General features: G+C 39.0%; 14 protein-coding genes and 5 pseudogenes across 14 annotated transcripts; 2 read left to right on the plus strand and 17 right to left on the minus strand.

The window, feature by feature from the left end:
* Nucleotides 1-7,036: 7,036 nt before the first annotated feature.
* LOC136151201 (olfactory receptor 10C1) lies at nt 7,037-7,975 on the minus strand. Its single transcript, XM_065912151.1, has one exon. It carries the CDS (start codon nt 7,973-7,975, stop codon nt 7,037-7,039), a length of 939 nt encoding a protein of 312 aa, XP_065768223.1.
* A 3,863-nt stretch (nt 7,976-11,838) lies between these two features.
* Nucleotides 11,839-12,798, minus strand: LOC136151202 (olfactory receptor 6Q1-like). The gene has a single exon (XM_065912152.1). The coding sequence runs from the start codon at nt 12,796-12,798 to the stop codon at nt 11,839-11,841; it is 960 nt and encodes a 319-aa protein (XP_065768224.1).
* Nucleotides 12,799-24,456: 11,658 nt separating this feature from the next.
* On the plus strand, nt 24,457-25,404 carry LOC136151064 (olfactory receptor 11A1-like). The gene has a single exon (XM_065911950.1). The coding sequence runs from the start codon at nt 24,457-24,459 to the stop codon at nt 25,402-25,404; it is 948 nt and encodes a 315-aa protein (XP_065768022.1).
* A 7,320-nt stretch (nt 25,405-32,724) lies between these two features.
* LOC136151063 (olfactory receptor 11A1-like) lies at nt 32,725-33,672 on the plus strand. Its single transcript, XM_065911949.1, has one exon. The coding sequence runs from the start codon at nt 32,725-32,727 to the stop codon at nt 33,670-33,672; it is 948 nt and encodes a 315-aa protein (XP_065768021.1).
* A 3,558-nt stretch (nt 33,673-37,230) lies between these two features.
* LOC136151790 (olfactory receptor 1f45-like) lies at nt 37,231-38,160 on the minus strand. Its single transcript, XM_065913204.1, has one exon. The coding sequence runs from the start codon at nt 38,158-38,160 to the stop codon at nt 37,231-37,233; it is 930 nt and encodes a 309-aa protein (XP_065769276.1).
* A 7,007-nt stretch (nt 38,161-45,167) lies between these two features.
* LOC136151828 (olfactory receptor 12D1-like) lies at nt 45,168-46,094 on the minus strand. Its single transcript, XM_065913252.1, has one exon. It carries the CDS (start codon nt 46,092-46,094, stop codon nt 45,168-45,170), a length of 927 nt encoding a protein of 308 aa, XP_065769324.1.
* Nucleotides 46,095-48,734: 2,640 nt separating this feature from the next.
* Nucleotides 48,735-52,342, minus strand: LOC136151203 (olfactory receptor 1G1-like; annotated as a pseudogene).
* Nucleotides 52,343-52,474: 132 nt separating this feature from the next.
* LOC136151204 (olfactory receptor 12D1-like) lies at nt 52,475-53,401 on the minus strand. Its single transcript, XM_065912153.1, has one exon. It carries the CDS (start codon nt 53,399-53,401, stop codon nt 52,475-52,477), a length of 927 nt encoding a protein of 308 aa, XP_065768225.1.
* Nucleotides 53,402-59,299: 5,898 nt separating this feature from the next.
* On the minus strand, nt 59,300-60,214 carry LOC136151824 (olfactory receptor 12D1-like). The gene has a single exon (XM_065913248.1). The coding sequence runs from the start codon at nt 60,212-60,214 to the stop codon at nt 59,300-59,302; it is 915 nt and encodes a 304-aa protein (XP_065769320.1).
* Nucleotides 60,215-63,205: 2,991 nt separating this feature from the next.
* Nucleotides 63,206-66,949, minus strand: LOC136151205 (olfactory receptor 1F1-like; annotated as a pseudogene).
* Nucleotides 66,950-67,081: 132 nt separating this feature from the next.
* On the minus strand, nt 67,082-68,005 carry LOC136151206 (olfactory receptor 12D1-like). The gene has a single exon (XM_065912154.1). It carries the CDS (start codon nt 68,003-68,005, stop codon nt 67,082-67,084), a length of 924 nt encoding a protein of 307 aa, XP_065768226.1.
* A 5,499-nt stretch (nt 68,006-73,504) lies between these two features.
* On the minus strand, nt 73,505-74,419 carry LOC136151802 (olfactory receptor 12D1-like). Its single transcript, XM_065913229.1, has one exon. The coding sequence runs from the start codon at nt 74,417-74,419 to the stop codon at nt 73,505-73,507; it is 915 nt and encodes a 304-aa protein (XP_065769301.1).
* Nucleotides 74,420-76,668: 2,249 nt separating this feature from the next.
* Nucleotides 76,669-78,749, minus strand: LOC136151207 (tyrosyl-DNA phosphodiesterase 1 pseudogene; annotated as a pseudogene).
* A 1,809-nt stretch (nt 78,750-80,558) lies between these two features.
* On the minus strand, nt 80,559-81,487 carry LOC136151787 (olfactory receptor 1M1-like; annotated as a pseudogene).
* Nucleotides 81,488-88,222: 6,735 nt separating this feature from the next.
* LOC136151825 (olfactory receptor 12D1-like) lies at nt 88,223-89,149 on the minus strand. Its single transcript, XM_065913249.1, has one exon. It carries the CDS (start codon nt 89,147-89,149, stop codon nt 88,223-88,225), a length of 927 nt encoding a protein of 308 aa, XP_065769321.1.
* A 4,774-nt stretch (nt 89,150-93,923) lies between these two features.
* Nucleotides 93,924-94,853, minus strand: LOC136151789 (olfactory receptor 1M1-like). Its single transcript, XM_065913203.1, has one exon. The coding sequence runs from the start codon at nt 94,851-94,853 to the stop codon at nt 93,924-93,926; it is 930 nt and encodes a 309-aa protein (XP_065769275.1).
* A 10,656-nt stretch (nt 94,854-105,509) lies between these two features.
* On the minus strand, nt 105,510-106,436 carry LOC136151827 (olfactory receptor 12D1-like). The gene has a single exon (XM_065913251.1). The coding sequence runs from the start codon at nt 106,434-106,436 to the stop codon at nt 105,510-105,512; it is 927 nt and encodes a 308-aa protein (XP_065769323.1).
* Nucleotides 106,437-119,011: 12,575 nt separating this feature from the next.
* On the minus strand, nt 119,012-119,941 carry LOC136151208 (olfactory receptor 1f45-like). The gene has a single exon (XM_065912155.1). The coding sequence runs from the start codon at nt 119,939-119,941 to the stop codon at nt 119,012-119,014; it is 930 nt and encodes a 309-aa protein (XP_065768227.1).
* Nucleotides 119,942-132,281: 12,340 nt separating this feature from the next.
* On the minus strand, nt 132,282-133,208 carry LOC136151797 (olfactory receptor 12D1-like; annotated as a pseudogene).
* Nucleotides 133,209-144,179: the final 10,971 nt, after the last annotated feature.

Here is a 144,179-nt window from a genome sequence, read left to right on the forward strand (position 1 = left end):
CAGACTTTCTGGAGGTGAAAGTTATCACCAAACTCCACTGGATGCACCTCCTGGAGGTTGGTACTTCCTATATGTTTCTTTGTGCACTGACTTTTCCCTTCAATTAGCTGTCTTTTCGCTGGAAGAAAATTATTTTAAAGCTTGTGGTTGGTGGAAGCCAGCACTTCTCTTTCTAGATGAATTATTTGACCACTGGTTTAAAAATACTTTCATTTTGACTTTCTAATTCTGAACTTTCCAGGAACCTACCAAGTTCTGGGCAGAGGCCTTTCCCTATGTCGTTACATACTATACACTTTAGGTCAAAATATCAGGAGTTCCAAAGGATAGCGAGGAGAGATAAGAAAGCCTTTTTAAGTGAACAATACAAAAAAATAGAGGAAAACAATAGAAGGGGAAAGACTAGAGCTCTCTTAAAAAAACCTAGAGATACCATGCAAAGATGGGCACAATAAAGGACAGAAATGTTATGGATCTAACAGAAGCAGAAGATTTTAAGAAGAGGTGGCAACAATACACAGAACTATACAAAAAAGATCTTCACGACCCAAATAACCACAATGGTGTGATCACTCACCCAGAGTAACATCCTGGAATGTGAAATCAAGTGGGCCTTAAGAAGCATCAGTATGAATAAAACTAGTGGAGGTGATGGAATTCCAGCTGAGCTATTTCAAATCCTAAAAGATGATGCTATGAAAGTGCTGCACTCAATATGCCAACAAATTTAGAAAACTCAGTAGTGGCCACAGGACTGGAAAAAGTGTTTTCATTCCAATCCCAAAGAAAGGCAATGCCAAAGAATATTCTAACTACCACACAATTACACTCATTTCACGTCGTAGCAAGGTCATGCTCAAAATCCTTCAAACTAGACTTCAACAGTATGTGAAACAAGAACTTCCAGAGGTACAAGCTGGATTTAGAAAAGGCAGAGGAGCCAGAGATCAAATTGTCAACATCCACTGGATCATAGAAAAAGCAAAAGAATTCCAGAAAAATCTGCTTCTGCTTCATTGACTATGACAAAGCCTTTGGCTGTATGGATCACAACAAATTGTGGAAAATTCTTAAAGATATGGGGTTACCAGACCATCTTAACCTGCCTTGTGTGAAACCTGTATGCAGGTCAAGAAGCAACTTTTAGAAATGCATGTAGAACAACAGACTGGTTCAAAATTGGGAAAGAAGTACATTAAGGCTGCATATTGTCACCCTGCTTATTTAACTTATATGCAGAGTACATCATGGGAAATGCCAGACTGGATGAAGCACAAGCTGGAATCAATATTGCTGGGAGAAATATCAATAACCTCAGATATGCAAATGACACTACCCTAATGGCAAAAAGGGAAGAGGAGTTAAGGAGCCTTTTGATGAAAGTGAAAGAGGAGAGTGAAAAAGCTGGCTTAAAACTCAACATTCAAAAAGCGAAGATCAAGGCATTCGGTCCCATCACTTCATGGTAAATAGATGGGGAAACAATGGAAACAGTGACAGACTATTTTCTTGGGCTTCAAATCACTACAGACAGTGGCTGCAGGCAAGAAATAAAAAACACTTGCTCCTTGGAAGAAAAGCTGTGACAAACCTAGATAGCATATTAAAAATCAGAGATAGTACTTTGCCAACAAAGGTCCAGATAGTCAAAGCTATGGTTTTTTAGTAGTCATGTATAGATGGAGAAGGCAATGGTACCCCACTCCAGTACTTTTGCCTGGAAAATCCCATGGAGAGAGGAGCCTGGTAGGCTGCAGTCCATGGGATCTCACAGAGTTGGACACGACTGAAGTGACTTAGCAGCAGCATTGATGTGAGAACTGGACAATAAAAAATACTGAGCGCTGAAGAATTGATGCCTTTGAACTGTGGCCCTGGAGAAGACTCTTGAGAGTCCCTTGGATTGCAAGCAGATCCAATCAGTCCATCCTAAAGGAAATCAATCCTGAATATTCATTGGAAGGGCTGATGCTGAAGCTGAAACTCCCAATACTTTGGCCACCTGATGCGAAGAGCTGACTCATTGGAAAAGACCCTGATGCTGGGAAAGATTGAAGGTAGGAGAAGGGGACGACAGAGGATGAGATGTTGGATGACATCATCGACTCAATGGACATGAGTTGAGCAAACTCTGGCAAATAGTGGAAGACACAGAAGCTCGGTGTGCTGCCGTCCAAGGGGACTCAGGCAGAGGCGGACTGAGACGGCATCAGGATGTCAGGATTGGTCTGCCACCCTGTGGTCGTAATGAGAACTGCATCATCTCCAGAAATCTGGCGAGCAAGACCCGATCCTGAAATTCTGTAGCAAGTATCCCTTGAGCTAAGGTTTAGACTACTAATTTTAGTCTCTAAGCTGGATTTTACCCATAGAATTCCTGATTCAGTAGGTCTGGGAGGCACCTGAGAATTTTACATTTTTACGTTCCTGAGAGATGTCGTTCCTACTGGTTAGGAGACTGCATTTTAAGAACCACTGTCCTAGTTTAGTGAAAAGCCAGTAGTATAAAGCCCTCAGCTCCATCGCTGCACTTTCCCACCCAAATCCAAACCAAAGGTGATCAGGGTGTTCCAGTCTGTTCAGTCTGTATTGAAGAGATGGAGATTGTAATCTGTACCAGTCCCTGACCACAAGGGGGCGCGTTATAAGATTGTCTGTTGTTTCATTAGTTCATCAGGAAAAGCTCAGAAAGTGCAAGGAAATCAGAGAAACCAGATGAAGTCTGGCTTACCCAGGAGAAGCCCTACGGTTGACCAGGGCACACTGGGATATGAACAAGGTCGAACTTGGCCACCTTTCCAGACCCTTCCTTTTATTTACTTAACATTTTGGCTGGATGACAGGTGGGATCTTAGTTCCCTGACCAGGAATGGAATCTGTACCCCCTTGCAGTGGAAGTGCAGAGTCTTAACCACTGGCCCACCAGGGAAGTTCTCGGACCCTTCATTTTGTTTGGCCTCTCCATCTGTCTAGGTTTCATATTCTGAAGTGTCTTGCTCTTAGAACTCTACCTTAACCTGTGAATTAGAAATGATTACGTTTTCAGAAATTCCTGAAGTAAAAATTGCCTGTGGTTCAAAGGGAAGGGCTTTTATGAGTCTTTAAAAGTGCGCTTCAGGCACCTGGTCAGGCAGTTGTGTTACTGTTTTTAGTGCATGTGTCTGGTGTGCAAATCCACCACGATGTTGGGACTGCCTCCTAATAACCCCGTAGATGCTGATGAGACTTCCCCTCTTTGGGAGATCTCATCCAGACACAGGGCTGATGGCCTGTGTGAGACACAGTAACCTCAGATGACATTTTCTAGGTGGGTGAGATACTGGCTGCCTAGATACAGCTCCCAGATATGACAAGCATCCATCAGAAAGATGGGACAGAAGCCACATTGGATTTGGGAAGCAGATTCAGATAGGTCAGTAGGTTCCTTAACCTTGGGTGAAGGTGGACATCGGCCACCCAGAGATCTCTCTGACAACTGGCTCCTCCTTGTATCTTTTCCTTCTTTCCTGATGAACATATGCTTGTCTGCTCTCTGCTAGAAATCTCCACGTGAATAAACAGAAACGTGAATTATCTTATATCTGGGGTCATAGTTCAGAATTTAGAAACTTGCTGTCTATTTTGAGTGGTATTTGCCATGGCGGCAAGGGGACAGTTTGTGTTGGCCAAGATTCAAGCTTCCCTGGTGGCTCAGATGGTTAAAGAGTCTGCCTGCAATGCAGGGGACTCAGGTTCGATCACTGAGTCAGGAAGATCTCTCAGAGAAAGTAATGACTACCCACTCCAGTATTCTTGCCTGGAGAATTCCATGGATAGAGGAACCTGGTGAGGAGCCATGGAGTCGCAAAGAGTTGGACACAACTGAGCGACTAACACACATACACAATGTAGTTCAAGATCCCTTGGTAGCAATGGAGGGGAGGGAGCATTTACCAGATCTTCTTTTTGGTTCTCTATCCAAGAATCAGCCACAAGAAGCAGGAAGTCCTCAGGGAAATTGGCATGGAATAGTGGAGCTTGAACCTGACATAGAGCTCATTTGATTCAGCCCTTTTCCTTTCAGCCCTCCTCTCTGCTGTCTTTTCTATGCTCATGACCCTAGATCTTGTTCTAGAAAAACTTTAACAAGCCTTACCTATTATCCACAAAGTAAGGATGAGGTAGACTGAATAAAGAAAACAGCAGAATAGAAAAAATAAGGTGATGTCAGATATCAGGTGAATATTTCAAAAGTGTACTGTGAGGGAATGTACATTTCCTGAGATGACTTACAAATTTGGCTTTAAGTTTACTAGTTGTCATGCAAGCAGGGCAAAGTGATTAATTAGTTTCTTAAAAACTTAAACACTTTCCATATGATCCAGCTATTCCACACCTAAATATTTTTTTTTAATTAAAAAAAATTTTAAAATATAAATTTACTTATTTTAATTGGAGGCTAATTACTTTACAATATTGTAGTGGTTTTGCCATACATTGACATGAGTCTGCCACGGGTGTACATGTGTTTCCTATCCTGAACCCCCCTCCCACCTCCCTTCCCATCCCATCCCTCTGGGTCATCCCAGGGCACCAGCCCTGAGCTCCCTGTATCATGCATTGAACCTGGACTGGCGATCCGTTTCACATATGATAATATACATGTTTCAATGCCATTCTCCCAAATCATCCCACCCTCGCCCTCTCCCACAGAGTCCAAAAGACTGTTCAAAACATCTGTGTCTCTTTTGCTGTCTTGCATACAGGGTTATCATTACCATCTTTCTAAATTCCACATAACTCTATTGGTGTTTTTCTTTCTGGCTTACTTCACTCTGTATAATGGGCTCCAGTTTCATCCACCTCATTAGAACTGATTCAAATGTTTCTTTTTAATGGCTGAGTAATATTCCATTGTGTAGATGTACCACAGCTTTCTTAGCTATTTGTCTGCTGATGGACATCTAGTTGCTTCCATTTCCTGGCTATTATAAACAGTGCTGCGATGAACATTGGGGTACACATGTCTTTTTCAATTCTGGTTTCCTCGGCCACACCTAAATATTAACTGAAGAGAAATAAAAGCAGACAAAGACTTGTACATAATGTTCAGAGCAGCTTTATTTGTAATAACCAGAAACTGAAAACAACCCAAATTTCCCCCAGTAGGTTAATGGATAAATATTTTGTCATATGTTTGTATAATGGAATAACAGCAATAAAAAGAAATGAGCTGTTGATTCACACAACAAAGATGACTTTCAAATTAATTGTGCTGAATGAAAGAAGTCACAAAAGAGTACATACTTTGTGATTCCATTTATATAAAACTCTAGAAAGGGCAAAATAATCTATAACCACAGAGAGCTGATCAGAGTTTGCTTGGGAATGAGCAATGTGTGGAGGTGTAGAAGAGAGAAATTGAAACAGGACACGAGAAAACTTTTGAAGGGCTTGAATACTTTCATGTCATGCATGTGGGGATGGTTTCACAGGGATGTGTGTGTGTGTGTGTGTGTGTGTGTGTGTGTGTGCGTGTGCACACATGTGCTCAGTCATATCCAACTCTTTGTGACCCCACGGACTATACCATGAAATTCTTCAGGCCAGAATACTGAAGTGGGTAGCCTTTCCCTTCTCCAAGGGATCTTCCCAACCCAGGGCTTGAATCCAGGTCTCCCGCATTGCAGGCAGATTCTTTATCAACTGAGCCGCCAGGGAAGCCCAGATTCACTGGAGTGAGTATTATTTCCTCAACCAGCTAGTAAGCACCATCTGGGCAAAATCACCACCCTGTATTTCTCTGGTATTCACCACAGTGCCGAGCAGAGCAGTGGGCATATGGAAGGCCTTCAGTAAATGCTTGTAAAACTGAATAAAGTATTGCATATAAGAAAATGAGTATGGATTGTATTTTTAATAAGGATTGAAAATTTGCCCCCGAGACATGTTTTCTGATGGTCTCAGCTCATCTCATTTCTTTGTTCTGTGTGTCTCTGACTCTCCTGAACTTTGCCATTATATCTGCTCTACAGTGGCCTGGTTGTCTTTATGTCTGTGATGGGTGTGGAGTCTCTTCCTCCACTCGCCTTTGAACCTTGGTGCAGGAGGTCACTGACACTCGAAGAAGATCCTTCTCTCTCCCAGCAAAGGTGCCCAATGTGCAATGGATATCCTCTGTACGGATCTGTCTAACTCTCTAATAAAAACTTGTATGAAGACACTATTTTGTGTGAGACATTGAACTTGCCTACTTAACAAGTCTATAAATCCTCAACAATCCCAAAGAAATACTCTATTATTATGCAAATTTTATGGATAAATAGATTAAGGCTCAGAGTGATGATATAGTTCTCCTACTAAAACATAGGTAATCAATTGGAAAAATTATGATCTTGAATTACAGACATTACAATCTATTCTCTTAACCACTCCTGGATTTGGTAGCTATTCCCTTATCCAGGTGATCATCCCAACCCAGGAATGGAACCCAGGTCTTCTGCATTGCAGACGGATTCTTTATCAGCTGAGCCACCAGGGAAGTCTGATTCTCATAAGAACTTATCTTTATTGAAACTTTTTTCATTGCTCTCACTTCTTAAGGGCTTTTCTTTCTACCTGGTGATGGATTTACTTAGGTATAATTATGTGTGCTAAATACTAACTAGCAGGACCACCCAGAGAATAAATGCCTTACCTTAGAATTTACAAATGACAAATAACTTCAAGGATCATTACTCTGGTTGGAAATTTTATTACCTTCATTGATGAGGATGACAATTTGCAACGTTTTCCCAACTGTCAACTTGCTCGACTTGTAAAGTTAATCCTCCATCATAAGTTTTTCCTGTTCTTAGGAGAAGGCAGAATAGTGTGTGAATGCGTGTGCGTGCGTGGGTTGCTGAAGTCGGAGGATGGGGTTTGAATCCAGTAGTTCTTTAAGGTAACATTTTCCTCTTGACAAGCTGCCCTCTCCCAAGAACCACGCCTCCTTGCCCTTTGATCTTTGGTGATTTGGGGCTGACTGCGAATGGGGGTCATCATCAACGATGCTTTGTCAATTTTTTGCCGGCCCCATTTTCTGGATGGTTCTCTTTAGGGCAGCCTTGACATCAGCGTTCCGGAGGCTGTAGATGATGGGATTGAGGATGGGGGTGACTACAGCATAGAAGAGGGAGACAAGAGGGTCACTGGCGGGATCATAGCTGGCCTTCGGTCGAATGTAGATAAAGATGGCGGTGCCATAGAAAAGGCACACCACCACCAGGTGGGAGGAGCAGGTGGAGAAGGCTTTGAGGCGGCCAGCAGCAGAGGGGATCCGGAAGATAGTAGCCAGGATACGCCCGTAGGAACCCAGGATGAGGCCAAAGGGACAGAGGATGAGGAGAGCAGCGGCCAGGATAATCTGTAGTTCGTTGAGAGAGGTGTTCCCGCATACCAGCTGCAGGACAGCCTGGATCTCACAGAGGAAGTGTGGGATGGCATTGGGGCCGCAGAAGGGCAAGGAGAAGATAAAGGAGGTGTGGCCCAGGCCCACCAGTGCCCCGCAGGCCCACGCTGACCCAGCTAGACACAGGCACGTCCGCTGGCTCAGCAGCAGTGGGTAGCGAAGGGGTTGGCATATGGCGGCGTAGCGGTCATAGGCCATGGCTGCCAGGAGGCAACACTCTGTGGCACCGAAAAGGAGAAAGAAGAACATTTGGAGAGCACAACCAGAGCGAGGGATGCGGCGCTGACCGGTGAGGAGGTGGTGAAGCAGAAGGGGGACCGTGACAGACGTGTAGCCGATCTCCAGGGTTGAGAGGTTTCGAAGGAAGAAGTACATGGGGGTCCGGAGGGCAGCGTCAGCGGAGACCAGCACCACGATGAGGAGGTTGCCGGCCACGGTGAGCAGGTAGACGGTGAGAAAGAAGGAGAAGAGGAAGCCCTGGAGGTCGGCCAGGCGGGAGAAGCCGACAAGAATGAATTCAGTCACCACGGAGGTGTTTGTAGGCATCCTGCTCAAATCCCTTCTGATGAAGGACGGAAGAAATGGCGAGGGAAAGTTGCAATTATGGAGTCGTGAGGTGGGCAAAGATGGCGTCTTGTTGGGACTTCTCTGTCCGTCAGGTGGTTAAGACTCCTCCTTCCAGTGCAGGGGATGCGGGTTCCATGCCTGGTAGGGGAATTTTTTTCTGTGTTTTTTCCTTTTTGAGTCCTTCTGTCTGTCTTTTACTTTCCTTCTTTCACGTGTTTCCTTTTTCCATTCCCTCAATTTGTCTCCCCTCTCACACAATTTTCACATAGTTTCCCCCGCTTTCAGCTCTTTCTTCAGTTACCAGATCCACTCAACCTCTCTCTCTCTTTTTTTCCGCATCAGTTTGCCATTAGATAAATTTCATGGTTTTCAAAGGGGAGAGAAGAAATTAGAAAGATTCTATCTCCTATAGGCAGTTAAACTGTTAATTATCCAAAGGAGTGAGAATTGCTCTAGTTTTTAAAGATACTCAGGACGGAGATGACAAGATCCTTCCTGGTTGCTTATTTCTGCATTTTACAGCCTTCAAACTTCATCTCTATTTATCTTAATATGTATGTAAAAATCCAAACCACATATGTTAACTTCACAGATCCACACACTAACATATTACGTTTCTAAACACAAGCACAGAAAAATAGCCCAATAGCCTTAGATGCTAGAGTCAGCTAAGGTCACAAATAAATCATGTACTGTATATACACACAAATATCATTAGAAATAACAATGAATGTCAAAATGCATTTAACCTAGAAATATAAATACACCCAGATATACAATAGAAGCATAAATCTAAATTCTTTGCAAAAATAAAGCCATATTCAAGAACATCAATTAAAAATACAAGCTCACACACTGGTTTCCTTTTGCAGTTTGAAAGTCCTTGGTTCATTCCACCTTAGTGGCTCTTTCAGTGTTTTTCAGGAGATGTTATCAGAATTCTGTCTTTTTATTTGAAGAAAACAGCCAGTGATAAAGGCAGATGGTCTTTGATGACTTGCTTATTTTCTCCTTTTCCTACACAGTGGATCCCTCCCGAGGAAGGTACTGTTCAATTTGGTGTCTCTTTCATGTCTCTGAGGACCTAAGTCTCCAAGCATATTTGACTTTCCAAAGGGAAGAACTCTTCACAAAACCAATTAATGTGTTATTTTAAAGTCTGTTTCTTAGGTTGCAGAAATTGTAGGGTGACTTGTCAAGAGCATATCAGAGAAAATGTCCAGGGCTATTGTTTTTCTTAGCTCTCCCATAACATCAAAAAACTAACCCAGTTAAAAAATGGGCAGATGAAGAGACATTTTTTCCAAAGAAGAAATACAGATGGCCATCAGGCATATGAAAAAATGCTTAATATTGTTAATTATCAGGGAAATGCAAACCTGAAACACAATGACATATCACCTCACATCTATTGGAATGGCTGTAATCAAAAAGAATACAAACAGCAAATGTTGGTGAGGATATGGAGAAAGAGAACTCTTGTACACTGTTGGTGAGAATGTAACTGGTTCAGCCACTATGGAAAACAGTACAGAGGCTTCTGAAAAAACTACAAATAGAACTATGACCAAGCAGTTCCACTCCTGGGTACATATCCAAACCAAACCAAACCAAACTGAATCAAAACACTAAAAAGATACATGCACCCGTGATTGTAGCAGCGTTATTTACAATTGTCAAAAAATGGAGGAAACCTAAGTGTCCATCAACAGGTGAATGGTTATGGGAGATGTATTACACACACATACACAGAAAGGAATATTACTCAGCCAAAAAAGGGATGAAATAATGCCATTTGCAGCAACATGGATGGACCTAGAGATTATCATACTAAGTAAAGTAAGCCAGACAAAGACAAATATTATATAATATTGCTTATATGTGGAATTTAAAAAATGATACAAATGAACCTCTATACAAAACAGAAATACATCCACAGACATAGAAAACAGATTTATGGTTACCAAAGGGGAAAGGAGGGGAGGGAAAATTAGGAGTTTGCTATTAACATATACACACTATTGTATGTATAACAGATAACCTACAAAGAATCTATTGTATAGCACAAGGAACTGTACTCAGTATTTTGTAATAACCTTTAAGGGAAAAGAATCTGAAAAAGAATATATATATATATATATATGAATCATTTTACTTTGCACCTGAAACTAACATAACATTGTAAATCAACTAAACTTCAATAAAAAATAACAGAACAGGCAAAGTTTATTTGGGCTGCTATAACAAAGTATCACAGATGGGATGGATTAAATAAAGAGATTCATTATCTCACAGTTCTGGAGTCTGGAGATCCAAGTGTTGGCAAGGTTAGTTTCTTCTGAGTCTACTCTCATTGCTTATAGAAGTCTGTTTTCTCCTATGTATTAATACACTGGTTTTCCCTCTGTGTATCTGTGTCCTAGTTGCCTCTTCTTAAAAGGATACTAGTAGTCATTGGATTAGGCCCCATCCCAGGTACCTCATTTATCCTTAATCATCTCTTTAAAGATGCTGTCTCCAGATACAGCCTCATTCTGAGGCATGGATCATTAGGGCTTCAACATACGAATTTTTCTGGGTCAGAGGATGTGGTCACACACAGTCCAGCTCATAATAGCACTGCAAGGAAAGAAAACTACATACCAACGTAATCTAATAAACCAGCACTTGTTCACTGCTTTCAATTCAGTTGCTCAGCCGTGTCCATTTCTTTGAGACCCCATGGACTGCTACACGCCAGGTTTCCCTGTTCATCACCAACTCCTGAAGCCTACTCAAACTCATGTCCATCACGTTGGGGATGCCATCCAACCATGTCATCCTCTCTCAGCCCCTTCTCCTCCTGCCTTCAGTCTTTCCCAGCATCAGGGGCTTTTCCAATGAGTTGGTTCTTCCCATCAGGTGGCCAAAGTATTGGAGTTTCAGCTTCAGAATCAGGCCTTCCAGTGAATATTCAGGACTGCTTTCCTTTAGGATTGACTGGTTGGATCTCCTTGCTGTCCAAAGGACTCTCAAGAGTCTTCTCCAACACCACAGTTCAAAAGCATCAATTCTTTGGCTTTGCATGTTCACTGCTTTGCATGTTATTAAGTCAACTGAACATCAGAACTACTCTCTGAGAGAACTAAAAAGGATTTGATGTCCTTTGGTTACCTGCCTGATAGCAAGTGAGGGAGCTGGATGTCCAACTCAGATGCACAGACTATAAATCCTGTGTGATTTCCCAGCACTTATATGAACATGAGAATATTCATTCTTCTGGAGAAGCTGAGCAATGGAAGGAACAGGCAGCAAATGGACATGCTGGGTGGCAGGAGGTGCAACTGTTTCACTTAAAATGTGCCATGGATAACTCCCCAGAGCAAATATATAGACTTAATGATTAGACTTCTCTGGTCATACGGTGGATGGGAATCTGCCTATCAATGCAGGGATACTTGTTCAGTCCCTGGTCTGGGAAGATTCCTCATACTTGGGGCAACTAAAGTGGGTGTGTCACAACTATTGAGCTTGCGCTCTAGAGCCTGTGAACCACAGCTACTGAGCTCACACACTGCAACCACTGAAGCTCCTGTGCCTAAAGCCTGTGCTCCAGAGCAGGAGAAGCCACTGCCATGAGAAGCTAGTGCAGTAGCAAGAGTAACCCCTACTTGTTGCAACTACAGAAAGGCTGCGTGAAGCAATGAAAACAGTGCAACCAAAAATTTAAAAAAATAAAAAAATAAAAAGCTATGCTTAATGGTTAAAAAAGTTACCTTGTACTGGTAAAATGCAATGACTAGGAGTTATTTTCTGCTGGATATACCACCAGCTTTGCTTTCTCTGCTTCTCCTGTGGCTCCATCACTTTGTCTCCCCGCTTGAGTGGTAGACCTTTTTCATCTGGGACACCAAGACTTTCAGAGCTTCCTTGACATCCTTGTTACGGAGTGTATAGATGAGAGGATTGAGAAGGGGAGTGATGACTGAGTAGAAAATAGCTACAATCTTGTTCATACTTGACTCATACTTAACTGCAGGGCGGACATACATGAATATGAGAGTGCCAAAGTAGATGGTGACCACGGAAAGATGAGCTGTACATGTGGAAAAGGCCTTACGCTGAGCAGCAGCTGAGGCCATGGCTAGAATTGTGGCCAGGATGTGGGCATAGGAAGCCATGGTAAAGACCAGGGACCCTAGGATAATGACAGTGCTAAAAGCATAGCCCACAACTTGGATGGCATATGTGTCTGTGCAAGAAAGGCGGAAAATCTGATCAGCATCACAGAAGAAGTGGTTGATCTGGTTGGGGGTGCAGAAGGAGATCTGTGTAAGGAGGAATGAAGGGAACATGGGGCAGAGGAATCCCACACACCAGCAGACGCCAGCCAGGGTACCACACGTTTGAGGGCTGAGCAGCAGCGAGTAGTGGAGTGGTCGGCAGATGGCTGCATAGCGGTCATAGGCCATGGTGGTGAGAAAGAAGAGTTCTGTGGCAGCCAAAGAGAAGAAGAAGTAATATTGGGTGATGCAGCTGGGAACTGAGATGACCCCTTGGGAACTGAGAAAATTGGCCAGCATTTTGGGCACGGTGACTGTGGTGTACCAGAGCTCTACCAAGGAAAGGTTGCAGATAAAGAAGTACATGGGGGTGTGGAGGCGCCCGTCCAGGGCCACGATGAGCACAATGAGCCCATTGCCCACCAGGGATAAGAGGTAGACCAGGAGGAAGAGGGAGAAGAAGAGCAGCTGCAGACGTGGAGAGTTGGAAAATCTCATGAAGACAAACTGAGTGACCAAGGTGCGGTTGGCTCTCTCCATTCAGCCTGGTGGGTCAACTGGGCATGGAGAAGACATATGAAGATCTTGAGATGTCTTCAGTTACATGGTTTCCTCTCCAGCTTTATCCCACCATCTGAACTCCACACACTCCCAGTATTCCTTTTAATTCACTCTTTGACTGCCTCAGAGCTTCTCCAAAGCAGAGAGTACTCTACTTCTTCAAAAGTAGGGTTACTAAATATTCAAGACGCTCTCTCTTTCTCCTCATTGAAATAGGTCCTAAAATGCCACATTTCCCAGGAATTCTCTTTAGAATGATTAGAGGAGAGGATTCAGCTTTGGTGGCTCTAACTAGAGTGAGCATGGAGCCATACTGTCCCCAAGCATAGGCTGAATTGCATATTATTGTAGATATCAAATTTTTGGATCTCAGACCAGGAATTTCATATTATTTAACTTAATATTTCTGAGGGTTGGTTAGTGTGTATCCTTGAGCTCTTTGATACCAAGAATCTTTAACCTTCAAGCTTGCAGAAGATATGGGATTTTACTGATCGTCTATCTGCCTGTTCTGGACAGTAGCTCTGTCTTTTGCCATCAGATCTCAGAAGGTGGGGAGTAGTGAGTGTGTTTTCTTTTGTACAGATTCTAGCACAAGACTGGATAGAGCCCTTTCATGGAGACTGTTTGATTCTGAGAATCAAAGGCAGAGTAGGAGAGATCTTCTTGCTCAGTGGAGGGTAAGGAGTGGAATATAGTTTAATGTGAAGAGAAAATGTAGGCTTGGATTCCCAGATGGGAATTTGGGAATGGGTTAAGATCGTTAAAGGAAGCAACTGTTATAGATATGTGCTTAAATCCAAACTGATCACAAAAGCAAGGTTCAGAGGATAGTCAGGTTTGCATAGCTGAAGTTCATTGGGATGGATGAAGGTGATAGCCCTGACGTTATTGAGACGTGAGTTTTATGTATTTTCCAAATCTTGCAGGTTTCTTCATTGGAAGTGCTCTAAAAATGGAAATATCAAATATATTCATCATTAGGAGTAAGATTAATTATACTATACATTAAAATACATGAAATAAATAAAATACATGAGAAATTGTTTTGACACGATGTAAAGGTATCATGCAAAATCTAATATTCAATATGATCTGGTATACATGCCCAAGATATCAGATTACCAGTGACTTCTTAAAAGTAAATTTTTGTGTCATCAAACACTTTATAATAAATACACTTTTAATATCATGAGGGATATTTTTTATTTTGCTATTAAAATATTTATTTTATTTTGATGTCAGAAATATATTAAGTTAGTTGATAAAGATTCTTTGGGCCGCAACCAAGTCTTGGCATAGCCAACTAAGTAAATTAATATTAAGAAAGAAATGCATTAAGTTAGTTGAGAAAAACTAGAAAAAGTTGACAAGTATTAAAAAGAAATTAAGAATCATCTAAATATTTTCCATTCAGTGTGAGAAACATTATTTATATTAGAATGTTAACTTTTGAAATATTTTATTTTGGATTTATGTATTTATACACACATATATACACACACACATGCAAAGACAAATACACACTTGAAACCATAAAAAGAAATTTCTGAACTGTTCATCCTTTACTTTCCATTCTTCTACTGCCATCCTGATTCAGGCATAGTACCATCTCCTTTGTTCATGACGCTACCACCCATCAGGTTTCCTGTACTGCAAATATGGATTCATGTTCAATGACTCCCTTCTTTCCCTCTCTTTTTCTGCCCCCATGTCAATACTTACTAAAGTGCTTTGTGATATATCTGTTTATGTCTATTTTTCTACTATTAAACTTCAGCTCCTTGAAGTTGGGAGCTCTACGTTATTCACAGTTTTATTCTCAAAACCTAGGATACAGCATGGAAGACCGAGCAGTAAAAACTAAGTGTCAAGTGGAGGAATGAATAAATACAGCATCAAAGCTGCTTGCTAATTGTGACCCAACTTCTTTCTCTTCCAAAGTGTCCAGAATTCCCTGCCAAATGGATTTTCCTGGACACAGTTTTCATTCCATCATTCTTTTGCCTATGGCACAGTGATTCCTTTGATACATTATATCAGGTTCCAATTCCTTTGCTTGGCATTCTTTTGCAGATCCTGCAAAATGTGTTCATATACCGCCTGTCTAAGAAAGTGTGGTTTTAAGTTTGCTGGTGGGATTTTTCCTTTTTCCCCAGAACTCATTCTAAATACAAACTTTCTGTGTTTTCTGCCAGAAGAAAGAACTCTTCCTCTCCACTCTCTCCAGTCCCAAGTTTTTACTTATCTATGAATAATATTGAGCTTATGACTTCAAGGAGCTCATGCCTAATAGTAGAAATCTAGATATAAACAGATGTATCATGAAGCATTTTGGTAAGTGTTATAAACATTGGCTAGTCAAAGGACCTTAAGGAAACCACCGCAGTTGAAGGATCTGACTTTTTAGAAGCAGAGAAAGGTTTCACAGAGGAGGTCAAATTCAACATCAGTCTTTATGAATACAAAGGAGTTTTTAGGTATCAAAGAGTAGGGTGTTTGCAAATGCATGGAGGCAAGAACTGAACACTGAGGAGTTCCCTAGGGCTTTGCTTAAGGTGAGGGCTGGGAGGAAGGAGTGAGTCATTTTTGTGAGGAAGGCAGGGCTTGCCTTCAGGGACAGGCTATCTCCTTCTCTGACCTTCCAACAATCTTCTTCCCTAAGTCAACTTTTTTCTTTCCTCGAAGGAAAAGGGAGACCTGCAGAGAAAGCACACTGACTTCTGATTTCCTCACTGGATGCTCACCCACCAACAGATACTGATGGGGCTAGGGGAGGAACTTTGGGAGAGGTGATGTGGTGAGACCTCCAGGTAGAGAAGAAACAGATCTTGCTTCCTTGAATTACTGCTTTCTTAGTGGAATGAAGACGAATCCATGTGTAGGTACAGGCTCCAGAGTCAGGGCTATAGAGAGCTGATGCATTTGGGGCCATACTGGATCATCGGGCAAAGAGTTTGAGGCATTGGGAATTTCGTATGAGGCTCTCAGTTGGGAGTCTGCTGGCAAGATGAAACTGAGTGGATGGCCAAGGCTTAAGGGAGCTGCTCGACTTCTTTTTAAATTAACTTTGGTTTGAGGCAAAGTTCCAACCAAGAAGAGGATGCAACCTTACCAGCATATTGTTCCTCTTCCTTATCTGCCCAACCAGAAAAAGTAGATATGAGGGGAGAGTGGGGGTCACGCGAGCAGACCAGGCTCTCTCCCTTTTACTCCTAGTAGAGCTAATAGAGCAAATCTAGGACTGGCTGTTGGCTGGGGTTATTAAAATGAAACATTGATACGAAAATGTGATTGGAACAAAAACTAACAGGGATTTGTGTGAAAAATTTTACCCTAGTAGAAGCAAAGGAAAAGTAAATGTCTTAATAGCCAGAGAACACTTTGAAAAATAAAGATGACCGACAAATTAGGGAATCTGACTCAGGGTCATTAGGCAGTTGGTGACCCAGCGGAAAGGGAGGGGGTAAACAGAGCACAGTGTATGGCAGTAACCATAAAAATACAACGGCTGTACATTTGCAATCCATACATTGAGTCTTCTTAGTATACTATATACATATATCAGCAATCACTGATGCACATTTAACATTTGGAGAATCTAGAGGTTGGGGGCCATTTTGGGCAGCTTTCCTTATTTTGCCCCAAACCCTAGATTCCTTCTTGCCACAGTGCCTTTGCTCATGCTTGGCATCCTCCCCTGTGCTTTGTAAAACAGCAACCATTCTTTTTGATTCATTTATGAAGTTTCAGTCAAATGTTCTAGTCCAGGGACTAGTGAAATAGTCCTGAATTCTTACAGTTTAGAAGAATGGCAACTGGACCTGGAAATTCTGATGCAATAAACTTCACCTACAATAAACGCTCTGCAGCCCAGAGAGGAAGGGGCTTGGAACAATCTCATTTCTTTTCATCCATGCTGGATTCTGAACAACAGAACTGATGGCAGCATATTTAAATTTTATCTTTGTACCCTGGAACCGGTGTTCACAATACTATTGTTTTTCCCTGTATAAATCTGATATTCCTTACCGTATTTTATTTTCGATGGGAATGAGTGAGAAGGTATAGGGGGAGTAAAATAGACTCTATGCTTCCATAAATTTTGTGGTCAAATAAGTAGTGGTCCCCTTTCTCCCACCACCAAGAGGCTGTACTTGTAGTTGCTGGTATCACAATATTTATGCCTAGAATTTGGGCCAGGAATTAAGAAATGGCATTTATCATCTCTCATTGGGCCATCTTAAAGAATTCATTTAATTTTCTGAGTCAAGTGTTCCTCTGAAACTTTGGACAAATCATCTCTAATCCTAACTATAAAGACTCTTGGAAAATGTCTTGAAAACCATTTTCAAAATGTCATTGAAAACTCTTGAAAACCATTATAAATATGTTCCTTTTCTTACCTTCATTTATTTATTTAATTTCAAAAACAGGGAAACATAATTTTATTGAAAACAAATTTTCAGATTGTAAGACCCAAACGTCAGGTCTCTGTTCTGGAGAGGAGCACCCGCGACTCAATAAACAGTCCAGCAGATGCAATATGCAAGAGGCTTTATTGTCGGTTTGCACAAGCCGGGCGACTCTAGTCTCCTCGGAGGCAGAGTTGCACCGTATAGCAGTGTAAGCTGACTTTTATAGGCAGAAGTCACATTGTCAGCACATCCAGTACAGTGAATGAGTAACATAAAAGTAACATAATGTGTATCATATGGGGTTATCTTATCTGTGAGTACAGGTGCTGGACGTCAGTTGGTTCCGGAAAACAGCAGGCTTGTTTGTGCAGTTATTGGGAAACCTATAGACGTTCCATTTACATTTCTCTATCCTTATTCTGCAAACGGAAAATTCTGCGCAAGTGGAAAATTTACACAGGCCAGGGAATTTCATGGTGTTTTTCAGATTCTTTCAAGATATCATTGAGCGAGAGCCATTGACTGCATCACTGCTCTTTGTGATGTTATGGACAAAGTTGAGTAAGAGGGATATACATGAAAATGGCCAGTCTTTAAAAATATCAGGTAGAGGTCAAACAGCAAGTTGGTGTTCAGCTGTCTCTGAGAAGCCGAGTATGATTCAGAAATGAACAACTCTAGGTGCTGCACCTTCTCCATCGCTCTCCCTACTTCAGCAGCTGATAATACTTTTCACTCATCCATCACTCTGGACATTTATTCTCTAATTCTAAAGAGGGGGAGAAATACTCTACACCATTCTGCTGTTCAGTGAGGCTCCAGGTTACTTTTGGAGTGTCTTATCATGGTTTTTTTGAATTTAGATTTTCCTTCCTTCCTTCCCCTACCCCTTTTCTTTCTTTTTAAAATAGGGATGCATGCTAAATCACTTCAGTCGTGTCTGACTCTTTACGACCCTCTCGACTGTAGCCCTCCAGGCTCCTCTGTCCATGGGATTCTCCAGGCAAGAATACTGGAGTGGGTCACCATGCCCTCCTCCAGGGGATCTTCCCCACCCAGGGATCGAACTCCAGTCTCCTGCAGTTTCTGCATTGCAGGCAGATTCTGTCAGCCACTGCGGAAGACTTTAAAATAGGGATAATGCAACAGAATTCTGACTAAGAGAGCGGATCTGGCTCACTATCATTAATTCCACTCTAACTTTCCATTCCTAATTCTTTTTACATGAATAAAGACACTGACCCTCGCTACCTTAGGCATCAGGGCAGGAGGAGATAGCACTCACCAATGATGGGAAAGAAGACCGGAAAGATGCATCAGTTGGTTTGTGGGACAAAGAGGTAGGGTGCAGCTTTTGTCTTAGGAAAAACAGTAACAAAATCCAACTGAGGGAGGTGGTGTTGGAGAGGAGCTCCCCGTGTCCTCTTCTCCCATCTCCCTTTTCAGAAGCATGTCTTCCTTAGAGGGTCAGCTTCTCTGGAAAACTGTGGAATCTTCAGAAGCACCTTCAGTTTATTTTCCAGCTTTTGAGCCTCCATGTTCTGAGGTGATTGCCCTGTGAAGGGAAGTGTTGTTGGTGTGTGTATCTTTTTCTCAGGGGAACTGTACGCACTGAGACCCACGCACCCCAAGATGACTCACAGAGATGATTGGTGTCAGGAGCCCAGTGGCCACACTGTTCCCTTAGAGTCAGAAAGCCCTGCCAGTGCAGACAATTCCCTGTAGAAGGACCACATCTGCCTCTCTGTGTATGGAGCAGGCTGATGGGGACCAGGTTTCCTCTTCCGCTCTCTGGAATGTCAGCTCAGGTTGTTGGTTCCAGAATTTCTTGATGTCATATTGTTCGATCTAGAGCCACTGAAGATCACTCCCCACACAGAGTCCTGTACAGTCAGTAATGACTGTTAGTAATTGGGAGTGTGCCCAATGCCCACCCCCCTTTTTTTTAAGGTTATAATTTTTTTTATGTTCGTTTATTTATTTGGGCTTCCCTGGTGGCTCAACAGTAAAGAAACTTCCTGCAATGCAGGAGATGCAGTTTTGAGCACTGGGTCAGGAAGATTCCCTGGAGAAGGAATGGCAACCCACTCCAGTATTCTTGACTGGGAAATCTCATGGACACAGGAGCCTGGTGAGCCACAGTCTATGGGACCTCAAAGAGACACGACTGAGCGACCAAACAACAGCAACAATATATTTATTTATTTGGCTTCACTGGGTCTTAGTTGCAGCATGTGGGGTCTTGTTCCCTGACCAGGAATAGAACCCAGACCCTCTGCATTGGGAGCGTGGAGTCTTAGTCATTGGATCACAAGGGAAATCCCCAATGCCCACTTCTTATGGTTTTGTTGAACACAAACGTTTCTTTTCAGGCTTTAGGGAAGACCTTCCTCTGTGGGAGTAAAGAGAGTTAAGGAGGGGAAAGGTAACAGCAACTTGCCTGAATTCATTAATGAGGGCTTGAGGAAATTTCTCCCAAGTACAGTTTGTGACAGGACAGGAAAAGTCCCATCAAGTTTGAATAATCATTACAATGAATATGCTGTTTTTTCATTCTATAACATTTTCAATTCACTGCTGCATTAGGGTCAACAAAGTTTGGTATTGGAAAATCCCCTAAAGCTTGTCTGATGCCTTGTCCTCCTCCTTGTTTTCCCTTGTGTGTTTTTTCTTTTCCTATTGTGTTCTAGGAAGTAAGCATACAGCAGAGAGAGCAGTGAACAGGCCAGGGTTTTGATCTTGGTTGTTGAATGTGATAAATAGAAAATAAATATAAAGAGCAATTTGTATGGTAATTGGCAAGCACATAAAAAATTTTAACATGGTAAAGTTTTTATATGGGAAAAAACAAAAAAATGTACGAAATGAAAATCATGTCAATCACCCCAAATCCCAAATAGCAAGAATTAGTAGCTTTGATGCCAACCAGGTTCTTGGCCTTCCACAGTCAATAGAAACTGACTACAGACCAGACAAAAAAATGCAGGCAAGGCTTTACTGGGGCTTCTGCGCCAGTTGCAGGAGGGAGAGAAAGCAAGTAACACATTCCCTTGCTTCTTCCAGGGGAGGGGCGAGCTCATTCCTTACATGGGTGAGGGTAGGAGTGTTTTTCCAATAGTCATGTACGGATATAAGAGTTGGTCCATAAGGAAGGCTGAGCACCGAAGAATTGATGCTTTCAAATAGTGTTGCTGGAGAAACTCTTGAGAGTCCCTTGTACTGCCAGGAGATCAAACCAGTCAATCCTAAAGGAAATTAGCCTTGATTATTCATTGGAAGGACTGTTGCTGAAGCTGAAGCTCCAGTACTTTGGCCACCTGATTCGAAGAGACTGCTCATTGGAAAAGATCCTGATGCTGGGAAAGATTGAAGGCAAAAGGAGAGGGAGCAGCAGAGGATGAGATGGTTAGATCTCATCTAATCATCTTAGTTAGTTGATGCTAATTAACTAATGGATGAACTCAATGGACATGAATTTGAGAAAACTTTAGAAGATAGAGTGTAGGACAGAGGAGTCTGGTGTGCTACAGTGCATGGGGCCACAAAGAGTTGGACACTATGTAGTGACTGAACAACAAGGAGTGTGTCCTGGGCTTGGGTTGGAGGTGTGGCTTAGGTGGTTTGCCCACCCTTTTGTGGTGTTGAGTGCAGGAGGGCATGTGCAGTACCCTGTTTTTGCTCCCGATACCTAGTTTTTGCTTCCACTCTCCAGAAATGGCAGTTGGGACTTTTGAAACTTTTGGTCTAGAATTTTGCCCCAAGTCCGCATGCACACAGTTATTTTTAGTCCCATATAATTTCTTTGTATTTTGTAGCTGGAAGAGAGCTGTGTCCAGGTGTAAGCTTTGCAGTATTGCAGCAAAGGATCCCAGGTCTCAGCGTTGTCTCAGTTTCTTGATTATGTCCACAGAAACAGATGTGAGTGGTTCATTTTACTTTTTTATACAAGCAGGAATGGAACACACTAAGCATACTATTTTGTACTTAATTTTTTTCTGTTTAACAAATATCGTAGGGCTCTTTGGCACCATTGGAAATAATCATAGGACATTAGGGCTTCCCAGGTGATACAATGGTAAAGAATCTGCCTGCTGAGGCATTATGTTTGCAAATGTTTTTATAAGTAAAGGGAAAAGTATGTAAAGACAGATGCCAATATTTAAACAATGGTTTCTTCAAGGTAGGTGGAATGTTCTGGGGGAAGAAAGAGAGAATATTCATTTTCTTTAGAGATTGCTATTTTATTTGAATTGTTATAGTTAGGGTGCATTATATCTATGATTTAAGCTATTGAATTAAAAAAAAGTAGTGGCATTTACTGTTGGCTGTAGATAGTGGACCTTACAGTAGTTTAGAGAAAGGGGCTTTCTCTGTTGGTCTGTTAGGAAAAAAAATAGGAATGAAGTAAGGGTTTGACTCAGATAGATGACAATGAAGTGACTGAACATACTGCTGGGGATGAGAAGTCAATAGATCAGCCTGGTATCTGTGGAGAATTCACAGAAGGGAACAACGGGAGAGGAGCTGTCAGGTAGGCATTTGGGCATGGAGGACACTGAAAGGCCACTTAATCATGTAGATGTTACTTTGTAATAATATGCCAGCTTCCTTCCCCTTAAATCAGGCCCAATATTGGCAAGGCTTTGATAATACACATAAACTACTCCTCAAGGGCTTGTCTCAATTGAAATACTTTTCTGGGATGGTGAAAGTTCTGAAAGCTGGGTGTGGGGTGGAAGGGTTGAGAGCAGTCTTCTGGGAGGACCACTCTTGGACATGGTGGTTTAGGGATGCTGTAGAGAACTTAGGAGAGTTTTGTGATGTGTTCTAGGGAAAGAGCCTGGGAATGGGGGATGGGATGCTTAGTGGAGTGCATTAGCCCCCATGGAGATGGAAAGGTGGGTTCCCATATAACCCCTGGTTTCTGCTCTACTTTTGGTCAAGCCAACAGTTCAGGAACCTCATCTGGAGAAAGACAAGTATCTCAGGGGGCTGATATTTTCTTTTCATTTAAGGTTGTTCTCCAGTCAGTTTGTAATTGGTTCTCAGGGGCCCCTCCCCTCTTGGCAATTGTCAGCCCTCTTTTGTGATAGAGGGAAGGACCTACAATGAAAAGCCAAAGGAATTGGGGAACTAGAAAAGGAGATGGAGAGTAGAAGAGAGAATGAATCTGGGGAGTGGAGGGTGAAAAGTATGACATTTCTAATCAACGTCCTACATTATTTCAGGTTGAGTTCAAGGGAGGAGTTGAAATTGGGAAACTTCAATAATCTGAACTCTTCAGAAGATCTTAGCACATATTCTGCTTTTCACAATTTTTACCTTTAGAAGGGCTATTGCAGGTGAGTTTCCTATTTTTGTATAATTGTTCACAGCTTAGTTCACAGACTTTTTTATAAAAAGGTGAAGAATTGGTATTTATGGAGTTTTTCCCTCTGATCAGTAACACAGTTCATTTAACCCAGAGAGTCAAAAAGTCTGTTTTTCCAAGTCATTTGAAGAAATCCCACAGTCTTCCTCTGGAATCCTAGTGTTGCAACGTCTTCCACTAAAACTTTTCCATTTGTCTATATTACTCACATCCTTCTATCTTCTCGTTTCCTCTTTCTTTCTCTCCACTTCCCCAACCCCTTGAAAAATAGAGTGGGAATGTGGTGATCTGAAAAGCCAGGATTATGCTATGACTTGAAAATAGTTTTCATGTGAGTGAATTTTTTTAAACTTAATTTTATTATTATTATTTTCCCCACACAGCATGTGGGATCTCAATTTTCCAACCAGGGATTCAACCTGTGTCCCCAGTGTCCACTGTCCTCCAAACAGTGGAAACTTGGAGTCTTAATCACTGGACCACCAGGGAAGATCCTGACTGAACTTTTAAAACACTCCCAAGAACAGTCTTTTTGTGGAGTTGACAACCATATTTTTCATACCTTCTGCTAGCAGATTCTGTGACACACACAAGCACACACAAACACACACACATGCATGAACAAATATCTGCATTTTTGCTGTACCATTCCCCTCTGCTTCCAATCATCTAATGTATTTTCATTTTTTAATAAAAACACACACATCCCTTTGGATAGCATATATGATCTTCCTTGCAGGTACTCAGGTGCATTTCTAGCTCTTCACTCAATTATACATCTTTGCTGTCCATTATGTCTCTCCTGCCTAGAATGCTATGCTCACTGTCCTATCCTTTGCCTGGCTGACTCTTGTTCTTCAAGATTTTTTGCCTACAATTTCTTCCTCAGGGAGCCTCTCTGACCTTGATTCTCATGCTCTCTCAGCTCCTAATCTGAGTTGGCTTTCTCTCTACTCCCACAGCACCTATACTTTCCTCAATAATATTATTTATCACATTTGTATTATAAAATCTTATATGAAATTAGAATTTAAAGAACATTATTTTTAAGGGAGAGGGCAATCTAGAGACTATAAGGTTATAACTGTGCTAAGATAAAGAGGTTGTGAGACTCTTTATGAAGAGAGAATACATAGGAATTTTCCAAGTAACAATTTATAAGGTGCTTGAGGAATGAATAGACAGTGTTAAGAATAGCAAGCTTGAGTATCAGGCAGAATTTCCAAACCACTCCCAGTGAAGTTAGTTGTGATCAGGGAAGATAAATCAGTTTTTTTTTTTTCCTCTAAAATAAGCTGATTGTAAGCTCTGATAGGACACAAAGCAGGCATTTGAAAGGCATTACACTGTTGCTCATGAGGAAGGCTCTATGACTGGTTACAGAGATTGGGAAGGTAGAATTTATTAAATCATAAAAATATTGGTGGTGGTTTAGTTGCTAAGTTGTTTTTGACTCTCGTGACCCCATGGACTATAGCTGCCAAGTTTCTCTGTCCATGGGATTCTGCAGACAAGAATACTGGAGTGGGTTGCCATTTCCTTCTCTAATAAAAATATTAGATTGAACTAATAGGCTAAAGTCTCTGAAGACTGGAAATTGTGAATTTGAATCATTGATCAAATTTCTTGAATCTTGAATATGTGCACAATTAAAGAATACAGCAAAGGACAGGAGTTGGAAAAGCAACTAAAAAGGGGACAGATGAGGATGTGTGTAAATGATTTTTGTTTTGGAGACTCACCTTTATCTTTTTCATTTTAGCTCTACTTATCTCGGGCTTGGTGTAGAAGATATGAAGATGTACTAGAATTTCTCCCTTAATCACTGCAGAAACTTGGATGATCTTCATGGAAATTGTCTCCATAGGAAACCAAACTATTACTGAATTTGTTCTTCTTGGTTTCTGTGTCAGAGCTGAGCTGCATCTCCTTCTCTTTACTGTGTTCACTGTCATCTACGCTTCCATCATCCTAGGGAACATGCTAATCATTGTGGCGGTGGTTAGCTCTCAGAGGCTCCACACACCCATGTATTTCTTCCTGGCTAATCTGTCCTTCCTGGAGATCCTCTATACTTCCTCAGTGGTGCCCAAAATGTTGGAGGGCTTCTTGCAGGAGGCAGCCATCTCTGTGGCTGGTTGCTTGCTCCAGTTCTTTATCTTTGGTTCTTTAGCCACTGCTGAATGCTTCCTACTGGCTGTCATGGCATATGATCGCTACCTGGCCATCTGCTACCCCCTCCATTACCCTCTCCTGATGGGACCCAGATGGTGTTTGGGGCTGGTGGTCATAGCGTGGCTCTCTGGCTTCATGGTAGGTATAGTGATTATAGCCCTTATGGCTCATCTGAGATTCTGTGGCCCCAACCACATTGATCACTTTTACTGTGACTTCATGCCTTTGATGAACCTGGCCTGCTCAGATCCCAGTGTAGCCCAGATGACAACATTCATTCTCTCTGTGGTCTGCCTCACTGTTCCCTTTGGACTGATTCTGACATCTTATGGCCGGATCGCGGTGGCCGTGCTGAGAGTTCCTGCTGGAGCCAGCAGAGGAAAGGCTTTCTCCACGTGCTCCTCCCACCTAGCTGTTGTGTCCACATACTATGGTACTCTCATGGTCTTGTACATTGCACCATCTGCTGTCCACTCCCAGCTCCTCACCAAGGTCTTTGCCCTGCTCTACACTGTGGTCACCCCTTTCTTCAATCCTGTGATTTATACCCTGAGGAATAAGGAAGTTCAGCAGGCACTGTGGAGGCTTCTGTATGTTAAGCAACCTGAAACAAATGATTGAAGGAGGATGGTGGTAAAGATGTTAATGGGACTTTGGGATTGGTTGGGTAGAAATAACTTTGTCCTGTTTTGACATTTCTGTGAAAAGTTTTATAGTTACTGTACTCATACTGAAAATGAATATTGTAGAGCAATAATTCTAAAGTGCTCTAAACTTTTTCCTTTAATATTTGATAATTTCTTTACCAAATGGGCTATGAATGTTTCCTATAGGAAATAAATATATGAAAACAGCAATACAAAACAAACCTAGAGATAAGTTGAATCATGGAAGTTTGTAATGTGGTTTTTCATTGATGACTGAGTCTTGAACCTCTTTTTATTTTAACCAATACGTATGTATTTTTTCCTCACAGATTTTCAGCGTAGCTAAACATGACTTAGGTGATCTCTGTTTGTGAAAGCTCGTAGTTGTTTTTTATTTTTTCACCATACAAATATAGTTCACATTTAGTTCACATATTTTCCTACAATAAATTCTTAGGAGTTGAATTGTCAGGGTAAAGGGAAAACGTATTAAAAAATTAAAGCTGAATGCATTTGTTTATTTTAACTATTGTATTGTGGAAAATTTCAAATATACACAAAAATAGATAGAACATTATAATGAATCCCATACAGCCATCATCTAGCATCAATATCAACATTTGCCAATCCTATTTCTACTGCCTATAGCTCCTTTTTTTTCTGGAACATTTTAGGGCAAATTTCAGATGTGTAAGTATTGTGTTATGTGAGTAGTGTAGCTATGTATTCCATGTGCAAATATATTTGATCCTTAAACAACATGGATTTGAACTGCACAGTTTCACTTAAAGGCAGACAATTTTTTTAGTAGTAAATACAGAAGTACGGGATTTATGGCTGGTTGAATCTGCAGATAGGGAATCTCATATGTACAGGGGAAACGTGTCCAGAGAGCCAACTCAAAGTTATAGGTGGATTTTCAATTTCTCAGTGGGTTGTCACCCTGACCTTGGTGTTGTTCAAGGATCAAGTGTATTCAGTATGCTTGCTGAGTGATGAAGGCATTTATAGAAAGAAACATGCCAACTCTGATGTTATGATGTTTAAAAGTACTTCCCCAATGGCATCTAATACCCAGGCTATGTTCAAATTTCTCCAATTATCTTTAAATAAATTCTTAAAATTAGGATGTGAACAAGGTTCACACAATGTGTCTTATTATGTTTCTTAGTCCCTTATTTCACAGCAGTCCTTCTCTCTTTTCTTTTTTTCATACTTTTGACTTATTGGGGAAATTAAGCTCTCTGTAGAATGGTTTATATTTTACATTAGACTTTCTGCTGACTTATGGTTTAGTTTGGTGTCTACCCCCTATATCTTGTATTTTATATAAACTTGTTTTGTGTTGGTCTCAGCCTATTGATGGTGTCGTGATGCCATCCGCTAAGAATGCCTGAGGCACTCACCTGGGCTCTCCCTGCAGACGTTTCTCTGACCAAGGCTAATGCTGTGGCTGGGCTGACCCTTGTGGTTCTTATTATGATTGCAAGATGCATCTCAGCAACAATCATTATGGAAATTTGAAAAAAGAGGTTTATTATTTATAGGTCCTGGAGGTTATATGAACACCTGGGACCACACAAAGAGAATTTAGGGGGAGAGAGAGCATGGATCTGGAACTCTGCCATTATCAGGATTGAGGGTGGGGTGTCTAGGGTGTCATAGGTTCACTCTTTATCAATGAAAATAAAACACAAGAGGAGAAATTAAAGCATGGGAGGGAAAAGCAGGGTCACTCAAGTGGTCAGTTAATGGAGGTCATCCAAGATTTTCTAAAAGCAGAATTCATGGGTGGGGTGGCCCAGCTCTTTATCTAGATGTGTAGTTGACTATATGTTTATTTGACATAAATGTGTTTGAAATAAATGCCTGTCAATCAAAAGCTTAATGTTAGGGACTTGCATTACAACAGAAAGGGTAATTATCAGACACTTAGCACTACAAAACTAATATTTAAAAAATTTTTTTTTTATATTACTCAGCCATTAAAAAGAATACATTTGAATCTGTTCTAATGAGGTGGATAAAACTGGAGCCTATTATACAGAGTGAAGTAAGCCAGAAAGAAAAACACCAATACAGTATATATTGTATATATAAAGCATATATATGGAATTTAGAAAGATGTAATGATAACCCTATATGTGAGACAGCAAAAGAGGCATAGATGTATAGAACAGTCTTTTGGACTCTGTGGGAGAAGGCGAGGGTGGGATGATTTGAGAGAATAGCATTAAAACATGTATATCATCATATGCGAAACAGATCACCATTCCAGGTTCGATGCATGAGACAGGGTGCTCAGGGCTGGTGCACTGGGATGACCCTGAGGGACTGGATGGGGAGGGAGGTGGGAGGGGGGCTCAGGATGGGGAACATATGTACACCCATGGCTGATTCGTGTCAATGTATGGCAAAAACCACCACAATACTGTAAAGTAATTAGCCTCCAACTAATAAATATAAATGGAAAAAAAAAGAAAGATCATGCTTGTAAAAAAAATAAATTTAAAGAGCAGTTTACATGATAACTGGTAAACATAAAAATTTAAACATGATAAAGTTTTTACACAATAAATTTTTAAAAATGTACACAATGAAATTTACATCTATCACCTGAAACCACTGATACCCTTACCTAGAATCCAGGTACAGATAGAGAGAGTAGTTTTGGCACCCACCAGGGTTCTTGAATTTCCTGAATCAATAGAAATTGACTAGAAGCCAGACAAGAATTCAGGCCAAGACTTTATTGGGGCTCCTTCACTGGCTGCATGAAGGAGAAAACAAGTAACAGATTTGATTGCTTGCTCCAGAGGAAGGGCTAGCTCCTTTCTTACATGAGGTGAGGCTGGGGGTGGGAAGAGGGATGGGGCCAAAGGGGTGGCTTAGACGGTTTGCCTACTGTTTTGTATTGTTGAATGCAGGGGGGCATCCTCAGTACCCTGCTTTTGCTCCCAACACCCAGTTTTTGCTCTTAGTTCTTCAGAAATGACAGTTGGGTCTTTTGTCTTTTGTATCTTTTGGTCCAGAATTTGCCCATGCCCACAGTTATTTTTAGTCTTATATAGTTTCTTTGTATTTTGTAGCTGGAGGAGAGGTGTGTCCAGGTGCAAGCTTTGCAACACTATAGCAAAAGGTCCCCGGTACTAGGCCTGTCTCAGTTTCTTGACTATGTCCATACAAACAGATGTGAGTGGTTTATTTTATGCTTTTTACATAGATGGGAACATACTAAGCATACTATTTTGTACTTTATTTTTTCTGTTTAACAAATATGGAATTCTTTAACACCATTGGAAATAATCATTGGCTATTACGGCTAACCACATGGTGCTATGGTGAAGAATCTACCTGTCAGTGCAGGAGACACGACAGACGCCGGTTCAAGCCCTGGGTTGGGAAGATCCCCTGGAGTAGGAAATGGCAACCTGATCTAGTATTCTTGCTTGGAAAATTACATGGGCAGAGGAAGCAGGTGGGCTATAGGCCATGGGGTCACAAAGGGTCAGACATGACCGAGCAACTGAGCACCCCCATTATGCTTGCATATGTTTTCACAAGTAAAGGGAAAGGTATGTAACACCAACATTTACACAATGGTTTCATCAGTTTGATACGTTTGCATCAGTTTGCATATGTTTTCACAAGTAAAGGGAAAGGTATGTAACACCAACATTGACACAATGGTTTCATCAGTTTGATATGTTTGCATCAGTTTGCATATGTTTTCACAAGTAAAGGGAAAGGTATGTAACACCAACATTTACACAATGGTCTCATCAGTTGTGTGCAGTGTTTGGGGGGAAGAAAGAGAGAATCTTCATTTTTTTAGAGGTTACTATTTTATTTGAATTGTTCCAGTAAGGGTGTATTATAGTTATTATTTAAGCTATAGAATTAAAAAAAAAATGTAGGTGGCATTTATTGCTGGCTGTAGACAGTGGACTTTACAGGAGTTCAGAGAAGGGGACTTTTCCCTGTTGGGGCATTCCCCTGTTGGGAATGAAGTAAAAGTTTGACTCAGATAGATGACAGTGAAGTGGCTGAACACATGCTGAGGATGAGAAGTCAGTAGATCAGCCTGGTATCTGTGGAGAATTCACAGAAGGGGATAGTGGAAGATGAGCTGTCAGGCAGGCATTTGGGCACAGAGGACACCAAAAGGCCATATAATCATGTAGATGGTACTGTGTAATAACATGCCAGCTTCCCTCCCCTTGAATCAGGCCCAGCATTGGCAAGGCCTTGATAATCCACATAAAATACTCCTCAAGGGCTGTCTCAATTGAAATACTTTTCTGGGATGGTGAAAGGTCTGAAAGCTGGGTGTGGGGTGGAAGGGGGTTGAGAGCTTAGTGGAGAGCATTAGCCCCCATGGAGATGGAAAGGTGGGTTTCCATAGAACCCTTGGTTTCTGCTCTACTTTTGGTCAAGCAACAGTTCAGGAAACTCCTCTGGAGGAAGACAAGTATCTCATGAGGCTGATATTTCTTTTTCATTTAAGGTTGCTCTCCAGTCAATCTGTAATTGGTTCTCAGGGGCCCTTCCCCTCTAGGCAATTGTCAGCCCTCTTTTGTGATAAAGGGAAGGACCTACAATGAAAAATCAAAGGAATCAGGGAGCTAGAAAAGGAGATGGAGAGTGGAAGAGAGAATGGCTCTGGGGAGTAGAGGGTGACAGGTGTGACATTTCTAATCAATGTCCGACATTATTTCAGGTTGAGCTCAAGAAGGGAGGAGTTGAAGTTGGGAAACTTCAATAATCTGAACTTTTGGGAAGATCTTAGCACATATTCAACTTTTCACAATTTTTTCCTTTGGAAGTGCTTGCAGGTGAGTTTCCTATTTTTGTATAATTGTTCACAGCTTAGTTCACAGATTTTTTTTTTAAAAAGGTAAGAAATTGGTATTTGTGGAGTTTTTTCCTCTGATCAGTAATACATTTCATTTAACCTAGAGAGTCAAAAAGTCTGTTTTTCAAAGTCATTTGAAGAAATCCCACAGTCTTCCTCTAGAATCCTAGTGTTGCAACGTCTTCCACTGAAACTTTTCCATTTGTCTATAATCCTCACATCCTTTTATCTTCTCTTTTCCTTCTTTCTCCCCACTTCCCCAACCCCTTGAAAAATAGAGTGAAAAGGTAGTTATTTGAAAAGCCAGGATTATGCTATGACTTGAAAATAGTTTTCATGTGAGTGAATAAAAAAAAAAATTATTTCATTAATAGTTTTTGGCTGCATAGCAGGCAGGATCTTAGTTCCCCGACCAGGAATCAAACCCATGCCCCTGTGGTGGAAGTGCACAGTCTTAACCACTGGACCTCTACGGAAGTAACTGAGTAAATTTTTAAAACATTCCCAAGAACAGTCTCGTTGTAGAGATGACAACTATATTTTCACAAACTCTGCTAGCTGATTCTCTGATAACACACACACACACACACACACACACACACACACACAGAGGAACAGCTGCATTTCCCCTATACTTTCCCCCTCTGCTTTCAATCATTTGATGTATTCTCATTTTTAATGAACACACACATACAGCTCTTTAGATAGCATATGAGGTCTTCCTTGCAGGTACTCAGCTGCATTTTCAGCTCTTCATTCAGTTACATACCTTTGCTTTCCATTATGTCTCTCCTGCCTAGAATACTGTACTCACTCTCCTACCCTTTGCCTGGCCAACTCTTGTTCTTCAAGACTTTGCCTACAATTACTTCCTCAGGGAACCTCTCTGACCTTGATTCTCATACTCTCTCATCTCCTAGTCTTGGTTGAGTTTCTCTCTATTGGCACCTTTCTCTCTACATGGCACCTATACATTCCTCAACCTTATTATTTGTCATGTTTGTAGTATAAAACCTTATATGAAATTAGAATGTAAAGAAGATTATTTTGGTAAGGGAGAGGGGGATCTAGAGACTGTGAGGCCAAAATTGTGCTAAGAAAGTCTTAAAGAGATTGTGACACTAATGGTGGGATAGGGAAGAGGGAATATATAAGAATTTCCCAAGCAACAATTGATAAGGTGCCAGAGGAATGAAGAGACAGTGTTAAGATAAAGATGACTCAGTTCAGTTCAGTTCAGTCGCTCAGTCGTGTCTGACTCTTTGCAACCCCATGAACCGCAGCACGCCAGGCCTCCCTGTACATCACCAACTCCCGGAGTTCACCCAAACTCATACCCATTGAGTCGGTGATGCCATCCAGCCATCTCATCCTCTGTTGTCCCCTCCTCCTCCTGCCCCCAATCCCTCCCAGCATCAGGCTCTTTTCCAATGAGTCAACTCTTCATATGAGGTGGCCAAAGTACTGGAGTTTCAGCTTCAGCATCAGTCCTTCCAATGAACACCCAGGACTGATCTCCTTTAGGATGGACTGATTGGACCTCCTTGCAGTCCAAGGGACTCTCAAGAGTCTTCTCCAACACCACAGTTCAAAAGCATCAATTTTTCAGCACTCAGCTTTCTGCACAGTCCAACTCTCACATCCATACATGACCACTGGAAAAACCATGGCCTTGACTAGATGGACCTTTGTTGGCAAAGTAATGTCTCTGCTTTTTAATATGCTGTCTAGGTTGGTCATAACTTTCCTTCCAAGGAGTAAGCGTCTTTTAATTTCATGGCTGCAATCACCATCTGCAGTGATTTTGGAGCCCCCCAAAATAAAATCTGACACTGTTTCCACTGTCTCCCCTATTTCTATTTCCCATGAAGTGATGGGACCAGATGCCATGATCTTAGTTTTCTGAATGTTAAGCTTTAAGATGACTGCAATATAGCAAACTTGGTTATCAGGCAGAATTTTCAAACGACTCACAATGAAGCTGGTTGTGATCAAGGAAAATAAAAGAGTTTTTTGATCATGCTAATTGTAAGCTGTGATAGGACACAAAGCAGGCATTTGAATGGCATTATACTGTTGCTCATGAAGAACACTCTATGACTGGTTATAATGATTGGGAAGGTAGAATGTATTATATCATAAAAATATTAGATTGAACTAATAGATTAAGGTCTCTGAAGACTGGAAATTGTGTGTTTGGATCAATTTTCTTGAGTCTTGCATATGTGCACAGTTAAAGAATGCAGGGGAGGACAGGAGTTGGAAAGGCAGTAAGCAACTAAAAAGGGGACAGAAGAGGATGTGTGTTAAAGATTCTTGTTTTGGAGACTCACCTTTATCTTTTTCATTTTAGCTCTACTTATCTTGGGCTTGGTATAGAAGATATGAAGATGTACTAGAATCTGTCACTTAATCACTGCAGAAACTTGGATGATCTTCATGGAAATCATCTCCGTAGGAAACCAAACTATTACTGAATTTGTCCTTCTCGGTTTCTGTGTCAGAGCTGAGCTGCATCTCCTCCTCTTTACTGTGTTCACTGTCATCTATGCTTTCATCATCCTAGGGAACATGCTAATCATTGTGGCGGTGGTTAGCTCTCAGAGGCTCCACACACCCATGTATTTCTTCCTGGCTAATCTGTCCTTCCTGGAGATCCTCTATACTTCCTCAGTGATGCCCAAAATGTTGGAGGGCTTCTTGCAGGAGGCAGCCATCTCTGTGGCTGGTTGCTTGCTCCAGTTCTTTATCTTTGGTTCTTTAGCCACTGCTGAATGCTTCCTACTGGCTGTCATGGCATATGATCGCTACCTGGCCATCTGCTACCCCCTCCATTACCCTCTCCTGATGGGACCCAGATGGTGTTTGGGGCTGGTGGTCATAGCGTGGCTCTCTGGCTTCATGGTAGATGGATTGGTTGTAGCCCTCATGGCCCAACTGAGATTCTGTGGCCCCAACCACATTGATCACTTTTACTGTGACTTCATGCCTTTGATGAGCCTGGCCTGCTCAGATCCCAGTGTAGCCCAGATGACAGCATTCATTCTCTCTGTGGTCTGCCTCACTGTTCCCTTTGGACTGATTCTGACATCTTATGGCCGGATTGCGGTGGCCGTGCTGAGAGTTCCTGCTGGAGCCAGCAGAGGAAAGGCTTTCTCCACGTGCTCCTCCCACCTAGCTGTAGTGTCCACATTCTGTGGCTCTCTCATGGTCTTGTACATTGCACCGTCTGCTGTCCACTCCCAGCTCCTCACCAAGGTCTTTGCCCTGCTCTACACTGTGGTCACTCCTCTGTTCAATCCTGTGATTTATACCCTGAGGAATAAGGAAGTTCAGCAGGCACTATGGAGGCTTCTGTATGTTAAGCAACCTGAAACAAATGATTGAAGGAGGATGGTGGTAAAGATGTTATTTGGACTTTGGGATGTCTTCCAGGATTGGTTGGGTAGGAATAACTGTCGTGTTTTGACATTTCCCTCTGTGATAAGTTTAATAGTTATCATACTTACACTCAAAATGGGTATTGTAGAACAGTAACTTTAAAGTGATAACTTAAAAACATTTTACTTTAATATTTTATTATTTCTTTATTAAATAGGCTGTCAATATTTCCTATAGTAAATAGCTATACAAAAGTAGGAACACAAAACAAATCTAGAGATCTTGGCTACCTGTATTATGTATATATAAAACAAGTTGAATCATGGAAGTTTGTAATCTAGTTTTCATTGATGACTATGTCTTGAAACTCTTTTTATTTTGACCGATATGTACTTATTTATTCTTGTGAGATTTTTAACATAGCTAAACATGATTTAAGTAATCTTCTATTGTGAAAGCTCTTAGTTCACCATACAAATATAGTTCACATTTAGATTTTCCTACAATAAATTCTTAGGAGTTGAATTGCTAAGTTTAAGGAAAAGCATATTAAAATAAATTTAAAGCTGAATGCATTTTAATTGTTTAGCTATTTTATTGTAGACAATTTCAAATATACACGAAAGTAGATAGAACATTATAATGAACCCCATATAGCCATCATCTAGCATCAATATCAACATTTGGCAGTTCTATTTCTACTGCCTAAAGCTTTTTCTTTTTTTTTTTTTCTGGAAAATTTTAGAGCAAATTTCAGATGTATAAGTATTGTGTGTGTTTATACACAGGTACTGTGTGCAAGTACATTTGATCCTTGAACAATATGGGTATGAACCGCACAGATTCACTTAAAGGCAGACATTTGCAGTAATAAAAACTACAGCAGTACAGGATTTGTAGCTGGTTGAATCTGTGGATAGGAAACTTCATATGTACAGAGGAACCATGTGTATGGAGGATCACTCAAAGTTATGGGTGGATTTTCACCTTCTCAGTGGTTCATTGCCCCTAACCTTGGTGTTGTTCAAGCGTCTACTGTATTTGGTATGCTCGCTGACTGATAAAGGCATTTAAGGAAAAAAGTGCCAAAGCTGATGCTACAATATTTAAAAACTATTCCAGTGGCATCTAATACACAGACCGTGTTAAAATTTCTCTAATTATCATTAAGTGAATTCTTAAAATTAAGATGTAAACAAAGTTCACATAATGTATCTTGTATTTCTTAGTCCCTTATTTCATAGCAGTCCTTCTTCCCTCTTTTTTTTTTCCATGCCTTTGACTTATTGGAGAAATCTCTTTATCTGTAGAACAGTTTATATTCTTCATTAGACTTTCTGCTGATTTATGGTTTTGTCTGGTATCTAACCCTATATCTTGTATTTTATATAAAATTGTTTTGTGTCGGTCTCAGTCTTTTTATGGTTTCGTGATGCCATCCACTAAGAACGCCTCGGGCACTCACCTGGGCTGACCTCAGAGACATTTCTCTGACCAAGGCAATGATGTGGCTGGGCTGACCCTTGTGGTTCTTATTATGATTGCAAGATGCACCTCAGCAACAATCATGATAGAACTTTGAAAACACAAGGTTTGTTTTTCCAAAGTTCTGTAGACTACCAAGCTCACTGTAGACTGCCAGGCTCCTCTGTCCATGGAATTTTCCAGGCCAGAATACTGGAGTAGGTAACTGTTCCCTTCTCCAGGGGATCTTCCCAACCCAGGGATGAAAACCAGGTCTCCTGCATTGTAGGCAGATTCTTTACTATCTGAGACACCAGGAAAGCCCTGAAAAAATAAGGTTTGTTACTCATAGATCTTGGTGGCTACATGGCACACCTGGGGCCACACAAAGAGAATTTAGGGAGAGAGAGAGAAAGAGAGACGGAGGCTTTGCTGTTATTAGGGTCAAAGGTGTTGGGTGCCTAGGGTTTCATAGGTTTATTCTTTATAGGTGAATATAAAACACAAGAGCAGGAATTAAAGCATGGGCAGGAAAAGCAGAGTCACTCAAGTGGTCAGTTAATGGAGGCAATCCAGGGTTTTCTAAAAGAGGAACTTCATGGGTGGGGTGGCCCAGCTCTTTATCTAGATGTGTAGTTGACTATATGTTTATTTGAGGTAAACGTGTTTGAAATAAATGCCTGGCAGTCAGAAGCTTAATGTCAAATACTTACATTACAATATAAAAGCAATTATCAGGCACTTAAACTACCAAACTAATATTAAGATAGAAGCTTGATTGGATCTGAGTTAGCTTTTTAGCAGAATATCACAGAGCTCTTGTGATTTCTACTGCACCATATCATGAGGTGCACAATGATTTGTTGTCCCATTTTTAGTGATGCTATTTATATTATTGATCAGAGGGTTCAGGTGGCATCTGTCTGATCCATGTATTATTCGGTTTTCAATCAGATTTTCACCTAATATCTTTAGCTCCCATTGACAAAAGTTGCTGATTAATGCCCAAGTGATTTAATTATTTGAACATATTTTATTTTCTCTTAATGTTTTGAATGCATTTGTAACAGTTGTAAAACCTTTGTCTGTGGATTCTTATATCTGGGCCACATCATGTTTAGTTTTTATTCACTTCCTTTTCTCTTGAATATTTATCAGATTTTACCAATTATTTGTATGACCAATAACTTTTTGGCTGAATATAGGTCATTGAGGAAACTCTGGATTCTCTTTTCTTTAGAAGAAGATTGGTTTTTGTTTTAGCAGACATTTCAAGTCATGAAAGGTCATCTTGACCTTGATGATCATCTTGAATCAAGTAGGCTTGGTTTTATGCTCTGGGAGTACGGATTTGTGGAAAACCCAGGGTGTCACTCTCTTGTGTGATATAACTCAGCCTCCAAATTCTCTCCTCCTGGGGGGCATGGTCAGGGTTTGGGATTTAGCCTGTGTTTGGTCAGGTCTAGTGTAGGCCTTACCCAAGGATGTGGTTTTTACTCTTAAGACTTGGACTTTAAGAGTGTTAGTTTGAAAAAAAAAAAAAAAGAATGTTAGTTTGATAATAAGAGTATTAATAAGTTGTGCAGAACAGCCCACTTTCCTGATACTGCTGTTTTCCAAACCCTGCTCCACTTCTAGTGTGTTTTATTTCAATCCTATAGCAGCTTCTTTCTGATAAGTTTCAAGTGGTCTTTCCATTCATATCTTGAAGTCAGCCACAGCCACAACATCTGTTTCCCCCAAACCATTTTTGGATATCTTCTGCAAAGATCCCTCTTCTCTTGTGCTTTATCCTACAACTTTCAGTTGCTTGAGGTACCCCGTGTTTCAAACCCTGATTTTTGCTTTCTCAGTGAGTGGGATTGCCCATGTATTGATTCACCCTTTGGGAATTCCCTGGGTGAAATTTATAACTGATCCCTAAATATGGAAGGCAAGGAGAGACCTAGAATCTGGTTGTCCTGGTTTCTATATCAGTTTTATTTCCAGTTGTCTATGTAATGCTCTGGGAGAATCTTGATGTTAACTGATGTACTTGGTAAATGTGGTGGTGAAATGGGAAGAGATTTTTTTCCAAATGCTTTTTTATGGAGATTATCCTTAACTCCAAGAACTCTTCATACTCAGAATCCTTTTCAGGGATCTCTTCACTTCCTTATTTCTTAGACTATAAATGAAAGGATTGAGAGTGGGGGTTACCAGGGTGTACATGACAGCAGCACCCAGCTCCCCAGAGGCATGAGAAACTGATGGGGACTTCAGGTAGGTGGCAAAGACCGAGCTGTAGAAGAGGATGACCATGGAGAGGTGGGAGCTGCATGTGGCCAGGGCTTTCTTTTTGCCCTGTGCTGATGGGACCCAAGCTACAGCAAGGAAAATATGGACATAAGAGCTTATGATGCAGAGGAGAGGGCTGATTCCTAAAAGTCCTGTCAGAACCATCATCAGGTTCTCATTGAGGTGCATATCAGAGCAGGAAAACTTTAAGAGAGGTTTGAAATCACAAAAAAAGTGAGGAATCTCTAGATTAGTATAGAATGACAGTCGGGTTAGCATCAAGGTTTGGATCAAAGAGTCAGAGTGGGCCACTCCCCATGACCCACCCACCAGCAATCCACATCTGCAAGGAGTCATCAGGAGTGGGTAGTGCAGAGGATGGCAGATGGCAGCATAGCGGTCAATAGCCATGGCAGTCAAAAGCAGGTTGTCCATATTAGCAAAAACTGCGAAGAAATATAACTGGGCCAGACACTCAGAGAAGGAGATAGATCCATTACTTGTCCACAGAGTCTCCAGCATTTTGGGGGCTGTGGTGGTAGTGAAGCAGAGGTCAACCAGGGAGAGCTGGCTGAGGAAGAAGTACATGGGGGTGTGGAGGTGGAGGTCAGCTCCGATAGCCAGCAGCAGTAGTGTGTTTCCTGAGACACTCAGCAAGTAGAGGGCCAGGAGGAGCCCAAAGAGGAGCTGTGGTTTGTCTGGGTCACTGGAGAGCCCCGAGAGGACAAAGTCAGGGCTCTTGCTGCAGTTCATTTCAGGTCTTGATGGGCTACAAGAAAAGAATCAGCATGAATGGATTCACTCAGTTAGCTACTGAGATGGATAAAACCTTGGCTCCTTTCTCTTGGCAATGGGTTTTACTTATACCACCAATGGGAAGAATGGATAAATAAAATAACAATGGGAAAGACAAGGGCTGTACCTCACGAAAGATAGTCAAATTAAGGAAACATCAAGGTAAGAGAATGAGAGAAACAACAGAGATTTTCTGGAGGTATCAAAGTGTAAAGAGTTTTCTTAATGATAATTTGTATAATTGGTGGTTTAACTACTTGCTTGTGAATCTGTTTTCTTCACAAGACCATGAGTCTTTCAAAGCAGAGGCTGCATTTCAGTACTTAGCTTAATGCCTGGCATATAGAAGGAGCTCAATAAATACCTACCCACCTACACAGTCAGTATCCTCCTAACTGTTTTCACAAGGATCATGCCCCCATCCAATACATTCTCCATACTATGGTCAGTGTGTCTTTAAAAAAGAAAATCTCATCATGTCACTTCATTGTTTAAAAAATGGGTCTCTACATACAAAAGGCCAGTAGGTGCATGAAAAGATGCTCATCATTGCTAATTATTAGGGAAATGCAAATCAAAACTACAATGAGGTACCACCTTACATGAGTAAGAATGCCCATCATTAAAAAGTCTACAAAATAATAAATGCTGGGGAGAGCATGGAGCAAAAACAACCCTCTTCACTGTTGGTGGGAATGTAAATTGTTGCATCCATTGTGGAAAACAGTATAGAGGTTCCTCCAAAAACTAAAAGTAGAGTTGCCATATAACCTAGTAGTTTCACTTCGGGGCATATACCCAGACAAAACTATGATTAAAAAAGTCACATGTACCCCTATGATCATAGAAACACTATTTACAATAACAAAGACATGGAAAAACCTAAATATCTATTGACAGATGAATGGATAAAGAAGATGTTGTATACATGGAACACAATGGAATATTACTCAGTCATTAAAAAAATGAAATAATACTATTTGCAGCAATATAGATTGACCTAGAGATGATCATACTAAATGAAGTAAATCAGAAAGGGAAAGACAAATACCATATGATATCAGTTATATGTGAGTGGAATCTAAAAAATGGCACAAATGAACATATCTATGAAACAGAAACAGACTCACAGAACTAGAGAACATGCTTGTGGGAGTTCCCTTGCAGGCCGGTAATTAGGACTCGCTGCTCTCACTGCCTGCCATGGCCATGGATCAATCCCTGGTCAGGGAACTAAAGTCCCCCTGCAGCAGGGACAAAAAAGAGCAGACTTGTGGTTGCCAAGGGGGAGGCGGAAGAGGAGGAAAGAGTGGAGGAGGTAATTGGGCATTTAGGATTAGCAAAGCAAAGTATTATGTATAGGATGGATAAACACCAAGATCCTACTATCTGGCACATGGAACATATTCAATATTCTCTGATAAACCATAATGGAAAAGAACATGAAAAACAAAATATGTATAACTGAGTCACTATGCTGTACATCAGAAATTAAAACAACATTGTAAATCAACCATACTTCAATTAAATTTTTAAAAATGAATCTCCAGAGAACCATTGCTCTTATGAAAAATACCCTGCCACGTCTTAAAAAGCTCATTTGGTTTTGACCTCGAGGTGTCTCACTATCCACTCATCGTCTGTTCCCCAGCAACACTGGCTGCACTGCATCATCTTACAAACACCACGTTCATTCTCTGCTTTAAGTCAGTTCTTGCTCATCCTTCTAACCTCTAACTTTCTTAGGAAAGTCCTCCTTCACCTCTTTGTCTAAGACAATGCTTCCTTTTCTGTGTTCTCATGGCACCTTGGTAGTTTACTGCAATTGTAATATGGACGGTGTAGTCATATTTATTTAACTATTTAAGTTATTTAGTTAACGTTGGTCTCCCTAACAAAGCAATAGGATCATTATGGCTGAGATTGAATCAGATTATCCTCTCCAGTGCTTGGAATACAAAGTACAGTATATGTTAGAAAATGAAATAAATGTAAGTGAAGGTAGGAGAGGACGATGGGTTGTCTTCCCCCAAAAGTATTTTTCCATTTCAAGAATAAAATTTCTTTCCTACAAAAACTGTCCTAGTAACATGGGTTGGAAACATTGATTCATCTAATTGCTTCATCAAATTGAGACCAAGTATGATAAGTTTTATTTCCTATGAAATATCCTTCATTTCAGACTGTTTCTCACCATTGAAATTGTTATCCTTTTTGAGTTTTCTCTAGTCAACTCATTCCCAGTTAGTTTCATCAGCAGCTAACAGGCTTCACTGTCTCTACCTCTAGTTGCTAAGATTCAAGCTGTCAGCATCTGCCATGAATTTTAGGGCTTTCTTCTTTGGGCCTGATTCTCCCTGGTTTACATTTTTCTAATATCTTGTTTCCTGTTGCATCACATATCCACTGGTGCCTCTTTATCAAGAACTTCTGCATCTGCATCCTCCTATCAATAAGATAGGATTTTCCATTACTCAGCAGCATTCATTCTCCTTTTCTCAATTGTAGTATAAATTTCTGGGAGTAGAGACCATGCATGCGTGCATGCATGCTAGGTCGCTCAGTCATGTCTGACTCTTTGCAATCCTATTGATTGTAGCCTGCCAAGCTCCTCTGCCCATGGGATTCTCTAGGCAAGAATACCGGAGTGGGCTGCCATGCCCTCCTCCAGGAGGTCTTCCTGACCTAGGGATTGAAGATACATTATATCTTCTGCATTTGCAGGCGGGTTCTTTACTACTAGTGCCCCCTGGGAAGCCCAGTAGGGATGATGGTTCTTTAAAATATTTTAAGCACTACCTGGGACATGAGTATGTGGTTGTTTCCAAGGATTATTGTTCAGTAGTTGCTTTCAAAGCATGAAGACATCTATGTACTTCTCATGTGTGAGTAGAGGAGAAAATGCCCTTTGTGTCAACTACCGTGAAGAGATGAGCTATACTCTGCTTCTTGGAAATAATCAATTACACCTGAATAAACGTTTTATTTGTGTCTGCTAATAATGAGTTGTGTAAGGTAGATGATCTTCAACATTTTTGCATAGTCTGTGGCATCTATAATCAAAGTCTTATAAGGAATCTTGTGATAGGCACAGTTACATTTTCTTTTCCACTGATAGTCTCATTTCTCCCTTGTCTCTAACAAACTTTAAATGTTACAATATTAACTGACTCAGGATAAAGAGACATAACGCTTTCCTTCTTCAAGCCAAGCATTTTTAAATACTTGAGAACAGAGATTCTGAAACCTGAGCATGCTTAAGGATCATTTGCTGAGTCAGTGAAGTCCCAGATTCCTGGGATTCACCCAGACGTTCTGATTTAAGAAGTCTGAGGTGGAACATGAGAATTTGCTTTTCTCTCATTCTCCAACATCAGATGATGTCACTAATGTGCTGTATAATTCAAATATAGCAAAATACATTCTTTTATCATCTGAATTGCTCTTTTTTGCTTTCATTTTCTCTATCCTTTTTAACTGAGAACTGAAAGATTTCCCACTTTTTACAAGATTAAGTCTTCCTGTACTCCTTTATCTCCTTCAGTTCAGTCACTCAGTCGTGTCCCACTCTGAGTGGGGACCCCGTGGACTCTAGCCCGCCAGGCTTCTCTGTCCATGGGATTTTCCAGGCAAGAACACTGGTGTGGGTTGCCATTTCCTTCTCCACTTATCGCGTTAGAATATTACTTCTTCAGCTCAGACAGGCCCGTAATTCTCACATTTCAGATCTCTCAGGTTGTGCCTTCTTGACTGTTACTGAATAGTCTCATTGTTATTATATCCACTTCTAGGTTTATATTATATACATCTCTCAATTATAGTATAAATGAGAGAATTATACTATCATATATATGTATATATATTTAAAACTCTAGAGAATATATGGTTTACCTTAGGTCTCAAGACAAGTGTGGCTCAATACTGAAATTACCTAAATCCTGTTTTAACATCTCAAAGTAATGAGGGTTTTTTAAATCCATTTTTAAAATTTTGGCCTCAGATAGAGCATACCCTAAACTGGTGAGTTCCTGTAGCCTTCTCCTGATGATGGCCCACTTCTCTGATTTTAGAGCAAAGTCTTCAAAAAGCTCAATGTCTCCCCTATTCATTGCCAATTACTTTTCAAACTGTTTGCCTTTGATCTTCTCTTGAACTGACTTCAAACTTTTGCTCTTACCATTCCACTGAATTCACTCTTGTCAATGTCAAAGCTCAATTCTCAGTCTTTAAATTACTTGAACTGTCAGTAACACTTAACAGACTTGATCCTTCTTTTCTTACCTCAAACACTTAAAAACAAAAATGAAAACAAAAAATCTTGCTTTCAGAATACCTACCAAGCTCTCACTTTCCAGTGCAGACTTGTTTTCAGTCTCCTTGGCTGCTTGCTGCTCTTCCTTCTTATTATTCACTTTTATACCTCTTCTCTTTTCTGTCTTCTATGCTTCATATATTTATAAACACACAGCTCTCAAATCATACCTTTAATTTCAACTTATTTTTCTAACTCTAGACATATATATTTAATTTCCAACTAGCCACTTCTACAATAGCAGTTTTACCATTTAAGGTATTTTCTTTCAGCTGGTTTGATTTATATACTGCCTTGGAAACAGATACACAAATCAAAAGAGACTTTCTATGTTATGGAGCCCAGCAAGTGCAGAACTTGAACTCTTTATGGTCCACTTTGAAAGCTGATCCTGTTACTTCATTTGCCACATGACATCTTCAACCCTTGCCTCTAGTTTCTCTAAACTTTACTCCGTAAATGGTGACCTTAGAAATATTCATTCTATCCAATGTAATTGGTGGGTGCACAAATAATTTTAGGGCCTTGGAATACTCTGATGTACCAGCTAAAGATAATGCAATTAGGAGCTGAGCATTATCAATCTTCATTTCTCTCGGGATCAGAAAGAAACCTTTCTGGCCTTAAGAGACTCAGTTCCCAAAGTTACTCATTAGTGAAAAACCTAGAGGAATTTTCTGTTAAGAAAGTTTCCTATAGATAGGATTGAGGATGAAAATTAACAATTAAACAGAAGCCTAACATTGATTTGGAAATAACTTAGAAAAACTACTTAAATCGCAAAACTTCTACTATTCACTGCTGTCTTCTTATGTAAGAATAACTTGAAAAGACTTATATACACCTACAATATATCATATGTGTCCTTTTATTTTTAGTGCTCTGAACTTTTTCCATAAAATATATTGAAGTTTATAAAATTATTTTCATACATCTATTGATAAAGTCATCTCAGTTGAGACCTGAAATATATTAAATGGAGTTAGTGCCTCCCTGCTGTACTCTTCCCAATTTCTGAACCACAGAATAATCCTGTTTAATTAAATGTGTTTAAACTTCTGTGTTTTGGGTAACTGTGTCACGCAGCAGTAGGTAATCGTGTGCTCCTCTATAGTTTACAGTCTCTATGAAGGCTGGATTAAGTAAAAAATTCTGATCCATAGAAATTCTGGTCTGACATAGTTCAGATAGGGAGAAGGTTAAGATGCCTTCTCCCCATACACTTTCTTTTATAAACAAAGCTGAAATTGTCACTGTTTTGTCACTGGAACAAAACTGGACCAAAGAAGGTAGAGTTGGAGAACCATGTGAGTAAGATTAGAACCAAATTCCTTGGATCTACAAAAGTGAATGTAAACAATGTGAATGACCCATCCATAACGTCAAAATATCCTCCTATATTCTTACCTGTATATACCTCTATTTTAGTTATTATTATTATTTCTTATTTGTGGTTGTGCTGCCCAATTTGTGGAATCTTCGTTCCCTAACCAGGGATTGAACCCGAGTCCTTGGCAGTGGAAGTCCATAGTCCTAACCACTCCAGGGACACCAGGGAATCCTGTGTCTCTAATAGTTGTAAGTGCTGATACTCCCCATGGTTTTAGGTCCAGTGACACTTCTAAGAACTTAAAAAGTGAGGAACATAGTAATTCTTGTCTATTAACTCCAAAAATACTTTAGCCATTACTACTTAATAGTTTTCACTTAGTCTAAGCTTGATGACAGGTAAGGAAAACAAGAGAAATTTTTGATGAGTTCTTCATATTTCACTGATATTACATCATATTATATCACACTGTAATCTGTGAAAGTAAATATAGAAATAAAAAAGAAAATATATTAAAAGGAAAAGTCTTGAAACTCAATTTTCAAGACCAAAAATTTAGGGGAAAATATAACAATGGGCAAGAAAGGTATTTCGGAGATTTTTTTTAAGCTGCCTCCACTTATAACATATTTTACAGTTATCTTTGACAGGTGGTCCAACTGACTTATAAAACATATTTGGAGTCAGAGTTCACAAAATTTTCTAGATAAACCATTGGTTATTTTATCTCTGTTAATTAATACTCAAAATATTTTTTGCTTTAATTACTCACTTGCTTCCAGATTGGAGAAGAAAAAATCATGACATACATAATTTATCACTTAAAAATATCCTTTGGCTTATATGTGAGTTACCATTTATTTTTCCGGTTGAGTAATCAGGACCATTAATTCAATACCTTAAAATATTACAGCATAAGGATTTTATTGTTCACATTATAATATATAAACTTACAGGGAACACACAGGTAAACAGACCTAAATACTATTCAACTACAGACTGCATGGATAACTAAGACAAATTTCTGTGTCTAATTTTATTCAAGAACACAAAAGAATACATAGCAAATCAGTTTCATCAACTGATATCCCCCAACAGATTCAGCATTAAGATTCCATGTCCATTTGTTTAAATTTCCATTATATTATCTAGGAATGCATTATTTAACAAACTATACTGGACTTACCCATTTACATTTCCTTTGTATACTTCCTTCTGTTTTTACAAATTGTAAACAATTAGAAAAGCAGTATAACTTCACACATCAATTTTCTCTTTGCCCCTTTACTTTATGCCTCAGAAGAATTCTCTAGACTTATCAGGTCAGAGTTTTCTACTGATCGCTCTCCTCAAGGCCCCCTTCACTTCCTTGTTCCTCAAAGTATAGATCAGTGGATTTAGTACAGGAGTGACCACGCTGTACATAATGGCAATGATCCGTTCCTGCTCCACAGAGCTACTTGCGGCAGGACGAATGTAAGTGAAAACTACAGGGGCATAGAAAAGAACAACTATCATGAAGTGGGAGGCACATGTGGACAGTGCTTTATTGAGCATGCTGCAAGAACGGGTCTTGAAGAAAAGATAGGTAATAATGTAGGAATAGGATAGAAGTGTTAGAAAAAATGGGCCAATGGCAAAGGTCCCTGTGACAGTATTGAGCAGCCACTCATTGAGCTCAGTGTTCCCACAGGCCAACTCCAGCAATGGCTTAACATCACAGAAGAAGTGATGGATATGGTTGGAACCACAGAAGTTTAAGCGAGAGGTCATCACTGAGTGCAGCAGGGCATGGAAAAACCCAATGATCCAGACAGTGACAGCCATCTGGACACAGACCTGATGACTCATGATAAGAGGGTACCGAAGTGGTTTGCAGATAGCCACAAAGCGGTCAAAGCCCATCACGGTCAGCAACATGGACTCTGTGCTGCCCATGAAGTGGAAGAAATGAAGCTGGCTAATGCATCCCAAGAAAGAAATTGTTTTGTGTGTAAAGAGGAAGTTCTCCAGCATCTTTGGCAGAGTCACCGTGGAGTAGCAGATATCTAGACATGACAGGTTTCCCAGGAAATAATACATAGGAGAATGGAGTCTTCGATCAGAGATGACAACCATTAGGATGGCTCCATTTCCAGCCAAGCTGACAATGTAAATGGCAAGGAAAACCACAAAGAGAACAGGCTGCAGTACTTGGATGTCTGTCACTCCCAGGAGGAGAAATTCAGTGACTGAGGTTTGATTCAGCATCACTTGAAAGAAAAGACAAAATAACATATGGAATGGGATCTCTGAGGGAAACAGAGTCCCACAGCTGAGGATTTTCCCATCTAGACAATAATATTTTGAGGAACATTGCTATTTAAATAAGGTCACATGTTGGTTATGGACAGTTACTCAAATACTTTTAAAATTAGATTTATCATTAATATTTTTCTTTCTTCCAGATTTAGCCAGACTATCATCTTCTCTGATAAAACTTGCCTTTTATCATCCTAAATTAACTCTAAAAGCAGGTAAATTTTTAAGCACTCCACCACAGTGCTGTCTCTTGACCTAGGAAGAAACCATCTGAAGTTTTTACTTAAGAAAAGTAGACAATGAGAGAATAATAAGGGCTATAAGGAAATCTGAATAGAGATGCAGACATTGGAGCACTTCCTATAAAAAGGAATCATTTGAAGTTTGGGAAATCTATGAAAGGAGAAAGATTTGATTTGACTAGAATAAAAAGGTGAATCAACTAGGGAACAGTTCCAGAGATCCCATGGGATTATCACTTTTGTAGCTAGAGAAAATTTTGAGAAATTATCTAACCTTTATTACATTTTTGTTCCAGCCTGGCAGAGCAGAGACGAGAACCCGCCCCATGACAGCAGGGTGCGGCAAACCGCTTCCCGGAGATTGTCCTAGTAAGCATGCCCAGTGGACATATGTGGAGCTGGACGCGCTCTCTGCTCTGCTCCACTGACTGTCCCTGTGTCCCTCCTCATGGAAACAAAACAAGATGTTCCTGATTAACAGCAGAGCCTTAATTTTACTCCCTCTTTATGGTGCACTGATCAAACTCCCCAGTATAGCTATTTCCTAATGATCTCATGTGACTTCTGCCAATAAAAGAGCAGGCTGAAAGGATCCATTTTGTCTTCCTGCCGTGGAGAGCAGGAGAGCCCCCTGACTCCCTGCTTGCCAAATTATATGTGTCTGTCTTTTCATTCCGCTGCCCCCACCCCGCAAACACACACGCGTTTCAGGTCTTTCTTACCAGCTCTGCTGGACGCTACACATCTTTTCTGTAATGATGGCTTCAGGAATTTAGAGTAGCCTTCCATGATAGCCATGTATACTTTGTACACTGTTAAATTTTATCACTCCTGATCAAGATACACATATGTCAAACATTTTTGGTTCTCTACTTGCAAAACAAAATTATATAAAAAAATTCACTTGGGGGAAAAATCTTTCCCTAACATTTAAAGAAAATAAGAATGAAATTTTCTGTACCAAATATTTATTTCACTGCATCTTGAATATTTATCAATTACACATTTACTTTGGAGACTATCTAGAGATATGGCAATAAAAATATAGGCAAAAAGAGTCTTCATAATTCACAAAGACAAGGTTCATGGTAAGATAGGAGACGGATCTAAATCCTTGACTTGTAAATTTAATACAGGCAAGAAGACGGAGGATATGGGCAACTCCCCAGCCTGTCTCCTGGTTCATTCTCCTACCTGATTGAGTGTTCAAATTCACAGCTAAGAAGGCTTCTCAGATTGACACTTGTGAAAAGTAAATAGAAAAATTTTTGAAAAATTAAGAATAGAAAAATATTTGATGTGATAGTTTATATTGGAATTATAGCATAAGCTCTTCACCTTCTGAAACCTCTTCTTTCTGAAATTCTGCCTGTCTTTTATGATCTACAGATCTTTAGATATACAGAGCATGAGAGAGAGTGTCCCTGGGGTTTGGGAGGATTATTGAAAGAATAAACAAGATATCTTTCTATGCCTGCAATATAAGAGAATTCTCCTTGGGGAATTTCTACCTTGAGTTCCATTTTTTCTTTGTTTTATTTTCCTTCCTTACTCTGTTTCTTTCTTAGTTTCATAACCACAGATAGTACAGTTCTCAAGGGCCTCAGGATTTCTTTAATTACCTTTCATTTCCTAGGACAGAGATTTGGATACACTTCCTCATGTTGAGGACTTCCATGGAAAAATGGAAGGAAATTGGGCAATGACAGTTAAGGAATGAGGGCCAGTCATATCCCATTGATCCATACAGAAAATTGATTATCATTAAAATATTATACTCATTCATTACTGTGATTCTATGGAAAACACAAAAGAGGAATAGCAAGAAATAGTATTGCTTTTGTGCCTTCTAAATCTGACTATTCACCGTTGGTAGTAACATTTAAATATTTTCTTTAATTTTGGGATCTCAAAAGCTCACATTTATCTCTAGGAGAATGAGGCTGGTCTCTCCAATGTGTATCTTCACTTATTGCTGTACCCTTTAGGTAACAATGTTCTTTCTGCTTCATCCAAGGAATACCTACATGCAATCTGACATGGATCCAAGCATTCTAATTATTGTTGTAAATGCCATGTACTTTCTCCATCTATCACAGTTCATTTTTGTTGCAATGCAATTCATTATATATTCATCACAATAATTGCTTGTTATAGTATGCCATGAATATAAATAAATAATTATTGTGTGCTCCTTGCTTTAATTATTGTTCTGATTCCACATTTGTATTTCTATCCTTCCTTGACAATCTCTACGTCTTTAAAGGGAGCCAAAATTGCTGGAAGACTCCCTCTCTACTCACAAAGCAATTTCTTTCTTCAGATGCATAAGCCAGCTTCATTTCTTCTACTCCCCAGTGGCATGAAAAGTTGACGGGGACTTCAGGTAGGTGTCAAAGACTGAGCTATATAAGAGGATGACCATGGAGAGGTGGGAGCTGCATGTGGCCAGGGCTTTTTTTTCCCCTGTGCTGATGGAACTCAAGCTACAGCAAGGAATATATGGGCATAAGAGCTTATGATGCAGAAGAGAGGGCTGATTCCTGAGTCCTGTCAGAACCATCATCAGGTCCTCATTGAGGTGGGCATCAGAGTAGGAAAGTCTTAAGAGAGGTTTAAAATCACACAAAAAAGTGAGGCATCTCTGGATTAGTACTGAATGATAGGTTAGCATCAAGGTTTGGATCAAAGAGTCAGAGTGGGCCACTCCCCATGACCCACCCACCAGCAGCCCACATCTGCAAGGAGTCATTAGGAATGGATAGTGCAGAGGACAGCAGATGGCAGCGTAGCAGTTGATAGCCATGATAGTCAATAGTGGGTTGTCCATATTAGCAAAAACTGCAAAGAAATATAATTGGGCCAGAAAGAGAGAGAGATTGATGTCTACCACATGGATCTCTGCTCAGTATTATGTGGTAGCCTGAATGGGAGGAGAGTTTGGGGGAGAATGAATACAGATATATGTGTGGCTGAGTCCCTTTGCTGTCTACCTGAAACCTACATAACTTTATTAATCGGCTATACTCCAATAAAAATAAAACTTAAAAAAAAAAAAGTGAAAGTTGCTCAGTTGTGTCCAACTCTTTGCGACCCCATGTACTATACAGTCCATGGAATTCTCCAGGCCAGCATACTGGAGTGGGTAGCCTTTCCCTTCTCCAGGACATCTTCCCAACCCAGAGATTGAACCCTGGTCTCCTGCATTGTAGGCAGATTGTTTACCAGGTGAACCACAAGTGAAGCCTGAGAATACTGGAGTGGGTAGCCTATCCCTTCTCCAGCAGATCTTCCCAACCCATGGATAGAACCCAGGTCTCCTGCATTGCAGGTTCATTCTTTACCAACTGAGTTATGAGCGAAGCCTAAAGAAAATAAGTAAATAAATAGAAATAAATAGAAAGAGGCATGGTAATATAAAATATAATTCTCTGTGCTACACAATGTATCCTTGTTGCTTATCCATTAAAAAAGAAAAGAGATAAGCAACAAGGATACATTGTGTAGCACATAGAATTATAGCCATTATCCTGTAATAACTTTTATGGAGCATGATTTGTAAAAACAATGAATGACTATGCTGTACACTTGATAGTAGGAAAATATCATAAATAAACTATAATTCATTTTAAAAATGATAAAAGTTATCAAACTTGCTAAGAAACTAGATCTCAATTGTTCCCACAGTTATTCATTAGAGAAAAACCTGGAGAAATTTTTTCTTGAGAAAATTTCTTATAGATAGGGTTGAGGAATAAAATCAACAATTAAGCAGAAGCTGAATATTGATTTGGAAATAAAATTAGAAAGATTACTTAAAATGTCACAATTTCTGCCTCATTACTGCCCTGTCTCCTTAAGTAAGAATAGTTGGAAGAGACTGACATACAGGCATAAACTGTTATATATGTCCTTTTATTTTTATTGTTTTGAGAATTTCTGTCTTGAAAATATATCACAGTTGATCAAATTATTTTCATACATCTCTAAATAAAGCCATCTCAGTTGAGACCTGTAACATCATTAAACAGAGTCAGTGCTTCCCTGCTGTACTCTTCCCAATTTCTGGATCACAAAATAATGCAGCTTAATTAAATATGTGTTTAACCTTCTGTGTTCGGGGTGACAGTGTATCATGCAGCTATAGGTAATCATGTGTTCCTCTACAGTTTACAGCCTCCATGTAGGTTGGATTATGTCAACAATTTTGTTCAACAGAAATTCTGAGACAGTTCAGAGTACAAGATATCTTCTCCCCAAATACATTCTTTTATAAACAAAACTGAAATTAAGAGGCCAAAGAAGGTAGAGTTGAAAGACAGAAGAAACATGTGAGTAAGGTCAGAACCAAATTCTTTGGATTTACAAAAGTGAATGTAAACAATTTGAATAGTCTGTCTATGAGCTCAAAATATTCTTTTACAGTCTTATTTGCCTGTATCTCTATTTAATGTATTAATTTATTGGCTGTGCTGCCTGGCTTGTGGTATCTTAGTTTCCCAACCAGGGATTGAACCCGGACCCTCGAGAGTGAAAGGGCAGACTCTTCACCACTGAACTGCCACAGCATTCTGTATCTCTAAATAGTTTTAAGTGCTGGCCCCCACCATGGTTTCAGGCCCAGTGGCATTTCTAGGAACTTAGAAAGTGAGGAACATAGTAATTATTGTCAATTAGCTCCAAAAATACTTCTGGAATTACTATTTAATAGTTTTCACTTGGTATAAGTTTGGTGACAGATAAGAAAAACAAGACAAAAACTTTTTATGAATTCTTCATATTTCATCGGAGGAGGCAAATGCCACCCACTCCAGAACTCTTGCCTGGAAAATCACATGGATGGAGGAGTCTGGTAGGTTGCAGTCCTTGGGCTTGCTAAGAGTTGGACACGACTGAGTGGCTTCACTTTCCCTTTTCACTTTCATGAATTGGAGAAGGAAATGGCAACCCACTCAAGTGTTCTTGCCTGGAGAATCCCAGGGACGGCGGAGCCTGGTGGGCTGCTGTCTGCGGTCGCACAGAGTCGGACGCGACTGAAGCGACTTAGCAGCAGCAGCATATTTCATTGGTATTACATCATAGTATATCATGTTACAGTCTGTGAAAATAAGTACAGAAATCAAAAGGTAAATAAAAAAGAAGAATTTTGAAACTCAATTTTCCATGACCAGAAACTGAGGGGAAAATAACATAATGAACTAGAAAGATATTCCTGAGATTTTTTTCAAGCTGACTCCACTTCGAACAATATTTTACAGTAATCTATGACAGGTTATTCAATTGAATTATTAAATATCTTTGGAGTCAGAGTTCACAAAACTCTTTAGATAAACCATTAGTTACACTATCTGTATTAATTAGAACTCAGACTACTGGTTATTTTAATTACTTGCCTCTCTGCTAGAGAAAAAGAAATCATGACATACTGTTTAAAAATGTCCTTTAACTCATGGAGCTTCTTGTGGAGTCCATGACCCTAAATTAAAATCCTTAAAGTGTAGCAGTTTAAGAAAACAGTTTAAAGTGTAATAATTTTTAAAAATTATTTTATTTTGTGGCAGTGCCATGCAACATGTGGGATCTTAGTTTCCTGACTAGGGACCGAACCTGTATCTTCTGCACTGGAAGCTTGGAGTCTTAACCACTGGGCCACCAGAGAAGTCCCTGAAACAGTACAATTTTATTATTCACATTATGATATGTTAACTTGCAGGGAACACATAGGTAAACATACTTAAGTACTATCCAACTATGCAATGTATGGGTAGTTGAGGCAAATTTCTGTATCTGATTTTATTCAAGAACACAAAAAATAGATAACAAATCATTTTTATCAACTAATATCTCCAAAACAAATTCAACAATAAAATTCAATGGACAGTGTCCCATTTATTCAAGTTTTCCTTATATTATGTAGGAATGCATTGTTTAACGTGACTTACTGGACTTTTCCATTTATTATTCTTTTATACAGTGCCTTGTGTTTCACAGATAGTAAACACTCTGACAAGCAGTATAATTCCATATCTCCAGTTTCTCATTGCCTGTTGATTTATGCCTGAGAAGAGTTCTCTAGACTTCTTCAAGTCATTGACTCCTTGAAATCATCCTCTTCAAGGCCCCCTTTACTTCCTTGTTCCTCAAAGTATAGATCAGTGGATTTAGCACAGGAGTGACCACATTGTACATAATAGCATTGATCTGATCCTGGTCCATGGAGCTACTTGAGGCTGGATGAATGTAAACAAAAACACCAGGGATGTAGAAAAGAACAACTACCAAGAAGTGTGAGGCACAAGTAGACAGTGCTTTACGAAGCATGCTGCAAGAACGGGCCTTGAAGAACAGATAGATAATAATATAGAAATAGGACAGGAATGTTAGAAAGCATGAACTCATGGCAATGGTCCCTGTGACAGTATTGAGCAGCCACTCATTGAGCTCAATGTTCCCACAGGCCAACTCCAGCAATGGCTTAACATCACAGAAGAAGTGATTAATATGGTTGGAACCACAGAAGTTTAAGCGAGAGGTCATCACTGAGTGCAGCAGGGCATGGAAAAAACCAAAGATCCAGACAGTGACAGCCATCTGGATACAGACCCGATGATTCATTATAAGAGTATAATGAAGTGGTTTGCAGATAGCCACAAAGCGGTCAAAGCCCATCACGGTCAGCAACATGGACTCTGTGCTGCCCATGAAGTGGAAGAAATGAAGCTGGCTTATGCATCCCAAGAAAGAAATTGCTTTGTGTGTAGAGAGGAAGTTCTCCAGCATCTTTGGCAGAGTCACTGTGGAGAAGCAGATATCTAGACATGACAGGTTTCCCAGGAAAAAATACATAGGAGAATGGAGTCTTGGATCAGAGAAGACAACCATGAGGATGGCTGCATTCCCAGCCACATTGACAATGTAAATTGCAAGGAAAACCACAAAGAGAACAGGCTGCAGTACTTGGATGTCTGTCACTGGCAGGAGGAGAAATTCAGTGACTGATGTTCGATTCAGCATCACTTGAAAGAAAAGACCAAGTAAGGTACGGAATGCTATCTCTGATGGGAACCGGATTCCTCCTGCTGAGAATTTTCTCACCCAGACAATAATATTTTGAGAGAGAGCATTGCTATTCAAATAGTCCCAGCATCGCAGGTTTACAATATTTGGGCCACTAGATTATTAAATATTAAAGTTACACGGTGTTTGTTACTCAAACACTTTTAAAAATTAGATTTATCAATATTTTTCTTTCTTCCAGGGATTCAGAGCATGTTGCCAGCCTAGCATCTTCTCTAATAACTTTTGTGTTTTATCATCTTAAGATCTAACAGAGAGTAGATTTTTAAATATTCCACTATGCTGCTTTTTCTTAACAAAGTAGGAACTCATTTGATTTACTTAAGAAAAATCAACAATGAGAGAACAGTAAGAACTCTAAGGAAATCAAAATAGAGATGCAAACCATGGAATGCTTTCTATAAAAAGGAAACATTTTAAGTTTGGGAAATCCTTGAAAGGAGAAGAAAAAGATTTGATGTGACTAGAATTAAAAAGTGAATTCAGTAGGGAACATTTCTAGCAATCCCATGGGATTCTCACCCTTATAGCTAGAAAAAATTTGGAGTAATTATCTAACCTTTATTTCACCTTTATTCAAGGCTGGATTCCAGGTATTCAGAGTAGCTTTCCTTGATAACCATGTATGTTTTGTGTATTAAACTTTATCACTCTTGCTTAAGAGACACATGATATGCCAAACATCATATTTGGTTCTCTACCCTCAAGACAAAATTGTTTCAAAAATCCTTGGGGAAGAGAACTGTTTCCTAGCATCTAAAGATAATAGTAATCAGACTTTATGTACCAAATGGCTTAGTTCACTGCATCCTGAATATTTAAAGATCACATATTTAGTCTAGACAACACTTAGAAAAAGGCAATAACAATGTAGGCAGTAATGAGCCTTCATAATCCACAAACACAATGGGGAGTCCATCATAAGATAGGAAACTAGCCCTAAATCCTGGGCATTCAACTTTAATACTAGCAAGAAGATAGACAATAAGTGCAACTCCCCAGCTTGTCTCCTGGTTCATTCTCATACCTGTTTGAGTGTTTAAATTCACCGTTAAGAAAGTTTACCAGGTTGACACTCCTGTAAAGTAAATAATAGAAAAACATTAAGAAAAATAAAGAGTAAAAATATAATTGAAGTGACAACTTATATTGGGACTAAGTATATAAGCTCTTCATCTTGCAAAACCTCTTCTTTCTGAAATTCTGCCTGTCTTTTATGTTCCGCAGGTTTTCAGACAAACCCTGAGAGAGAATGTCCCTGGGGTTTGGGAGGATCTTTCTATACCTGCAGTATGAGAGAATTCTCCTTGGGGAGCTCCTATCTTGAGTTGCATTTTTGTTTTTTTCCATCATTCCTATTTTCTTTCCTTACTGTACTTCTTTCTTAGTTTAAGAATCACAGACGGTATAGGTCTCAATGGCTTACATTTTCCTTTTTTCCCTACAAATTTTAAACTTTCTGTTTTTAATTGGAGTATAGCCAATTAACAATGGTGTGGTAGTTTCACATGAAGAGTGAAGGGACTCAGGTCATACATGTAAATGTATCCATTCTGCAATTCCAAATTCCCCTCGTATCCTGGCCAGCACTTAACACTGAGAGAGTTCCATGTGCTATACAGTAGGTTCTTGTTGGTTATACATTTTCAATAAAGCAGTGTGTACACGACCATGCCAAAGTCCCTAACTATCACTTCCCCTGGCACCTGTAAGTTCATTTTCTAAGTTTGTGAGTCTTTTTCTGTCCCACAAGTAAGTTCATTTGTATCATTTCCTTTGAGAGTCCACATATAAAGGATGTCACATGATATTTCTCCTTCTCTGACTTACTTCACATAGTATTGCACTCTCTAAAATTATCTTTCACTTCCTGGGACACAAGTATGGATACACTTTCTCATCTTGGGGACTGCTCTGGGAGAATTCGATATAAAATGGAAGGAAATTGGGCAATGACAGTTAAGGAATGAGCGCCAGTCACATCCTATTGATCTGTACAGAAAGATGATTACCGTTTAGGTATTCTACTCATTTATTACTGTGGTTCTATGGAATACAAAAAAGAGGAATGAGGAGAAGCATATTCCTTTTGTTCCTTTTGAGTCTGACACTTCACTGTTGGTGTTTTTTAAAAACTATATTTGTTTATTTTTGGCAGGACTGAGTCTTCACTGCTGTGCATGGCCTTTCTCCAGCTGTGGTGAGCTCAGGCTGCTCCCTAGTTGTGGTGCATGGGCTTCTCATTGTGGTGGCTTCTCGGGTTGCAGAGCATGGACTCTAGAGGGTGGGGGCTTCAGTAGCTTTGGTTTGCAGGCTCTAGAGTTTGGGATCAAGAGCTGTGGTGCATGGAATTAGCTACTCAGCAGCATGTAAGATCTTCCCGGACCAGTATGAAACCTGTGTCCCCTGCATTGGCAGGCAGATTCTTAACCACTGGACCACCAGGATTCTCCTCCTGTTGGTATTAACTCAAATATTTTCTTTTATTTTGGGATCCCAGACCTCACACTTCTCCCTAGGAGAATGAGGCTGATATCTCCAAAGTGTGTCTTCACTTCTTGCTTTCTTTAGTAGTAGCTTTCTATCTGCTTCATCCAAGGAATATCTATATGCAATCCAACATCTATCCAAGCTTTCTAATTACCATTACAAATGCAATGTACTTGGTCCACCTTTCAGTTGTGTTTCATTTTTGTTGCTCTGCTGAAGTTCATACTATATTCATCACATTCATAAGTTCTTAATTATTAATTTCATCAGCAGCTTCCCAGGCTCACTGTCCCTACCCTCTGTTACTAATGCCCATGCCGTCAGCATCCATGCCATTGGCATCTGAAACAAATTTTGCAAACAGAAGTGTACACAGAGAGCTGATTCATGTTGCTCTACAGCAGAATCTAACACAGCATGGTAAAGCAATTATACTCCAATTAAAAAAACTGCATCAGGAGAGCCACCATGTTCACTGCTTCACAGTCTCCTTGGTGGTTACTGCTCTTTCTCCTTATTATCCACTTTTCTGCATCTCCTCTTCTCTGTCTTCTAGTTCTGTGCTTTATAAACAGATAACTCTCAAGTTACACTTTTAATTTCAACTTATTTTCCTAACTCTGGCTTATATATTTGACTTCCATTTAGACAGTTCTACAGTAGCTGTCTTATTCAGTAAGATATTTTCTTTCAGCTGGCTTGATTTACATACTGCATTGGAAATAGACCCACAAATCAAATAGACTTGCAACCTTATGCAGTCCACCAAGTGCAGAACTTGAACTCTCTGTAGTTCACTTTGAAAGCTGATCCCATTACTCCATTTACCAAATGACATCTTCAGCACTTGCCTCTAGCTACCCCAATGTCTACAAACAATGACCTTAGAATTATCCATTCTATCCAATGATATTGGTGAGTAGATGGGAAAGAACTAAGAAACCAGGGCCTTGGAATACACTGACGAGACCAGGTAAATATAATGTAGTTTAGAAGCTGAGCATTATCAGTCTTTATCTCTCTTGTGACCAGAAGGATTTTGAGGAAGAATCATTTTGGCCTTAGAGATCAGTTTCCAGAGTTACTCATTAGAGAAAAACCTGGAGGAATTTTTTCTTGAGAAAATTTCTTATAGATAGGGCTGAGGAATAAAATCAATAAACAGCAGTCTAACACTGATTTGGACATAAAATCAGAACGATTACTTAAAACTCACGATGTCTGTCTAGTCACCGCCCTGTCTTCTTTTATAAGAATAGCTTGAAGAGATTGCCATACAGTCATAGCACTTTATATGTGTCTTTTATTTTTATTGTTCTGAGGACATGTGTCATACAAATACATTGAAGTTTAACAAATTATTTCATTCATCTGTTGATAAAGTCATCTCAGGTGAGACCTGAAACATTAAATAGAGTCAGTGCTTTTCTGTTGTACTTTCCCCAATTTCTGAATCCCTGAATAATACAGTTTAATTAAATAGGTGTTTAACCATTTGTGTTTAGGGTGACAACGTGTCATAAAGCAATAGGTAACCATGTGCTCCTCTACAGTTTGCAGCCTCTATGAAGCTTGGATTATGTCAAAAATTCTGTTGAATAGAAATTTTGTCTGAGATAGTGCAGAATGTAAGATGTCTTCTGCCACACACATTCTTTTATAAACAAAATTGGAATCAAGAGACCAAACAAGGTAGAGTTGGAAGATGGAAGAACCATGTGAGTAAGGTTAGAACCAAATTTCTTGGATTTACAAAAGTGAATGTAAAAAATTTGAGCAGTCCGTCCATGACCTCAAAATATCATTTTATAGTCTTATCTGTCTATATCTCTATTTTATTTATTTATTATTCTTATTTTTTAACTTACTGACTGTGTTACCTGTTTTGTGGGATCTTAGATCCCCAACCAGGAATTGAACCCGTGTCTTTGGCAGGAAAAATCTGGAGTCCTAAACACTGGACACCATGGAATTCTATATCTCTAAATAGTTGTAAGTACTGGCACTCACCATGGTTTCAGATTCAGTGGCATATCTAGGAACTTAGAAAGTGAGGAATATAGTAATTCTTGTCTATTAGCCTTCAAACATACTTCAGCAATTACTGTTTAATACCTTTCACTCAGCATACTTGGTGACAGGTAAGGAAAGCAAGACAAATTTTTGATGAATTCTTTATATTTCACTGGAATTACATCATATTATATCACATTACAATCTGTGAAAATAAGTATAGAAATCAAAAAACAAAACAAATGATAAGGAAAGTTTTGAAACTTAATATTCTTGACCAAAAATCGAGGGGAAAAGAGCATGCTAAGAGCTAGGAATGTATTCCTGAGATTTTTTTCAAACTGACTATACTTTTAACAACATTTTACAGTAATCTTTGACAGGTTGTCAGTTGACCTATAAAATATCTTTGCAGTCAGAGGTCACAAAACTCTTTAGATAAACCATTGGTTACTTTACCTCTGTTAACTAGAACTAACAGCAATATTTGTTTTAATTACTTGCTTCCCTGCTTAGAGAAAAAGAAATCATTACATCCTGATTAAAAATATCCTTTCACTCATGTGTGAGTTAACATTTACTTTTCCATTTGAGCCCATGATCCTAAATTCAAATCCTTAAAGTATAACAGCATAATAACTTTATTGCTCACATTATGTTATATATATATATATATATATATATATATATAAAATAATGTTATATATATAATATATAACATTATAATATGTTGCCAGAAGCACACAGATAAACTGACTTAAGTACTTTCTAGTTAAACAATGTATGAGTAACTGAGGCAAATTTCTGTACCTGATTTTATTTAAGAGCACAAACATGATGGATCAGTTGTATCAACAAATATCTCCCAAACAAATTCAACTTAAGATTCCATGAATAGTGTACGTTTGTTCAAATTTCCATTATATTACCTAGGAATGTACTGTTTAACACAAATTACTGGGCTTTCTTACTTATTTTTTCTTTATACTATTCTCTCCATTTTATAGGGTTCTCAGGTGGGACTAGTGGTAAAGAACCTGCCTGCCAATGCAGGAGACATAAAAGACATGGATTCGGTCCCTGGAGGAGGAAGTGGCAACCGACTCCAGTATTCTTGCCTGGAGAATCCCATGGACAAAGGAGCCTGATAAGCTACAGTCCAAGGGTCCCAGAGAGTCAGACACAAACGAGGCAACTTAGCACAGAAGTACTCTGTTTTACAAAGAGTAAACAATTTCAGAGGCAGTATAAACTCACTATCTCCAGTCTCTCATTACCTGTTCATTTATGCCTCAGAAGAGTTCTTCAGATATCTTCAAGTCAGAGCCTTCTTCACATCATCCCCCTCAAGGCCCCCTTTACTTCCTTGTTCCTCAAAGTATAGATCAGTGGATTTAGTATGGGAGTGACCACACTGTACATAATGGCAATGATCTGATCCTGGTCCATGGAGCTACTTGTGGCAGGATGAATGTAAACAAAAACTCCAGGGATGTAGAAAAGAACAACTACTAAGAGGTGGGAGACACAAGTAGACAGTGCTTTATGAAGCATGCTGTAAGAATGGGTCTTGAAGAACAGATAGATAATAATATAGAAATAGGACAGGAATGTTAGAAAGCATGAACCCATGGCAATGGCGCCTGTGACAGTATTGAGCAGCCACTCATTGAGCTCAATGTTCCCACAGGCCAACTCCAGCAATGGTTTAACATCACAGAAGAAGTGACGGATATGGTTGGAACCACAGAAGTTTAAGCGAGAGGTCATCACTGAGTGCAGCAGGGCATGGAAAAACCCAATGATCCAGACAGTGACAGCCAACTGGATACAGACCTGATGATTCATTATAAGAGTATAATGAAGTGGTTTGCAGATAGCCATAAAGCGGTCAAAGCCCATCACGGTCAGCAACATGGCCTCTGTGCTGCCCAGGAAGTGGAAGAAATGAAGCTGGCTAATGCATCCCAAGAAAGAAATTGCTTTGTGTGTAGAGAGGAAGTTCTCCAGCATCTTTGGCAGAGTCACCGTGGAGTAGCAGATATCTAGACATGACAGGTTTCCCAGGAAAAAATACATAGGAGAATGGAGTCTTGGCTCAGAGGTGACAACCATCAGGATGGCTCCATTTCCAGCCAAGCTGACAATGTAAATGGCAAGGAAAACCACAAAGAGAACAGGCTGCAGTACCTGGATGTCTGTCACTCCCAGGAGGAGAAATTCAGTGACTGAGGTTTGATTCAACATCACTTGAAAGAAAAGACAAAATAACATATGAAATGCAATCTCTGATGGGAACAGAGTCCTGCAGCTGAGGATTTTCCTATCTAGATAATAATGTTTTGAGGGAGAGCAGTGGTGTTTTAAATAGTCTCAGCATCACTGTTTATAATAGCCAGGACATGGAAGCAACCTAGATGCCCATCAGCAGATGAATGGATAAGGAAGCTGTGGTACATATACACCATGGAATATTACTCAGCCGTTAAAAAGAATTCATTTGAATCAGTTCTAATGAGATGGATGAAACTGGAGCCCATTATACAGAGTGAAGTAAGTCAGAAAGATAAAGAACATTACAGTATACTAACACATATATACGGAATTTAGATAGATGGTGGCGATAACCATATATGCAAAACAGAAAAAGAGACACAGAAATACAGAACAGACTTTTGAACTCTGGGGGAGAACGTGAGGGTGGGATGTTTTGAAAGAACAGCATGTATATTATCTATGGTGAAACGGACCACCAGCCCAGGTGGGATACATGAGTCAGGTGCTCGGGCCTGGTGCACTGGGAGGACCCTGAGGAGTCGGGTGGGGAGGGAGGTGGGAGGGGGGATCGGGATGGGGAATACATGTAACTATATGGCTGATTCATGTCAATGTATGACAAAACCCACTGAAATGTTGTAAAGTGATTGGCCTCCAACTAATAAAATAATATTAAAAAAATAAATAAATAAATAAATAGTCTCAGCACCACAGATTTGATGTGATACAATATTTGGACTACTAGATTATTAAATATTAACGTTACATGCCATTTATGGACTGTTATTAAAACACTTTTGCTTTTTATTTGATATATCTTTTAAAATATATGTATATATATACATATCTATATATCTATATATATAGATATACATCTTTTCAAAAGAACGTCTTATTTTTTCCCCCAGGATTCAGAGCAAATTGTCAGCCCACCATCTTTTCTGATAAAGACTTGTTTTTTATCATCCTACAATCTAACAGAGGGTAAATTTTTAAGCCCTCCATCATACTACTGTCTCTTGATTTAGTACAAAGTCACTTGAAAGGTTTTTAGCCTAAGAAAAATTGACAGTGAGGGAATAATAAGAGATGTAAAGAACTCTGAATGAAGATGCAAACATTAGAGTTCTTGCTGTTAAAAGGAATCATTCAATATTTGGGAAACCCATGAAAGGAGAAGGCAAAGATATGCTGTGATTAAAATAAAAAAGTGAATTTAATAGGGAACATTTCTAGAAATCCCATGTGATAATCACCTTAAATGTAGTGAGAATTTTGAAAAATCATTTAATGTTAATACACGTTTGTTGAAGGCTGGCTTTATGGAATTAAGAGTAACTTTCCTCAATAGCCATATATATATTGTATATGGTTAAACCTTTTCATTCTTGCTTATGATACACACATGCCAAGCATTGTTTTTGGTTCTCTATTCACAAAACAAAATTGTATCAAAAATTCACTTAGGGTAAAAAACTTTTTCCTAACATTTAAAGAAAATAGTAATCAGACTTTCTGTACTAAATATTTATTTCACTGCATCCTGAATATTTATCAACTATATATTTATTATATATATAGTTATATATATATAACTAGGAATTTTGAAAAATACATAGAAATATGGCAATAAAAATATAGCTAGTAAAAAGTTCTCAAAATCCACAAATACAATATCCATCATAAGATAGGAATTCAACTCTAAATCCTTGGCATGTAAATTTAATACAGGTAAGAAGACGGAGAATATGGGTAACTCTCCAGCCTGTCTCCTGGTTTATTCTCCTACCTGATTGACTGTTCAAATTCACAGCTTAGAAGGCTTCTCAGGTTGACATTCCTGAAAAGTAAATAGCAGAAAAATTTTGAAAAAATAGAGCAGAAGAGTATTTGACGTGATAGCTTATACTGGAATTAAAATATAAGATGTTCATCTTCTGAAACGTCTTTTTTTCTAAAATTTTGCCTGTCTTTTATGATCCACAGATCTTTAGATATACAAACCCTGTGAGAGAGTGTCCCTGGGGTTTGGGAGGATTATTGAAAGAATAAACAAGTTACCTTTATATACCTGTAATATAAGAAAATTCTCCTTGGAGAATTCCTATCTTGAGTTCCATTTTTTTCATTAGTCCTATTTTCTTTCCTTATTATGTTCCCTTCTCAGTTTCAGAACCACAGACAGTACAGTTTCAAGTGCCTCAGGAATTCTTAAATTACCTTTCATTTCCTGGGACAGAGGGATATACTTTCTCATCTTGGGGACTTCCCTGGAAAACCTTTGTATAAAATGCTAGGAAATTGGGCAATGGCAGTTAAGGAATGAGGGCCAGTCATATCCCATTGATCCATACAGAAAATTGATTATCATTAAATTATTATACTCATTGATTACTGTGATTCTATGGAAAACACAAAAGAGGAAGAGGGAGAAGTAGTATTGCTTCTGTGCCTTCTAAATCTGACTCTTCACCGTTGGTAGTAACATTTAAATATTTTCTTTAATTTTGGGATCCCAAAAGCTCACATTTATCTCTAGGAGAATGAGGCTGGTCTCTCCAATGTGTATCTTCACTTATTGTTGTACCCTTTAGGTAACAATATTCTTTCTGCTTCATCCAAAGAATACCTATATGCAATCTGACATGGATCCACGCATTCTAATTATTGTTGTAAATGCCATGTACTTTGTCCATCTATCACAGATCATTTTTGTTGCAATGCAATTCATTATATATTCATCACAATAATTGCTTGTTATAGTATGCCATGGATATAATATAAATAAATAATTATTGTGGGCTCATTGTTTACATTATTGTTCTGATTCCACATGTTTGTATTTCTGTCCTTCCTTGACACTCTCTACATCTTTAAAGGGATGCCAAAATTGCTGGAAGACTCCCTCTCTACTCACAAAGCAATTTCTTTCTTCAGATGCATAAGCCAGCTTCATTTCTTCTACTCCCCAGTGGCATGAAAAGTTGACGGGGAATTCAGGTAGGTGTCAAAGACACCTATATAAGAGGATGACCATGGAGAGGTGGGAGCGGCATGTGGCCAGGGCTTTCTTTCTCCCCTGTGCTGATGGAACTCAAGCTACAGCAAGGAATATATGGGCATAAGAGCTTATGATGCAGAAGAGAGGGCTGATTCCTGAGTCCTGTCAGAACCATCATCAGGTCCTCATTGAGATGGGCATCAGAGTAGGAAAGTCTTAAGAGAGGTTTAAAACAAAAAAAAGTGAGGCATCTCTAGATAGGTATTGAATGATAGGTTAGCATCAAGGTTTGGATCAGAGAGTCACAGTGGACCACTCCCCAAGACCCACCCACCAGCAGCCCACATCTGCAAGGAGTCATCAGGAGTGGATAGTGCAGAGGACGGCAGATGGTAGCATAGCAGTTGATAGCCATGATAGTCAATAGTGGGTTGTCCATATTAGCAAAAACTGCAAAGAAATATAATTGGGCCAGAAAGAGAGAGAGATTGATGTCTACCACATGGATCTCTGCTCAGTATTATGTGGTAGCCTGAATGGGAGGAGAGTTTGGGGGAGAATGAATACCAATATATGTGTGGCTGAGTCCTTTTGCTATCTACCTGAAACCTATGTAACATTGTTAATCGGCTATACTCCAATAAAAATAAAACTTAAAAAAAAATAAAAGTGAAATTTGCTCAGTTGTGTCCAACTCTTTGTGACCCCATGTACTATACAGTCCATGGAATTCTCCAGGCCAGCATATGGGAGTGGGTAGCCTTTCCCTTCTCCAGGACATCTTCCCAACCCAGAGATTGAACCCGGGTCTCCTGCACTGCAGGGTCATTCTTTACCAACTGAGCTGTGAGCGAAGCCTAAAGAAAATAAATAAATAAATAGAAATAAATAGAAAGAGGCATGGTAATATAAAATATAATTCTCTGTGCTACACAATGTATCCTTGTTGCTTATCCATTAATAACGAAAAGAGATAAGCAACAAGGATACATTGTGTGGCACAAAGAATTATAGCCATTATCCTCTAATAACTTTTAATGGTGCATGATCTGTAAAAATAATGAATGACTATGCTGTACACTTGATAGTAGGATAATATTATTAATAAACTATAATTCAATTTAAAAAAGATAAAAGTTATCAAACTTGCTAAGAAACTAGATCTCAATTGTTCCCACAGGTATTCATTAGAGAAAAACCTGGAGAAATTTTTTCTTGAGAAAATTTCCTATAGATAGGGTTGAGGAATAAAATCAACAATTAAGCAGAAACCGAATATTGATTTGGAAATAAAATTAGAAAGATTACTTAAAATGTCACAATTTCTGCCTCATTACTGCCCTGTCTCCTTAAGTAAGAATAGTTGACAGAGACTGACAAACAGGCATAAACTGTTATATATGTCCTTTTTTTTTTCATTTATTTTTATTAGTTGGAAGCTAATTACTTTACAATATTGTAGTGGGTTTTGTCATACATTGACATGAATCAGCCATGGATTTACATGTATTCCCTATCCCGATCCCCCCTCCCACCTCCCTCTCCTCCCGATCCCTCTGGGTCTTCCCAGTGCACCAGGTCCGAGCACTTGTCTCATGCATCCAACCTGGGCTGGTGATCTGTTTCACCATAGATAATATACATGTTTTGATGCTGTTCTCTTGAAACATCTTTTTATTTTTATTGTTCTGAGAATTTCTGTCATGAAAATATATCATAGTTGATCAAATTATTTTCATACACCTCTAAATCAAGTCATCTCAGTTGAGACCTGTAACATCATTAAACAGAGTCAGTGCTTCCCTGCTGTACTCTCCCCAATTTCTGGATCACAAAATAATGCAGCTTAATTAAATATGTGTTTAACCTTCTGTGTTCAGGGTGACAGTGTATCATGCAGCTATAGGTAATCATGTGTTCCTCTACAGTTTACAGCCTCCATGTAGGTTGGATTATGTCAACAATTTTGTTCCACAGCAATTCTGAGACAGTTCAGAGTACAAGATATCTTCTCCCCACATCATTCTTTTATAAACAAAACTGAAATTAAGAGGCCAAAGAAGGTAGAGTTGAAAGACAGAAGAAACATGCGAGTAAGGTCAGAACCAAATTCTTTGGATTTACAAAAGTGAATGTAAACAATTTGAATAGTCTGTCTATCAGCTCAAAATATTCTTTTACAGTCTTATTTGCCGGTATCTCTATTTAATGTATTAATTTATTGGCTGTGCTGCCTGGCTTGTGGTATCTTAGTTTCCCAACCAGGGATTGAACCCGGACCCTCGAGAGTGAAAGGGCAGACTCTTCACCACTGAACTGCCACAGCATTCTGTATCTCTAAATAGTTTTAAGTGCTGGCCCCCACCATGGTTTCAGGCCCAGTGGCATTTCTAGGAACTTTGAAAGTGAGGAACATAGTAATTCTTGTCAATTAGCTCCAAAAATCCTTCTGGAATTACTATTTAATAGTTTTCCCTTGGTATAAGTTTGGTGACAGATAAGAAAAACAAGACAAAAACTTTTTATGAATTCTTCATATTTCATCGGAGGAGGCAAATCCCACGGACGGGGAAGCCTGGTGGTCTGCAGTCCTTGGGGTCACTAAGAGTTGGACACGACTGAGCAGCTTTACTTTCCCTTTTCACTTTCATGCATTGGAGAAGGAAATGGCAACCCACTCCAGTGTTCTTGCCTGGAGAATCCTAGGGATGGAGGGCTACTGTCTATGGGGTCACACAGAGTGAAGTGACTAAGCAGCAGCAGCATACTTCATTGATATTACATCATAATATATTATGTTACAGTCTGTGAAAATAAGTACAGAAATCAAAAAACTAAATAAAAAGGAAGAATTTTGAAACTCAATTTTCCAGGACCAGAAATTGAGGGGAAAATAACATAATCATGAACTAGAAAGATATTCCTGAGATTTTTTTCAATCTGACCCCACTTCAAACAATATTTTACAGTAATCTATGGCAGGTTATTCAATTGAATTATTAAATATCTTTGGAGTCAGAGTTAACAATACTTTTTAGATAAACCATTAGTTACACTATCTGTATTAATTAGAGCTCAGACTACTGTTTATTTTAATTACTTGCCTCTCTGCTTAGAGCAAAAGAAATCATGACATACTGTTTAAAAATGTCCTTTAACTCATATGTGAGTTTACATTTACTTCCTTGTGGAGTCCATGACCCTAAATTAAAGTCCTTAAAGTGTAGCAGTTTAAGAAAACAGTTTAATTTAAAGTGTAATAATTTTTAAAAATTATTTTATTTTGTGGCAGTGCCATGCAACATGTGGGATCTTAGTTTCCTGACTAGGGACTGAACCTGTACCTTCTGCACTGGAAACTTGGGGTCTTAACCACTGGGCCACCAGAGAAGTCCTTGAAACAGTACAATTTTATTATTCACATTATGATATGTTAACTTTCAGGGAACACATAGGTAAACATACTTAAGTACTATCCAACTATGCAATGTATGGGTAATTGAGGCAAATTTCTGTATCTGATTTTATTCAAGAACACAAAAAATAGATAACAAATCATTTTTATCAACTGATATCTCCAAAACAAATTCAACAATAAAATTCAATGGACATTTATATATCCAAAATAAATGTCCCATTTATTCAAGTTTTCCTTATATTATGTAGGAATGCATTGTTTAACGTGACTTACTGGACTTTTCCATTTATTATTCTTTTATACAGTGCCTTTTGTTTCACAGATAGTAAACACTCTGACAAGCAGTATAATTCCATATCTCCAGTTTCTCATTGCCTGTTGATTTATGCCTGAGAAGAGTTCTCTAGACTTCTTCAAGTCATTGACTCCTTGAAATCATCCTCTTCAAGGCCCCCTTTACTTCCTTGTTCCTCAAAGTATAGATCAGTGGATTTAGCACAGGAGTGACCACATTGTACATAATAGCATTGATCTGATCCTGGTCCATGGAGCTACTTGAGGCTGGATGAATGTAAACAAACACACCAGGGATGTAGAAAAGAACTACCAAGAAGTGTGAGGCACAAGTAGACAGTGCTTTACGAAGCATGCTGCAAGAACGGGCCTTGAAGAACAGATAGATAATAATATAGAAATAGGACAGGAATGTTAGAAAGCATGAACTCATGGCAATGGTGCCTGTGACAGTATTGAGCAGCCACTCATTGAGCTCAATGTTCCCACAGGCCAACTCCAGCAATGGCTTAACATCACAGAAGAAGTGATGAATATGGTTGGAACCACAGAAGTTTAAGCGAGAGGTCATCACTGAGTGCAGCAGGGCATGGAAAAAACCAAAGATCCAGACAGTGACAGCCATCTGGATACAGACCCGATGATTCATTATAAGAGTATAATGAAGTGGTTTGCAGATAGCCACAAAGCGGTCAAAGCCCATCACGGTCAGCAACATGGCCTCTGTGCTGCCCATGAAGTGGAAGAAATGAAGCTGGCTAATGCATCCCAAGAAAGAAATTGCTTTGTGTGTAGAGAGGAAGTTCTCCAGCATCTTTGGCAGAGTCACTGTGGAGAAGCAGATATCTAGACATGACAGGTTTCCCAGGAAAAAATACATAGGAGAATGGAGTCTTGGATCAGAGTAGACAACCATGAGGATGGCTGCATTCCCAGCCACATTGACAATGTAAATTGCAAGGAAAACCACAAAGAGAACAGGCTGCAGTACTTGGATGTCTGTCACTGGCAGGAGGAGAAATTCAGTGACTGATGTTCGATTCAGCATCACTTGAAAGAAAAGACCAAGTAAGGTATGGAATGCTATCTCTGATGGGAACCGGATTCCTCCTGCTGAGAATTTTCTCGCCCAGAGAATAATATTTTGAGAGAGCATTGCTATTTAAATAGTCCCAGTATCACAGGTTGTACAATATTTGGACCACTAGATTATTAAGTATTAAAGTTACATGGTGTTTGTGGACCGTTACTCAAACACTTTTAAAAATTAGATTTATCAATATTTTTCTTTCTTCCAGGGATTCAGAGCATGTTGCCAGCCTACCATCTTCTCTAATAACACTTGTGTTTTATCATCCTACGATCAAACAGAGAGTAAATTTTTAAATATTCCACTACACTGCTTTTTCTTAACCAAATAAGAACTCATTTGATTTATTTAAGAGAAATCAATAATGAGAGAACATTAAGAGCTCTAAGGAAGTCGAAATAGAGATACAAACTGTGGAATGCTTTCTATAAAAAGGAAACATTTTAAGCTTGGGAAATCCTTGAAAGGAGAAGAAAAAAATTTGATGTGACTAGAATTAAAAAGTGAATTCGGTAGGGAACATTTCTAGCAATCCCATGGGATTCTCACCCTTATAGCTAGAGAAAATTTGGAGTAATTATCTAACCTTTATTTCACCTTTATTGAAGGCTGGCTTCCAGGTATTCAGAGTAGCTTTCCTTGATAACCATGTATGTTTTGTATATTATTAAACTTTATCACTCCTGCTTAAGAGACACATGATATGCCAAACATCATTTTTGGTTCTCTACCCTCAAAAAGAATTGTTTCAAAAATCCTTGGGGAAGAGAACCGTTTGATAATATCTGAAGATAATAGTAATCAGACTTTATGTACCAAATGATTTATTTCACTGCATCCTGAATATTTAAAGATCACATATTTACTCTGGAGAATACTTAGAGTGCGGCAATAAAAATATATGCAGTAATGAGCCTTTATAATCCACAAACACAGTGGGGAGTCCATCATAAGATAGGAAACTAGCCCTAAATCCTGGGCATTCAACTTTAATACTAGTAAGAAGATAGACAATAAGTGCAACTCCTAGCTTGTCTCCTGGTTCATTCTCATACCTGTTTGAGTGTTCAAATTTCACCGCTGAGAAAGTTTACAAGGTTGACACTCCTGTAAAGTAAATAATAGAAAAACATTATGAAACATAAAGATAAAAAATATATTTGAAGTGACAGCTTATATTGGGATTAAGTATACGCTCTTCATTTTCCAAAAGCTTTTCTTTCTGAAATTCTGCCTGTCTTTTATGTTCTGCAGGTCTTCAGACAAACCTGAGAGAGAATGTCCCTGGGGTTTGGGAGGATCTTTCTATACCTGCAGTATGAGAGAATTCTCCTTGGGGAACTCCTATCTTGAGTTCCATTTTTTTTTCCCCATCGTTCCAATTTTCTTTCCTTACTGTACTTCTTTCTTAGTTTAAGAATCACAGACAGTACAGGTCTCAATGACCTATTTTTTCCTTTTTTTCCCCAAACTTTAAACTTTCTATTTTTCAATGGAGTATAGCCAATTAACAATCGTGTGGTGGTTTCACATGAAGAGTGAAGGGACTCAGGTCATACATGTAAATGTATCCATTCTGCAATTCCAAATTCCCCTTGCATCCTGGCCAGCACATAACACTGAGAGCGTTCCATGTGCTATACAGTAGGTTCTTGTTGGTTATATATTTTCAACATAGCAGTGTGTACACGACCATGCCAAAGTCCCTAACTATCCCTTCCCCTGGCACCTGTAAGTTCATTTTCTAAGTTTGTGAGTCTTTTTCTGTCCCACAAGTAAGTTCATTTGTATCATTTCCTTTGAGAGTCCACATATAAAGGATGTCACATGATATTTCTCCTTCTCTGACTTACTTCACATAGTATTGCACTCTCTAAAATTATCTTTCACTTCCTGGGACTGAGGTATGGACACACTTTCTCATCTTGGGGACTGCTCTGGGAGAATTCGATATAAAATGGAAGGAAATTGGGCAATGACAGTTAAGGAATGAGCGCCAGTCACATCCTATTGATCTGTACAGAAAGATGATTACTGTTTAGGTATTCTACTCATTTATTACTGTGGTTCTATGGAATACAAAAAAGAGGAATGAGGAGAAGCATATTCCTTTTGTTCCTTCTGAGTCTGACACTTCACTGTTGGTGGTTTTTTTTTTTTTTTTTTTTTTTTTTTTTTTTTTACTGTTGGTGTTTTTTAAAAAATTATATTTGTTTATTTTTGGCAGGACTGAGTCTTCACTGCTGTGCATGGCCTTTCTCCAGCTGTGGTGAGCCCAGGCTACTTCCTAATTGTGATGCACGGGCTTCTCATTGTGGTGGCTTCTCGGGTTGCAGAGCATGGACTCTAGAGGGTGGGGGCTTAAGTAGCTTTGGTTTGCAGGCTCTAGAGTTTGGGATCAAGAGTTGTGGCGCATGGGATTAGCTACTCAGCAGCATATAAAATCTTCCCAGACCAGTATGAAACCTGTGTCCCCTGCATTGGCAGGCAGATTCTTAACCACTGGACCACCTGGACTCTCCTCCTGTTGGTATTAACACTCAAATATTTTCTTTTATTTTGGGATCCCAGACCTCACACTTCTCCCTAGGAGAATGAGGCTGATATCTCCAATGTGTGTTCACTTCTTGCTCTCTACCTTAGTAGTAGTATTCTATCTGCTTCATCCAAGGAATATCTATATGCAATTCAACATCTATCCAAGCTATCTAATTACCATTACAAATGCAATGTACTTGGTCCACCTTTCAATTGTGTTTCATTTTTGTTGCTTTGCCGAAGTTCATACTATATTCATCACATTCATAAGTTCTTAATTATTAATTTCATCAGCAGCTTACCAGGTTCACTGTCCCTACCCTCTGTTACTAATGCCCATGCCGTCAGGATCCATGCCATCGGCATCTGAAACAAATTTTGCAAAGAGAAGTGTACACAGATAGCTGATTCATGTTGCTCTACAGCAGAATCTAACACAGCATTGTAGAGCAATTATACTCCAATTAAAAAACTGCATCAGGAGAGCCACCATGTTCACTGCTTCACAGTCTCCTTGGTGGTTACTACTCTTCCTTCTATTATCCACTTTTGTGCATCTCCTCTACTTTTAATTTCAACTTATTTTCCTAACTCTGGCTTGTATATTTGACTTCCATTTAGACAGTTCTACAGTAGCTGTCTTTATCATTAAGATATTTTCTTTCAGCTGGCTTGATTTACATACTGCATTGGAAATAGACCCACAAATCAAATAGACTTGCAACCTTATGCAGTCCACCAAGTGCAGAACTTGAACTCTCTATAGTCCACTTTGAAAGCTGATCCCATTACTCCATTTACCAAATGACATCTTCAGCACTTGCCTCTGGCTACCCCAATCTCTACAAACAATGACTTTAGAATTATCCATTCCATCCAATGATATTGGTGAGTAGATGGGAAAGACCAAAGAAGCCAGGGCCTTGGAATACACTGATGAGACCAGGTAAGAATAATGTAGTTTAGAAGCTGAGCATTATCAATCTTTATCTCTCTTGTGACAAGAAGGCTTTTGAGGAAGAAATTATTTTGGCCTTAGAAATCAGTTCCCAGAGTTACTCATTAGAGAAAAACTTGGAGAAATTTTTTCTTGAGAAAATTTCCTATAGATAGGGCTGAGGAATAATATAATAAAGAGAAGTCTAACACTGATTTGGGCATAAAATCAGAAAGATTACTTAAAACTCACAATTTATGTCTAGTCACCACTCTGTCTCCTTTTATAAGAATGGCTCGAAGAGATTGACATACAGGTATAACACATTATATGTGTCTTTTATTTTTATTGTTCTGAGAACATTTGTCATACAAATACACTGAAGTTTAACAAATCATTTCATTCATCTGTTGGTAAAGTCATCTCAGTTGAGACCTGAAACATTAAATAGAGTCAGTGCTTTTCTGTTGTACTTTTTCCCATTTGTGAATCACTGAATAATGCAGTTTATTTAAATAGGTATTTTTAGGAAGGCAGCGAGTCATAAAGCAATAGGTAACTATGTGTTCCTCTACAGTCTACAGCCTCTATGAAGCTTGGATTATGTCAAAAATTCTGTTCAGTAGAAATTCTGTCTGAGATAGTGCAGGATGTAAGATGCCTTCTCCCACACACATTCTTTTATAAACAAAATTGGAATCAAGAGACTAAACAAGGGAGAGTTGGAAGATGGAAGAACCATGTGAGTAAGGTTAGAACCAAATTTCTTGGATTTACAAAAGTGAATGTAAAAAATTTGAGCAGTCCGTCCATGACCTCAAAATATCCTTTTACAGTCTAATGTGTCTGTATCTCTGCTTTATGCAAGACAAATTTTTGATGAATTCTTTATATTTCACTGGAATTACATCATATTATATCACATTACAATCTGTGAAAATAAGTATAGAAATCAAAAAACAAAACAAATGATAAGGAAAGTTTTGAAACTCAATATTCTTGACCAAAAATCGAAGGGAAAACAACATGCTAAGAGCTAGGAATGTATTCCTGAGATTTTTTTTCAAGCTGACTATACTTTTAACAACATTTTACAGTAATCTTTGACAGGTTCTCAGTTGACCTATAAAACATCTTTGCAGTCAGAGGTCACAAAACTCTTTAGATAAACCATTGGTTACTTTACCTCTTTTAACTAGAACTAACAGCAATATTTGTTTTAATTACTTGCCTCCCTGCTTAGAGAAAAAGAAATCATGACATACTGATTAAAAATTTCCTTTCACTCATGTGTGAGTTAACATTTATTTTTCCATTTGAGCCCATGATCCTAAATTCAAATCCTTAAAATATAACAGCATAATATAACATTATAATATGTTGCCGGAAACACACAGATAAACTGACTTAAGTACTTTCCAGCTATACAGTATATGAGTAACTGAGGCAAATTTCTGTACCTGATTTTATTTAAGAGCACAAACATAACAGATCAGTTGCATCAACCAATGTCTCCCAAATAAATTCAACTTAAGATTCCATGAATAGTGTACTTTTGTTCAAATTTCCCTTGTATTACCTAGGAATGCACTGTTTAACACAACTTACTGGGCTTTCTTACTTATTTTTTCTTTATACTATTCCCTCCATTTTATAGGGTTCTCAGGTGGGACTAGTGGTAAAGAACCTGCCTGCCAATGCAGGAGACATAAAAGACATGGATTCGGTCCCTGGAGGAGGAAGTGGCAACCGACTCCAGTATTCTTGCCTGGAGAATCCCATGGACAAAGAAGCCTGATAAGCTACAGTCCAAGGGTCCCAGAGAGTCAGACACGAACGAGGCAACTTAGCACACAAGTACTCTGTTTTACAAAGAGTAAACAATTTCAGAGGCAGTATAAACTCACTATCTCCAGTCTCTCATTACCTGTTCATTTATGCCTCAGAAGAATTCTTCAGATATCTTCAAGTCAGAGCCTCCTTCACATCCTCCTCCTCAAGGCCCCCTTTACTTCCTTGTTCCTCAAAGTATAGATCAGTGGATTTAGTATGGGAGTGACCACACTGTACATAATGGCAATGATCTGATCCTGGTCCATGGAGCTACTTGTGGCAGGATGAATGTAAACAAAAACAACCGGGACGAAGAAAAGAACAACTACCATGAAGTGGGAGACACAAGTAGACAGTGCTTTATGAAGCATGCTGCAAGAATGGGTCTTGAAGAACAGATAGATAATAATATAGAAATAGGACAGGAATGTTAGAAAGAATGAGCCCATGGCAATGGCGCCTGTGACAGTATTGAGCAGCCACTCATTGAGCTCGGTGTTCCCACAGGCCAACTCCAGCAATGGCTTAACATCACAGAAGAAGTGATTAATATGGTTGGAACCACAGAAGTTTAAGCGAGAGGTCATCACTGAGTGCAGCAGGGCATGGAAAAAACCAAAGATCCAGACAGTGACAGCCATCTGCAAACAGACCTGATGATTCATTATAAGGGTATAATGAAGTGGTTTGCAGATAGCCACAAAGCGGTCAAAGCCCATCACAGCCAGCAACATGGACTCTGTGCTGCCCAGGAAGTGGAAGAAATGAAGCTGACTTATGCATCCCAAGAAAGAAATTGCTTTGTGTATAGAGAGGAAGTTCTCCAGCATCTTTGGCAGAGTCACTGTGGAGTAGCAGATATCTAGACATGACAGGTTTCCCAGGAAAAAATACATAGGAGAATGGAGTCTTGGATCAGAGGTGACAACCATCAGGATGGCACCATTTCCAGCCAAGCTGACAATGTAAATGGCAAGGAAAACCACAAAGAGAACAGGCTGCAGTACCTGGATGTCTGTCACTCCCAGGAGGAGAAATTCAGTGACTGAGGTTTGATTCAGCATCACTTGAAAGAAAAGATAAAATAACATATAGAATGCTATCTCTGATGGGAACCAGTGTCCTGTAGCTGAGGATTTTCCTATCTAGATAATAATGTTTTGAGGGAGAGCAGTGGTGTTTTAAATAGTCTCAGCATCACAGATTGTACAATATTTGGACTACTAGATTATTAAATATTAACATTACATGCCATTTATGGACTGTTATTCAAACACTTTTGCTTTTTATTTGATATATCTTTTCAAATATATATATATATATATATATATATATATATACATCTTTTCAAAAGAAAATTCTTTTTTTTCTTTCCCCAAGGATTTAGAGCAAATTGTCAGCCTACCATCTTTTCTGATAAAGACTTGTCTTTTATCATCCTACAATCTAACTGAGGGTAAATTATTCAGCCCTCCACCACACTACTGTCTCTTGACTTAGTACAAAGTCATTTGAAGTGTTTTTAGCCTAAGAAAAATTGACAGTGAGGGAATAATAAGAGCTATAAAGAACTTTGCAAGGAGATGCAAACTTTAGCGTGCTAGCTATTAAAAGGAATCATTCAGTATTTGGGAAATCCATGAAAGGAGAAGACAAAGACATGATGAGACTAGAATAAAAAAGTGAATTTAGTAGGGAACATTTCTAGAAATCCCATGAGATTATCACCTTAAATGTAGTGAGAATTTTGAGAAATCATTTAATGTTAATACATGTTTGTTGAAGGCTGGCTTTATAGAATTAATAGTAACTTTCCTTGATAGCCATATATATATTGTATATGGTTAAATCTTATCATTCCTGCTTATGATACACACATGCCAAGCATTGTTTTTGGTTCTCTATTCACAAAACAAAATTGTATCAAAAATTCACTTGGGGTAAAAAACTTTTTCCTAACGTTTAAAGAAAATAGTAATCAGACTTTCTGTACTAAATATTTATTTCACTGCATCCTGAATATTTATCAACTATATATTTATTTTGAAAAATATCTAGAAATATGGCAATAAAAATGTAGCTAGTAAAAAGTCTTCAAATCCACAAACACAATATCCATCATAAGATAGGAATTCAACTCTAAATCCTTGGCATGTAAATTTAATATAGGTAGGAAGACGGAGAATATTGGTAACTCTCCAGCCTGTCTCCTGGTTTATTCTCCTACCTGATTGACTGTTCAAATTCACAGCTAAGAAGGTTTCTCAGGTTGACATTCCTAAAAAGTAAATAGCAGAAAAAATATTGAAAAAATAGAGTAGAAAAGTATTTGATGTGATAGTTTATATTGGAATTATAGTATAAGATCTTCATCTTCTGAAACCTCTTTTTTCTAAAATTCTGCCTGTCTTTTATGATCCACAGGTCTTTAGATATACAAACCCTGTGAGAGAGTGTCCCTGGGGTTTGGGAGGATTTTTGAAAGAATAAACAAGTTACCTTTCTATACCTCTAATATAAGGAAATTCTCCTTGGAGAATTCCCATCTTGAGTTCTATTTTTTTTCATTGGTCCTATTTTCTTTCCTTATTATGTTCCCTTCTCAGTTTCAGAACCACAGACAGTACAGTTTCAAGAGCCTCAGGAATTCTTAAATTACCTTTCATTTCCTGGGACAGAGGGATATACTTTCTTGTCTTGGGGACTTCCCTGGAAAAACTGTATAAATTGCTAGGAAATTGGGCAATGATATTTAAGGTTTGAGGGCCAGTCATATCCCATGGATCCATACAGAAAGATAATTATCTTTTAAATATTCTATTAATTTATTACTGTGTCTATGAAAAACAAACAAAAAAAGGAAGAGGGAGAAGCAGTATTGCTTTTGTTTTTTCTAAATCTGACTCTTCATAGTAATAACATTAAAATACTTTCTTTAATTTTGGGATCTCCAAAGTTCATATTTCTCTCTAGGAGAATGAGGTTGGTCTCTCCAAAGTATCTTCATTTCTTGCTATATCCTTTGTGTTCAGTTGCTCAAGTCACATCTGACCCTTCAGGCCCCATTGGACCCAGCAGTCTCCTCTGTCCCTGGGATTTTCCCAGCAAGAATACTGGAGTGGGTTGTCATGCCCTCCTCCAGGGGTCTTCCCGACCTAGGGCTCAAACCTGCGTTTCCTGCATTGCAGGCAGGTTCGTTACCTGCTGGGCCATTGGCGACGCCCGGCTGTATCTTTGGTGCAAAAGTAACTGCGGTTTTTGCATTGCTGTTTGATATGGTAATGCTTAAAAAAAAATTTTTTTTTTAATCTATCTATATTCTTTTAATATGGGGAAGTTTAATAGCTTTTATTCCAAGGCATAGAAAAGGGAGTTAAGAAAATATACAATTTTTTTTTCAAGTGAGAATATCAACAGTGACCATTGAAAGGATAACCAACATTCACGTCTGAAAGACTGACCTTTGCAGAGTTTTGCAGGGGGGCAGATAAAACATTAAGGGAAGTGAACACCCGTTACAAACAAGGACATCCAGTGTTTGGGGCTCAGGCCTCACATGTCAGCTTCACAGAGCTTTCCTCTCTCAGGAGGGAACCCACATGTTCCCGTGTGTATCAGGCGCTTTGACATAAGGGATGTTCCAAACCCATGGTCGATCTCTGTCCCCGTACAGTTCTGGAGGCAGATCGTACGGCACAGGGAAGGAGGCTGTGGGTTCCTGGCTGCTCCCGGAGAAGAATTTCTGTTTCACTTTGAAACTGTCCAGGCCAAATGCTGACGGCAGGAAGAGGACACTGAGCTCATAGGAGCGGATCATCAGCTGGGTGCCGTTCTTCTCCAGCGCGCCCCAGGCAGCCTTGGACAGGTTGGCGCTTGTAACAAGGAACCAAGCGATCTGACTGAAGTCTGGAGAGGCTCTCATGTACCTCTTAATATGTGGCATGGCATTGCTGCGGCCTGAGGTGTCAGCTGACCACTTGTGAAAATAGGAATGAAGCCAATTCTGTTTCTCCGCCGTCTGGATGCTATAGGGAAGAGAGCCCCCAGCTGGATATCCTTCTAAGCTGGTCCACACATTTTCCACTGAAGGATAGATCAGATGGAGAGGAACAGCACTTCCGAGGGTCCTGCTCTCCCTGCCCAGGGTCACCAAGCTCTCTTTAAACTCAGAACACAACCATTTTGATTCGTTTGCCCCCATGGAGCCAATGATGGAGAACTGGCCTATGACTGGCCAAGACTCTGCTTTAGGTATGGGTGAGGCGTGCTTTTTTAGAAGCTTCCTAAACCTGAAATGTCCCCAATTATCTTTCTGATTTCCTTGAAAGCGTCCCGGGGTTGAGGCAATGAGGTAAACATTTGTTTTTGAGAGGTCGTGCTCCTGGATGGTGTCTATCCACTCCTTGAGAGGGGCGGCGTTATAAGCTGCCAGGTAGCTGATGAGGTCAGCTTTGAAGAGTGTGGCCGATTCTCCGGATCTATGGGTCCCGTGGACGATTCGAGGGTACAAGGGGCTCAACCATATTCCCTGCGTCTTCTGGTGCCAGTCCTCGCGGATGAGGTTGGAGGTGTGTATGACAACCCGGAGGCCTTCCTCATACAGCAGCAGCATCATTTTCGTGTGGTGTGTTCCAAATGCAATATCCAACTTTGCCTGGCAGAGGGTGACATTCCCGTAAGGCTTCGCCTCGGCAATGAGGTGAGACTTTGCTTCCCGTTTGTCGCCATGCACAAGCAGGACTGGCTTCTTCCTGAACTCTGGTGGATACTGTCTTACGAGCCAGTCCACGTCAAAGCAGTAGTTAAACTGAGCTGAAGAAACAAGTGTCCCAAAGAGAGGAGTTAAAATATCCTTGATGTGGAGGGCTCCCGACTCTCGTGAGGTAGAACTGGAAGGGGTTCCCTTCATCCAGCAAGTCCCAGACATCCTGGCCTTCCCCTGACGTTTCCTGCTCATCTTCCTCCTCCGGGAGCCCACGGCTGGTGGGGGGGCTGTGAGGCCCAGCTCCCCGGGCCGCACGGTCCCTGGGAGAAGGGGGGCCTTTCTCCTCTTTGACCCTCGAGGCCTTCGCCTGCTCCTGCTGCAGCTCTCGAGCAGTTCATCCTCACTGCTGGACAGATACCAGCCCAGGTCCTCCTGGGAACCACTCTTCTGTCTTTTGCAAGGTGAAGCTTCTGAAACTGAGTCTGTGGTGCTGAATTTCACGGGCTCCAGCTTCCTCCTGTGGGTGGCTTTCTGAGCCTCGGAGCAGGTGTACTTCGGCTGCCCGGTGGCCCCCTGCCTGGCGTGGGGGAGGAGAGAGGCAGATGGCTTGTCCAGCTGTGGCTTCTCCTCCTCACTTTCATCACACTGGATATCGTCCACTTCCCATAATTGCCCTCCTGGGACGCCATGCTTCTGGGCTCTCCGCTGCCCTCCGGACCCGCCTCCAAGCCCGCTAGCCCGTGAGGACGCGCCGGACTCGGGCTTCCCGCGCACCGGGCCGGGATGAGAGGAGGCGCAGTGCTCCCGCCGCGGCCTCCACAGGTTTAGTGCCCAAAGTCCCCGAGCGCGCGTCCGCCCGGGACCCCGCTCCGTCTCCCGAGCTCCGATATGGTAATGCTTTCTTAAATCAGTGTCCTCAGCTGGTAAAGAATCCTCCTGCAATGCAAGAGACCTGAGTTTGATCCCTGGATTGGGGAGATACCCTGGAGAAGGGAAAGGCTACTCACTCCAGTATTCTGGTATGGAGTATTCCAAATAAATAAACATTTATCATTGGGAATTTTTAGTTATATTCAATTATTTTCCTATAAAAATATATTTATATTCAGAATTTACCTTGATACATTCTTTATGGATTGATTGCTGTGTCTAAAGACATTGATATTTTAAAAAATATTTAAAGCTGAATGCACTTTACTTTTTCATTTTAATGTTTAATGTAGAAAATTTTAAACATTCAGAAAAATACACAGTGGTGTAAAAACTCTCCTGTAGCTATCATCCTGCTTTGACATCAACATTTTGCCAATATTGTGCCAAATATCTAGCATTTCTTTTTTTCTGGAATAATTTAAAGAAAGTGTTAGACTTTGTGTATCTATTATATTATATAAACTATGTAATCATGTATTCCAAATGTAAATATTTATTATATTCTCAAATTTATGAAGACATTTTTATAAAACGTATCCACCATGCCATTATGATACTTCCCACAATTATCAACATAGCACAGAAACACAAAGAAATAGAAGATTCTGAAAAATGAAGCATTTAAAGTGAAAAAAATGCATAGAACCAGTTTCCACTCTCTTATTCATGGTGATGGCACTGGCAGTATTGATGGGGAAAGAACTGAAGATCGTAATTTGTAAGGTGATGCTAATGACAAAAAGATGATACAGACTATAGTAAAGCTGATGGTGAGGATCTTCATTATTAAACCAGTGATAGCCATGGAAATGATGGTCAAAATGGTGGTAATGATGAGAACAGATGACTAAGTTTCAATACTACTAGTGTTATAAGTCAACTTTAAAGAACAGCTCATCCAATCCACTCTTAAGTAAACTATTTTTGGCTAATATACTTAATTATATATATTAAATATATATGATATTCCAATATATATAAAAATATATATAAGAGAAGGAAATGGCAACCAATTCCAGTATTCTTGCCTGGAGAATACCATAGACAGAGGAGCCTGGAGGGCTACAGTCCATGGAGTTGCAACAGTCCCACATGACTTAGTAACTAAACCACCACAACCTGAAATGTGCTTCCCTAGTGGCTCAGACTGCAAAGAATCTGCCTGCAAATGCAGGAAACCCAGATTCGATCCTTGGGTCAGAAAGATTCTCTGGAGAAGGGAATGCAACTCATTCCATTATTCTTGCCTGGAGAATTCCATGGACAAGAGGAGCCTGATGGGCTACAGTCCATGGGGTCACAAAGAGTCGGACACAACTGAGCGACTAACAATTTCACTTTGACATATTACTGATATATTTTGATATAATAATATAGATAATATATAAACCTAGAGCTAGCAGTTTAAGTGGGTTCTAGAAACTAGTTCTAATTTCTATTAAGTGTTCTTTACACTATAGCATATCATACTGTGCAATGGCCTTGGTGTTAATTGACTCACTTTATCAGTGTGGTGGTGAAGAGTGTAATTTTTTTCCCAAATAACTTGTTTCTTGGAATTATTCCTAATGCCATGAACTCTCTATGCCCAGAACCCTTTTCAGGGAACTCTTCATGTCCTTATTTATTAGACAATAAATGAAAGAATTGAGAGTAGGAATTACCAGGGTGTACATGACTACAGCACCCAGCTCCCCAGAGGCATGAGAAGCTGACGGGGACTTCAGGTAGGTGGCAAAGACTGAGCTGGAGGAGAGGATGACCATGGAGAGGTGGGAGCTGCATGTGGCCAGGGCTTTCTTTTTCCCCTCTGCTGATGGGGCCCAAGCTACAACAAGGAAAATATGGGCATAGGAGCTTATGATGCAGAGGAGATGGCTGATTCCTAAGAGTCCTGTCAGAACCATCACCAGCTCCTCATTGAGGTGTGTATCAAAGCAGGAAAGCCTTAAGAGTAGGCTGAAATCACCCAAAAATGGGGAATTTTGAGATTAGTAGAGAATGATAGTTGGGTTAGCATCAAGGTTTGGGTCAAAGACTCAGAATGGGCCACTCCCCATGACCCACCCACCAGCAGCCCACATCTGCAAGGAGTCATCAGGAGTGAATAGGGCAGAGGATGGCAGATGGCAGCATAGCAGTCGATAGCCATGACAGTCAAAAGCAGGTTGTCCATATCAGCAAAAATTGTGAAGAAATATAACTGGGCCAGACACTCAGAGAAGGAGATCGATCCACTGCTGGTCCACAGAGCCTCCAGCATTTTGGGAGCTGTGGTGGTAGTGGAGCAGAGATCAACCAGGGAGAGCTGGCTGAGGAAGAAGTACATGGGGGTGTGGAGGTGGAGGTCAGCTCTGATAGCCAGCAGCAGTAGCGCGTTTCCTGAGAGACCCAGCAAGTAGAGGGCCAGGAGGAGAGCAAAGAGGAGCTGCGGTTTGTCTGGGTCACTGGAGAGCCCTGAGAGGACAAAGTCAGGATTCTTGCTGCAGTTCATTTCAGGTCTTGATGGGCTACAAGAAAACAATCAACAAGAAGAGGATTCACTACAGTTAGCTAGAACCTTGGATCCCTTCTCTTGGGTTTTACTTATACCACCAATGTGAGGAATGGGTAAACAACTAAAATAGCAATGGGGAGGACAAGGGTTGTACCTCACAAAAGATGGTCAAATTAAGGCGATGTCAAGGTAAGAGAATGAAAGAAACAACAGAGACTTCCTGGAGTTATGAAAGCATAAACGAGTTTTCTTAATAAAATTTCGTGTGATTGGTATTTAACTACTTGCTTGTGAATCTGTTTTCTTCTCAAGACCATGAGTCTTTCAAGGTAGAGGTGACATTTCAGCACTTAGCTCAGTGTCTGGCACATAGAAGGGGCTCAATAAATACTCCCACCAACCCTCTCAGTGACTATTCTAGTTCAAGGTTTGTGATTGGCTGGAGAACTGTTATCTCCTAACTATTTTAACATGAATCTTGCCCTATCCAATACATTCTCCATACTGTGGTCAGCGTGATCTTTAAAAAAAAAAAAAGTCTCATCATGCCACTTCTTTATTTAAAAATTGGTCTCTACCCATGGAATTCTGCTCAATAATATGTGCCAGCCTGGATGGGATGAGAGTTTGGGAGAGAATGGACACAAGTGTATGTATGGCTGAGTCTGTTTACTGTCCACCTAAAACTATTACAACATTGTTAATTGGCTATAGTCTGATATAAAATAAAAAGTTTAAAAAAGAAAATGAAGAAAATAAAATATATAAGCAACAAGGATATATTATGTAGCACAAAGAATTACAGCCATTATCCTGTAATAACTTTTAAGGAAGCATAATCTGTAAAAATACTGAATTACTATGCTATACACCTGAAGCCACTATAATTATTAGAGGAATGCAAATCAAAGCTATAATGAGGTATCATCTCACACTGGTCAGAATGGCCATCATTAAAAAGTCTACAAATAACAAATTCTGAGGGATTTGTAGATGGGAACGTAAGCTGGTATAACCACTGTGGAAAACCATATGAAGTTTTCTCAGAAAACTAAGAGTTTCTGTAACATGTTTGATTCAGCATTTCCACTCCTCGGCATATACTCAGACAAAACTATGATTCAAAAAGATATATGCACCCCTATGTTCATAGCAGCAGTGCTATTTACAATACCCAAAACATAGACACAACCTAAAAGTCCATGGACAGATGAATGGATAAAGAAGATGTGTTATATAAACTTATATATATTATCATACTAGGTGAAGTAAGGATGAGATGGTTGGATGGAATCACTGACCCAATGGACATAAGTATGAGTGGACTCTGGGAGATAGTGAAGGACAGGAAAGCCTGGTACGCTGCAGTTTATGGGGTTGCAAACATTCAGGCATGACTGAGTGACTAAACAGCAACAAAAATGAAGTAAATCCGAAAGAGGTAAATACCATATGATATCACTTATATATGAAAAACCCCACCATGTCTGACAAAGCTCATTTGGTTTTGAGCTTCATGTCACCAGCTTCATTTCGCACCACAGTCCATTAACATCTACTCCCAGCAACACTGTCTGCACTGCATTGCCTTGTATGGACCATGTTCCTTCTCATTGCTCTGAGTCAGCTCTTGCTCATCTTTCTAACCTTGGATCTATTGGTAACTTTCTTAGGAAAGCCTTCCATGGCCTCTTTGACAAAGACAACCCTTCCTTTCTAGGCTTTTGGTCAATTGCTGAAGTTGTAATATGGAGGATATAATCACATTTATTTTGTCTAAATATTTAAGTTGTTTAGTTAGTGTTGGTCTCCTTAACAAGGTTTTCCTCTCTTGAGTACTTGGAATGCTAAATACGGTATTTGTCAGAAAATGAATAAATGGTTAACGAAAAGTGAAGGCAGGAGAGGATGATACATTGTCTTTCCCCAAAAGTCCTCTTCCATTTTAAGAAAAACACTTCTGACTAACAAAATGTTGTCCTAGCAACATGGGTGGGAACATTGATCCATCTAATTCCTTCATCCATCAAGTTTAGACCAACGGCTAGAAATTTCATTTCCTATAAAATGTCCTTCATTTCAGACCCTTTCTCACCTTTTAAATTGTTATCCTTTTTGAGCTATCTCTAATCAACTCACTTCCAGTTAGTTTCACGTTTCATCAGCAGCTTAACATGCTTTACTGTTTCTACTCTCTAGTAACTAAAATCCATGCCATTAGCATCGATGCCATCAGCATCTGAAACAAATTTTGAGGAGACATGTGCATACATATAGTTTATTCACATGTCTATACAGCAGAAACTAACACAACATTGTGAAAGTGAAAGTGAAGTCTCTCAGTCATGTCCGACTTTGTGACCCAGTAGACTGTAGCCTACCAGGCTCCTCCTTCCATGGGATTCTCCAAGCAAGAATATTGGAGTGGGTTGCCATTTCCTTCTCCAGGGGATCTTCCCCACACAGGGATCAAAGTGGGTCTCCCGCATTACAGGCAGATGCTTGATCCTCTGAGCCACCAGGGAAGTCCATTGCAAAGCAATTATATTCTAATTAAAACATAACATTGTAAAGCAATTATATTATAATTTTAAAAATATGCATTCAGGAGACCCACCAGGTAGACTCCTTTCCAGTCTCCTTGGCTGATTACTGCTCTTCCTCCTTATTATGCACTTCTGGCCCTCTCCTCTTTGTCTTCTAGTTCTAGGGTTCATATATATAAACATATAACTCTCCAATTATACCTTTAATTTCAACTTATTTTCCTAACTCTAGACTTAACACATTTAACCTCCAACTAGACAGTTCTACACTAGCAATTTAACGATTTAATATATTTTCTTACAGATGGCTAGATTTATGTACTGCATTAGAAACAGATACACAAAACGTTATGCAATCCATCAGGGGCAGAACTTGAACTCTCTATGGTCCACTTGGAAGGCTGATCCCATTACTACATTTGCAAATGGCATCTTCAACTCCAGCCTCTGGCTTCTCTAATCTCTATAAATGGTGACCTTAGAATTATTCATTCTACCCAATGATATTGGTGAGTAGATGGGAAAGAACAAAGAATCCAGGGCCTTGGCATACATTGATGAGACCACGTAAAGATACTGTAGTTCAGATGCTGAGCATTATCAATATTTATCTCTTTTGGGATTGGAAAGATTTTGGCAGCAGAAGAAATCATTTTGGTCTTAGAGACAGTTCCCAAAGTTACTCATTAGAAAAAGACCTGGAGGAATTTTCAGTTGAGAACATTTCCTATAAATAGGGAATGAAGTCAACAATTAAACAGAAGTCTAACCTTGATTTGGACATGGAATTAGAAAGATGACTTAAAACTCACAATTTTGTCTAGTCAGTGCCCTCTCTCCTTTTATAAGAATAGTTTGAAAAGACTAACATACAGCCATAACATGTTATATGTGTCCTTTTGTTTTTATTTTTCTGAGAACTTTTGTCATACAAATATACTGAAATTTAACAAATTGTTTCATACATCTGTTGATAAAGTCATCTCAGTTGAGACTTGAAACATTAAACAGAGTCAGTGCTTCTCTGCTGTATTGTTACCAATTTCTGAATCACTATATCACATTCTGAATAATGCAATTTAATTAAATAAGTGTTTAACCATCTGTGCTATAGTGTGTCACGCAGCAATAGGTGACCGTGTGCTCTTCTATAATTTACAGCCTCCATGTATGTTCAGTCAATCAGTTCAGTTGCTCCATCATGTCCGACTCTTTGCAATCCCATGCACTGCAGCACACCAGGCTTCCCTGTCCATCACCAACACCCAAAGCTTACTCAAACTCATGTCTATCCAGTTGGTGATGCCATCCAACCGTTTCATCCTCTGTCGTCCCCTTCTCCTTCTGCCTTCAATCTTTCCCAGCATCAGGATCTTTTCCAACGAGTCAGTTCTTCACATCAGGTGGCCAAAGTATTGGAGTTTTAGCTTTAGCATCAGTCCTTCCAATGAATATTCAGGACTGATTTCCTTTAGGATTGACAGACTTGATCTCCCTGCAGTCACAGGGACTCTCAAGGGTCTTCTCCAACACGACAGTTCAAAAGCATCAATTCTTCAGCACTCAGCTTTCTTTATAGTCCAACTCTCACATCCATACATGACTACTGGAAAAACCATAGCTTTGACTAGATGGACCTTTGTTGGCAAAGTAATGTCTCTGATTTTTAATATGCTGCCTAGGTTGGTAATAGCTTTTCTTCCAAGAAGCAAGTGTCTTTTAATTTCATGGCTGCAGTCACCATTTGCAGTGATTTTGGAGGCCCTCAAAATAAAATCTTTTACTATTTCCATTGTTTCCCCATCTATTTGCCATGAAGCGATGGGACTGGATGCCATGATCTTTGTTTTCTGAATGTTGAGTTTTAAGCCAAGTTTCTCACTCTCCGCTTTCACTTTCATCAAGAGGCTCTTTAGTTCTTCTTCACTTTCTGCTATAAGGGTGGTGTCGTATAAGCATCTGAGGTTATTGATATTTCTCCCGGAAACCTTGATTCCAGCTTGTGCTTCATCCAGCCCAGCATTTCACATGATGTTCTCTGCATATAAGTTGAATAAGTAAGGTGACAATATCTATGTATGTTGGATTACATAAAAAATTCTGATCAATAGAAATTCTAGTCTGAGATAGTTCAGGATATAAAATACCTTCTCCCCACAGATTCTTTTATAAACAAAACTGGAATTAAGAGACCAAAGAAAGTAAAGTAGGAAGATGAAAGAACTACATGAGCTAGGTTAGAACCAAATTCTTTGCTTTACAAAAGTGGATGTAAACAATTTGAATAATCTGTTCATGAACTCAAAATATCCTTTTATAACTTTTCAGTCTATATCTCTATTATTTATTTAGTAGTCTTACTTATTTATTTATTGGTTGCACTGTTTGACTTGTGGGATCTTAGTTCCCCATCCAGGGGTTGAACCTAGGCCCTTGGCAGTGAAAATGCAGAATGCTAACCACTGGACACCAGGGAATCCTATATCTCTAAATAGTTGGAAATGCTGGTATCCACTATGGTTTCAAATCCAGTGAAACTTCATGGAACATAGAAAGTGAGGAATATATGTCTATTAACTCCAAAAATACTTCAGTAAAGAAAGCTGAGTGCCGAAGAACTGATGCTTTTGAACTGTGGTGTTGGAGAAGACTCTTGAGAGTTCCTTGGAATGCAAGGAGATCCAACCAGCCCATCCTAAAGGAGATCAGTCCTGAATATTCATTGGAAGGAATGATGCTAAAGCTGAAAGTCCGATACTTTGGCCACCTGATGCAAAGAACTGACTCATTGGAAAAGATCCTGATGCTGGGAAAGATTGAAGGCAGGAGAATGGGACGACAGAGGATGAGATGGTTGGATGGCATCACTGAAGCCATGTACTTGAGTTTGAGCAAGCTTCGGTAGTTGGTGATGAACAGGGAAGCCTGGTGTGCTGCAGTCCATGGGGTCACAAAGAGTCAGATACGACTGAGCGACTGAACTGAACTGAATTACTATTTGATAGCTTTCACTTAGTATAAATTTGGTGATAGGTAAGGAAAACAAACTTGATGAATTCTCCATATTCCACTGGCATTATATCATATTATATCACATTACAATCTGTGAAAATAAGTACGGAAATCAAAAACAAAATAAATAATAGAAAGAACTTCGAAGCTCAATTTTCTATGACCAGAAATTGAAGGGAAAATAACGTATCAATGAGCAAGAAAGATATTCCTGAGATTTTTTTTCATGCTACCTCCATTTATAGCAATATTTTATGGTAATCTTTGACAGGTTGTCCATTTGAATTATAAAGCATCTTTGGAGTCAAAGTTCACAATTTATCTCTGTTAATTAGTACTCAAAGCATTATTTGTTTTAATTACTTGCTTGCTTCCTTGTTTGGAGAAAAAGAAATCATGATATACTGCTTAAAAATTTCCCTTAACTTATATATGAGTTAACATTTATTTTTCTAGTTGAGTAACCATAGCCCTACACTCAAATTCTTAAAATAAAACAGCATAATAACTTGATTGTTCACATTGTAATATGTTAATTTATAGGAAACATGCAGATTAACAAGCCTTAGTATTATCCAACTATACAATATATGCATATTTGAGGCAAATTTCTGTATCTGATTTTATTCAAGAACACACAAGAATATGTAAACAAATAGTTTTATCAACTTATATCCCCCACACAAATTCAACATTAAAATTCCAAGGATGCTTCCCTAGTGGGTCAGTGGTAAAGAATCTGCCTGCCAATGCAGGAGACACTGGTCTGATCCCTGATCTAGAAAGATCCCATATTCCATGGAGCAATTAAGCCCACTTGCCACAACAGGAGAAGCCACTGTACTGAGACACCTGAGCACCGTGACTAGAGAGAAGCCCCCACTCACTGAAACCAGAAGAAAGGCTTCATTGCCACAGCAATGAAGACTCAGCACAGCCAAAAAAGAAAAAAAGATCTTGTGGATAATGTCCCATTTGTTCAAGTTCCCCTTACATTACCTAGTCACACACTGTTAACACAACTAGACTGGATTTTCCCTTTTTTTTTTTTTTTTATATAATGCCTTCTGTTTCACAAATAGTAAACAACTAGAAAAGCAGTATAATTTCACATTTCAACTTTCTCGTAGTCTTTTTACTGATGCCTTGGAAGAATTCTCTAGATTTCTTAGGGTCAGAGTCTCCTTCTGATCACCCTCCTCAAAGCCTCCTCTACTTCCTTGTTCCTCAAAGTATAGATCAGTGGATTTAGTGCATGAGTGACCACGCTGTACATAATGGCGATAATCCGTTCCTGGTCCACGGAGCTACCTGAGGCAGGACGAATGTAAATGAAAACAACAGGAGCATAGAGAAGAAGAACTACCATGAAGTGGGAGGCACACGTGGACAGTGCTTTATGAAGCATGCTGCAAGAATAGGTCTTGAAGAAAAGATAGATAATAATATAGAAATAGGAGAGAAGGGTTAGAGAGAATGGGCCCATGGCAATGGTCCCTGTCACAGAATGAAGTAGCCATTCATTGAGGTCAGTGTTCCCACAGGCCAACTCCAGCAATGGCTTAACATCACAGAAGAAGTGATGGATACGGTTAGAACCACAGAAGTTTATGCGAGAGGTCATTACTGAGTGCAGCAGGGCATGGAAAAACCCAATGATCCAGACAGTTATAGCCACCTGGGTACAGACCTGATGATTCATGATAACAGTGTAATGAAGTGGTTTGCAGATAGCTACAAAGCGATCAAAGGCCATCACGGCCAACAACATGGCCTCTGTGCTGCCCAGGAAGTGGAAGAAATGAAGCTGGCTTATGCATCCCAAGAAAGAAATTGTTTTGTGGGTAGATAGGAAGTTCTCCAGCATCTTTGGCAGAGTCACTGTGGAGTAGCAGATATCTAGACATGACAGATTTCCCAGGAAAAAATACATAGGAGAATGGAGTCTTGAATCAGAGATGACAACCATCAGGATGACTCCATTCACAGCTACATTGACAATGTAAATTGCAAGGAAAATCACAAAGAGAACAGGCTTCAGTACTTGGATTTCTGTCACTCCTAGGAGGAGAAATTCACTGACTGATGTTTGATTCAGCATCACTGGAAAGAAAAGACAAAATAAGATATGAAATGATTTCTCTCATGGGAACCAGAGTCCTGCAGCTGAGGATTTCCCATCTAGACAATACTATTTTGAGGGGCGGCACTGTTGTTTTGGGGCTTACCTGGTGGCTCAGTGGTAAAGAAGCATTCTATAAAAGCAAGAGACATGGATTCAACTCCTGGGTCAGGAAGATCCCCTGGAAGAGGAAATGGCAACTCTCTCCAGTATTCTTGCCTGGAAAATTCTGTGAACAGGGGAGTCTAGAGGGCTACAGTCTATGGGGTTGCAAAGAGTTGGACACAACTGAGCACATACACAAAGCTTGGGAAACCCGTGAGTGGAGGAGAAAAAGATTCGATGTGACCTCAAAAAAAATGTGAATTAACTAGGAAACATTTCTAGGGATCCCATGGGACATTCACATTTATAGCTAGAGAATATTTTGAGTAATTATCTAAGCTCTATTATATCTTTACTGAAGGCTGGTACTGAGGAATTCGGAGTAGCTTTCCTTAATAACTATGTGTATTTTGTATATTGTTAAACTTTATCACTCCTGCTTAAGATACACATGATATGCCAAATGTTATTTTTGGTTCTCTACCCTCAAAACAAAATCTTATCAAAAATTCATTTGGGGGGAAAAACCTTTTCCTAACATTTAAAGAAAACAGCAATCAGACTTTCTGTACTAAATAATTTATTTCACTGCATCTTTAGAGTTTACTCATTTATTTTGGTGAATATCTAGAGGTATGGCACTAAAATGTAGGCAGTAGAGAGCCTTCATAATCCATAAATACAATGTCCATCATTAAATAGGAAACCAACTTTAAGTCCTTGGTATGTAAATTTAGCACTAACAAGAAATCAGAGAATTTGGGCAACTTTGAGCCTGTTTCATTCTCCTACCTGATTCAGTGTTCAAATTTATAGTTAAGAAAGTTGACCAGGTTTACACTTCTGAAAAATAAGCAGTAGAAAACTATGAAAAATAAAGAGTAGAAAAATGTTTGAAGTGAGAGCTTGTATTGGGATTATAAACTCTTCATATTCCAAAACTTCTTCTGTCTGAAATTCTTCCTTCTGTTTATGAACCATGGTTCTTTAGATATATAAACTCTGAGAGAGGGTGTCCCCTGGGTTTGAGAGGAGGATTGTAAGAGTAAACAAGATACCTTTCTATACCTGCAATATAAGACAATTCTCCTTGGGGAATTCCTATCTTGAGTTCCATTCTTGCATTTTTCCTCTTTTCTTTGCTGTTTATTTCTTAATTTCAGAACCACAGGCAGTATAATTCTCAGTGGCCTCAAATTTTCTTAAATTATCTTTCATTTCCTGGGACAGAGGTATGGATACAACTTTCTCTTCTTAGGAACTTCCTTGGAAAAACCATAAAATGTAAGGAAATTGGGCATTTAAGGCATGAGGGTCAGTCATATTTCATTTATTACTGTGGCTCTGTGGAAAATAGAGGAATAGGGAAAAGTAGTGGGGCTTTGTTTCTTCTCAATCTGACTTTTCACTGTTGGTATTAACACTAAATTATTTCCTTTAATTTTGGAATTCCCAAGCTCACATGAGAGAGCTCTAGGAGAAGGAGACCTGGTCTCTCATTGTGTATCTTTACTTCTTGCTATACCCTTTAGGTAAAAATATTCTATCTGCCTTATCCAAAGAATATATATATATGTGTGTGTTCTGACATCTATCCAAGTTTTAATGCCAATTGTAAATGCCATGTCCTTTGTTCATCTTTCTATTGCATCTAACTTTTTTTTGCTATGCAGAGGTTCATTGTATATTCATCACACTAATAATTTCTTGTTCTAGTATGTGCTATGAATAAAATACAAGTAAATAGCAATTATTGTGTGCTCATTGTGTAAGTGATGTTTCTGAGTCTATGTATTTGTATTTCCATCCTTCCTTCTATATGTTTAAAGTGATGCCAAAAGTGCTGGAGGACTTCCTGCAGAAGGCATTCATCTTTATGACTGGTTCCTTGACCCAGTTCTTTATCTTTGGCTCTCTAGGGACAACTGGATGCTCCTGATTGGTGGTCAAGGAATATAATCACTACTGAATAATTGTTTAAATTATTTATTCACTACCACTCACTCTCAGACAGTACTTGGGGCTGGTGGGCATAGCCTGGCTCTTTGGCTTCATGATAGATGGATTGGTTGTGTCCCTGATGGCGCAGCAGAGGTTCAGTGGCCCAACCACATTAGCCAATTTTACTGTGACTTCATGCCTTTGTTAAGACTTGCCTGCTCAGATCCTAGAGTGAGTAGTCCAGGTAATAACATTCATTCATTCATTGTGTGGTTATATCACTATTCCTTTTGGACTGACTCTGATATCTTATGCCTGGATTGTAGTGGTTGTATTGGTAGTTCTTGCTGTGGTCAGCAAGAGAAAGTCTCACCCACATGGTCCTCCTACTTAGCTATGATGTACACATGCTGTGAAATTCTCATGGTCTTTTACATTACAGTCTCTGCTGCTCAGTCCCCATTCAAGTTATTACCCTGGTCTATTTGATGGTCCCCACCATCTTCAATCCTCTAATCTACCTTCTTCAGAGCAAGTTGGCTCATTATGCAGTGAGGAGGCAGCTCTCATAAGGAAACTGACTCACTTGACTTAATGAAGAAGGGTGTTGACATTTTCTTTTGGGAGTGCAGATTTCTCCACTGAGAAGTCTTCCAAGAATGTTTGGAAAAGCATATCTTTGTCTATTCTCTTGTTCCTCTCTAATCTTTCTATGGTTCCTCTAAAAGTGAGGCAAGTATGGCAATTTTTAAGTGTTAGATTAAAATTTTTTATTTTAAATTCTATTATTTCTCTATCAAATAGGTCATGAATATTTTATATAGAAAAACAAACACCAATAGTATCACTAAAAGAAACCTAGAAACACTGTTTATTTATAACATTGTTTTATGACATCAGAATTGCATTCTATGTAAATGTATAAATAACAGAAGCTGGATCATTAAGTTTATAAACAGATTTTCTAGTGAAAACTGTTAGGACAATTCTTTTTCAAGATCAACAAATACATACTGGTTTGGTGGGAAAAAACCAAATGAACTTTGTGGCCAATTCAATGTTTTATTCTTTTGGGTTTTATAATATGGCTAAACATGAAGTTCTTAAATATTCTTTTATCATTGGGAATTTTTAGCTGTATTCCATTCTTTCATTGTTGTATTCCATTAGTTATATTCCATTCTTTCACAAGCATTGTTTATTTCCAGAATTTACTTTAATGTATTCTTCATGGTTTGATTGCAATGTCTAAGTATACAGATATTTTAAAAATATTTAAAGCTGAATGCAATTCACTTATTCATTCTAACTTTTTGCTTTATTTTTATCTTTTTACTGTAGGTCTTTGTTGGTTATCTATTTTAAATATAGCAATGTGTACATGTCAATCCCATCTGTCCATTGACTGATGAATGGATAAAGGTGATGTGGAACATATATTCAATGGAATATTATCCAGCCATTCTAAAGAATGAAATAATGCCATTTGCAGCAAAATCGATGGATCTGGGGATTGTCATACTGAGTGAAGTAAGTCAGCAAAGACAGATATATAATATTTCATATAGCCAGAAAAAGGTACAAATGAACTTATTTACAAAACAGAAAGAAACTCATAGACTTAGAGAATGAATTTATGGTTATCAGAGGGGGAAAGTAAGGGGGAGGAATAAATAGGAAGCTCGGGATTGTTATTTTAATTTTTTATTGTAGAAAATGTCAAGCATTCAGAGAAATAGAGTTGGTAGTGTAATAGACCCTTATGTACCTATCATCCAGCTTTGACGTCAATGTTTTGCTAATATTTTGCCTACTATCTACCATTCCTTTTTTTTTTTCCTGGAAAATTTTAAAGAAAATTTTAGGCATTGTGTGTATATTGTACAGGCAGATTCTCTACTACTGTGCCACCTAGGGAGCCCATATATATTGTGCTGTATAAATTATGTAATCTTGTATTCCCAGGGCAAATATTTATTAAGCTTTCAAATTTATGAAGACATTTTTGTCCACCATGCCATGATGATATTTCCCACAATTATCAAGGTAGCACAAAAACACAAATTAATAGAACATTCTGAAAAATAAGGCATTAAAAGGGGAAAAAGTGCATAGGACCAGTTTCTATTCTCTTACTTATGATGATGATACTGGTGTTACTGATGGGGAGAGAATTGAAGATGGTAATTTGTAAGGTGACTCTGATGACAAAAGATGATATTGACTAAAGCTGATAGTGATGATCTTCATTATTAAACTGGCGATAGAAATGGCGATAGTGATCAAAATGTTTTTAATGATGGGAATAGATGATCATGTCTCAATAACATTATCTTTACAAGGTAATTTAAAGAGCAGCTCACCCAAACAACTCTTAAGAATATTATATATATAATATACTTAATTATATATTATAATGTAATGTATATTATACTCCCTTTGACATATCACTGACATAATGTTTTGAGATAATAATATAGATAATAAATAATATATATACCTATAGCTGGAATACATATACAAGCTTGCACCTATAGTGGGACCTAGAAGCTAGTTCTCCAAATTTCTATGTAGTGTTATATCCAATATACTGTATCATACTGTGTGACATGTGAAAGCCTTGGTGTTAACTGACTCACTTTATCAGTGTGGTGGTGAAGATTATAATTTTTTTTCCCCCCAAAACACTTGTTTCTTGGAATTATTCCTAATGCCATGAACTCTCTATGCCCAGAACCCTTTTCAGGGATCTCTTCACTTCCTTATTTCTTAGACTATAAATGAAAGGATTGAGAGTGGGGGTTACCAGGGTGTACATGACAGCAGCACCCAGCTCCCCAGAGGCATGGGAAGCTGATGGGGACTTCAGGTAGGTGGCAAAGACCGAGCTGTAGAAGAGTATGACCATGGAGAGGTGGGAGCTGCATGTGGCCAGGGCTTTCTTTTTGCCCTGTGCTGAAGGCACCCGAGCTACAGCAAGGAAAATATGGGCATAGGAGCTTGTGATGCAGAGGAGAGGGCTGATTCCTAAGAGTCCTGTCAGAACCATCACCAGGTCCTCATTGAGGTGGGTATCAGAGCAGGAGAACCTTAAGAGTGGTCCGAAATCACAGAAAAAGTGGGGAATTTCTTGATTAGTGTAGAATGAGAGCTGGGATAGCAACAGGGCATGAACAAGAGAGATAGAATGGGCCATGCCCCATGACACACCCATCAGCAGCCCACATCTGCAAGGAGTCATCAGGAGTGGATAGTGCAGAGGATGGCAGATGGCAGTGTAGCGGTCGATAGCCATGGCAGTCAAAAGCAGGTTGTCCATATCAGCAAAAACTGCGAAGAAATATAACTGTGCCAGGCACTCAGAGAAGGAGATAGATCCATTGCTGGTCCACAAAGTCTCCAGCATTTTGGGGGCTGTGGTGGTAGTGAAGCAGAGGTCAACCAGGGAGAGCTGGCTGAGGAAGAAGTACATGGGGGTGTGGAGGTGGAGGTCAGCTCCGATAGCCAGCAGCAGTAGCGCGTTTCCTGAGACACTCAGCAAGTAGAGGGCCAGGAGGAGCCCAAAGAGGAGCTGCGGTTTGTCTGGGTCACTGGAGAGCCCTGAGAGGACAAAGTCAGGGTTTTTGCTGCAGTTCATTTCAGGTCTTGATGGGCTACAAGAAAAGAATCACCTTAAAAAGAGATTTCACTCACTGTTAGCTACTGAAGTGTATTGTAGCTAACCTCAAAGGCTCTCTTATCAGTTGGTTTCCTTATACTACAAATATGAGGAATGAAGAAAATAAACTCAATCAGCAATGGGAGGGACAGGATTTGCACTTTCTGAAGGATGATCTAAGTGAGAAGGGGTCAAAAATGAGGGAATAAAAGGAACACCAGGAGCTTCCTGGAGTTCTTTAAGGGTAACAGAGTTCTCTTAGTCTTTGTAGTATTGGATGACATAATTACTTGTTTATGAATCAGTTTTTTATTACAAGACCGTAAGTTCATTAAGGCAAGGACTGCATCAGTACTTAGCTTAGTGCTTGGCATATCATAGGAGCTTGGTGAATGCTCCCACCCAATTATCCAGTCACTACTCTAGTTTAAGCTATTGTTAATGACTACAGTCCTGCTAACCTCTGAACTGCTTTAATAGTTCCATTCTTGCCTCATTCAATATATTCTCCACACTGCCACCAGAATGATCTTTTCAAAAAAGAAACTCTGATCATGTCTGTTACTTGCTTAAAAACAGGTATCTGGAGAACCATTGGGCTTGTGAAGGAACAAAATCCCCCATCATATCTAACAAAGCTCTGGCTTGAGCTCGTGATGTCTCAGCAGCTTCATCTTACACTACAGTCCCCTCGTTCTCTGTTCCCTAGTCACTCTGGCTGCCTTGCATTTCCTTTGGACACTGTGTTCCTTTGCTTCATCCTGAGTCAACCACTGCTCATCCTTTCACAGTCTCGATCAATTAGTGACTTTCTTAGGAAAGCTTTCCCTTGCCTCTTTGATTAAGTCAAACCTACTTTTCATATGCTACCACACATAACACCTTCATAGAATTACTACAGGTGTCATATGGACAATGTTATTGATATTTATTTTGTTAAAATATTTATTTAAGATATTTAGTGTGGGACTCCCTCACGGAACCATAAAGTGCATTATGGCAAATATTGCATCTGGCTTTCTTCTCCCTTATGTCCTAATTGTCAACATACATAAGCAGTATATGTCACAAGATGAATAAATAAATTAGCTAATTGATAGTGAGGACTGGAGAGGGTCCTATGATGTCCTCTCCAAGTGCTGAAATGTCCTCTCTTCCATCTCAACATTTTATGAATAAAAGTTTTTTCCTTCAAATATTCTCCTAATAAGACTGGAATCACTGATTCATCTTTTTATTTCATCCCTAAAATCCATATTAGTATTATAACTTATTTTTTTTAACTACAAAATGATTCTCATTTTTGTCTTTTTCTCACGTCTTTCACAGTTATTGTCTTTGGACTTTCTTTCTTCAGCTCACTCCCAGTTTCTTCATCAGCAGCTTAAGCAGCTTTATTGATTCCAGAAAATGTACAGCTTTCTGGTTTTTGCCCGACTCTCCCTTGCTCAAAATATCTCTGATATCCATTTTATAATGCATCACTTCCCAGGTGGTTCTAATGGTAAAGAACACACTTGTCAATGCAGGAGACATAAGAGACGCTGGTTCCATCCCTGGGTTGGGAAGATCCTCTGGAGAAGGAAATGACAACCTGCTCTGGTATTCTTGCCTGGAAAATTACATGGATGGAGGAGCCTGGCTATGGGATCTCAAAGAGTAGGACAAGACTGAGCAACTGAGCATGCACACAAAATGCATCATTTATATCTATCTGTGCCTGGTTATTGAGAACGTCTATCTTTGTACCCACTTATCAATAAACATGGTTTTCTACTTTTTATCACTATTTAGTCTCCTTTCTCTTTGATCTGATCACATCATAACTCCATGAATATTCTCATTTATGCTTTTGCACACTGATATATATAAAGGATAATCTAGTCCTTAATTGAATATTATCTTCAGATGTTTTCTAATGTTTATGACATATAAATATTCTTGTATCAATTACATTCTAAATACACAGAGAGTAGAATCATATTTTTTTTTAAAAAAGTTCTTTAAGCCAACAGTCAAGAAGTTGAGTACATGTTCCTTCCAACCATAACTCTCACATTTTTACATCCTTTCCCAGGTTGAATCTTTCTGATACTTTTGCTTGAACAACCTTTATGCTATTGTATACACCTTCTGATAATTCACCTGAAAAATAATTACTGATTTTGGATCTCAGATCAGGTGTGGTTGAAAACTGGCAGGATCATATTTTAGCACTGAACGTATATGAGATCTTAACTATCTAAAATTGTGAGGTCTTAACTGTCTAAGATCTCAGCCTCAGATAGACAATACCCTAATATCCTACTGTTTCCCCTCCTTCTTCAGCTACTCCTCCATTTCTCGGTTCTTTATGACAGATCCTTCAAAAAGCTACTTGTCTCCATCACATATTGTCCATTACTCTCCAAATTTGTTATTTTACCTTCCATGCTTTTTTAAAACCCTCTTCAGTCAAACTGTTCTCCTGAAACTATCACAACACTGTTAATTGGCTATACCCTAAAACAAAATTAAAAGTTAAAAAGTTATCTGTTTATAGGTATTTGAAGTCTGAAACTAAAGAAGAGATCCAAAAATGAATAATAAGAAAGAGGAGGAACTAGCTAAGGAGACTAAGGAGTCATCAGTGAGATCACTGCATACCTAGGAGACTGTGAGGATGTCTTGAAAGACAGCAAAAAAGAGAATTTGAAGTAAGAAAAGGGGAGTTAACTGTGATAAGTCTTGCTGAGAGGCCAAGTAAATTAAGGACTGAAAATTGAAATTTGACATTGATGAGAGTGATTTCAACGGAATGTTAAGAGCAAAAGCTTTACCGAAGAGGGTCATACATATAAATATATTCATTCTCCCCCAAACTCCCCTCCTATCTAGGCTGCCACATAACAACATTGAGCAGAGTTCCATGTGCTATAAAGCATGTGGTCCTTGTTGATTATCCATTTTAAATGTAGCAGTGTGTACATGTCCATCCCAAACTCTCTAACTGTCCCTCCCCTCTGGCAACCGTAAGTTTGTTCTCTAAGTTTGTGAGATTATTTCTGCAATAACTAGGTAACTTTTAAGTTATATGTTCCATTTCATCTTCTTTTTCAAACTCTAGACTCATAAATTTGATTTCATATTAGATATGTCCTTTTGAATGTTTGTTAGAAGTTTTACCATCAAAGATATTCCTTACAGCTTGACTGATTTACTTATGGATTTAGATATAGATACAGAGGGAGCCCTCAAGCACAGAACTTCCATCCACTATGTTCCACTCTGAAGTCTGAGCCTGTTAACTCTATTTGTCAAATGCTACCCTCCACACTTACCTACTTGCTTTCCTAATCTTCAACCCATGAGTGGTGACCTTTGATACATGTATTCTATCCAGTGCTCTTATTAAGCAAGTGGGACAGTCCAGAGAACACAGAATCCTTTGCCTACACTGGTGGAGATGATTTTCATAGCTAACAAAGATGTAGCTCAGGAGCTGAGTATTAACAATATTCGTGTCTCTTGGGATTGGAAAGTGTTGGCTAGCATTAGGACTTTTTCTTGTCCTTGGAGACTCTCCCCATAGTTACTCATTAATTGCAAATCTTGAGGAATTTTCCATAGAAAAAGTTGGCTATAAATGGTGTTGAGGAATAAAATCAATAATTAACAAAGGTCTGCTATTGAGAATAACTTTGAAGTAAAATCAGAAAATTATCTAAAACTCACAATTCCTCTCCAGTTACTGTTCTGCTTCCTTAAGTCAGATTATTTTGAAGAGGTGACCATGTGACCATAGCATTTCATAATACTTAGTAGTTATATATATATGCATATATATATACACATACATTTGAATAGTCCTTTCCCCCTTTTTTTGTATAAACACAGATCAAAAGATTGAAATATTCAGGTTGTCCATATGTCATCTACCCTTGGATATCTGACAAGCACCCCAAATTTATTTCTATCCAAATGAGAACTTTTGTCCCAACCTCTTAACTTTTCCTTGTTTCTAGCCTAATATTTACCATTTTAATAACATGGTATCTGCTACATCATTTCCTGAATTCATAAAGGAATCACATTTAGCCAAAAAAGACTGTCAATATGGAGTTATAAACAAGTAGAAGTTCATTTTTCTCTCATGTAAATGAAGTCCAGAGGTAGGCAGTCTGGTGAGGATGTGGTGGGTCATAATAGGCTAAAGTTTCCTCTGTCCTTAGCACATGGTTTTTATCCTTAAGGTCAACTGCTGGAGCTGCGTTAGTTTTTGCTAATCACGCTGTTTTCCAGGAAAAAATTTTCCACATCTAATTATCTAGAACTTAATCCCTTCCTTCTTGGCTCTCTATTCTGTTTCACTGATCTATGCATCTATTTTTATGCCACTACCAGAATGCTTTGACTACTATAGCTTTGTAATATTGTTTGAAATAAAGGAGAGTGATATGCCCAGTTTTGCTCTTCTTTCTCAAGATTCTTCCAACCTCGGCTCTCAGCTTGATGCTCCACTGACCTGGGTGAGGGTCAGTGCAGTCAGCATGTAGCCGTTCCTCTTACCCTCTATGCAGTTTGTCTTGGTCTCTGTGATGCAGGGCAATGCTTTGGCCTCATCTCTGTGATCCGTAATTTTCTCAGTGATGTCTTATCCATGAATGTTTGTTAGTTGTTCTTGCAAGAGTAAGTGAAGTTGGGAACAATCTATGTGGCCATCTTGGCGACATCACTCTTCTATAGTAATTTGAAATACTTTTATCTTTCATCACTTATATTAAAGTGACTTAATCACCACCATTATAATATTAGAGTATTAAGAATTTGACTGTATTTTCCCCACTAGTATCTACTATTTATGGGACAATTTGCAAAGATCTGTGCAACAGATCACAAACATTATCTCATTTCTCAAGGTAGGTATCACATCCATGTGTTACAGAGAAAATAAACATTTCAGGAAAAATAAGCCATTTACTAAACATGATTACATTGCTAGGATTAACTGAACCATAATTTGATCCTAATCTGACCCTAGACAGCCCATAGCAAGGAAAATAAATGAAAGTTTTAAATTTTAGTAGCTAAGAAATCGGAGAAGGCAGTGGCAACCCACTCCAGTACTCTTGCCTGGAAAGTCCCATGGGCAGAGGAGCCTGGTGGGCTGCAGTGCATGGGGTCGTGAAGAGTCGGACACAACTGAGCAATTTCACTTTCACTTTTCACTTTCATGCATTGGAGAAGGAAATGGCAACCCACTCCAGTGTTCTTGCCTGGAGAATCCCAGGGACGGCGGAGCCTGGTGGGCTGCCGTCTATGGGGTCACACAGAGTCGGACACGACTGAAGTGACTTAGCAGCAGCAGCAGTATCAGCTAAGAAGTAAAACTCTTTATTCTCAGATAACAGTGTATAATAGAAATTGAAAAGAATCTATAAAGATCTATTAGAAAGTATATGTATATAGAGAAGATCAATGAATATAAGGTTATGTACAAAACCTACTGGATTTCTATATACTGATCACAAAAATTAGACAATTAAAAATTTAAAACTACAACTTAAAATAACATCAAATACATAGAGATAAATCAAATTAAAGATGTCTGAAATCACTGCATTCAAAATTATACATTATTTCTGACAGAATTTTTAAAAACCTAAAGAAATTCAGAAAAGTGCCCTGTTCATAAATTACCCTGTTTATAAATTAGAAGATGCAGCCTTGTATTGTTCAGTTTAATCTATGGATTCAAGGTACTTCAGTCAACATCTTGGAAGGTTGTTTTTTTTTTTCAAATTAAAAACCTGTTTCTAAAATATATGGGTAAGCAAAAGACTCAGAGTAGACCGTAAGATCTGAAGGAGCAGAGTTAGAAAACTTAGATAACTGAATATAAGAAACTACTCTATAAAAAATAAAAAAAGAAACTACTGTATAACTACAGTAATTAATAGAGCTTGATAGAATAAGCATAAACACATAAAACAATTAAACAGATGAGAGACTCCCATCAGTTCAGTTCAGTTGCTCTGTTGTGTCCGACTCTTTGCAACCCCATGGACTCCAGCACACCAGACCTCCCTGTCCATTACCAACTCCCAGAGCTTGCTCAAACTCATGTCCATTAAGTCAGTGACGCCATCTAACCATCTCATCCTCTGTTGGCCCCTTCTCCTCCTGCCTTCTATCTTTCCCAGAATCAGGATCTTTTCTAAGGAGTCAGTTCTTCGCATCAAGTGGCCAAAGTATTGGAGTTTCAGTGTCAGCCATCAGTCCTTCCAATGAATATTCAGCACTGATTTCCTTTAGGATGGACTGGTTGGATCTCCTTGCAGTCCAAGGGACTCTCAAGAGTCTTCTCCAACACCACAGTTCAAAAGCATCAATTCTTCAGTGCTCAGTTTCTTTTATAGTCCAAGTCTCACATCCATACATGACTACTGGAAAAACCATGGCTTTGACTAGAAGGACCTTTATTGGCAAAGTAATGTCTCTGCTTTGTATACATATGAGACTCCCATACATATACAGTTATTAAACTTATTACAAAAGCACCAAGTGCAATTCTTTAGGGAGAAAATTTTTTTCAATTAATTATTATAGTTAATTGAATATCAATGAATAAAATGAAGAATAACATCTACCTTATGCCATCTCAAAAACTGTTTTCCAATGGATTATGGAACTAAAACAAAAAGGTAAAATAATGAAACTTCTAGGATATAACTGGTATTTTTAAATCAGTTTTTCTGTTTTGAGGTTTTAAAAATTTCTAGTTTCATTATTTTATAGTTTCAGAATGATATAACTGCATTTGTATTCATTTTACTTATACTGGCCAATTTTTGTAGTGCTTCTCAAACCTGAGGGTCTACATTTATTTCTATGAGTTCTGGGATAAAAGCCTTTAAAGTTATTTCTCTGAATACTGTCTGTTACATATTCCCTCCACTGCATGGAAAGTAGATCTTTCTGAAACTATTATTACACAAATATTAAATATTTTTCCTATCTTTATGACTCCTAAGTTCTTGTTCATGTTTTTTTTATTCTCATTTTTATGGGAAATTCTTGAATCTGTCAGCTAATTCATTCTGCTTTTTCTTGCATTTTATCTGCTGCTTATACCATGCATTAAGTTTTACATTTTAGCCACTGTATATTATAATTACATGATACTTTTTGCCTATTTTTCAAATGTGCCTTTTAAAAACATATTAATTTAACTGTGTTTGTATTTATTCCTATATATATTGTATAAGTCACCAATTGTTGTATTTTTTAAACTTCTCACTCACATGAAAGACAAGGATGCAACCCAGATGACATAATAAGACTTTTCTATGGTGACCCTGTGTATTACCATCTGAAGCCCTGTAAGAGTAATAGAACATTAGTTGGACTCCTAAACAGACAGAAAACATTGAGGTCCAAGTGGTTCTCCTACGTGCTTAACTAGGATATAACATTCCAAACTTGATTGTAACTCAGAAAAAAATGGGTTTTTCTTTACTTTGATAGAAATGAGCCAGAAAGCAATGTACAGATGCCCTTACAATCACTGTCATTAAAGAGAAAGAACATATAGCAAAGGTAAAATATGACAAAGATGAATGACATATGACAAAGACAGCAATAAGAAAGCAAGAGATTCAGTTCAGTTCAGTTTAGTCGCTCAGTTGTGTCCAACTCTTTGCGACCCCATGGACTGCAGCACACCAGACCTCCCTGTCCATCACCAACTCCTGGAGTTTACTCAAACTCATGTCCATTGAGTCGGTGATGCCATCCAACCATTTCATCTGATGTCGTCCCCTTCTCCTTCCACCTTCAATCATTCCCAGTATCAGGGTCTTTTCAAATGAGTCAGTTCTTCGCTTCAGGTGGCCAAAGTACTGGAGTTTCAGCTTCAACATCAGTCCTTCCACTGAACATTCAGGACTGATCTCCTTTAGGATGGACTGGTTGGATCTCCTTGCAGTCCAAGGGACTCTCAAGAGTCTTCTCCAACACCACAGTTCAAAAGCATTAGAAGCACAGAAAACAGTGGAATAAAAATCAGACAAAATGTGGTACAGAAATTTTAAAGGAATTACCTTATTACTGAAGAGGGACCCTTGAACTGAAACAAAACCAAGGTCTGTCTATACATTATCTATTGAGTCTTGATTAAAGCAAAGGAACCTGGAAAAATTAAAAGTGAAGGAAAAGATAGATATGTACCAAGCAAAGAAAGCACAGGAGACAATAATAACCTAAGATAAAATATGAGTCAAAGTAAAAACAAAAAAATTAAACAGGAAAACCAAGAAAGGTAAAAAAAGGAAAAAAGAAATGAGTTAGAAAGGAAAATTAACTTGGAGTCTTTTGAGTTAAAGAAATTTACATTTTCACAATACTTGGCATTGTACAGTGAGATTTAAATCTACTGTATTTACAAGAATAATTTTTAGATAACTCTACGTAAATGTTTTTATTGATCAGAGATAGTCTAGTCATATAACTTTCCTTATAATGAGTTATGCTTGAACTTTAATTTCTTGATTGACTCATGTTTTCCCAATATATTTTGATTTGTTTCTCAGTGAGGAATGAATAAATGTGACTCATCAAAAGAGGTAGGCTTTTCTTCTTTTGCAAACTTTGTTAGAGCTGGCTTCATGGTTTTGTTTCTCAGGCTTTAGATCACTGGATTAAGTGTTGGAGACAAAACAGTATAGAAAACAGTAAGCAAAGAGTCTAATGCTGTTGGAGCATCAGAATGTGGCTTTAGAAACTCCAAGACACCAGTAGAGATAAGCAATATGATGACAGCTAGGTTGGGGGACAAATGGAAAAGGCCATGGCTGTGCCCTCAGCAGATGGGATCCTCAACACATATGTGTGTGTGTGGGAGAATCAAATGGGGACAAAACAAAGAAATGTCACCAAGGACAGGAAGCCAGTAAGCTCAAGCTTACTGACGTACTCATCAGAACAAGTGAATTTCAGGAGCTGGAGGACATAACAAAAGAGATGGTAAATGATGCTGGCACCATAGAAGGGGTTGGAGAAAGTAGCAGATGTATGCATGACTCCAGAGAAGACTCCACTGATCCAGAGGCTAAGATTTCATGAATACAAGTGTTGACATTCATGATGATTTCAGAGCACTATGGAAGGCAGGCGGCCACATAGTAATCCTAAGACACCACTCTGAGCATGGCCATCTCCACAAAACCACAGAGTGAAAGCAAAACACTGCAATATGCATTCCCAGAGGGAAATATTGCCAGTATGCATGAATGAATTGCAAATGAGCCTTGGTACAATGACAGAAATAACAGGTCTAAGAAAGCGAGATGTTTACAGAAGAAATACATAGTTGAATAGAGACTGTCATTCATGGGAATTGCGATGATAATGAGAATATTACCAGTTAAAGCCATTAAGTGTAAGACTGAGAACAGAGAATGGAAAGAAAACAAATATTTGTTTATTCTTAATATCTCTCTTTTATTATACCATCTTACATTGTTTTACAGTTTGTTGAAATGAGGGTAGGATAGGAAAATGAAACAAAAAAGAAAAATTTCTGTAAGTCAACATTTTCCATGACCAGAAACCCAGAAAAAAACCACAGGTAAGATAGAAGATATTCTTGAGATGTTTTTTCAACCAGCCTCAACTTTTAATAACATTTCATAGTAATTTGAAATTTGAGTTTTGCCACTGACTTTTAAAAATCTCTGAAAACAGTGGTTCCAAAACTCTTTAGATGGACCATTGTTTATTTTCTGTTTCATGATTACAGTGTCATTTTCTTTAATTATCATTTTGCCTCCCTGCTTAGATAAGAAATCACGATGTACCTCTTAAAAAGTCCCCTTAAATCATATGCTAAATTGTGAGTTAATATTTGCATTTATAATTTAGTAATTATGGTCCTAAATTAAAATCCTCAAGATCTGAAAGCATCATTATTTTACTTCTCACATTAAAATATGCTAACCTGGAGGGATCATATACATAGGCTTACAAACTGTCTACACACTACATAGGCAATAGAGACATATTCCTATAACTAAATTCAGGGAAGAGCTTATTACAATATATAACAAATCAACTTTATCACTTGTAACTCAAAAGCAAATTCAGCATTAGACTTCCATGGCTGGTATTTCATTTGTTCACATTTGATTTCTATTACCTAAGAATGCATTGTTGAACACTAGACAAGACACTCCCAGTTATTTTTCCTTTACAATCCCGTCTGGAGAAGGCAATGGCAACCCACTCCAGTACCCCTGCCTAGAAAATTCCGTGGATGGAGGAGCCTGGTAGGCTGCAGTCTATGGGGTCACTACGAGTCGGACACAACTGAGCGACTTCACTTTCACTTTTCACTTTCACGCATTGGAGATGGAAATGGCAACCCACTCCAGTGTTCTTGCCTGGAGAATCTCGGGGACGGGGGAGCCTGGTGGGCTGCCGTCTATGAGGTCGCACAGAGTCGGACACGACTGAAGCGACTTAGCAGCAGCAGCAGCAATCCCGTCTGTTATATATATGTATATAATAAACAATTTGAGAAGCAATATTATTTCACACCTCAACTGTCTCATTGCCTGTTTATTTATGCCTCAGAAGAGTTCTCTAGACTTCTTCAAGTCAGAGTCTCCTTCTGATTACCCTCCTCAAGGCCCCCTTCACTTCCTTGTTCCTTAAAGTATATATCAGTGGATTTAGTACAGGAGTGACTACACTGTACATAATGGCAACAATCCAGTCCTGGTTCATGGAGCTACCTGAGGTAGGACGAATGTAAATGAAAATAATAGGACCAAATAAAAGAATAACTACTATGAAGTGAGAGGCACAAGTGGACAGTGCTTTATGAAGCATGCTGCAAGAATGGGTCTTAAAGAAAAGATAAATAATAATGTAGAAATAGGACAGAAGTATTAGAAAGAATGAGCCCATGGCAAAGGTCCCCGTGACATTATTGAGCAGCCACTGGTTGAGCTCAGTGTCCCCACAGGCTAGCTTGAGCAATGGTTTAACATCACAGAAGAAGTGATGGATGTGGTTGGAACCACAGAAGTTTAAGCGAGATGTCATTACTGAGTGCAGCAGGGCATGGAAAAAACCAAAGATCCAGACAGTTACAGCCATCTGGATACAGACCTGATGACTCATGATAAGAGTGTAATGAAGTGGTTTGCAGATAGCCACAAAGCGGTCAAAGGCCATTACGGGCACCAGCATGGCCTCTGTACAACCCAGAAAGTGGAAGAAATGAAGTTGGCTCATGCACCCCAAGAAGGAAATTGCTCTGTGTGTAGAGAGGAGGTTCTCCAGCATCTTTGGCAGTGTCACCGTAGAGTAGCAGATATCTAGACATGACAGGTTTCCCAGAAAAAAATACATAGGAGAATGGAGTCTTGGATCAGAGATGACAACCATCAGGATGGCTCCATTCCCAGCCAAACTGAGAAAGTAAATTGCAAGGAAAATCACAAAGAGAACAGGCTGCAGTACTTGGATGTCTGTCATTCCCAAGAGGAGAAATTCAGTAACTGATGTTTGATTCAGCATCACTTAAAAGACACAGCAATATACAAAATGTTATCTCCTTTGAGAACCAGAGTCCTCCTGCTGAGGATTTTCCTACCTAGACACTAATATCTTGGGGGAGAGCATTGCTATTTTAAATAGTCGCAGCACCAGAAGTTGTATGATGTTTGGACAATTAACTTCTTAAATATTAAATTATATGTTGGTTTTGGACTGTTACTCAACCACTTTTTTTCTTTATCAGATTTATCATTATTATTTTTTTCTTTCACCCAGAGATTCAGAGCATGTTGCCAGCCTACTACCTAATCTGGCTGTGAACTTCTACATTCTAATACAACTTCCCTTTTATCATCCTAAGTCAGCTCTAAGAGAGGGTGAATTTTTAAACATTCCATCACTTATATCTCTTGATCTAGTAGGAAACCATCTGAAGGGTTTTTACTTGTAAAAAATAGACAATGACACAATAATAAGAGCTATAAGGGAAACTGAATAGAGATGCACGCTTTGGAGTGCTCTCAACAAAAAGGAAATCACTTGAAGTTTGGAAAATCCCTGAGAAGAGAGACAAAAGATATTATGTGACTAGAATAAGAAAGTGAATTAGGGGACATTTCTAGGGGTCCTGTGGGATTCTAGGCTTCATAGCTATAGAAAAATTTGAGAAATTATCTAACTTTTATTACACCTTTGTGAAAGGCTGGCTTCAAGGAATTTAGAATAACTTTTTTTAATAGTCATGTATATTTTGTATATTGTTAAACTTTTGTCACTCTTGCTTAAGATAAAAATGATATGCCCAATATAATCTTTGGTTCTCTACTCACAAAACAAAATTGTGTGAAAAATTCATTTGGAGAAAAAACCTTTTCCTAAGATTAAAAAAAAGAAATTGGACCTTCTGTATTAAATGATCTATTTCACTACATCGTGAATATTTAGAGATTACATATTTACTTTGGAGAATTTATAGCAATATGGCAATAAAATTGTAGACAGTAAAGAGCCTTCATAATCCACAAACACAAGGTTCATCATAAGATAGGAAGCAGGTCTAAATCCTTGACTTGTAAATTTAATACAGGCAAGAAAGCAGAGAATATAGGCAACTCCCCAGCCTGTCTCCTGGTGCCTTCTCCTACCTGGTTGAGTATTCAAATTCACAGCTAAGAAGGCTTATCAGGTTGACACTCGTGAAAAGTAAATAGTAGAAAAATTATTGATAAATAAAAAGTAGAAAAATATTTGATGTGATAGTTTATATTGGAGTTATAGAATAAGCTCTTCATCTTCTGAAACCTCTTCTTTCTGAAATTCTGCCTGTCTTTTATGATCCACAGAGCTTTAGATATATAAACCCCGAGAGAGGGTGTCCCCTGGGTTTGTGATAATTATTTTAAGAATTAATACATTACCTTTCTTTACTTGCAATATAAGAGAATTCTCCCTGGGGAATTCCTATCTTGAGCTCCATTTTTGTTGTTGTTCCTATTTTCTTTGCTTACTGTGTTTCTTTCGTAGTTTTAGAAACACAAACAATTTGAGACAATTCACAATGACCTTGTATTTTCTTAAATTATCCTTGATTTCCTGGGACCAGAGGTATGGATGCACTTTCTTATCTTGGGCCCTTTCCTTCAAAAACTCTGTATGAAATGGAAGGAAATTGAGCAAGGACAGTTAACGAATGAGGGCCAGTGATATCCCATTGATCCATATAGAAAGATATCTGTATTTAAATATCTTTTAAATATTTTACTCATTTATTACTGTGGTTCTATGGAAGACAAAAAAGAAAAGAGGCATATGGAGAAGTAGTATTGTTTTTGTTTCTTCTAAATCTCATTCTTCACTGTTAGTATTAACATTAAAATATTTTCTTTAATTTTGGGCTCCCTGAGCTCACATTTCTCTCTGGGAGGATAAGGCTGGTCTTTCCAATGTGTATCTTCACTGCTTCCTATATCCTTTAGGTAAAAATATTTTATCTGATTCTTCAAGGAGTGATCTAACATCTATCAAAGTTTTCTAATTACAGTTATAAACGCCATGTACTTGATGTATCTTTCTACTGCAGTTTATTTTTCTTGCTTTGCCAAAACTCATTACATATTCATTACAATAATTTCTTGTTGTAGGATATGCTATGAATAGAATACAAATCAAAAAGAATTCTTGTATACTCATTGTGTAAATTATTGTTCTGAGTCCATGTATTTGTATTTGTTCTTCCTTGACAATCTGCAAATCTTTTTTGTTTTTCCCTACATCTTTAAAGTGATGCCAAAAATGCTAGAGGGCTTCCTGCAGGAGGCATTTATCTCTATGACTGGTTCCTTGATCCTGTTCTTTTTCTTTGACTCTCCAGGGATAACTGGATGCTTCTGGGTGGTTGTCAAAGGATATAATCACTACTAGTAATTGTTACCCACTCTGCCACTCCCAGATGATACTTGGGGCTGGTGGGTATAGCCTGTCTATCTGGCTTAATGGTGAATGGCTTGGTTGTGGCCCTGATGGGCCCAGTTGAAGTTCTGTGACCCAACCAAATTAGCCACCCTCCCTGGACTGCATGCCTTTGATAAGCCTGACCTGCTCAGACTCTAAAGTGAGTGGTCTAGGTGACAACATTATTCATTAATTGTGTGGTCTACCTCATTATTCCCTTTGAACTCATTCTGGAATTTTCTTTAAAGCATATTGGATTCATTTTGCTTTTACTTTTTTGTGCAAATGACCTGTTTACAATTTAATTATCTCATATTTAAATGTGATATATTGCTACTTTTATTCAGTTTTAATTTAACTCTGGATAGAATTAAACATTTTTTTTTGCAAGTTTTGTTCATTTTTAAAAAGTGAATTCATTTCTATTATGGTTGTATTTTAAATCTTACTAACTTTTCTATAAAATCATTATTGCTGTAGGTAATAACTGATTTGTATATTTTCATTTTGTATCAGACAGCAATTACTTAAGATTCTAATTCATTTTAAATTTGCTTCTTAGTTACATAGATTTTATTGTTGTTGTTTTAAACTAACAGACTTTCAGAGCACTTTTAGGTTCACAGAAGAATTGAGCAGAAAGTACAAAGTTTCTACATAACCCCTTCTAGATTCCCACACAGCCTCCTCACTACCAGCATTTGTACCAGAGTAATACCTTTGTTACAATCAATGAACTAACACTGGCACATCATTACTGATTAAGCCCATGGGGTGGTCGTGGTTTATTTGTGAAGTCATGTTCAACTCTTGTGACCCCCATGGGCTGTAGCCCTCCAGGCTCCTTCGTCCATAGAATTACCCAGACAAGTATACTGGAATCGGTTGCCATTTGCTTCTCTAGCTCACCAGTTGCATTGTGTCTCATTCTTTATGTTGTTCATTCTATGGGTTTGGACTAATGTATAATGTCAGGTATCTACTGTTACAGTATCTCACAGAATAGTTTTCCTGCCCTAAAAATCTCTATATCTCTCCCTCCCCAGACTCCTGGCAACCACTGATCTTTTCCAGAATGCCATGTACTTGGAATCATACAGAATGAAGCCTTTTAGATTGGCTTCTTTCACTTAGTAATATGCCTTTAAGATGCCTTCATGTCTTTTTGTGGCTTGATAGCTGTGCTTTTGTTTTTCAAACCTGTCCATTGTATGGCTATGGCTTCCCAGGTGGCACAGTTAGTAAAGCATCTGCCTGCCAGTGCAAGAGAGACAAGAGATGTGGATTCACTCTCTGGGTTGGAAAGATCCCCTGGAAGAGGAAATGGCAACCTGTTCCAATATTCTTGCCTGGAAAATTCCATGGACAGAGGAGCATGATGGGCTACAATCCGTTGGGTCGCAAAGAGTTGGACACAACTGAGACTGAGGAGGCATGCACGTGTATGGATGCTCCAGTGTATCTGCTCACCTGTTGAAGAACATCTTGTTCACTTCTAAGTTTCAAGTGGTGGGCTTTGTCGGTGGGCTTCCCTGACAACTCAGTTGGTAAAAAATCCGAGGAGACCCCAGTTCGATTCCTTGGTCAGAAAGATCCACTGGAGAAGGGATATGCTACCCACTCCAGTATTCTTGGGATTCCCTGTTGGTGCAGCTGGTAAAGAATCTGCCCTCAATGTAGGAGACCTAGGTTTGATCCCTCTGCTGGGAAGATCCCCTGAGGAAGGAAAAGGTTATCCATTCCAGTATTCTGGCCTGGAGATATTTCATGGGCTGTATAGATCATGAGTCAGACACTACTGAATGACTTTCACTTTCTTCTGTAGGTAAAACTTTTTCTTCTTTAACTTGATTCTGAGGACTCAACCAGTAAGAAAGTAGAAGTCTTCCCTTTGGTTCTAAGAGGGTAACAGGCAGGAAGGCCAGGGGTCTCCAAATGGAGGTAATGGGGTGTAAGTGTTAGACATTTTTTATCCCTCTTTTAAGCACAGGAGGAAACAAGCAAGTGTTAGATTTATCTTTTTCCCCTTCTCTATACAAATCTAAAAGGAGGTTTCTCTTAAAATTCTGTGTTGCTATGATGACACCTGGCTCCACCTGAACTTAACTTGTCTCAAACCTTGAGCTAACCAATGCGTTTTTCTTATGGAAATGTTTGTTTTAAGCTATGTTAATGAACTATGTATTTACCCTAGACTCTTTCTTCATGTTCATTCCCTAAGACTCAGAATCCACTTGACAAACCTGTATGTTTTACTCATACTTTGTTCTCTTAATCTAAGTTAATGAAACTATATATTTACTTGGAAACCTACCTTTCTTCAAGATTCATGTCAATCATTTTATGGCCCGGGATGACTCACCTGGTGCCAGTGTTATCTCAAGATGCAAGTTGTGGGTGAGGGGCCTGGTGCCACTCAGAGTTTTGAGACATCTCCTTTCTATAATTAACAGCTTGCTAGTAGCTATATCACATCCAGCTAAAGACTAGCAGAGGGGCACTCTTTCTGCCCTCTTCTGATGTCTATGTCAGAAGCTTTCTCTATCTCTTTCATACTTTAGTAAAACTTTATTACGCAAAAGCTCTGAGTGATCAAGCCTCGTCACTGGCCTCTGATTGAATTCTTCTCCTCCAGAGGCCAAGAATCCCAGAGTCTTTTGTGGTTCAGCAACAACCTTTCAGTTCCTAGCAGGTAGCACTGTTGGACAAGTTTTCGGTTTCTCTTACCCAAGCTACCTCTGGTTACTTTTGAGAATTGGCACTTTCTGCCCTCTAGCACCTCTGTCAAGGTGTCACCAGTACCCCTGTTATCACTGCTTGTGCCTCCGGGGTTGTTGGCACCTTGCCCAGCCAGTGTCACTGGCATTGCCACCTAGGGCACTGGAAAGGCCGGCATCTCCACTGCACCCAGGGTCTCCTGTGTAGCAGGCTCCGGCCACCACAGGAAAAGGGTGGGGGTGGCTGGGGAGCCAGGATTGGGAGGGTCCCCGTGTTGTCCGGGGTTGTTGAGTTCATGGGCATTGCTGCCGTGGGTGGAAGCTGCCTGGAGTTGGAGTGTCTCCACAACTAGAGCAATGGGGTCCCATGCCTCACTGTCTCTACCACTTGGATCCTTGTGGCCACGGGGACTGCTGAGGCTCAGAGGCTGGAGTCGCATGCCGCCTCTCCTGAAGGTATCATGTTTTCTGGGGATGTAGGCTCAGCAACTGTCCCTGGAGGTTGGAAAGTAGTATCCCCACCCCTCTCTGCTCCTGGTTGTGCCTTTTCTATATGTTCCAGTCCAAACACTTATATGCACAGATGAGTGGAATTCTCTGGCATCGTGGGGTGTTGGGCAGAGGCAACTTTGTTGAGTTATGGATGCTTTACTGGTTTTAGTTGGAAGGGGAGCGACAAAGAGAGCCATACAGCCATGATGCTGACGTCACCCTGAGCCCGTATATCTTGTTGAGGAGACTACCAGGAAGAATTGTGAAAGTTCTGAGCAATTTCTTTTAATTGACAATTATAAAATACATAAGGAATGAGACCATTCCTTATGGAGACCAAACCAAACCATTCAGCTTTCAAGCAGAATTTAGAGGAAAATTAAAGAAGCCAGGACAGTTCAGACTCAAAAGTTTAACTGCATGTAAGTCCTAGATACTGTACAAAGTAGAAGGTTATCAAAGTAAAAATGGCATCAGGGCAGAGATCAAATTCTAAGGTGCTGGGAGTAAAACGTGGCCTTTGGTTAGAGATTTCAAGGATGTGGCTGTAAGATCCTTTGTTGGGACCTCAGTAAAATAAAGAGGAAATCTAGTTTAGATTCTAAAAAACTTAAGGTCAGATCTCCTAGACTCTCTGTGCTAGATTTGAAATCCTCTAAGAATCTTAAGGACATGACTTATACACGCTTTCAACCAGACAAAAATGTTCCTAGAAATCTTAACAATATTGTTCCAAAGTATCCTGACCCTCAGCCCAACCCAGAGAAAAGCCTGTATCAAAGAGCTTTGTGAATATGGCATTTGTCTAATTGAGTATATCTTAATAATAATTGTAAGGCCCTAAAATAAAAGAATTTCTTTGGCATCATCTTTTTCAATTTCATCATATTGGACTTTAGGGGGCAAATTTAGAAAAATTCCCCCAGCTAGAGTTCAGTACTGCTATGTTGCCTCCCATTTTTCCCTTTTGCAATAAAATTTTTCTACTTTGGTCATTCTATGTCTATTGTATCATTATTCTGAGTTTGTGATGGGCAGAAAATCTGACTCTTTAGTTCTAAGTTCTTCAGAATAAAGAAATCATACTTGAAGGATCTACACAAGAAGCCCCGTTTGTACCTTGATTTGATGAAAAGACCTGGACTTTAAGCTGATGTAATGCGATTCATTTTAGAACTAGGAGAGGGAGTAAGTGTACTTTGTACATGGGGACAATGAAAGTTATTTGTAGTCAGTGGTGGGACTGATAGCCACAATGCTTTGACACTCTTTCTATTGAGAGATAGGATTTATTTCCTCTCTCTATGAAGAATTATGCGGTTGGCCTGTGACTTCTTAAACTAATAGAATATGATAGAAGTGACGTTAATTCTGGTTACGGGTTTTTTCTTTCAATGACTAACGGCTTTTGCCTTGGTTTGTTGGCCCCCAACGTTGAAAGTTTGTCCTGCATTATCCTTGCTGAAGAAGCACAGGATAGTCACAAGGAGAAAGTGGAGAAAGAGAGAAAAAAAATAAGGGAAAGATTTTATCAGTTCCCAGCTATTCCATGTTCAACTGTTACGAGGAGAAACCAGATAAAGAGAGAAACACAGGGAAAGACTTAATCAGCTCCCAGCTATTCCATGTCCAATTGTTCAGGTTAACCTAATTGAGAGGCCCCAGACTTTCTTTAGCAGAGTCAACTATTGCTGTTTTCCTCCTGCCCCAATCTCTGACCCACACAATAATGCAATTTAATGAAACAAGTGGTTTTAAGCCAGTAAATTTTGGAGTGCTAGTGTGTTATCTGTCAGTTCAGTTGCTAGGTTGTGTCTGCATCTTTGCGACCCCATGGATGCAACATGCCAGGTTCCCCTGTTCATCACCAACTCCCAGAGCCTGCTCAAATTCATGTCTATCAAGTTGGTGATGGCACCCAACCATCTCATCCTCTGTCGGCCCCTTCTCCTGCCTTCAATCTTTCTCAGCATCAGGGTCTTTTCCAGTGAGTCAGTTCTTTCCATCAGATGGCCAAAGTATTGGAGCTTCAACTTCAGCATCAGTCCTTCCAATGAATATTCAGGACTGATTTCCTTTAGGATTGATTGTTGGTATTAACACTAAGCTATTTCCTTCAATTTTGGAATACCCATGCTCACATTTCCCACAGGAGAATGAAGCTGGTCTCTTCAATGTGTATCTTCACTTCTTGCTATATCCTTTAGGTAAAAGTATTCTATATGCCTTATCCAAAGGATATTTATATGTGTTCTGACATCTATCCAGGCTTTTAAATTCCAATTATAAATGATTTATCCTTTGTCCATTTTCCTACTGTGAGTCACATTTTTGGTATTTAGAAGTTCATTATATGTTCATCACATTAATAATTTCTTATTCTAGTATATACTATGACTATAATACAAATAAATAGCAATTATTGTGTCCTCATTGTGTAAGTTATGCTTCTTTTTTGCAAAGCATATTATATTTATTTGAATTTGCATTTTAGGGTTTAAAAATATGAGTAAAGATCTCAATTCATAAGACAAATAGAAGGTGGTTAGCAGGTTACAAAAAGCCAAGAAGTCATTCTTTTTTATTTTTTTATTGAAGGATAATTGCTCTACAGAATTTTGTTGTTTTCTGTCAAACCTCAGCCTGAATCAGCCACAGGTATACCTATACCCCCTCCCTTTTGAACTTCCCTCCCATCTCCATCCCCATACCACCTCTCTAGGTTGATACAGAGCCCCTGTTTGAGTTTCTTAGCCATACAGCAAATTCCCATTGGCTATCTATTTTACATATGGTAATATAAGTTTCCATGTTACTCTTTCCATATATCTCACCCTCTCCTCCCCTCTCCCCATGTCCATAAGTCTATTCTCTATGTCTGTTTCTCCATTGCTGCACTGTAAATAAATTCTTCATAACCATTTTCTAGATTCCATATATATGCATTAGAAAATGATATTTATCTCTCTCTTTCTGACTTACTTCACTCTGTATAATAGGTTTTAGGTTCATCCACCTCATTAGAACTGACTCAAAGTTATTCCTTTTTGTGGCTGAGTAATATTCCATTGTGTATATGTATCACAACTTCTTTATCCATTCATCTGATGATGGACATCTATGTTGCTTCCATGTTCTAGCTATTGTAAATAGTGCTGCAGTGAATAATGGGATACTTGCGTCTTTTTCAATTTGGTTTCCTCAGGGTATATGTCTAGGAGTGGGGTTGCTGGGTCATATGGTAGTTTTTCAGTGGAAACAGTGGCTGACTTTATTTGGGGGCTCCCAAATCACTGCAGATGGTGACCACAGCCATGAAATTAAAAGATGGTTACTCCTTGGGAGGAAAGTTATGACCAACCTAGACAGCATATTAAAAAGCAGAGACATTACTCTGCCAACAAAGTCTATCTAGTCAAGGCTATGGTTTTCCAATAGTCATGTATGGATGTGAGAGTTGGACTGTAAAGAAAGCTAAGTACAAAGAATTGATGCTTTTGAGCTGTGGTGTTGGAGAAGACTCTTGAGAGTCCCTTGGACTGCAAGGAGATCCAACCAGTCCATCCTAAAGGAGATCAGTCCTGGGTGTTCATTGGAAGGACTGATGCTGAAGCTGAAACTCCAATACTTTGGCCACCTGATACAAAGAACTGACTCATTGGAAAAGACCCTGATGCTGGGAAAGATGGAGGGCAGGAGGAGAAGGGGATGACAGAAGATGAGATTGTTGGATGGCATCACCGACTCAACGGACATGAGTTTGAGTAAACTCCAGGAGTTGGTGATGGACAGGGAGGCCTGGCATGCTGCAGTCCTTGGGGTCACAAAGAGTCAGACATGACTGAGTGACTGAACTGAACTGGCAGTAGTTTTATTCCTAGTTCTTTAAGGCATCTCCATACCTTCTTCCATGGTGGCTGTATCAATTTACATTCCCACCAACAGTGCAAGAGTGTTCCCTTTTCTCCACACGCTCTCCAGCATTTATTATTTGTAGACTTTTTGATAATGGCCATTCTGACTGGTGAGGTGATATCTCATTATAGTTTTGATTTGCATTTCCCTAATAATGAGTGATGCTGAGCAACTTTTCATGTGTTGTTAGCCATCTGTATGTCTTCTTTGGAGAAATGTTTGTTTAGGTTTTTTTCCCCACTTTTTGATTGGGTTTTTTTTTTTTTTTTTTCTGGTATTGAGTTGTATGAGATGCTTGTATCTTTTGGAAATGAATCCTTTGTCAGTTGTTTCATCTGCTATTACTCCCATTCTGAGGGTTATCTTTTCACCTTGCTTATAGTTTCCTTTGCTGTGCAAAAGTTTTTGAGTTTAACTCAGGTCCCATTTGTTTACTTTTGTTTTTATTTCCATTAGTCTAGGAGGTGGGTCATAGAGGGTCTGGCTTTAATTTAAGTCATCGAGTGTTCTGCTTATGTTTTCCTGTAAGAGTTTTATATTTTTTTGTCTTACATTTAGGTCTTTAATCCATACTGAGTTTCTCTTTGTGTATGGTGTTAGGAAGTGTTTTAATTTCATTCTTTTACATGTAGCTGTCCAATTTTCCCAGCATCATTTATTGAAGATGCTGTCCTTGCCCCACTGTATAGTCTTGCCTCCTTTGTCAAAAATAAGGTACCCATAGGTGCATGGATTTATTTCTGTGCTTTCTATCTTGTTCCAAAGGTCTGTTTCTGTTTCTGTGCCATTACCATACTGTCTTGATGATTGTAGGTTTGTAGTATAATCTGAAATCAGGAAGGTTGATTCCTCCAGCTCCATTCTTCTTTCTCAAGACTGCTTTGGCTATTCGGGGTCTTTTGTGTTGTATAGGGTGAGATTTCTGCTGAGTTTTCATTTGTTTGTCTTTTTTCCTCTGATGGGCAAGGCTGAGAGAGGTGGTAATCCTATCTGCTGATGATTGGGTTTGTATTTTTGTCTTGTTTGTGGTTTAGATGAGGCGTCTGCACAAGGTGCTACTGGTGGATGGGTGATGCCAGGTCTTGTATTCAAGTGGTTTCCTTTGTGTGAGTTCTCACTATTTGATACTCCCTAGGGTTAGTTCTCTCATAGTCTATGGCCTTGGAGTCAGTGCTCCCATTCCAAAGGCTCAGAGCTTGATCTCAGAAGGACAAGACTGACAACAAAATTTGTGCTCAAGATGCAGACCTTCTTTGCAGGAACTCTCGTCAGTAATATTCTTACTCGATTTCAGCACCTCAGAGTCAATACCAGCCGTGTGGGCATTTTCACCTTTAGACAATGGTACAGCAACAGAGATAAATATCAGTGACAAGAGATCCCAGATCCTGGACGTGGCTGTGGAGCAATTGCCGACATGTAAGTTATGTTTCTGAGTCTAACTGTTTGTATTTTTATCATTCTTTGACAATCTCTACATGTTTAAATTGATGCCAAATGTGTTAGAGGACTTCCTGCAGAAGGGATTCATCTCTATGACTGGTTCCTTGATCCAGTTCTTTATCTTTGGCTCTCCAGGGACAATTGGTTGTCAAGGAATATAATCAGTACTGAATGATTGTTACCCACTCTGCCACTTACTCCCAGGCAGTACTTGGGGCTGGTGTTCATAGCCTGGTTCTTTGGCTTCATGGTAGATGGATTGGTTAGGGGTTTGGCTAAAAAAACTGAGTGAACTTTGTGGCCAATTCAATGCTTTATTCTTCTGGGCTTCATAGTATGGATAAACATAATGTTCTTAAATATTCTTTTGTCACTGGGAATTTTTAGTTGTATCCCATTCTTTCACTATACAAGCATTGTTTATTTCCAGAATTTACTTTAATGTATTCTTCATGGTTTGATTGCAATGTCTAAGTATATGGATATTTTAAAAATATTTAAAGCTGAATGCAATTCACATTCATTTTAACTTTTTGCTTTATTTTTATCTTTTTTAGTGTAGGTCATGGTTGGTTATCTATTTTAAATATAGCAGTGTGTACATGCCAATCCCATCTATCCATTGACTGATGAATGGATAAAGGTGACATGGAATACACATTCAATGGAATATTACCCAGACATTCAAAAGAATGAAATAATGCCATTTGCAGCAAAATGGGTGGATCTGGGGATTGTCATACTGAGTGAAGTAAGTCAGCAAAAGACAAATATCATATAATATCTCATACAGTCTAAAAGAAGATATAAATGAACTTATTTACAAAACAGAAAGAAACTCACAGACTTGGAGAATGAATTTATGGTTATCAGAGAGGAAAAGTGAGGGGGAGGGATAGATTGGTAGCTTGGGATTGTCATTTTAACAAATTAATAGAACATTCTGAAAAAATGAAGCATTAAAAGGGGAAAAAGTGCATAGGACCAGTTTCTAGTCTCTTACTCATGATGATTATACTGGTGTTATTGATGCGGAGAGAACTGAAGATGGTAATCTGTAAGGTGATTCTGATGACAGAAAGATGATGTTGACTACAATAAAACTGATGGTGATGATCTTCATTATTAAACTGGTGATAGAAATGGCAATAGTGATCAAAATGTTGATAAAGATGGGAATAGATGATCACGTTTCAATAGCATTATTTTTATAAGGCAATATAATGAGTAGCTCATCCAATCAACTCTTAAGAATATTACATCTATATAATATACTTAATTGTATGTTATAATGTAATATATATTATATTCCCTTTGACATATCACTGATATAATGTTTTGAGATAATAATACAGATTAATATATAATATATATACACCTATAGCTGGAATACATATACAAGCTTGCACCCAGAGTGGAACCTAGAAGCAAGGTCTCCAAATTTCTATTTAGTGTTCTTTTCAATATAACATATCATGCTGTGTGACATGTGACAGCCTTGGTGTTAACTGACTCACTTTGTCAGTGTGGTGGTGAATGGTGCATTTTTTTCCCAACACTTGTTTCTGGGAATTATTCCTAATACCATGAACTCTCTATGCCCAGAATCCTTTTCAGGGATCTCTTCACATCCTTATTTCTTAGACTATAAATGAAAGGATTGAGAGTGGGGGTTACCAGGGTGTACATGACAGCAGCACCCAGCTCCCCAGAGGCATGGGAAGCTGACGGGGACTTCAGGTAGGTGGCAAAGACCGAGCTATAGAAGAGGATGACCATGGAGAGGTGGGAGCTGCATGTGGCCAGAGCTTTCTTTTTTCCCTGTGCTGAAGGGACCCGAGCTACAGCAAGGAAAATATGGGCATAGGAGCTTATGATGCAGAGGAGAGGGCTGATTCCTAAGAGTCCTGTCAGAACCATCATCAGGTCCTCATTGAGGTGCGTATCAGAGCAGGAAAGTCTAAAGAGTGGTCCGAAATCACAGAAAAAGTGGGGAATTTTGAGATTAGTATAGAATGACAGTCGGGTTAGCATCAAGGTTTGGATCAAAGAGTCAGAGTGGGCCACTCCCCATGACCCACCCACCAGCAATCCACATCTGCAAGGAGTCATCAGGAGTGGATAGTGCAGAGGATGGCAGATGGCAGCGTAGCGGTCGATAGCCATGGCAGTTAAAAGCAGGTTGTCCATATTAGCAAAAACTGCAAAGAAATATAACTGGGCCAGGCACTCAGAGAAGGAGATCGATCCGTTGCTGGTCCACAAAGTCTCCAGCATCTTGGGGGCTGTGGTGGTAGTGAAGCAGAGGTCGACCAGGGAGAGCTGGCTGAGGAAGAAGTACATGGGGGTGTGGAGGTGGAGGTCAGCTCCGATAGCCAGCAGCAGTAGCGCGTTTCCTGAGACACTCAGCAAGTAGAGGGCCAGGAGGAGCCCAAAGAGGAGCTGCGGTTTGTCTGGGTCACTGGAGAGCCCTGAGAGGACAAAGTCAGGGTTCTTGCTGCAGTTCATTTCAGGTCTTGATGGGCTACAAGAAAAGAATCACCTTAAAAAGAGATTTCACTCACTGTTAGCTACTGAAGTATGTTGTAGCTAACCTCGAAGGCTCTCTTATCAGTTGGTTTCCTTATACTACAAATATGAGGAATGAAGAAAATAAACTCAATCAGCAATGGGAGGGACAGGATTTGCACTTTCTGAAGGATGATCTAAGTGAGGAAGCACAAAGATGAGGGAATGAAGGGAACACCAGGAGCTTCCTAGAGTTGTTTAAGGGTGAAACAGTTCTCTTAGTCTTCATATTATTGGGTGGCATAAGTACTTGTTTATGATCAGTTTTTATTACAAGAACATGAGCCTACTAATGCAAAGACTGCATCTCAGTACTTAGCTTAGTGCTTGGCACATCATAGGAACTTGGTGAACGCTCCTACCCATCTACACAGTCACTACTCTAGTTTAAGTTATTGTTAATGACTAGAGTCCTGCTAACTACTGAACTGCTTTAATAGTCCCACTCTTTTTTTTTTTTTTGGATGTGTTTTTTCATTTTAATACTTTAGGAAATAGGGTTTGAACCAATCACACCTAAACTTTATTTTATTATTTTTTTTAAATTTTTTTTATTAGTTGGAGGCTAATTGCTTCACAACATTTCAGTGGGTTTTGTCATACATTGACATGAATCAGCCATAAAGTTACACGTATTCCCCATCCCGATCCCCCATCCCACCTCCCTCTCCACCCGATTCCTCTGGGTCCTCCCAGTGCACCAGGCCCGAGCACTTGACTCATGCATCCCACCTGGGCTGGTGATCTGTTTCACTATAGATAATATACATGCTGTTCTTTCAAAGCATCCCACCCTCACCTTCTCCCACAGAGTCCAAAAGTCTGTTCTGTACTTCTGTGTCTCTTTTTCTGTTTTGCATATAGGGTTATCGTTACCATCTTTCTAAATTCCATATATATGTGTTAGTATGCTGTAATGTTCTTTATCTTTCTGGCTTACTTCACTCTGTATAATGGGCTCCAGTTTCATCCATCTCGTTAGAACTGATTCAAATGAATTCTTTTTAACAGCTGAGTAATATTCCATGGTGTATATGTACCACAGCTTCCTTATCCATTCATCTGCTGATGGACATCTAGGTTGCTTCCATGCCCTGGCTATTATAAACAGTGCTGCGATGAACATTGGGGTGCACGTGTCTCTTTCAGATCTGATTTCCTCACTGTGTATGCCCAGAAGTGGTACTGCTGGGTCATATGGCAGTTCTATTTCCAGTTTTTTAAGAAATCTCCACACTGTTCTCCATAGTGGCTGTACTAGTTTGCATTCCCACCAACAGTGTAAGAGGGTTCCCTTTTCTCCACACCCTCTCCAGCGTTTATTGCTTGTAGACTTTTGGATAGCAGCCATCCTGAATAGTCCCACTCTTGCCTCATTCAATATATTCTTCACACTGCCACCAGAGTGATCTTTTCAAAAAACAAACTCTGATCATGTCTGTTACTTGCTTAAAAATGGGTGTCCAGAGAACCATTGGGCTTGTGAAGGAACAAAAATCCCCACCATATCTAACAAAGCTCAATCTGTCTTGAGCTTGTGATGTCTCAGCAGCTTCATCTTACGCTACAGTCCCCTCATTCTCTGTTCCCTAGTCACTCTGGCTGCCTTGCATTTCTTCCTGCGCACTATGTTCCTTTGCTTCATTCTGAGTCAACTCCTGCTCATCCTTTCACAGTCTCAGATCAATTAGTGACTTTCTTAGGAAAATTTTCCCTTGCCTCTTTGATAAAGTCAAACCTACTTTTCATATGCTACCACACATAGCACATTCATAGAATTGCTATAGGTGTCATATGGGCAATGTTGTTCATATTTATTTTGTTAAAATATTTATTTAAGGTATTTAGTTATTGTTGGACACCTTCATGGGGCCATAAAGTGCATTAAGGCAAATACTATATCTGGTTTTCTTCTCCCTTGCGTCCCCAGGGTCAGCATCCATGAAGCAGTATTTGTCACAAGATGAATAATAAATTAATTAATTTATAGTGAGGACAGGAGAGGGTCATATGTTTTCCTCCCCAAATGCTGAAATGTTCTTCCTTCCATTTTAACATTTTATCAATAAAAGTTTTTTCCTCCAAATATTTTCCTAGTAAGACTGGAATCACTGATTCATCTTTTTATTTCATCCCTAAAATCCATATTAGTACTATAACACTTTTTTTAAACTACAAAATGATCTTCATTTTTGTCTTTTTCTCAACTTTTTCAGTTACTGTATTTGTACTTTCAACACTTGCTCCCAGTTACTTCATCAGCAGCTTTTCCAGCTTTATTGATTCCAGAAAATGTACAGCTTTTTGGTTTTGGCTTGACTCTCCCTTGCTCAAATATCTCTAATATCTTATTTTCTAATGCATCACTTCCCAGGTGGTACTAAGGGTAAATAACCCACCTGCCAATGCAAGAGACATAGGAGATGCTGGTTCCATTGCTGGGTTGGAAAGGTCCCCTGGAGAAGGAAATGGCAACCCACTCTGGTATTCTTGCTTGGAAAATTCCATGGACGGAGGAGCCTGGAAGGCTACAGTCCATGGGGTCACAAAGAGGAGGGCAAGACTGAGCGAACGAGCATGCACACAAAATGCATCACTTATACCTATCTGTGCCTGGTTATTGAGAACTTCTATCTTTGCACCCACTTACCAATAAACATGATTTTCTACTTTTTATCACTATTTAGTCTCCTTTCTCCTTGATCTGATCATGTCGTAACTCTATGAATATTCTTACTTATGCTTTCACACACTGATCTATACACAGGATAATCTAGTCCTTAATTGAATATTATCTTAAGATGTTTTCTAATGTTTATGAAATAAAGATTTTCTTGTATCAATGATATAAATACACTGAAAGTAGAATCATATATATTTTTTTAAATTTCTTTAAACCAAAAGTCAAGAAGTTGAGTGCATGTTCTCTCTGACCAAATCTCTCATTTTTACATCCTTTCCCAGGTTGAATCTTCCTGATACTTTTGCTTGAATAACCTTTCTGCTATTATATCCACCTCCTGATAATTCACCTGAAAAATAATCATTCGTGTTGGATCTCAGATAGATCAGGAGTGGTTGAAAACTGAGATTATCAGAATCATATTTCAGCATCGAAAATATACGAGGTCCTAACTATATAAAATTGTGAGTTCCTAACTGTCTAAAAGAGAAGGTGATGGCACCCCACTCCAGTACTCTTGCCTGGAAAATCCCAGGGACGGCGGAGCCTGGTGGGCTGCCGTCTATGGGGTTGCACAGAGTCGGACACGACTGAAACGACTTAGCAGCAGCAGAAGCAGCAGCAACTGTCTAAAATCTCAACCTCAGATGGACAACACCCTAATATCCTGCTGATTCCCCTAAGCCTTCTTCAGCTACTCCTCCACTTTTCCACTCTTTATGACAAATCCTTCAAAAAGTTACTTGTCTCCATCATGCATTGTCCATTACTCTCCAAATGTGTTATTTTACTTTCCATGCTTTTTAAAAACCCTCTTCAGTGAAGCTCTTCACCTGAAACTATCACAGCATTGTTAATTGGCTATACCCTAAAACAAAATTAAAAGTTAAAAAGCTATATGTTTATAGATATTTGAAGTCTGAAACTAGAACTAAAAGAAGAGGTCCAAAAATGAATAATAAGAAAGAGGAGGAGCCAGACAAGGAGACTAAGGAACTATCAGTGAGATCACTGCATACCTAGGAGACTGTGAGGATGTCCTGAAAGTCAGCAAAAAGAGTATTTGAAGTAAGAGGAGTCAGCTGTGAAAAGTCTTGTTGAGAGATCAAGTAACTTAAGGACTGAAAATTGAACTTTGACATCGATGAGAGTGATTTCAACGGAAGGTTAAGAGCAATGGCCCGACCGAAGAGGGTGATACATATGCATATATCCATTCTCCCCCAAACTCACCTCCCATCTAGGCTGGCATATAACATTGAGCAGAGTACTATGTGCTATACAGTAGGTCCTTGTTAATTACCCATTTTAAATGTAGCAATGTGTACATGTTCATCCCGAACTCCCTAACTATCCCTCCCCTCCAGCAACCACAAGTTTGTTCTGTTTGTGAGTCTATCTCTGACACAACTAGATAACTTGTAAATTATATCTTCCAATCCATCTTCTTTTCTAAACTCTAGACACATATATTTTACTTCCTATTAGATATGTCCTTATGAAGGTGTTAGAAGCTTTATGGTCTAAGACATTTCTTACAGCTCAATTGATTTACATACAGATTTAGAAATAGATACAGATGTAGCCCTCAAGCACAGAACTTCCATCCACTATGTTCCACTCTGAAGTCTGAGCCTGTTACTCTATTTGTCAAATGCTACCTTCCACACTTACCTACTGGCATTCATAATCTTCACCCCATGAGTTGATCTATCTATTCTATCCTTTGATATATGTATTCTATCCAGTGCTCTTATTAAGCAAGTGGGATAGTCCAGAGATCCCAGAATCCTTTGCCTACATTGATGAGATGATGTTCATAGCTAGCAAAGATGTAGCTCAGGAGCTGAATATTAATAATATTCGTGTCTCTTGGGATTGGAAAGTGTTGGTTAGCATTAGGAATCTTTCTTGTCCTTGGAGACTGTCCCCAGAGTTACTCATTAATGGCAAATCTTAAGGAATTTTCCATAGAAAAAGTTGATTATAAATGGTATTGAGGAATAAAATCAATAATTAGCAGAGGCCTGGTATTAAGAATAACTTGGAAGTAAAATCAGAAAAGAGTACCTAAAACTCACAATTTCTCTCTGGTTACTGCTCTGCTTCCTTAAATCAGGTTATTTTGAAGAGGTGAGCATGTGACCATAACATTTCATAGCCCTTAATGTTTATTTATATATATATACACACACATTTTGAGCAATCCTTTTTCTGACTTTTGTATAAATATAGTGAGAGATTGAAATATTCAGGCTGTCCATATGTCAACTACTCTTGGATATCTGACAAGCATATCAAATTTAATTCTATCTAAATGAGAACTTTTGTCCCAACCTCTTATCTTTTCCTTGTTTCTAGTCTGATATTTACCATTTCAATAACAAGGTTTGTGGTATATCTTCTTGAATTCATAAAGGAATCACATTCAGCCATTAAAGACTATCAATATGGAGTTATAAGCAAGTAGAAGTTCATTTTTCTCTCAGTGAAGTTCAAGTAGGTAGTCTGGTGAGGATATGGTGGGTCATTATAGACTAAAGCTCTCTCTGTCCTTAGCATTGATTTTTATCCTCAAGGTCAACTGCTGGAGCTGCATTAGTTTTGGTAATCATGCTATTTTCCTGGAGAAAATTTTCCACATCTAATTGTCTAGAATTTAATCCCTTATTTCTGGACACTCTCCTTGGTTTCATTGATCTATGAATCCATTTTTATGCCACTATGATATTGCTTTGACTACTATAGGTTTGTAATATTGTTTGAAATCAGGGAGAGTAATATGTTCAGCTTTGTTCTTCTTTCTCAACATTGCTCAAACCTAGGCTCTCAGCGTGATTCTCCACTGACCTGGGGGAGGGTCAATGCAGTCAGCAGGTAGTTCGTCTTATCCTTCTAAAGCAGTTTGTCTTGGTCTCTGTGCTGCTTTGGCCTCAACTCTGTGGTCCATAATTCTCTCAGTGATGTCTTATCCATGAATACTTGTTAGTTATTCTTTTTGCAAGAGGGAGTAAAGTTGGGAACAATCTATGTTGCCATCTTGGTGACGTCACTCTTCTATAGTAATTTGAAATGCTTTTATCTTTTAGCATTAAAGTGACTTAATCACCGTAATAATATTATTCAGAATTTGATTATATTTTTTCCACTAGAATCTACTATTTATGGGACAAAATAGTAGATCTTTGCAAAGATCTGTGCAACACATCGCAAACATTATTTCAATTGTTTCTCAAGGTAGGCATCACATCCATGTGCTGCAGAGAAAACAAAAGTTTCAGAAAATATAAGCCATTTGCTCATGATTACATTGTTAGGAATAGCTGAACCACAATTTGATCCTAATCTGATCCTAGCCAGCCCAATAACAAGGAAAATAAATGAAAGTTTTCAATTTTGGACATTAAGAAATAAAGCTCTTTATTCACAGATAACAATGTATAATAGAAATTTAAAAGAATCTATAAAGATCTATTAGAAAGTATATGTACATATGGAAGACCATTGAATGTAAGGTTAATATACAAAAATCTACTGAATTTCTATATACTGATCACAAAAATTAGACAATTAAATTTTTAAAATTACAACTTAAAATATCATCAAGTACATAGAGATAAATCAAACAAAAGATGTCTGAAACTACTACATTCAAAATTATACATCATTTCTGACAGAATTTTTAAGAACTTAAAGTATCGAAAAGTACCCTGTTCATAAATTACCCTGTTTATATAAATTAGAAGATGAAAACTTTTAAAGAAGATTGTTCAGTTTGATCTATGGATTCAATGTACTTCAGTCAACATCTTAATAGGGTGTTTTTTTTTAATGAAAAACTTGTTTTTAAAACATATGGATAAGCAAAAGACTTGGAGTAGACCATAAGATCTGAAGGAGCAGAGTTAGAAACTTAGATACTTAATATAAAAAACTGTATAGCTGCAATAATTAATAAAGTTTAATAGAATAAGCATAAATACATAAATCAATTGAACAGATGAGAGACTTTCATACATATACAATTACTAAACTTATTACAAAGGCACCAACTGAAATTCTTTGGGGGGAAAAGTTTGTTTCCAATTAATTATTGTAGTTAATTGGATATCAATGAGTAAAATGAACAATGACATCCTCCTTATGCCATCAGAAAAATTGTTTTCAATGGATTATGAAACTAAATAGAAAACGTAAAACAATAATGCTTCTAGGATATAACTTTGGTATTTTTAAAAGAGTTTTTCCGCTTTAAGATTTTTAAACTTTCTGTTTTCATTATTTAATAGGTTCAGAATGATATAACAACATTTATATTCATTTTACTTATACTGGCCAATTTTTGTTGTGCTTCTCATCCCTGAAGATCTACATTTCTATCAATTCTGGGGAAAAAGCCTTTAAAGTTATTTCTCTGGATACTGCCTGTTACACATTCCCTCAATTGCATGGAAAGTACATCTTTCTGAAACCATTATTAGACTGATATTGAGGTTTTTTTTCCTATCTTTTATGATACCTAAGCTCTTTTTCATGCTTTCTTTAAAAAATTTTTTTTCTCATTCTGTAAGAAATTCTTGGATCTGTCAGCTAGCTTCTCCTGCCTTTTCTTGCATTTTATTTGCTGCGCATATCATCCATTCTTTTACATTTTGGACACTGGATATTATACTGACATGATTTCTTTTGCTTACTTTTCCAATGTGTCTTTAAAAACACATTAGTTTAATTGTGTTTGTATTTATTCCTATAAGCATTTTATGAGTCATTTATTGTTTGTTTTTTTTAATTCTCACTCACATGAAAGACAAGGACGCAACACAAATGACATAATCAGACTTTTCCCTGGTGAGCATCTGTGTTACCAACTGAAGCCCTGTAAGATTAATAGAACATTAGTTGGACCCTTACACAGACAGAAAACGTTGAGGGCCAGGTAGTTCTCTTATGTGCTTACGTACTATATAATATTCCAAACTTGATTGTAACTCAGAAAAAAAAATGAGTTGTTCTTTTCTTTGATAGAAATGAGCCAGATAGCATTGTACAGATGCCCTTACAATCACTGTCCTCAAAGCAAAAAAACATATGACAAAGATAAAATATGACAAAGATGAATGACATGTGACAAAGACAACAAAAAGAAAATAAGAGATTAGAAGCACAGTAAACAATGGAATAAAAACTAGACAAAATGTGGTACAGAAATTTTGAAGGAATTACCTTACTAGTGAGGAGGGACCCTTGAACTGAAACAAAACCAAAGCCTGTCTGTACATTATCTAATAAGAGTCTTGATTAAAGCAAAGGGACCTGGAGAAATTAAAAGTGAAAGAAAAGACAGGTAGCTACCAAGCAAAGAAAGCACAGGAGACAATAATAACCTGAGATAAAGTATGAGTCAAAGTGAAAATAAAAAATTAAACAGGAAAACCAAAAGAGATTAAAAAAAGAAATGGGTCAGAAAGGCTAATTAAGTTGGAGTCTTCACTGTTAAAAATATTTATGTTTTCACCATACTTGGCATTGTACTACTGCTACTGCTAAGTCACTTCAGTCGTGTCCGGCTCTGTGCGACCGAATCCCTGGGATTCGGCAAGTACAATGGAGTGGGTTGCCATTTCCTTCTCCAATGCATAAAAGTGAGAAGTGAAAGTGTACAGTGAGATTTAAATCTACTGTATTTACAAGAATAGTTTTTGGATAACTATGTCGATGTTTTCATTGTTCAGAGACAGTCCATTGGTATGACTTTCCTTATAATGAGTTATGCTTGAGCTTTAAGTTCTTGATTGACTCTGTCATATTTTTCCAACATATTTTGATTTGTTTCTCAGGGAGGAATGAATAGATGTGACTCAGCAAAAGAGGTAGGCTTTTCTTTTCTTGAAAACTTTATTACAGCTGCCTTCATGGCTTTGTTTCTCAAGTTTTAGATCATCAGATTAAGTGTTGGAGGCAAAATATTATAAAATATATATATATAAAAATAGTAGGCTTCCCTCATAGCTCAGTTGGTAAAGAATTTGCCTGCAATGCAGGAGAATGGTTCAATTCTTGAGTCAGGAAGAGCTGTTGGAGAAGGGATAGGCTACTCACTCCAATATTCTTGGGTTTCTCTTGTGGCTCAGCTGGTAAAGAATTCACCTGCAATGTGGGAGACCTGGGTTCAATCCCTGGAATGGAAAGATCCCTGGAGAAGGGAAAGGTTACCCACTCTAATATTCGGGCCTAGAGAATTCCAATGAGTGCATAAATCCATGGGGTCACAAAGAGTCAGACATGACTGACAGACATGACTGAGTGACTTTCAATTTCACTTTCAAGTAAAGTCTAATGCAGTTGGAGAGTCAGTATGTGGCTTTAGAAACTCAAAAGATACCAGTAGAGACAAACAATATGATGAAAGCTGGTGGAGGGGGCAGGTGGAAAAGGCCTTTGCTCTGCCCTCAGTAGATGGGATCTTCAACACAGTAGAGGATGTGTGTGTGTGTGTGTGTGTGTGTGTGTGTGAATCAAATGGAAATGAAGCAAAGAAATGCCATCAAGGACAGGAAGCCAGTAACCCCAAGCTCACTGACATACTCATTGGAACAAGTGAGTTTTAGGAGCTGGGAAATATCACAGAAGAGTTTGTGAATCTATTGGCACCATAGAAGTGATGGAGAAAGTAGCAGATATATGCATAACTTCAAAGATGACCCCACTGATCCAAATGGCTAAGATTTCATGAATACAGATGTTGACATTCATGACGATTTCAGAGTGCAGAGAAAGGCAGACAGGTGGCCACATAGAAATAATAAGGCATCACTGTGAGCATGGCCATCTCCGCAGAACCACAGAGAGTGAAAGCACAACACTGCAATATGTATTCCCAGGGGGGAATATTGCTACTATGCATAATCAAGTTGCAAATGAACCTTGGTACAGTCACAGAAATATAACATAGGTTCAAGAAGGAGAGATGTTTCAGGAAGAAATATATGGGTAAATAGAGACTGCCATCCATGGAAGTTGCAGTGATAATGAAAATATTACCAGTTAAAGCCACTAAGTATAAGACTAAGAACAGAGAAGTGAAAGAATATAATAATTTATTTATTCTTAATAGTTCTCTTATATTACATCAGGTCACATTGCTTTATAGTTTGTTGAAATAAGGGTATAATATAAAAGCAAAACAAAAGAGTAGAAAAAATTCTGTAAATCAACATTTTCCATGACCAGAAGTTGAGGAAAGAAAAAACCACAAGTAAGATAGAAGATATTCTTTTTTTTTTTAATTAGTTGGAAGCTAATTACTTCACAACATTTCAGTGGGTTTCGTCATACACTGACATGAATCAGCCATAGAGTTACACGTATTCCCCATCCCGATCCCCCATCCCACCTCCCTCTCCACCCGACTCCTCTGGGTCTTCCCAGTGCACCAGGCCCGAGCACTTGTCTCATGCACCTCACCTGGGCTAGTGATCTGTTTCACCATAGATAATATACATGCTGTTCTTTTGAAACATCCCACCCTCACCTTCTCCCACAGAGTCCAAAAGTCTGTTCTGTACTTCTGTGTCTCTTTTTCTGTTTTGCATATAGGGTTATCGTTACCATCTTTCTAAATTCCATATATATGTGTTAGTATGCTGTAATGTTCTTTATCTTTCTGGCTTACTTCACTCTGTATAATGGGCTCCAGTTTCATCCATCTCATTAGAACTGATACAAATGAGTTCTTTTTAACGGCTGAGTAATATTCCATGGTGTATATGTACCACACCTTCGTTATCCATTCATCTGCTGATGGGCATCTAGGTTGCTTCCATGTCCTGGCTATTATAAACAGTAGACATACAGATGGCTAACAAACACATGAAAAGATGCTCAACTTCACTCATTATTAGAGAAATGCAAATCAAAACCACAATGAGGTACCATTACACACCAGTCAGGATGGCTGCTATCCAAAAGAAGATATTCTTGGGATGTCTTTTCAACCTGCCTCCATTTTTAAATTTTTTTTTTAGTTTATTTTTTTATTTTTATTTATTTTTTTTAATTTTTCAGTGGGTTTTGTCCATTGATATGAATCAGCCATAGAGTTACACGTATTCCCCATCCCGATCCCCCATCCCACCTCCCTCTCCACCCGACTCCTCTGGGTCTTCCCAGCCCACCAGGCCCGAGCACTTGTCTCATGCATCCCACCTGGGCTGGTGGTCTGTTTCACCATAGATAATATACATGCTGTTCTTTCGAAACATCCCACCCTCACCTGCTCCCACAGAGTTCAAAAGTCTGTTCTGTACTTCTGTGTCTCTTTTTCTGTTTTGCATATAGGGTTATCGTTACCATCTTTCTAAATTCCATATATATGTGTTAGTATGCTGTAATGTTCTTTATCTTTCTGGCTTACTTCACTCTGTATAATGGGCTCCAGTTTCATCCATCTCATTAGAAGTGATTCAAATGAATTCTTTTTAATGGCTGAATAATATTCCATGGTGTATATGTACCACACCTTCGTTATCCATTCATCTGCTGATGGGCATCTAGGTTGCTTCCATGTCCCGGCTATTATAAACAGTGCTGCGATGAACATTGGGGTGCACGTGTCTCTTTCAGATCTGGATTCCTCAGTGTGTATGCCCAGAAGTGGTATTGCTGGGTCATATCAACCTGCCTCCATTTTTAATAACAATTCATAGTAATTGAGAGTGTGACTATTGAGTTCTAAAAATATTGAAATTATTTGAAGTTAAATTACAGGTTATTTTCTGTTCATTCCTGATTACAATATAATTTTACTTATTATTTTGCCTCCCTGCTTGGATAACAAGAAATCATGACATACCTCTTAAAAATTCCCCTTAAATAGTATGTTAAATGGTGAGTTAACATTTAATTTTCTGAGTAACTATGTCCTAAATTAAAATTCTCAAAATCTGAAAGCATAATAATTTTACTTCTTACGTTAAAATGTGCTAACCTGGAGGGGTCATTTAGACAGGCTTAAAAAACTACATGCTACATGGGCAGTAGAGGCAAATTTCTATAACTAAATCCAGTGAAGAGTTTGTTGAGATATATAGCAAATCTGTTTTATCACTGGTATCTCAAAAACAAATTCAGCATTAGACTTCCATGGCTGATGTTTCATTTGTTCACATTTCATTTCTATTACCTAAGAATGCATTGTTGAACACTAGATAAGCCTTTTCCAGGTACACATGTATAGATGGGCTTCCCAGGTGGTGCTAGTGGTAAAGAACCCTCCTGGCAATGCAAGAGATGTAAGAGACATGGATTCAGTTTGTGGGTCTGGAAGAATACTGGAAGAGGAAATGGCAATCCACTCCAGTATTCTTGCCTGGAAAATCCCATGGACAGAGGAGCCTGGAGGGCTAAAGTACAAAGGGTCACAAAGAGTCAGACATAACAGAAGTGATTTAGCATGTACACAGACATATATATATATAGACATATATATATATATATATGTATTTATATATTTGATAAACAATTTGAGAAACAATATAATTTCACATCTCAACTATCTCATTGCCTGTTTATGCTTCAGAAGAGTTCATAGACTTCAAGTCAGACCTTCCTTCTGATCACCCTCCTCAAGGCCTCCTTCACTTCTTTGTTTCTCAAAGTATAGATCAGTGGATTTAGCACAGGAGTGACCACACTGTACATAATAGCAATGATCCGTTCCTGGTCCACAGAGCTACCTGAGGCAGGACGAATGTAAATGAAAAACACAGGACCAAATAAAAGAACAACTACCATGAAGTGAGAGGCACAAGTGGACAGTGCTTTATGAAGCATGCTGCAAGAATGGGTCTTAAAGAAAAGATAAAGAATAATGTAGAAATAGGAGAGAAGCGTTAGAAAGAATGAGCCCATGGCAAAGGTCCCCGTGACATTATTGAGCAGCCACTGGTTGAGCTCAGTGTCCCCACAGGCTAGCTTGAGCAATGGCTTAACATCACAGAAGAAGTGATGGATGTGGTTGGAACCACAGAAGTTTAAGCGAGATGTCATCACTGAGTGCAGCAGGGCACGGAAAAAACCAATGATCCAGATAGTGACAGCCATCTGGGTACAGACCTGATGACTCATGATAAGTGTGTACCGAAGTGGTTTGCAGATAGCCACAAAGCGGTCAAAGGCCATCACGGGCACCAGCATGGCCTCTGTACTACCCAGAAAGTGGAAGAAATGAAGCTGGCTTATGCATCCCAAGAAAGTAATTGCTTTGTGTGTAGAGAGGAAGTTCTCCAGCATCTTTGGCAGAGTCACTGTGGAGTAGCAGATATCTAGACATGACAGGTTTCCCAGGAAAAATTACATAGGAGAATGAAGTCTTGGATCAGAGATGACAACTATCAGGATGGCTCCATTTCCAGCCAAATTGAGAAAGTAAATTGTAAGGAAAACCATGAAGAGAACCGGCTGCAGTACTTCGGTGTCTGTCACTCCCAGGAGGAAAAATTCAGTGACTGATGTTTGATTCAGCATCACTTAAAAGACAAAACAACAATGAAATGCTATCTCCAATGGGCTTCCCTGGTGGCTCAGCTGGTAAAGAATCCACCTGCAATGCGGGAGACCTGGGTTTGATCCCTGAGTTGGGAAGATTCTCTGGGGAAGGGATAGGTTACCCATTCCAGTATTCTTGGGTTTCTCTGGTGGCTCAGCCTGTAAAGAATCCACCTGCAATGTGGGAGACCTGGCTTTGATCCCTGGGTTGGGAAGATTCCCTGGAGAAGAGTACAACTACCCACTCCAGTATTCTGGCCAGGAGAATTTAAACAGCCAGACATGACTGAGCCACTTTAACTTTCATCAGAACCAAAGGCCTCCTGCTGAGGATTTTGCTACCTCGACACTGTATTTTGAGCTGCTGCTACTGCTAAGTCACTTCAGTTGTGTCCGACTCTGTGCGACCCCATAGACATCAGCCCACCCGGCTCCCCATCCCTGGGGTTCTCCAGGCAAGAACACTGGAGTGGGTTGCCATTTCCTTCTCCAATGCATGAAGGTGAAAAGTGAAAGTGAAGTCGCTCAGTCGTGTCCGACTCTTAGCGACCCCACGGACCGCAGCCCACCAGGCTCCTCTGTCCATGGGATTCTCCAGGCAAGAGTACTGGAGTAGGGGAGAGTGTTATTGTTTTAAACATTTACAGTACCAGAAATTGTATAATATTTGTACCATTATCTTCTTAAATGTTAAGTTTACATGTTGGTAATGGACTGTTACCTAATCACTTTTTTTCTTCATTAGATTTTTCATTATTATTTTTTTACTTCACCCAGAGATTCAGAGCATGTTGCCAGCCTACCATCTTATCTGGCTGTGAGCTTCTAATTCTGATACAACTTCCTTTTTGTCATCCTAAGTCAGCTCTAACAGAGGGTAAACATTTAAGCACTCCCCCACTGCTGTCTCTTGACTTAGTAGGAAACCACCTGAAGGGTTTTCATTTCAAAAAAATAGACAATGAGAGAATCATAAGAGCTGTAAGAATCTGAATAGAGATGCAAACATTAAAGTGCTCCCTTTAAAAAGGAAATCATTTGAAGTTTGGAAAATCCTTGAGAGGAGAGACAAAAGATTTTAAGTGACTAGAATAAAAAAGTGAATTAGGGAACATTTCTAGGAATCCTGTGGGATTCTAGGCTTCATAACTAGAGAAAAATTTGAGAAATTATCTACTTTTTATCACACATTTATGAAAGGCTGGCTTCAAGAAATTCAGAGTAATTTTCCTTAGTCAGTTCAGTTCAGCTGCTCAGTCATGTCCGACTCTTTGCTACTGCATGGACTGTAGCACCTCAGGCCTCCCTGTCCATCACCAACTCCCGGAGTTTATTCAAACTCAAGTCTATTGAGTCGGTGATACCATCCAACCATCTCATCTTCTGCCGTCGCCTTTTTCTTTCACCTTCAGTCTTTCCCAGCATCAGGGAAATTAATTATTAATTTTCCTTAACAGCCAAGTGTATTTTGTAAATTGTTAAACTCTGTCACTCCTGCTTAAGCTATAATTGTTATGCCAGATATTATTTTTGGTTCTCTACACAAAAGAAAATCTTACCAAAAATTCATTTGGAGAAAAAAACTTTTCCTAACATTAAAAAAATAGCAATGAGAATTCCTGTACTAAATGATTTATTTCACTGCATTGTGACTGTTTAGAGATTACATATTTACTTTGGAGAACATCTAGAGATATGGCAATAAAATTGTAGGCAGTAAAGAGCCTTCATAATCTGCAAACACAAGGTTCATTATAAAATAAGAAACAGGTCTAAATCCTTGGCTTGTAAATTTAGTACAGGCAAGAAGACAGAGAATATGGACAACTCTCCAGCCTGTCTCCTGGTTCATTCTCCTACCTGGTTGAGTATTCAAATTCACAGCTAAGAAGGCTTATCAGGTTGACACTCCTGAAAAGTAAATGGTATAAAAGTACTTGAAAAATAAAGAGTAGAAAAACATGTGATGTGATGGTTTATATTGGGTAAGCTCTTCATCTTCTGAAACTTCTTCTGGCTGACATTCTGCCTATTTTTATGATCCTTGGATCTTTAAACATATCATCCCTAAGAGAGGTTGTCCCCTGGGTTTGTGAAGATTATTATAAAAATTAACATGTTACCTTTCTTTCCTTGCAATATAAGAGAATTCTCCACAGGGAATTCCTATCTTGAGTTCCATTTTTGTTGTTGTTCCTATTTTCTTTGCTTACTGTGTTTGTTTCTTAGTTTTAGAACCACAAACAGTTTGAGACAATTTGCAATGACTGTGTTTTCTTAAATTATCTTTCATTTCCTGGGACCAGAGGTATGGATGCACTTTCTTATCTTGGGCCCTTTCCTTCAAAAACTCTGTATGAAATGGAAGGAAACTTGAGCAAGGACAGTTAAAGAATGAGGGCCAGTGATATCCCATTGATCCATACAGAAAGATATCTGTGTTTAAATATCTTTTAAATATTTTACTCATTTATTACATTGGTTCTATGGAAAATAAAAAAAAAGAGGAATATGGAAAAGTAGTATTGTTTTTGTTTCTTCTAAATCTAATTCTTCACTGTTGGTATTAACACTAAAATATTTTCTTTAATTTTGGGCTCTCTGAGCTCACATTTCTCTCTGGGAGAATGAGGCTGGTCTCTCCAATGTGTATCTTCACTTCTTCCAATATCCTTTAGGTAAAAATATTTTATCAGATTCATTCAAGGAGTATCTGTATGTGATCTAACATCTATCAAAGTTTTCTAATTACAGTTATGAATGCCATGTACTTTCCCCATCTTTCTACTGCAGTTTATTTTTCTTGCTTTGCTGAAACTCATTACATATTCATCACATTAATAATTTCTTGTTGTAGGATACACTATGAATAGATTACAAATCAATCAGAATTACTGTAAATTTAATTGTGTAAATTATTGTTCTGAGTTCATATATTTGTATTTCTGTCCTTCCTTGACAATCTCCACATCTTTTCTTTCCCCTACATCTTTAAAGTGATGCCAAAAATGCTAGAGGGCTTCCTGCAGGAGTTATTTACTTCTATGACTGGTTCCTTAATCCAGTTCTTTATCTTTGACTCTCCCAGGATAGCTAGATGCTTCTGGGTGGTTGTCAAAGTATATAATCACTACTAGTAATTGTTACCCATTCTGCCACTCCCAGATGGTATTTGGGGTTGGTGGACATAGCCTGTCTATCTGGCTTAATGGTGAATGGCTTGGTTGCGGCCCTGATGGGCCCAGCTGGAGTTCTGTGACCCAACCAAATTAGCCACTTTCGCTGTGGCTCCATGCCTTTGATAAGCCTGACCTGCTTATCATTCAATATTTCCATTCGATAGAATGGGAAGGACTAGAGAGTTCCTCAAGAAAATTAGAGGTACAAAGGGAATATTTTATGTAAAGATGGGCACAATAAAGAACAGAAATGGTATGGACCTGACAGAAGCTGAAAATACTAAGAAGAGGTGGCAAGAATACACAGAAGAAAGATACAAAAAAGATCTTCATGACCCAGATAATCACGACAGTATGATCATTCACCTAGAACCAGACATCCTGGAATGTGAAGTCAAGTGGGCTTTAGGAAGCATCACTATGAACAAAGGTAGTGGTGGTGATGGAATTCCAGTTGAGCTATTTCAAATCCTAATAGATGATGCTGTGAAAGTGCCTCACTCAATATGCCAGCAAATTTGAAAAACTCAGCAGTGGACACAGGACTGGAAAAGGTCAGTTTTCATTCCAATCCCAAAGAAAGGCAATGCCAAAGAATGCTCGAACTACTGTAGAATTGCACTCATCTCACATGCTAGCAAGGTAAGGCTCAAATTTCTCTAAGCCAGGCTTCAACAGTACATGAACCATGAACTTACAGATGGTCAAGCTGGATTTAGAAAAGGCAGAGGAACCAGAGATCAAATTGCCAACATCTGTTGGATCATCAAAAAAGCCAGAGTTCCAGAAAAACATCTATTTCTGCTTTATTGGCTATGCCAAAGTCTTTGACTGTGTGGACCATAACAAACTGTGGAAAATTCTGAAAGAGATGGGAATACCAGACTACCTGACCTGCCTCTTGAGAAATCTGTATGCAGGTCAGGGAGCAACAGTTGGAACTGGACATGGAGCAACAGACTGGTTCCAAATAGGGAAAGGAGTATGTCAAGGCTGTATATTGTCACAGTGCTTATTTAACTTATATGCAGAGTACATCATGAGAAATGCTGGGCTGGATGAAGCACAAGCTGGAATCAAGATTGCCAGGAGAAATATCAATAACCTCAGATATGCAGATGATACCACCCTTATGGCAGAAAGTGAAGAAGAGCTAAAGAGCCTCTTGATGAAAGTGAAAGAGGAAAGTGAAAAAGTTGACATAAAGTTCAACATTCAGAAAACTAAAATCATGGTATCCGGTCCCATCACTTCATGGCAAATAGATGGGGAAACAATGGAAACAGTGAGAGACTTAATTTTTTGGGGGGCTCCAAAATCACTGTAGATGGTGACTGTAGCCATGAAATTAAAAGACGCTTGCTCCTTGGAAGAAAAGTATGACCAACCTAGATAGCATATTAAAAAGCAGAGACATTACTCTGCCAACAAAGGTCTGCCTAGTTAAAGCTATGGTTTTTCCAGTAGCCATGTATGGATGTGAGAGTTGGACTATAAAGAAAGCTGAGTGCCGAAGGATTGATGCTTATGAACTGTGGTGTTGGAGAAGACTCTTGAGAGTCCCTTGGACTGCAAGGAGATCCAATCAGTCCATCCTAAAGGAAATCAGTCCTGAATATTCATTGTAAGGACTGATGCTGAAGCTGAAACTCCAATACTTTGGCCACCTGATGTGAAGAACTGACTCATTGGAAAAGACCCTGATGCTGGGAAAGATTGAAGGCAGGAGGAGAAAGGGGTCAACAGAGGATGAGAAGGTTTGATGGCATCACTGACTCATGGACATGAGTTTGAGTAAACTCCAGGAGTTGGTGATGGACAGGGAGGCCTGGCATGCTGCAGTCAATGGGGTGGCAAAGAGTCGTACATGACTGAGGGACTGAACTGAACTGAACTGAACTGACCTGCTCAGACTCTAGAGTGAGTGGTCTAGGTGGCAACATTATTCGTTAACTGTGTGGTCTCATTCATTATTCTCTTTGAACTGATTCTGGAATTTTCTTTAAAGTATATTGGATTCATTTTGTTTTTGTTTTTTTGTATAAATGACCTGTTACAGTATTTAATTATCTAATATTTAAATGTGATACATTGCTACTTGTATTCAGTTTTAATTTAAGTCTTTGGATAGAAAATTTTTTTGCAAGTTTTGTTCATTTTTAAATAGTGAATTCATTTCTATTTTTAGTTGTATTTCATATCCTACTAACTTTTCTATATAATCATTATTGCTGTAGCTGAATATTTGATTTGTATATGTTGGTTTTGTATTAGGCAGCATTACTTAAGCTTCAAATTCATTTTAAATTTGCTTCTTATTTACGTAGATTTAATTGTTGCTGTTTTAAATTAACAGACTTTCAGAGCACTTTTAGGTTCACAGAAGAATTGAGCAGAAAATACATAGTTCCTACATAACACCTCCTTGTTTCCCACACAGCCTCCTCACTACCAACATCTCTACCAGAGTAATACCTTTGTTACAATCAATGAATGAACACTGGCACATCATTACTGATTAAGCCCATGTGATGGTGGTGGTTTATTTGTGAAGTGTTGTCTGACTCTTGTGACCCTATGGACTGTAGCCTGCCAGGCTCCTTTGCCCATAGAATTTCCCAGACAAGTATACTGTAGTGGGTTGCCATTTCCTTCTCTAGCCCACAGTTTACATCATGTTTCATTTTTTGTGTTGTACATTCTATGGGTTTGGACAAATGGATAATGTCAAGTATCTACAGTTACAGTGTCACACAGAATAGTTTTCCTGCCCTAAAAATCTGGAGTTAGATCTCTTTATCTCTCCCTCTCCAGACTCCTGGCAACCACTGATCTTTTTATTGTCTTCAGTTTTGCCTTTTCCAGAATGCCATGTACTTGGAATCTTCTTTCACTTATAAATATGCCTTTAAGATGCCTTCATGTCTTTTTGTGGCTTGATAGCGGTGCTTTTTTTTTTTTTAACCTGTCCATTGTATGGATATGGCTTCCCAGGTGGCACAGTTAGTAAAGAATCTGCCTGCCAATGCAAGAGAGGCAAGAGATGTGGATTGAGTCTCTGTGTTGGGAAGATCCCCTGGAAGAGGAAATGGCAACCTGTTCCAGTATCCTTGACTGGAAAATTCCAAGGACAGAGGAGCCTGCTGGTCTACAGTCCATGGGGTCAAAAAGAGTTGGACACAACTGAGACTGTGCGTGCATGCATGTGTATGGATGCACCGGTATCTATTCACCTGTTGAAGGACATCTTGCTTACTTCTAAATTTCAGCAGTTAGAAACAAAGCTGCTATAAACATCCATGAGCAGGTTTTTGTGTGAACAAAAGTTTTCAACTCATTTTAGATAAATTTGCAATTTTTATAATGTCAATAATAATATACTCTGCATTATTTAAGATTTTTTCTCTTCCCTTCCTCTTCTTTTATTTCCAATTTATTTTATTATTTAATTACATTGGCTGAGATATATTATAGTAGCAGGGATGCAGTAGTGGAAAACCTTTATTTTTCTTTCATATATTACAAGGATATTTCTAAAGTTCTTCACTGCATGTGACTTTGGCTGCAGTTTTTTTTTTTTTTTTTTATGGCAGCTATTTTAAATTCTTTACCTGTTAGAGGACATTATATTTTAAGTTTGATTTCTGGAGAACTGTCATTTTCTTTTGTGATAAGTGTTACAGTGGTCCGTAATGATGTTTGACGAGTTGTTCCTTTTAGTGCATTTGTAGTTGCAAACACCTTTCTTCTGTAGGTGGACTTCCCTGATAGCTCAGTTGGTTAAGAATCTGTCTGCAATGCAGGAGACACCGGGTTGATTCCTGAGTCAGGAAGATCCGCTGGAGAAGGGATAGGCTACCCATTCCAGTATTCTTGGACTTCCTTTGTGGCTCAGCTGGTAAAGAATCCTCCTGCAAAGCGTGAGACTTGGGTTTGATTCCTGGCTGGGAGATCTCCTGGAGAAGGAAACGGCTACTCATTTCAGTATTCTGACCTAGAGAATTCCATCGACTGTATAGTCAATGGGCGTCGCTAAGACTCAGACGTGACTGTGCAACTTTAAAGAGTTGACACACCTGCGCAACTTTCACTTTCTTCTGTAGGTAAGACTTAATTTTTAGCTTGATTCTGAGGACTCAAAAGTTAGAAAGGAGTGGTCTTATCTTTGGTTCCCAGAGGTAGCTCTGCTGCATGAGTTTTTGGTTTCTCTTACCCAAGCTGCCCCTATTACATTTGAGAATTGGCACTTTCCGCCCTCTAGCACCTCTGTCAAGGTGTCACCAGTACCCCTGTTGTCACTGCTTGTGCCTCCGGGGTTGTTGGCGCCTTGCCCAGCTAGTGTCCCTGGCATTGCCACCTAGGGCACTGGAAAGGCCGGCACCTCCACTGCACCGAGGGTCTCCTGTATAGCAGGCTCCGGCCACCACAGGAAAAGGGTGGGGGTGGCTGGGGAGCCAGAGTTGGGAGGGTCCCCATATTGTCCGGGGTTGTTGGGTTCATGGGCATTGCTGCCGTGGGTGGAAGCTGCCTGGAGTTGTGTCTCCACAACTAGCGGGATGGGGGCCCCAGGACTCACTGTCTCTGCCACTGGGTTGCATGCGACCATGGGGACTGGTGAGGCTCAGAGGCTGGAGTCCTGTTCTGGCTCCCCTGAAGATATTGTGTTTTCTGGGACCGTAGGCTCAGCTGCTGTTCCTGGAGGTTGGGAATTGTAAGCCCCACCCTCCCTCTTCTCCTGGTTCTGCCTTTTCTATATTTTTCAGTCCAAACGCTTATATGCACAGATGAGTGGAATTCTCTGGCATCGTGGGGTGTTTGGCAGAGGCAACTTTGTTGAGTTATGGACGTTTTACTGGTTTTAGATGGAAGGGGAGCTACAAAGAGAGCCATACATCATGATGCTGACTTCACCCTGAGCCCATGTATCTTGCTGAGGAGACTACCAGGAAGAATTGTGAAAGTTCCAAGCCATTTCTTTTAGTTGACTATTATAAAATACATAAGGAATGAGATGAGCTAAAAACCAAACTATTCAGCTTTCAAGAAGAATTTAGAGGAAAATTAAAGAAGTCAGGACAGTTCAGACTCAAAAGTTTAACTGTATGTAAGTCCTAGATACTGTACAAAGTAGAAAGTTATCAAAATAAAAATGGCATCAAGGCAAGGATCAAATTCTGAGGTGCTGGGAGTAAACTGTGGCCTTTGGTTAAGCTCTCAAGGATGTAGCTGCAAGATCCTTTGTTGGGACCTCAGAAAAATAAACAGGATGCCTAGATTAGATTCTAAAAGACTTAAGGTCAGGTCTCCTAGACCCTCTATGCTAGATAAGAAAACCTCTAAGAATCTTAAGGAAAGGACTTATAGACCCTTTCAACCAGACAAAAATGTTCCTAGAAATCTTAACAATATTGTTCCAAAGTACCCTGACCCTCAGCCCAACTCAGAGAAAAATCTGTATCAAAGAGCTTTGTGAATATGGCATTTGTCTAATTGAGTATATCTTAATAATAATTGTAAGGCCCTAAAATATTTTTTTAAAATAATTTCATTGGCCATCATCATTTTCAATTTCATCATATTGGGCTTTAGGGGCAAATTTAGAAAAATGCCCCCCATTGGAGTATACTACTGCTATGTTGCTGTTACGTGCTTCCCGTTTTTCCCTTTTGCAATAAAAGTTTTCTGTTTTGGTCATTCTATACCTATTGTATTATTATTTGTTGAGTTTGTGATGGGCAGATAATCTGACTCTTTATTCTAAGTTCTTTAGACTACAAGAAATTATACTTGAAGGATCTACACAAGAAGCCCCATTTGTACCTTGGTTTGATGAAAAGACCAGGACTTTGAGCTGAAGTTGTAATGTGATACATTTTAGAATTAGGAGAGGAAGTGTACTTTGTACATGGGGACTATGAAAGTTATTTGTAGTCAGGAAGAGGAAAAGTTAAAATTTAAGTAACCTCCTGCTCCTTCTGCCTCTGTAATCCAGCTTGTTCCTTGCAAAGTCTAGATCACACAGGTCTCAGAGAGTGGGGACTCACAATACTAGGAACAGGAGTTTATTTCACTTACCCTTGTCCTGCTCTTTGCAATCGCCATAGCCCCTGCAAACCTGCTTAATCATGCTTGTCTGTGTATAAAAAACTCCGTAACCCCTTTGTTTAGGGCTCAGAGGTTGGAGTGGTCACTCCTCTGGGCCCAGGGGCATAATAAACCTGAGTTCTCCAACTCTCCGACTGTGGTGCTTGATTTCTGGTTTTTACATATCTGGAGGTCCCAGCGAAATTTCCAACCACGCTGGCTCCCGAGAGGAACAAGAAAGTAGGCCACCTGATGGTATTCCGGTTTCTGTTTTGGGCCGATGTTCTGACTCTCCTGACAGGCAAGCTGACCGGACTCATTGGAGGGAGGGACAAACTCACCAGAAACAGCCACAGGTTGAGGTAAGGCTCTGGGGCTGGTCCCCAGTCAGGATCTACCCCAACAGGTAGAAGAGGAGACTGATCGCCTTCTTGGGCTCCCAGGAAGGGAGCATCAGATAGGGAGAACTGGGGACTCGGGAGAAGGGAGGCATTGTGACAGCCTCTGAAAGATTATGAATGCGTGATTGCTAATTGAACAGAGTGAGAGAAAATTTTTTTTTTTGGAAACTGCGAAGCCAATTCTTTTTGTGTATGCAATTAAAAACAACTACCTTGTTGAAAGGCCTGCCTAGGGAAAAGCTTGAAGTTAACCCTTTCCACGTCCTTGAAATACATAGCCCAATTTGCCTGAGACCTCAGCCTTGGGCAAATTAGAACTTCAAGCAAAGAGAAAAAAGGGATCAAAGAGATATTTTAAATCTCAAACAGAAAACTGTAAGATCTCTGTCTGTCTGTCTGGATTTATGTATGTCTCGGTGTATGTCTTTTTTTCTTTTTCTGATAATATTGTTGAAGTTGTAAATGCATTCTAATTTAGTTGGCCTAAAGAAAACTAAGTGCTTACAAATCAAACAATTCTAAATGCAAGAAAAATTAACTTAAATAAATTTCAGATTCATGTAAACTGGAAAATATTCAATATTAAATATCTAGTATTAATGTTTGTTTGCTAATCTAATAAAGTAAGATGTATGTTTTTAATAAAGAAGATATAAAAAATAAAATTATATTTTATAAAAGGAAAAGAAAGTAGGTCTGACTTACAGGTGGCTGTTACATAAAGTGATTAAATGGTTTGTGGAAAGTGGACCCTAAAATTTTTTGTGCATGGTTAGGACTGACTAAGTTTAAAATAAATTTAATTAAGTTTACCTAAACTAATTTAAAGTAAGCTGGTGCAAAACTTGAATTTGGCCTTTCTCTCTGTTAAGAGGACATACTTTCTCCAGATGTTGAGCTGCTTTTAATAATAGATTTAAGTTTCTTTACCTCTTAATTGATCTGTTCTATATTTACCTTTAAAATCTTTTGTTAACTTTGGCTAAGTGAATAACTTATTATTTCACAGTGGCTTATATGATCCTACCTGAGTGTTATAAATCCTTTTGATGTTTACTGACAAAACTTCCTAAATAACTTGACTTCTAGCTAACTTTGGGATGCTTCAGAGGGCCCCTGAGATATCCCAAAGAGCTATTAAACTACTGGGGTTCATTGGACATGTTAAATTACATGGGAAGTACTGTCGAAGGGGTGATAAGTCTTTTCAGATTATACCGTATGGTTGATGTTACTAATATAGATATCCTAAAATTGTGTAAAGTTCATATAGATCTGATATGCCC

The sequence above is a fragment of the Muntiacus reevesi genome, chromosome 20 (genome assembly GCF_963930625.1).
Source record: "Muntiacus reevesi chromosome 20, mMunRee1.1, whole genome shotgun sequence".
Lineage (NCBI taxonomy): Eukaryota > Metazoa > Chordata > Mammalia > Artiodactyla > Cervidae > Muntiacus > Muntiacus reevesi.

What these genes read in the sequence shown, in the direction of transcription:
- LOC136151201 (XM_065912151.1), bottom strand. Translation starts at nt 7,975, where the DNA reads ATGCCTACAAACACCTCCGTGGTGACTGAATTCATTCTTGTCGGCTTC.
- LOC136151202 (XM_065912152.1), bottom strand. Translation starts at nt 12,798, where the DNA reads ATGGAGAGAGCCAACCGCACCTTGGTCACTCAGTTTGTCTTCATGAGA.
- LOC136151064 (XM_065911950.1), top strand. Translation starts at nt 24,457, where the DNA reads ATGGAAATTGTCTCCATAGGAAACCAAACTATTACTGAATTTGTTCTT.
- LOC136151063 (XM_065911949.1), top strand. Translation starts at nt 32,725, where the DNA reads ATGGAAATCATCTCCGTAGGAAACCAAACTATTACTGAATTTGTCCTT.
- LOC136151790 (XM_065913204.1), bottom strand. Translation starts at nt 38,160, where the DNA reads ATGAACTGCAGCAAGAGCCCTGACTTTGTCCTCTCGGGGCTCTCCAGT.
- LOC136151828 (XM_065913252.1), bottom strand. Translation starts at nt 46,094, where the DNA reads ATGCTGAATCAAACCTCAGTCACTGAATTTCTCCTCCTGGGAGTGACA.
- LOC136151204 (XM_065912153.1), bottom strand. Translation starts at nt 53,401, where the DNA reads ATGCTGAATCGAACATCAGTCACTGAATTTCTCCTCCTGCCAGTGACA.
- LOC136151824 (XM_065913248.1), bottom strand. Translation starts at nt 60,214, where the DNA reads ATGTTGAATCAAACCTCAGTCACTGAATTTCTCCTCCTGGGAGTGACA.
- LOC136151206 (XM_065912154.1), bottom strand. Translation starts at nt 68,005, where the DNA reads ATGCTGAATCGAACATCAGTCACTGAATTTCTCCTCCTGCCAGTGACA.
- LOC136151802 (XM_065913229.1), bottom strand. Translation starts at nt 74,419, where the DNA reads ATGCTGAATCAAACCTCAGTCACTGAATTTCTCCTCCTGGGAGTGACA.
- LOC136151825 (XM_065913249.1), bottom strand. Translation starts at nt 89,149, where the DNA reads ATGCTGAATCAAACATCAGTCAGTGAATTTCTCCTCCTAGGAGTGACA.
- LOC136151789 (XM_065913203.1), bottom strand. Translation starts at nt 94,853, where the DNA reads ATGAACTGCAGCAAAAACCCTGACTTTGTCCTCTCAGGGCTCTCCAGT.
- LOC136151827 (XM_065913251.1), bottom strand. Translation starts at nt 106,436, where the DNA reads ATGCTGAATCAAACATCAGTTACTGAATTTCTCCTCTTGGGAATGACA.
- LOC136151208 (XM_065912155.1), bottom strand. Translation starts at nt 119,941, where the DNA reads ATGAACTGCAGCAAGAACCCTGACTTTGTCCTCTCAGGGCTCTCCAGT.